Source organism: Cyprinodon tularosa, unplaced genomic scaffold (assembly GCF_016077235.1).
Source record: "Cyprinodon tularosa strain WSP-4 unplaced genomic scaffold, ASM1607723v1 ctg633, whole genome shotgun sequence".
Taxonomy (NCBI): domain Eukaryota; kingdom Metazoa; phylum Chordata; class Actinopteri; order Cyprinodontiformes; family Cyprinodontidae; genus Cyprinodon; species Cyprinodon tularosa.
Window position 1 is genome coordinate 143,781 of NW_024039378.1, and position 120,129 is coordinate 263,909.

The window sequence follows — 120,129 nt, forward strand, 5'->3', positions numbered from 1 at the left end:
TTGATTTTTGTGGACAACAACTATGCCTCGCTTAACATACGTCACGCACTCCGTTGCTCTTATTGGTTGTAGGTCTATCCAATTGAGTGCAGAGGCATTTTTTTTCCTGGTTCGTTCGAAACACGCCCCATAATCACAGCTCTATGGAGCAGTATCAGACTCATATTCTGACTAGAATTGAGTCGGACTACGTCAGGCTATCATAGATGATGTTGGGGCATAGAATCTTAGTAGGAGCTACTCCTTACAGTACAAGTAGAAATGGGCTGCTGCTAATGGTTATTTTTAAAGTAGATTAATGTACTAAGTATTATGTCAGCTTTTCATGATCATATTTGCAAGATCTTGATCCTTGACTGAGATGGAGGTCTAGAGGCCGCTCTTTGTCCAGAGACCAGTTTTGGTTTCTAGATCAGTTCCGACCTGTTATTTTCCCGGTCTTCAGATTGATCTCGGGTGGTGATGGTCTGGTTTTGTCAGGCCTTGACTAATTGTATGGAGACAAGTTTGAGATTTGGTAGTTTTGTGAAGTCAAAATATAATACTAATAGTTGCTCCTTATTATCATAACATGCTCAGACATCACAATGCATGTGAATTTAAGCAACACAAGCGATCAGAGCACTGCTAGATCCCACCACCTTACACCAAATACAATGTTTTCATTGCTCATGATGACTGTGAAATCTAAGCTACATATGATATTTAAGAAACTGGCATGTATTCTATTGGTCTGATATGGGAAAAAAATACATTTACAATCTCTCCTTAATATTTTATTTACTTTCTAAATTTATTCACTCAGGACTCACAGCTGCAAGGCTAAACTGTGTCTGAGTGAAAGCTGATAGTTATATTCTATTTGGGATTGTTTGATGTAAAAAATAATCGTTCTCATAACAAGCCAGACTTTTTCTCAGGCCTTACTCATAACATTCAGGCCCGTTGCAACAAGTCAATTAAACCAAGCAACTGCCTAGGGCCCGAGCTCGCTGGGGGCCCCCAGACAATGGCTGACCTGGTTATAATGCCCATCTATTGACTAACAGTGTGAGCGCAAATGTTTCCTCAAAGCTGCGCCCTTGCCCAACTGCGCACTGCTTGCACGTTTTCGGCGCACAATTAAATCTCTGCAGTGAATAAAATAAAATCCAACATAAACTTTAAATCGAAATAGACAAAGATTTTTTTCTTTATCATTTTTTTTCTGTATCATTTATTTTGCAACCTGAAAAAACAACAATGAAAATACAAATGAATGCCATTATACAATATGGAGAAACTGAGCACAGTTTTTGCTTGCCTTGTTAAATATAACCTAGTAATAATTAAAACGAAAAGGGAATAGATTAATCATTAGCATATTTCGTTTTGGCACTATAGCATCTCAGCCTGCTGGAGTTTGGTAGCTACTTTTGAAAGCAACTTTTATATGTTCCTATAATATCAGTTTTATACTAAAGATTAATACATTTAAGAGTTGGAATTGGATGAAAATATTCAATAGAACTTCACTATGTCTTAAAAAAGTTCTACAATGTTCTTATTCAGCACATGAAAGAGCTACAGATGCATAAATAAATAATCCCATGCAGCTAGATTCTCCGTGGGACTTTTTTTTTCTGCTAAATTCAAGTAAACGGAGCAAAACAATGATCAGAAGTCAATCAGCACATCCGCAGATAAGATGGCAGCAGATATGAGGGGCCAAAGGAGATCTCACAGTTCTTAGATATTTGTGCTAATGTACATTTGAATTATTCACTGCTTATTGTGAAAGAAGATTGGAGTGAGAAAGATGTGAAAAATAGATCAAATTAAAGAAAAAAATTCTAGTGACATTTCATGAGATGAACTATGATATAAATCATGAAATTATTATACTATTATAGTATTTATGTTAGTAAAAATGTTACTAGAAGCTTTGTTAAAGAGGTACATAAATTAATACAGTATTGGAAGCTTCAGCACACATTTCAATGTGAAAAATGTGAATCTTATAAGGTGTACAAAAAATTATGTCTGGAAGGTGTAACTTCTAATGTACTTAAGAGCAGGACCCTTCATTTATTTAATTTACGTGGGCAACATCACTTAAATTTAAAATTAACTGGTGGACATTGCTGCTGTAATCTCTTAACAAACCATGTAACTTGGTAATGATCCCAGGCACTCTGGGCAGTGGCCCCCAGGATTGTATATTTGTCTGATGTATTTCCTTCCTGAAAATACATCAGACATTTCAAATTAAAAAGTACTAACACTATTTATGGTGGGGGTGGTGTGCTGCTGACCTTGACTTGGGGCGTTGTATGTCAGTGGGTGGAGTACTTCAAAGACCTATTTAATCCCACCGACACGTCTTCCATCGAGGAAGCAGAGCCTGGTGGCTCCGGCTTGGGTCCTCCCATCTCTGTTGCTGAAGTCACAGAGGTGGTTAAAAAGCTCCTCGGTGGCAAGGCTCCAGGGGTGAATGAGATTCGCCCTGAGTACCTTAGGGCTCTGGATGTTATGGGGCTGTTCTGGTTAGCGCGGCTCTGCAACATTGTGTGGACATAGGGGGCAGTTCCCCTGGATTGGCAGACCGGGGTGGTATTTAAAAATGGGGACCGGCTGTTTTCATAAATAGGGCACACCGGGTTATAAGGCCCATACAATAGAAGCTGCAGTCAAGCCTAACTGGGGTTGTGTTATGCATCCACTAGATGGAGCTGTACTAAAGGGAATGTCGACAAAACAGTCAGATAAATCATTCAGCTTTTGAGGATGCAATGCAAAAAAAAGCGTTCTAACAGCTCTGTTCACTCCCATGATGCCCTCTATGTAGACTTCTATTCAATAGCGCCAACTGCATGTTGTGAATGCATTGGGGTCTATGAAGCTCAATTTGAATGTTTGCACATTCACACCAATGTAACTGAAGAATGGAGGGAACTTTTCCCTGATTCAGTAAACACTTAAAAGAAACAGTCTATTGATGAATCAAAAGTTAGAGCATTGACAACATTGAAATTGTTCAACTTACATATAACACATAGTTAGTGCAATCACAATAACTTGTTCAGTTTTAAACCCATAGAAGAAACACAATCTGCGGCCCGTCCAGGAAACACACAGCCAGGCAGATGAGCTCTGAGCCAATTCCCATGTCAGAGGACTAAGAGAGCACATCCAGCCAGTCACAGTCAGAGCAACAGGACTACACTGAAAAAAAAATGGCCAATCTCGAACATCTTTAAACAAATGTGTTGCAGCACAGCTGATATTTCTCTCCATAATGGTGTCACAGCCAAACAGGAACAGACGAGGCAAAGCTACTGTGACAAAAAGCAGAGAGAGCAGAACATTCGAGATTGAACTGACATATTCTGCAGAGTGGGAGAATAGAGATAGAATGAAGCAGAATGATGAAATAGGGGTCCCTATGTCCTCTTTAACTCTCAGCCTTTAGCAGCCTAACAATAGAGATACCTCAGGATGACCTAAATCCCTCAAACTATAAACTTTATCAAAAAGGAAAGTTTTAAGCCTACACTTAAAAGTAGCCTCAGACTAAAACTGGTAGTTGGTTTCCACTGGAGAGATGCCTGATAACTAAAAGATCTGCCATTCTATTTTTAGAAATTCTTGGAACCACTAGTAAACCTGCAGATTTAGAGTGAAGTGCTCTGTTAGGAACATGAGGAACAATAATATCTCTGATATTAGATGGAGCTTGGCCATTTAAGGCTTTATATGTGAGAAGGTGTCATAATGGGTTTCAGGATGCTAGCCCATATGCAGAACACAACCGGAGGCAGGGGAAAAGTTCAAAGGTTTAATGAAGGATATGTACAAAAACAGGTCAGGTGGGTAATCAGGTCCAGGGGCTGGTCACAAATGGATTCACTGTTCAGAGGTTTGAGCTGAGCGGCGGGGGAACCAGGAGGGTCCAGTGGCTGTCGGCAGGCTGAGGACTTGGAGGAGGCTGAGCTTGGTTTAGGGCTTCCGGGTTTGAGTTTCCCTCCCAGATTCTTCAGGGAGCAGGTTGGCAGATCTTTGGCAGGTTTGGTTCTCCAGGGTTCTTCTGAGATCAGTCAAACCGATTTCCAACAGAGAAAACTCTTCAGGGGGTTTCCGGTTTCATGCAGGTTCAACCGTGACTGACTAACACTCTGGCACTGGAGTGTGGTCCTCAGCCCACTTAAATACTGGTCTCCTGATGAGCAGATAAGGAACAGCTGGTGAAGTCAGCTCCAGCTTCAGGAGATCCAATACGCCCTCTGGTGGAGAAAAGATAGACAGAACCCCAGATCCCAACAGTAACACAAACCGCTAGGAAGGGATCCTCGGCGCTCTCTGGTGGGCAAGCCTCAGGATCCCAACAGAAGGAGGGTTATACATTATATTCTGGATTTAACAGGAAGCCAATGAAGAGATGCTAGGATAGGAGAGATATGATCTCTGTTTTTAGTTTTTATCAGAACTCTGACTGCAGCATTTTTGATCAGCTGAAGGCTTTTAACTACAGTCTGTTGACTTCCTGATAGTAAAGAATTACAATAGTCCAGACTTGCAGTAACAAATGCATGGACTAGTTTCTCAGCATCAACCCTGGACAGGATATTCTAATTTTTTCTATGTTCCACAGATGAAAGAAGGAAATTCTAGAAACCTCTTTGATATGGGATTTAACCCTTGTGATGTGTTTGGGTCTGTGGGACTATTTTTTATTAAATGAAAAGTGATACAATTAATTATTTTTTCAAACTGAGACTCACTGACTGTTCCTCATTTTCTGTGAAGGACATATATCAGAATACATATTTAATGACCAAACACCATATGCCCCCTCTACACATTTCTATTACATGTAAGACCAACCCGGGGCTAATAGAAGTGTGGAAATTGATGTTCTGTGTACCCCAAACACACATCCACACACACACACCCACACACACACACACAACCCCCCCCCCCCCCCCCCCCCCACACACACACACACACACACACCCACACACCCACACAGAGCAGGCCTAGACAGGAGGAGAAAGAGTGAAGGTACAGAGGACATCAGAGGGTCAAAAGTGTGAGAAAATTAGAACAGACAAACAATGTTGCAACTTTGTGTGGGAACCACAGGACTGCAGAAACACAAAAAACTGTTCCCACACATTATTTGTCAACACTGTCTGCTCTAATTTTCTCGCATATTAGACCCTCTGTCTATTTGCTACAAATTGGAGGCAACACACTATAATTATAGCTTTGTCACTGTGGTTTCTTATCATCAGCGATCAAGATGGCCAAAAGGTACTCTGTGCAGAGGGCCCTGGAATTGATTTTGGAAGAGAGAGAAGTTTTTGATAATGATGTAGAGGAAAATGATTCAGAAGAAGAGGTTTCAGAATTTGAGGATCACATTTCTGAAAATTCAGAGACTGACAATGACTCTAAAGAAGATGATGAAATAGAGCATCATCCAGTTCCAAAACAAAGACGAACCACAGGACCAGGCCGTCAGGAGCCAGCCCCAGGACCATGCAGTCAGCAGCCAGCCCCAGACCCAGAACAAGCCAGTCAGCATGGAGCAAGTGAGGAAATATGGATGTCAAAACATTCTGAAATTATATGGTCTTCTCGCCCAAGAAAAGAGCCACCCCACAAGGATGCAATCAGGGCCAACACGGATGGCAGTTACTTACACACAGGACGTCAAGTCTTCTTTTGAGCTTTTCATCAGATTCCATCCAGGAAATATTTTTGACTGCACTAATTTAGAAGGAAGATGTGTTTTTGGAGACAGGTGGAAGGAAATGGACCAAACCCATTTACTTGCTTACTTCGCAGTTCTCATCCTTGCTGGAGTTTTCACGTCAAAAGGGGAATCTGCAAAATCTCTTTGGGATTCAGAAACTGGCAGATACATTTTCCGTGCAACAATGTCTCTGTAAAACTTTCACATCATTTCCAGGATTATCAGCTTTGACAACCGAGATGACAGACCAGCTCGATGGCATAGAGAAAAATTAGCTGCCATCAGGACACTGTGGGGCAAGTGGGTGCGCTCCCTCCCCCTGCTGTACAACCCTGGGCCAAATGTCACCATTGATGAACAGCTGATGCCATTTAGGGGCTGCTACCCCCTTCAGCAGTATATACTATCTAAACCTGCAAAGTATGGTATAAAGATCTAGGCTGCCTGTGATACCACTTCCTCATATGCTTGTAACTTACAAGTCTCCATAGGGGAAACCTTAAGGAGGAGCCCCCGAGAAAACAACAAGAATTGAGAGTTGTCTTCGACATGTCTCAGGGACTCAATGGACACAACATCACATGCCACATTTTTTTTTACCTCGCACAATCTAGCACAGGAGCTCCTGAAGGGGAAGCTGACCATGGTGTGAACAATAAGGAAAATAGATCAGAGCTCCCACCACAACTACTGACTTCAAAAAACACGCCTGTCAAGTCTTCCAAGTTTGCATGCACGGCTGACACATTCCTGGTATCCTATTTGCCAAAGAAAGGTAAGAATGTGGTACTCATTAGTACACCGCATGGGGATGGAAGAATCTGTGACCAGGAACATCAAAAACCAGGGATCATCATGGATTTTAATGTCACAAAAGGAGGGGCAGACAACATGGACAAGCTGGTGACAGCCTACAGCAGCAAATGGAGGACTCTACGCTGGCCACTGGTGATATTCTTTGACATGTTGGACATCTCACCTTACAATGCCTTTGTCATTTGAATGACACTGAACCCAGAGTGGAAACCAGTGAAGTTCCAGAAAAGACGGCTGTTTGTACTCTGCCTGTCAACGACCTTGGATCTTTCCCCTGACCCCAGCTTTGATTACCGCCTTGGTACCTCTGCATCTCTCTTATCTTCTGGTCTGGACCCTGGCTTCGTTACCTGCTCTAGATTCTGCATCTGGGCCCTCCTGTTCTTCAGCATCTGCTGGCTGCTCTGCTCCTGGGACTCTCCCGCGGCATGTTGCAGAGAAGTCATCTGACTGGCTCCCACTCCTTCCTCTGGAGGTGGGCTTATCTTATAACCAGAGAATCCAGCAAGCTGGTCCCAGCTGATGAGTCGCATGAACAAGATTTTTAGAAAAAATGTTTTTCCTTTGAACTAACCTTGACACAGCGTTGTGTGGCTGCTACCAGCTGTGGCCGGCTCACTGGATTCTTGGCAGGAGTTGAGGCTCAGATCAGTGACTTTAAAACTCAAACGAGGAACAACAATGAGCATGAAAGACACCTGGCAAAGTTCAGTCCTATCCCAGAAACAGGGATGAAGTCAAGAGGAGTGGAACTCCGTTGTTGATTACGGTGCCATTACAATAAATCCAAAAGAGAAGAGGAGCAGCATCTTGCAGCAGCCAGAGCATGCATGGGAACCAATGGATCCAGTAGGGTTAATCCAAGCTGTGGTCAGAAGACGGGTCCAAGGTCGACATCAGGCGGAATCCAGGTAAGAGTCAGAAACAGGTGGATCTGATGAGAGATAAGGAGCGCAAGGCGGAGCAAAGCAAATCAGAGAAAATGAGGGAAAACCCAGCCTGAAGGTGCCAAAACCAAAAAGATTTGTCATTTAGGTAAGTACAATACATCACAATAGTCAGATATAAAAAAGAAGCCTTATGTTACCTTGATTCAAAGATTAGATTTAACATTCTGTAAAAGAATATTAACAAAAAATTTATTACTTGCAGGACAATTAAATTCTGGAGTCCATTATCTGAGTTAATTTCACTAGGGGTGTCTCAGTGCTATAGTGAGCTGACTAAATCTGCTCACAAAGATTAATGGTGAGTAATTATTTACAGTTAATTCAGATTCTTTTGAACAGTTTCTGTTTTTGTCAGTTAAATAACACTTCTATCAAGGTTAACTTTTTTTAATGCTAGAAAAGAATGAGAAGTTAAAAGCTAAATATTTAGCAACAACTTGATACATTCATTTAATATGCATATTTCTTTATCAAATATTTTAGACCTGAGTAAGGATGATTTAGCAATATGGAAACCCCCAGAGGGAGAACAAACACAACATTTTAATTCCGAAGTAATTACTTTCTCAACCATTTACCAAAACAGGAAGTACAAAAAATGGAAATGGTATTTTTTAAGTTAACTTCTTTACAGTACATGAATACAGTTTTACTTTTGTAAAATAAACAGCTTCAGTCAAGCCACAATTTAAACATTAGGAGAGATTTCAGGCTTATTGTCAGCTTTTCTAGGGGTTTTACAATGTTCTGTATTATAACTTTTCTTTTTCTATGTACATCAATGACTTGTTGAATGTTTGTCAAAGTATTAGTTTTCAAATAGCCTACATAAAGATTATGGTGTATTTTTACTTCTACTAACATCAATGGATAAATCATCTATCCTCACAGTACTTCTGTTGGACATAAAGCAGTGGCTCACCAGTTCTTACTGATATATAAAAAGAAAACTGCATGAATGATGCACATAGCAAAAGAATCTACAAAACTAGAACATTCCAGTGTGATCCTTGCAGAAATGTAACAAAACCTTTTTGAGGAGTTTTAGTATCTCTTGGTCTCCTTGGATCCAACTCTCACTGTAAAAAAGACGTTAAACTCAGTGTAATCAAATTTAATTTACTAAATAAATCAGGCCATTCATGACGATTAACTCAAGAAAAAAAGTTCAATGACATCTATACATATAGACTACTGTGTTGTTTCACAAGTATTGTGCAACTCAATTTAATACATATTTATACAAAACAAGCAACCATTTAATTACAGATCAGGAGCATTTCAAAATGTAACAAAAAATAAAGCAGTACAGGATTTGATCTAAATTTAAATGTGAGCAAAAGGGTTAAGTTAGCTGCTAATTTTCTGAGTTCTGCATGAATCCCGAATATAATTTAAGCCTTAAATGATCAATCTCTGTCCTATATTAGGGATCTGATCATTCCTTATGTTCCCAACAAAGCACTTTGCTCTTAATCTACAGGTTTACTTGCTGGTAATAGAATCTCTAAAAGTAGAATTGGAGGCCGATCCTTTTCAAAAAAAAATTAAAAAGTTAAAAAACAAACCACTGGATTTTGTTTTCTAGGTGTGAAGACATTTCGCTTCCCAACTAGAAAGCTTTCTCAATTCAAAATGTCTAGAATAGCTTTTGAGTTCAAACAAAAGCCTTGTTATGGCTTAGAAAACATGCAAATTGATAAAGCTTCCTGGATGGGAAGTGAAAAGTCTTCAAACTTGGAAAACAAAGTCCAGTAGTCTTTTATTTTACTTTTCTTTTATTTTGTTGGAATGAATATGACCTGGATGATTCAGAATCTTCACTAGGAAGCAGATCTTTTAGTTATCTCTCCTGTGGAACTAACCACCAGTTATAATCCATGAGACAGATAGCCTATCTACTTTTAATGCAACAGTTTTTAATGCAACTATACAGTTTGTGACAAAGCGTATAGTTGAAGTTGCTCAGGTTATTCAGAGTTAACTCTATAGTTATGCTGATATATATTTAGACTGCTGGAGATAAAGCAGCTATATTTCATATTTCTGCTTCATTCTATCTGTATTCTCCTATCCTGCAATATTTTTTAGTTTAACCTCTAACTTTGTATTCTGTATGCTTTTTTTCTCATCACAGTAGCTTCATCGGGTCTGTTTGTGTTTGGCTGTGACACTGATAGAAGTATCAGCTCTGCTGCTGCAATCTACTAGCCTGGGTGCCATTCCGAACTTTGTCCTGCCCACAAGGTTTTAGGTCGGTAAGTTCGGTCTGGCATTGCTCAATAGTAGCGCGAGTATGCTCGCACAATATCTGGCGGGCCAATGGAATTGTCAGGGCGGGCTTTATACGATGATGGACAGATGGTCAACAGTAACGTAATCAACCACGTCACCGAAGCGTGCTTGGGTGACAACAACAATGGCTGCCGCTGGAGAGTTGAGGTGTGTAGATTCTGCTATTAGGTCTGTTCTAGAATATATCGACAGCAAATTAATTTTAAAAGAGCAAAAGAGAAAAGCAATCAAGGCTCATCTTCTTATTCTAGGCGTGCAACTGCACGCTTTGATTTTTGTTGACAACAACTATGCGTCGCTTAACATATGTCAAGCACTCCGTTGCTCTTATTGGTTGTAGGTCTATCCAATTGAGTGCAGAGGCATTGTTTTTTTCCTGGTTCGTTCAAAACATGCCCCATAATCACAGCTCTATGGAGCAGTATCAGACTCATATTCTGACTAGAATTGAGTAGGACTACGTCAGGCTAGCAATCTACACCTTTGTTTATGAATGTTGGAGCTGGCCTTGTTTTTCTGTGTAGTCCTTTTTCTATTTTGCTGTGACTAACTGTACATGCTCTCTTCAATCCTCTGACATGGGAGCTGGCTCAGAACATGTCTGCTTGGCTGTGTGTTTCCTGGACAGGGCCACCTCTGGAGTTAGTTTACACTTACCTTTTGTATAGCTGCTTCTCATTCACTTTTCTAAGGTCCACATTGTTTGACCACTTTTGCTGGTGCTCTAACACCACTATTTCCACAATTATTGTATTCTTTTTTTAAAGTTAAAAAAATAATTTTAATACTTTTTGAATGCTAGGAATGAGAAGTTAAAAGCTCAAGATTTTGCAACAGCTTCATACATTTATTAAATATGAAAATTTCATTATCACATATTTTAGACCTTAGTAATGATGATTTAGCAGTATGGAAACCCTCAGAGGGAGAACAAACACAAAATTACAATTATGGCGTAATTACTTTATCAACCATTTACCAAAACGGAAGTGCAAAAAAAAATGTGATTGCTATTTTTTTTGTTAGCTTTTTTTGAGTACATGAATACAGTTTTAGTTTTCTAAAATAAACTGCCTCATTCATGTCACAATTCAAACATTAAAAATTTTAGGCTTAGTTTTAGCTTTTCTAGGGGTTTCTTAAGGTTCTGTATTAGCACCTATACTTTGTCTGTGTACATCAATGAGTTGTTTAATGCTTGACAAAGTAACATTTTCAAATAACCTAAATACAAATTATGCTGTATTTTTACTTCTATTAACATCAGTGGATGAATCATCTACCCTAAAAGCAGTTCAGTTGGACAAAGAGCAATGGCTCACCATCTGTTACTGATATTTAAAAAGAAAACTGCATAAATGATGCTAATAAAAAATAATCTATGAAACAAAAACAGTCCAGTATGATCCTTGTAGAAATGTAACTAAACCTTTTCTAGGAATTTAAGTATTTCTTGGTCACCTTGGATCTAACCCTTACTCTAAAAAACATGTTTAACTCAGTTAATTTAATCAAGTTTAATTTCCAAAACAAATCAGGCCATTCATGACAATAAACTCAGCCATTTGGGAGGGAACTTTCTCACACTAGTCCTTGTCACTGCTCAAGTTATCTTGATGACAAATTCACCAAAAATTAGCTGAGGAGGCTTTGTAACAAATTTTGAAGTGGGATAGTGATATAGAGGAAGAGGCTTTTGAGACAGAGGATCTTTCAGATTTAGAAGACAATTATATTGTTAATTCAGAAGATTTATTTTCCTATGATGAGGAGGCTTCAGTAGATGAGTCAGCCATTGTCCCCTCAACAAATAAACACCCAGGAATGCAGCAATCATCTTCCACAGAGGCAGTTGAGGCATACTATCATTAGCTAATGTGATAAAAATCACATTAAAAATCCTGATCCTACAATATTTGCCATCACATGAATTGATGAGAGTCAGTCAGCATTTAAGGTCTTCATATTCACACCAATAGAAAGGATTATACTTTAAATGACCAACATGGCTTCTGTCAAGAGAAATAGAAGCCACTGGATCAGACTGACCTGAATACTTACTTAGGAGTCCTGTTATTTGCTTGGGTGTACAGTTCAAAGGGAGACGCAACTGCAAGTCTATGGAATGAAGAGGAAGGAAGGTCAATCTTTCCTGCAACAAAGTCTCTAGAGACATTCCACAGTATATTTCATAAAATCCGTTTTGATACCTGTGACACATGAAGCTGGTTGGTGTGAAAGAGACAGACCCTGTGGTGCTGGAGATAAGTGAAGAGCTGCAAGGTCATAACATCACTTATAACAACCTCTATACATCTGACCCCCTTGGAGAGGAACCTCAGAACTGAAAGCTGACCAAGTTGGGAACAGTAAGAAGAAATAAGCCGGAAATTCCCAGTAAATTCTGAAGATGCAGGGCAGACCTTAGCATTCCTCAGTCTTTGTTCTCTGAAAAAGTGACAGTTGTTTCATACTGCTTAATGAAAAACAAGAATGTTCTATTTATGAGTACAATACATGCTGATGCATCCTGAGCATAAGAGAAGACTTGAAGCCACAAATTATCCTGGATTATAACTCCACCAAAAGAGGAGCTGACAATCTGGACAAAGTCACAGCAACATACAGCTGCTAGCGCAAGATTTTGGCCTTTGGTGATTTTCTACAACATTGTGGACGTTTCTGCATTCAATGCCTATGCCCTGTGGACTGAAATTAACCAGCAATGGATTGCCGGCAAATTGTATTGACGTCAGCTCTTCCTGGAAGAACTCGGCAAAGTGCTTGTCACTCCCAAGATGCTGACCCAAGCCAGGCCTGCTTGATCCCCAGCAGCAGAGGCTATAATTGAAAAGGTCAAGCTCAGCTCATAGCTCATAAGCTCAAAATTTGGTTATTTGATTAACCTGCTGTCTTGACTGTTCTGCATGCATTTACACAGTGCGGGTCAAAATGATCCACAGAATAATCAATGTAATTTTTTTTCAACATAATAGAAGGGTTCAGAAATAATTGTGGTCTATCACATTCCCATGTTGTTTGCTAAATAAACAGTAATCTTTTCTACTGTTAACCAAATATGTGTCCTACTAAGCATCTGAACATAAAAACACTTAAGTGTATAATGTAAGTACTGTAATAGCCAGTAACAGAAGTTAATCTTAGCCGGCCTACGAAACCTATTATAATAATAAGCTACAATGACAGTCAGGCTCTACAACACCTTACTGCGAATCACAAAATTATTCAACTGCTGCTTACCTTTATGATATGCTTTTTTTCACTTCTTTCCTCATTGTCCTAAACTGTACACCCGATGTCTTTGACCTTTTTCTCTAAAACTTCCATAGCGGGACCTAAAGGGTCTTTATGCCAAATCACTTTGCCAGAATGGTCTTAAGCTTCTAAGAGCATAAGCATGGTGTTAAACTTAATAAATTACCTGTGCTTACATATTTCAGACAGCATTTTTGGTTTGTCGTTTTGAAATTAACTAAGTTGACACACACAAATTAGCACCATTTGGAAACAAACACAGCTTGACTATTACTGTACCTAAAACCTATAAATATATGGTTGTACTGGTAGGTTTTTATATGTATATATGTATTTATATGTATTTGTGTCTTCAATCCATAATTCACATTCTATCTCATGGCAATGATACAAAAAATGACATGCACAATATCCAGTGCTGGGGTGGGTTAAATATATGTTTTTTTTAGGCAAGTACAATACATCCCAAAAGTCAAATATAAAAAAGAAGCCTAATGGTACATCTGTGAAAGAATGATACCAAAAATTGTATTATTCGCAGAGACAATAAATTCTGGAGTCCATTAACTGAGTGAGTTTCACTAGGGCAGTCTCAGTCCTATGAAGAGCTGACTAAATGTGTTTAAAAAGATCAAGGGAGTGTAACTATTTATAATACCTTTGTCACATCTTTGTAATATACAAAGGCAAATAATTCCAGAAATGCAATCACTTTATTCACAATTTGCAGGGGTCACAAAAAACAAATAAACAGCAAAACAGGGAAGCTTAAAGCCTCAGGGTCTCCAAGGCCAAAACAACAGACCCCCCCCCCCCCTTTACCAAAACCACTTTCTAACAGAGAAAATGAAAAGAACATACAATACCTGGACTCCCTGGCTAACCACAAAACAAGGAAAAAACAGTTCAACAAAAATGGCAGAGAACCCCTACCAGCTTCTATGGTGAACAGAAAAACAAAACTTTATTTACCAAAATTGTTCAACATGAACACACACAGAAACATTCAGCTCATGAACAAGATCACTTCAGATCAAGGCCCAGTGAATAAGAGAAGGGGGCCTGACATCACAGGGTTGAAGCTCTTTATGAGGTGACTGACGAGCTTCAACACATTGCACCTGTAACAGCCAGGAAGACCTGAAACACAAAACAGAGATCTCTCTCATGAAGAGAGCTCCTAGAGGTCAGTGAACGTAACACTTAGTCAGGTAAATAACATGCTGCAAATCTCTGGTGTTGCTGCTATTTTCACATATCGGTTACTGTAATAATGTCCAATGCTGTTTATTGGTTATTCATTTTCCAGATGGACAGTTTTCTTATTGTAAAATACTGTACGTTACAGTATTTTATTTGTTTATTTTCTTTACTCTGTCACTTATTCTGTTATTCTCATGCACTTTTCTAAGGTCCACATTGTGTGTCCACTTTTGCTGGTGCTCTAACATCACTATTTCCACAATTCTTGTATTCTATTCTTAAAGTAAAAAAACATATATTTTAATATTTTTTGAATGCTAGGAATGAGAAGTTACAAGCTCAAGATTTTGCAACAGCTTCATACATATAATGAATATGAAAATTTCATTATCACATATTTTAGACCTTAGTAATGATGATTTAGCAATATGGAAATCCTCAGAGGGAGAACAAACACAAAATTACAATTCTGCTGTAATTACTTTCTCAACCATTTACCAAAATGGAATTACACAAAAAAAATGTAATTGCTATTTTTTTGTTAGCTTTTTTGGAGTACATGAATACAGTTTTAGTTTTCTAAAATAAACAGCTTTAGTCATGTCACAATTCAAACATTAAGAGTTTTAGGCTTAGTTTTAGCTTTTCTAGGGGTTTCTTAAGGTTCTGTATTAGCACCTATACTTTTACTTGTTTAATGCTTGACAAAGTATACATTTTCAAATAACCTAAATACAAATTCTGCTGTATTTGTACTTCTATTAACATCAGTGGATGAATCATCTACCTTAAAAGCAGTTCAGTTGGACAAAGAGCAGTAACTCAGTTAATTTAATCTCCAGAACAAATCAGGCCATTCATGACAATCAACTCAGCCATTTTGTTGTTTCATAAACGATGATAATAATTTTGGACATTGAGAACAAATGTCCATGTTTCATCTTAACATGATCACTGGAACTGGATGAAGTTTTGCTCATAAACAGCTGTGAGACCTCTCTTCTCTGCTCTGCAACCCCCTTTTCAGCCAAAAGACAACCCCTTGTCTCGGAATTCTAAATGTACATAAGTATTTGCTCATGATTTTTTGTTAATGTGCACTGTCCCAATCAAATAAAAAAATGCATTTTAAAAATGTATGTTTTGCGACTAGTTTTACACTTGTTTTTACAGTTTAACTTGAGCTATTTGTAAGATCAGGTGAATGTATTCAAACAAAAGATATTGTCAGTGGAAGTTCTTTACTTTCCTGAAACATATATGTAATCCTCACTGTAGGAATTTGTCTCATAATTTTTTGAAATTGCAATGAACTTAAAGCATTTTATTTATTTGATGAACTCTATTAGGGTAATTAGGCAATTAATTTTCATTAAGTTAATTTAAGATCAATGCATTTACTTAAATCATAGAAGTGTTTGGTAACATACTCAGCCAGATTGATTATCATTAATAAATTGCATTTAAACCATTTATAATTGGTAAATAGATCAAATTGCCCCACCATCTTAGTTTATCCATAATCCTAACATCAGTGGGCTTGATGCCTAACCCTAATCTGACTGATTTGTATTGCCTTGCCAATATAGTTTATGCGTAACCGCAACATCAGTGGGCTTCATGCCTAACCCTAATCTGGTTGATTTACGATGACCTGGCATTTTAGTTAATGCCTAACTTTAACATCAGTGGGCTTTATGCCTAACCCTAATCTGACTGATTTATAATGCCCTGCCATATTAGCTTATCCCTAACCCTAACTGGACTGATTTCTATCGGCCTGCCATATTAGCTTATCCCTAACCCTAACTGGACTGATTTCTATCGGCCTGCCATATTAGCTTATCCCTAACCCTAACATCAGTTGGCTTCATGCTTAACCCTAATCTGATTGATCTATACTGTTGTGCCATTTTAGTTTAATGCTAACCCTTACATCAGTGGGCTTAATGTTCAACCCTAATCTGACCGATTTATATTGACCTGCCATGTTAGTTTATCCCTAACCCTAACATCTGTTTGCTTCATTCCTAACACTAATCTGATGTATTTATAACGTGCATTATGCATAAGTTAGGCTGTCGTTGGACATAAGTTCTGGACTCGTTATAAATATGCCCATATTTAAAAAAAAATCATAGAAAGTTTAGCAATGGCAGCGTTTTAGGAGATTCTGGGATGTCAGGCATATTCTTTCTAAATTGGCAAGGTGTTACAGGGCCCTTAGTAAAAACATTTTTAAGTAAAATTAAAAAAAAATTAAATCAGCACTCATAAATCAATATATATTGTCATGTTTGGCTTCAGGTGCCTAAACCACATGCAGAACACTCAGAGGCAGGAGAAAAGTTCAAAGATTTATTGTAAAGTTTAAGCACAATGAATGAACAGATCCAGAGGGGAATTTGTCTGGTCACGAATGGGTTCTGAAAAGCACACAGAGTTATCAGGTCCAGGACTGGTCACGAGTGGGTTCATTGCAGAGGGGGACAGAGGTGTTAGTGGAGGTCCAGGTAATTTGCAGGTTGAGAGTGTGCAGGGCTGTACCTGTTCTGGAGTTGAGCTGAGCGGCAGAGGGGGGGAACCTTGAGGGTCCAGAGGCTGTCGGCAGGCTGAGGGCTTGACGGAGGCAGAGCTTGGTTTGAGTGTTGGCAGATCACAGATTTGAGTTTCCCTTCCAGTTTCTTCTGAGAGCGGACAGGGAGATCTTTAGACAGGAATAATTCTCCAGGGATCTTCAGAGAATGGACAGGCAGATTACTGAGAGAGAAACTCTTCTGGGTTTCAGGTTTCAGGCAGACTCAATCTAAAAAACAGTGAGGAGAAAACAGATCAGGTCAGGTTCAGGCTTTCAGGGAGTCAGAGGTTCAGACAGGCTGGTGGCTCAGGCTTGCTGACCGTTACTGGCAAACACTCTGGCACTGGAGAGAAGTCCTCTGCCTCCTTAAATACGGATCTCCTGATGAGCAGATGAGCGACAGGTGGTTGCAATCACCTCCGGCTCCAGGAGATCTCGTACGCCCTCTGGTGGAGAAAGTGGACAGATCTCCAGATCCCAACATATATAAAATTGGAAATGAATAGGTATCTAAATCTTCCGACCACAGTACTCATTGAATCCAACCTATAATTTAATACATTAAAATCTGAACCACATATCAATGTTTGTTCTTCTTCCTGATTAATTATTTTGGAATTTTTCTTAAAAAAAATCCTTAGACCATATCGCTCTTTATGATATTCAAAACATTAACTTGCAACGACAAAACGATTACAACCTTAGCCATTGTCTGTATTTCTACAGGCTATTATGAATTTCTGGTAAGCAAAAGCTAACAAATCATACTCCCAAAAAAAAAGGGCAACATTCCCCTGATCCCTCTCCCGATGCTGGTAAGGGAGGGAGTCACTAGTTTTATAGTCCAACAGTCACTTCTTTAACCCTTTAAAGCCCGATCTAAGAATAAAACAAAACAGAAAATTACTTTTTTTTTGGTTTGAAGTCCTTATTCGGCCTTTTAACAAAACATGTAAAAAGAAAAAACAGAAATACATTTTTGATATTAATAATTTATTACTGTGCGATAAGTCAAGATTATTTTTTGTGTAGTCTTCTGCCCTCTGTTATCAGGTATATCTGATTGTGTACAATAGGATTTTGAGCAGATCTGTGAAACCAGTCAGAGTTTGGGGCAATCCTTAAATGAGTGGTCGGGCAGGCAGGTGGTCGTTACCAGGGAGTCCAAGACAACAGACGAGGGTGAGGGTCCAGATAATCAGACGAGATACTGGGGGGAGAAAACAGGCAGGTTTAAGAGAGGGAACAAACTTGGCTTAGTCCAAACTAGACGTGAGCGGACAGAAGGCCTGAGGGAGTTTACCACTAGGGGTTAGACAACAATCTGACGGCAAGCAGGTGGAGGCTCCGTCCTTATATAGTGCCCGCTGCTGATCAGGGAATGACCTGCAGGTGTGAGGGTCACAGCAGCTGACAGAGTTCCTATAGTAGCAGAGTGATAGGGCTGATTTGGTCCAAGCACTATAACCTCAGAATTCTTCTCATTAGAATTTAAAAAGTTCAGGGCAAGCCAGGCTTTAATGTCATCTAAACAGTTCATTAAAGACTTTACTGAAGAGCTGCATGCTTTAAGGGGCAAATAGGCATGTGAGCAATTCTGAATTTAAATCTGGACAAAAAAGCACAGACAAGAGAAAAACACATATAAAGAAACTAAGAACGCATGTATAAATAGATTAGAGAAAAGATTCTACAAATGATAAGGAAACAAAACTTCAAAAACTATTCAATGAGAGCAATAAATGTCATGTTAAACTACTTTAGGGGGACAAAAAGGTTTCAAATTTTATTAAAATTGTAAATTCTATTTATTATTTTAATCAGGGATTTGTAAAGTATCACAATTTTCAAATACAGAAAACTTGCAGGTGTCTTGTGTCTACAGGAAAAAGCACTATTGTGCTGTATTTCTTCAACTTAAATAAATTGGTTGGACCAAGTATGTTCTTTCGTAAAAGCGGTTTTGTTGCATTTTGAACTGAAATAAAAAAGCAAAAATGTGAATGAAAGAGGGTTAAATAATATGTGTTGCAGCTCACATGTTCCACTGATTTTATAATTTTCTAATTCAGAATTAAACCCTAATATCATTTTTAATTATGTATCAATGGTAACCTTGATCTAAGCCATTTTCACGTGCAATCAAAGGCTGCCGAAAAGTTCCCAAAGGGCCACAAATGGCCTTTAGGTCCCACTTTTTTTACAAAAACATTGTTGCAACTTTCACAGCTATGACAGGCATAAATGGTAATGTCGAGGGGTTTGGTCTTTGGTAAATTGTGACACAGGTTACAAACCATATCTGATCAGGTAATTTAATTCTGTGGAATTCGTTTCTGTGTCATTTCCTTATTTTGTGGATGGTTAGTAGCTCTATAAGAAGCCTGGGATAGCACATTGAGCCCTAGGTGGTCCTGGCAGACGAAGAAAACAAACCATTCTGAATCAGGTTTGCTGATCGACTCTCTGCTCTTCTATTTCACTCACTGGTGAGTTTAAATGTTCATAACATGTCTAACTTATTTTTCATTAATTTCAGCTTGTATATCTGCATCATCTCATCACTTCCATCATGAAGTTGCTGGTTTTGTGTGTCCTGGTTTTCTCTGAGATCGCATGGACCGGAGCTGATCGTAAGTATTTCTCAAGTATACAGAGTTTGTAAAGTTACTAAGACTCAAACAAACTCACTAATTCCTGTTGTTTAAAATGCCCACAGCTGTTCCAGATGATGGCTCTGCTGATGAAGGTCAGTCACTGTTGTTTTGTAATAGGATCATGAAGAATAAAGTTTATTCTAATGTTGACATACATCGCTTTTAACTAAGGATCTCCATTTGTTTGTCTTTAGAATCAATGGACTTGGTCCAGAGATCTGCTTCTTGTCCTTCTGGCTGGTCTGAGTACAACGGTAACTGCTACCACTATGTTTCCATGCCCTTGGATTGGGCTTCAGCTGAGGTGATTTTCAATAACATTGTGCTCTTATGCTATTTTACTCTCTTATCTTATGGTTGTTTATTAACAAAATGCAGCTAATACTTCGGTACATCATTCTGTTTTTTGTCTGCAGAAGCACTGCATGTCCATGGGGGGACACCTGGCATCAGTTCATAACCTAAGGGAGTACCATCAGATTCAGAATGTGATAAGAACGGCAACTTATGGGTCCGGACGTACATGGGTTGGAGGCACTAACGCACAGAAGGTATTTTTTTTAATAGTTAGTTTATTTGTTAAGTATTTTGATAAATGATTGAAAGACGTTTATAATCTGCTGGGTTTTTTCTTTCAGTCAAGCATTTGGTTTTGGAGCGATGGAAGCCAATTCGACTACACAAACTGGTGTCCACGACAGCCTGACAATTGGCGAGGCAACCAGCACTGTTTGGAGATGAACTATTCAGGTAAAAGAAAATATCACACATAAGTGTATGTTTTTCAGGCAGTTAAAGGAGTAATGGGTAATTAGCAGGTTAACTATGTTAGTAAAACCTAAGCTAGAACACTATTACATTTACTGGATTAAATACAGGGGCATGTATTGTGGTTTGTTTCGGGATTTTGTTTGGAAAAGCAGTTGTAGAATATCAAGCTTCCCTGCAATCATGGTTCTTTATAAACAGGATTTGGTTTCTGTGATATTAACAGATTTTTTTTTTTTGTCTTTTTAGCTTCAAAGTGCTTGGATGACTTAGGATGTGGGTATCATCTCCCATCTGTCTGTGCCAAGAAAGCCTGAGCAGTCCGAGAGGAAGCCTTTTTCTGGTATAAATTAGCTTAAACCAGAACCGGTGGAGGATGCTATATTGTCTTTCAGTTATTCTGCCACATAGAAATCCTATTTTCTAAAAGCTTCTTCTATTTACTTCATATAATCACATATAAAACCAAAGGTAGATTTAAACAGAGTCAATGTTTTATAAATGATTATTTGAATAAAACCATTTTCTTTTCTTTAGCCTTGCATTAAATAAACTTTTGAAGCATGAAAACAATATAATGTGTATGGTCTATTCCCTGTTTTCATCTAGTCATATTACTGTAAGTGAATTTGTACGTTTTGTTATAATTTTAGTTTTTCCACCTTTACCTATTAATCCAAACTTTAGCCTGACCAATCTTCTTTTTTTAATTCCACAAGACTAATTTCTTGGAAATATGTTATTATTACTTTTTTGCAACACTTAAAGTAATATTTTTCACACATATTGTTGCCCGTATATCATAGATGATGTTGGGGTATAGAATCTCAGTAGGAGCTCATCCTTACATTACAAGTAGAAATGGGCTGCTGCTAATGGTTATTTTTAAAGTAGATCAATTTAGTAAGTATTATGTCAACTTTTGATTATCATATTTGCAAAATCTTGATCCTTGACAGAGATGGAGGTCTAGAGACCGCTCTTTGTCCAGAGACCAGTTTTGGTTTCTAGATCAGTTCCGACCTGTTATTTTCCCAGTCTTCAGATTGATCTCAGGTGGTGATGGTCTGGTTTTGTCAGGCCTTGACTAATTATATGGAGACAAGTTTGAGATTTGGTAATTTTTGTGAAGACAAAATATTTACTAATAGTTGCTCCTTATTTTCTTAACCTGCTCAGACATCACAATACATGTGAATTTAAGCAACATTAGCGATCGGAGCACTGCTAGATCCCGCCATCTTACACCAAATACAATGTTTTCATTGCTCATGATGACTGTGAAATCTAAGCTACATATGATATTTAAGAAACTGGAATGTATTCTATTGGTCTGACATAGAAAAACATCAATTTAGAATCTCTCCTTAATAATTTAATTACTTTCTAAATTTATTCACTCAGGACTCACAGCTGGAAGGCTAAACTGTGTCTCAGTGAGAGGAGATAGTTTTATCCTATTTGGGATTGTTTGCTGTAAAAAAAAAAACACTGTCATAACAAGCCAGACTCTTTCTCAGGCCTTATTCATAACATTCTGACCCGTTGCAACAAGGCAAGCAAAGCAAGCAACTGCCTAGGGCCCAAGCTCGCTGGGGGCCCAGAGAAAATGGCTGACCTGGTTATAGTCCCCATCTATTGACTAACAGTGTGAGCGCCAATGTTCCTTCAAAGCTGCGGGCTCGCCTACATGTAAATGTGCACTGCTTGCACGTTCTCAGCGCACAGTAAAACCTATGCAGCGAATAAAATAAAATCCAACATAAACTTTAAATCAAATTAGACCAATAATTTTTTCTTTATCAATTTGAATTTGTTTATTATTTATTTTACAACCTGAAAACAACAATGAAAATACGAGAAGAATTCGTTATATAATATCAGCACAGTTTTTGCTTGCCTTGTTTAATATAGCCTAGTAATAATTAAATCGGAATGGGAATAGATTAATCATTAGCATATTTCGTTTTGACGCTTATAGCATCTCAGCCTGCTGGAGCATGATAGCTACTTTTGAAAGCAAGTTTTATATGTTCCTATAAAATGAGTTTTATAATAAACATTAATACATTTAAGAGTTGGATTTGGATGAATATATTCAATAGATCTTCAGTGTGCCTTAAAAAAATTCAACAATGTTCTTATTCAGCACATCAAAGAGCTACAGATGCATAAATAAATAATCCCACTGGAAGGAGACCATGTGGCGGCCCATATTACTTAGCAGTCTGGGCTTACAGAACAATGAAGCTCAAAGATTTGTATCAGCCCTGCTATCAAACAAGCACCTTAAGATGTACCTGTTCACCGTGCAGCTAGATTCTTCATGGGACTTTTTTTTCTGCTAAATTCAAGTAAACACCAGAGCAAAACAATGATCAGAAGTCAATCAGCACATCCTCAGATAAGGTGGCAGCAGATATGAGGGGCCAAAGCAGATCTCACAGTTCTTAGATATTTGTACTAATGTTCATTGGAATGATTCACTGCTTATTGTGAAAGAAGATTTAGTTTAATGAAGTATATTGAAACACCACTGAGAAAGTTTCATATTTGGACAGCCATTGGAGATAGAAAGGTGTGAAAAATAGATCAAATTAAAGAAAAACATTCTAGTGACATTTCATAAGGTTAACTATGATATTAATCATGAAATGATTATATAATTATAGTATTTTTGTTAGTAAAAGTGTTATAAGAGGCTTTGTTAAAGAGGTATAAATTAATACTGTATTGGAAGCTTTAGCACACATTTCAATGTGAAAAATGTTAATCTTATAAGGTGTACAAAAAGTCAATTCTGGAAGGTTTAACTTCTAATGTACTTAAGAGCAGGACCCTTGCTCTGGGTCTTACATACTACGCATTCCATGAGCAAGTCTTTTCATTTTTTTAATTTAAGTGGGCAACATCGCTTAAATTTAAAATTAACTGGTGGACATTGCTGCTGTAATCTCTTAATAAACCATGTAACTTGGTAATGATCCCAGGCACTCTGGGCAGTGATCCCCAGGATTGTATATTTGTCTGATGTATTTCCTTCCTGAAAATACATCAGACATCTTAATCCATAAAAGTGCAGTTCTAGGAACAGCAAAGATACTGCGCAGAACCCTCGAGCTCCGAGGCTTGGAGGAAAAAAGGAGGAGACCACACGCACTGGTTGAGGAAGAGTATATATACATATATATAGACAATTCATAAATATAGACAATATATAGTGGGGGATGACACTGGTCGGACCTGGTAGGCCCAAACGTATTGTGAGGGTTTGCTGGGAATGTCTGGCAGAGTCCCCTGTGAGAAGGAGCTTTAACGTCCATCTCCGGCAGAGCTTTGAACACGTTCCGAGGGAGGTGGGGGACATTGAGTCTTAGTGAACCATGTTCCGTGCCTCTATTGTTGAGGCAGCTAGTCAGAGCTGTGGCTGAAAGGTTGTTGGTGCATGTCCCTTGAACACGCTGCTGGACACCAGTAGTGAAGGAGGAGAAGGAGTCCTATCAGGCTTTATAGACCTGTGGGACTCCAGAAGCAGCTAATATGTACTCATAGTCAAAGCGGCAGGTGGCTCGGCAGGCAAAAACCCGGGCGTGGGAAGAGTTCGGGGAGGCCATGGAGAAAGACTTCCGTATGGCTTCGAAGCGATTCTGGTCCACGATCCGGCATCTCAGGAGGTGGAAGCAGTGCAGCACTAACACTATTTATGGTGGGGGTGGTGTGCTGCTGACCTCGACTCGGAGCGTTGTATGTTGGTGGGCGGAGTACTTTGAAGACCTCCTTAATCCCACCAACACGTCTTCTATTGAGGAAGCAGAGCCTGAGGGCTCCGGCTTGGGTCCTCCCATCTCTGTTGCTGAAGTCACCGAGGTGGTTAAAAAGCTCCTTAGTGGCAAGGCTCCAGGGGTGAATGAGATTCGCCCTGAGTACCTTAGGGCTCTGGATGTTGTGGGGATGTGTTGATTAACGTGGCTGTGCAACATTCCGTGGACATAGGGGGCAGTTCCCCTGGATTGGCAGACCGGGGTGGTGGTCCCTCAATTTAAAAAAGGGGACCGGAGGGTGTGTTCCAACAACAGAGGAATCATACTCTTCAGCTTCCCTGGTAAGGTCTACTCCGGGGTTCTGAAAAGGAGGGTCCGTTAGATAGTCGAATCTCGGATTCAGGAGGAGCAGTGTGGTTTTCGTCCTGACCGTGGAAGAGGATGAAGAGAGCACATCCAGCCAGTCACAGTCAGAGAAACAGGACTAAACGGAAAAAAGGGCCAATCTCGAACATCTATAAACAAATGTGTTGCAGCACAGCTGATATTGCTCTCCAGGATGGTGTCACAGCCAAATAGGAACAGAAGAGGCAAAGCTACTATGACATAAGAGGAGAGGGCATAACATTCGAGATTGTTCTGACAGATTCTGCAGAGTGGGAGAATAGAGATAGAATGAAGCAGAATAATGAAATATGGGTCCCTATGTCCTTTATAAGTCTGAACCTTAAGCAGCATAACTACAGAAATACCTCAGGATGACCTAAATCCCTCAAACTATAAACTTTATCAAAACGGAAAGTTTTAAGCCAATACTTAAAAGTAGCCTCAGACTAAAACTGGTAGTTGGTTCCACAGGAGATGTGTCTGATAACTAAAAGATCTGCCTCCCATTCTATTTTTAGAAATTCTAGGAACCACTAGTAAACCTACAGATTGAGAGCGAAGTGCTCTGTTAGGAACATGAGGAACAATAATATCTCTGATATAAGATGGAGCTTGGCCATTTAAGGCTTTACATGTGAGAAGGAGGGTTATACATTATACTCTGGATTTAACAGGAAGCCAACGAAGAGATGCTAGGATAAGAGAGATATGATCTCTCTTTTTAGTTTTCATCAGAACTCTGACTGCAGCATTTTTGATCAGCTGAAGGCTTTTGACTACAGTTTGTGGACTACCGGTGTTGGGATCTGGAGATTCTCCACCTTCATCCAGCAGAGGGCGCCCTGGGTCTCCTGGGCTTGAGACATCCTGCACACCTGAGGCTCATCAGCCCATCAGGAGACCAGCTACATAAGCAGCGGCTTGACTTCTCTTCAGAGTGTTGCCAGTTATGGTTAGCGGAACCTGAGCCAAGCCTGATCAGAACCTTTTTACTCTAAAGAGTAACTTTGATCCTAACCAGTTTTGTCTTCTCTGCTTCCTAGACCTGCCTGCCTGCCCAGTCGAGTCAAACCTGAAGAACCTCAGCCTGCATTGGTTTCCAGTTCTCAGGAGAGAACTTGGGGAAGCGCTTAGGTCTGAACTCTAAGTCTGAAGTCAAGCTCTGCTGCTGCTAGCTCTCTGCTGAACCCTCAACCTCTGGATCCTACTGGTTCCCCCTCTCACCGTGTCAGTCTGAATCCCTCCAGGTACTATACAGTATCTAACTCAGTCAAGACTCCTCTGCCTTCCTGGCTAACCAAACAATCCCTTCTGTATAGAGAACCCTGTGAAGTCTGTCCCGGACCTGAATCATTATCAGTTTTATCATTGTGTGTTTTCAATAAACTGTTGAACTTTTACTCAGTCCCCGTGGTGTGTTCTGCATTTGGGTTTCACTCCTAGACCCAACATGACAACCGGATAGTAAAGAATTACAATTGTCCAGCCTTGAAGTAACAAATGCATGGACTAGTTTTTCAGCATCAGTCCTGGACAGGATATTTCTAATTTGTGCTATATTCCATAGATAAAAGAAAAAAATTCTAGAAACCTCTTTGATATGGGATTTAACCCTTGTGATGTGTTCGGGTCTGTGGGACCATTTTTTATTAAAAGAAAAGTGATACAATGAATACATTTTTCAAACTGAGACTCACTGACTTTGGCTCATTTTCTGTGAAAAACATATATCAGAATACATATTTAATGACCAAACACCATACACCCCATCTACACATTTCTATTACATATTGTTGGGATCTGGAGATCTGCCACCTGTCTCCAGCAGAGAGCGCTCTGGGTCTCCTGAGCTGGAGCCACCTGCACACCTGAGGATCATCAGCCCATCAGGAGATCAGCTACATAAGCAGCGGCCAGACCTGTCTTCTGTGCCAGAGTGTTGACCAATTTTGGTTAGCGGAACCTGAATCTCAGTCTGCACATAGAATCTCTGTCTGCTCTGGAGAGTAACTCTGATTCTAACCTGCCTCTGTCTTCTCTGCCTCATAGGAAAACCAAACTGAAGTCTGGAGCTCTGGACAAGCTCATGTTTGGAAACCTGCCTGCCTGCTCTGAGAAGCCAAACCTGAAGATCCTCAGTCTGAATTTTCCAGCTAGTTCTCAGGAGAGAACTAGAAGAACAACTCAAGGTCTGAACCTCGCTGGCCTGAAGCTAAGCTCTGCCGCTGCTGAGCTCTCTGCTGAATCCACAGTCTCTGGACCCAACCGGTTCCCTCTCTCCAATGCTCTGTCTGAACCTCATCAGAATACTCTGTGAAACCAGTCCCGGACCAGTACCAGAACCAGTGCATCTTTACTCTGTGTGTGTTTTCCCTGAATAAACTGTTAAACTTTTATCCTGCTTCCTGTGGTGTTCTGCATATGGGTTTAATCACAGAGACCCATCATGACACATATAAGACCAACCCAGGGCTAATAGAAGTGTGGAAATTGATTATCTGTGTACCCCACACACACATATGCACATGCATACACACAAACACACACACACGCACACACACACACAGATGAGGCCTAGACAGGAGGAGGACAGGGTGTAGGTACAAGGAAACATCAGAGGATCAAATGTGCAAGAAAATTAGAGCAGACAAACAAACATTGTTGCAATCTTGTGTGGGAACCGCAGAACTGCAGAAACACAAAAAATTGTTCCCACAAAACTTAAACGAGGAACAACAATGAGCATGAAAGACACCTGGCAAAGTTCAGTTCTATCCCAGAAAAAGGGATGAAGTCCAGAGAAGTGATTACGGTGCCATTACAAGAGAATCAAAAGAGAAGAGGAGCAGCATCTTGTAACAGCCAGAGCATGCATGGGAACCAATGGATCCAGTAGGGTTAATCCAAGCCGTGGTCAGAAGACAGGTCCAAGGTCGACATCAGGCGGAATCCAGGTAAGAGTCCGAAACAGGTGGATCTGATGAGAGATAATGGCGGAGCAAAGCATATCACAGAAAATGAGGGTAAACCCAGCCTGAAGGCACCAAGATGGAAAAAGATTTGTCATTTAGGTATGTACAATACATCACAAGTGTCAGATATAAAAAAGAAGCCTTCTGTAAAAGAATATTACAAAAAAATGTATTACATGCAGGACAAATAAATTCTGGAGTCCATTATCTGAGTTAATTTCACTAGGGGTGTCTCAGTGCTATGATGAGCTGACGAAAACTGTTCACAAAGATCAATGGTGAGTAATTATTTACAGTATATCTGTCCCATTTTTTTAATTCACAAAGGCAAATAATCACACAAATGCAATCAGTTTAGGGGTTTACTCTGCACCAGGAAACAGATGATTATGATTATGACAGATCCTACTTCCCAACAGCTGTAAGACTATATCCATCACTGTTCCCAACAACCCAACTTCACAAGTTTTCACATTTATTCATATTTTTTGAACAGTTTCTGTTTTTGTCAGTTAAACAACACGCTGCTGTCCTTTTTGCACATCTCGGGTGTTGCTGCTAGTAAAAAAATGTAAAAATCAAATTATGAACTTGAGGTTATTTCATTTTGAGGGTTAATTTTTTTTATGCTAGAAAAGACATTAAATGCTAAATATTTTGGAACTGCTTGATACATTCGTTTAATATGCATATTTCATTATCAAATGTTTTAGACCTTAGTAAGGATGATTTAGCAATATGGAAACCCTCAGAGGGTGAACAAACACAAAATTAAAATTGTGGTGAATGGTTGAGTAATTACTTTCTCAACCATTTACCAAAACAGGACGTACAAAAAAATGGAAATGGTATTTTAGTTAATAGTACATGAATACAGTTTTACTTTTCTAAAATAAACAGCTTCAGTCAAGCCAAAATTTAAACATTAGGAGAGATTTCAGGCTTATTGTCAGCTTTTCTAGGGGTTTTACAATGTTCTGCATTAGAACTTTACTTTTTCTATGTACATCAATGACGTGTTGAATGTTTGTCAAAGCTCACATGACGCTGTTGTCCGGCTGATATCTTGGTTGATTCCCGGCCAGTACATTACTTCTCTTGTTCAGCGTTTAAACTTGACTTCTTCCAGGTACCCACGTGTATCTTTTAGAGCATCTGATTGAAGTAGTGAAGAAGGAAAAACAAATTTACTCCCATTTTACTCTATTTCATTCACCACAGTGAGCTCTGCTCTGCAGTTCCAGTAGTCTTGTATCTTTGTGGGACAATTGTTTTTTTTCTGGCCATCATTTCTGTATTATGCTCTTGAGTTATTTCATAGTTTCAACTGCATTTGTCTCTCTCTGTATTTGTTTTGTCCCTGTTTTGTTTTTGCACAACCATCAGTGAGCTGACCCTTTAAATTCACTCATGTATTTTCTTGATTAACCCCTAGTCTTTCAATGAACACCAGTTCACAGTTCATTTTTTTTCCCCACAGATTGTATGGGATTTTCCTGCAAGGATGCACCACAGGAGGTATGGGTTCATCCAGGATATATTGTCTTCTCCAGGTTCAAATTTTGAAAAGCTTTCCATAAAAGAAGTCCACAATAGCTCTGCTTGCATGTAGGTGTACCACCAAATATTATTCATGTCATGAGGCGGTGTTGGGTTGAGGACCCAAAAGCAGAGGCAAGTTGGTAGAGGTGAATTTTGGTGGGTTTAATGAAGTGTACAGGTACGGAGGCAGGAATAACTATGAACCAGAACCAAGGAGGCATCTGGGGAAATCAAACTCTAGGAGCCAGGGAAAGACGAGGTAAACAGACAGACGTTTGATGAGGATCCAACAAACAGGAACTGAAGAGGGAGGGCTTTTAAAGGGGACAGAGACAAAGAGAGGGCTAACGAGGAAATTGAAAACAGGTGAGGGCAGAGCAGAAAACAGAGCAAGGGAAAGAGGACACAAGAGGGCAGCAGAGGACAACAAATGGAAAACCAAGAAGACTGAATACTAAAAAGAAAATCATAACAGAAACAGAAACCTAACAATTCAGAGATTTGGTGCAACTGGCACTGTTGTTGATGTTGGAGATGGCAATGGAGGCATTGTAGAGACAAGGTTGGAACAGAATTGAGAAATATCTGCTGCATCTCAACAACTTCAGTTTGACAATTTGTGTTTCACGCTTTGCATGTTGAACTCGAATACCTTGATTCCCATCATGCCGAGCTTGAATGACCTCTTGCACAAAATACACTCTCTCATACACATTCCCTGGTACTGGTTTTAGACATGCAAAAAACTTTTGGCTGGAAAGCCAGTTTTCATTGAATTTAAACATCCCGAAGTGTTTCAGATAAAATGCTAAGGCAGGGATCTGCAAATTGAAATATAAAAGTATTTTGGATGTCCTGGTGAAAATGAAAAAAAAAAACAAACAAAGAATATAGATTGATTTTTCAATTTCCATATTTTGTGTGTCTTTTAAGAACACGGTACTATCTTGCTTCATTTCGTTGACTTTATTAAGTCAGCCTAAAAGAAAAGTCAGTTCTTTTGTGAATGCCAGTGGATTTTTGTTGCATTTGCAACTGAATGAAACCACAAGCAAGTATATGACTGAAAGAAGGTGAAAAATGTGTGCTTCACCTCAGATGTGTGAGGGATTGTAGGAAGGATGTAATTTCCCTGCATTATTTTCTAAATCAGATTAACACCCTAACATATTTCTTAAATGTGTATCAATGGGAAACCTAAAATTAAACAATTCGTTATTGCAATCAAGTGCTACAGAAAAGTCCCAGAGGGCACAAATGGCCTTTAGGCCCCACTTTTTACAAAAAAGTTATCACGGAGTTGTTGAAACTTTCACAGCCATGACAGCCATAAATGGTAATGTGGAAGGGGGCTGGTCTTTGGTAAATTGTGACACAGGTTACAAACCAGATCTGATCATGTAATTTTATTCTGTGGAATTAGTTTCTGAGTCATTTCCTTATTTTTTGGATGAAGAAATTGGTAGTAGCTCTATAAGAAGCCTGGGATGGCACATCAAGCCCTAGGTGGTCCTGGCAGACGAAGAAAACAAACCATTCTGAATCAGGTTTGCTGATCGACTCTCTGCTCTTCTATTTCACTCACTGTTGAGTTTAAATGTTCATAACATGTCTAACTTATTTTTCATTGATTTCAGCTTGTATATCTCCATCATCTCATCACTTTCATCATGAAGTTGCTGGTTTTGTGTGTCCTGGTTTTCTCTGAGATGGCATGGGCCGGAGCTGATCGTAAGCATTTCTCAAGTATAAAAAGTTTGTAAAGTTACTAAGACTCAAACAAACTCACTAATTCCTGTTGTTTAAAATGCCCACAGCTGTTCCAGATGATGGCTCTGCTGATGAAGGTAAATCACCCTTGTTTTGTAATAGGATCATGAAGAATAAAGTTTATTCTAATGCTGACATACATCGCTTTTAACTAAGGCTCTCCATTTGTTTGTGTTTAGAATCAATGGACTTGGTCCAGAGATCTGCTTCTTGTCCTTCTGGCTGGTCTGAGTACAACGGTAACTGCTACCACTATGTTTCCATGCCCTTGGATTGGGCTTCAGCTGAGGTGATTTTCAATAACATTGTGCTATTTTACTCTCTTATTTTATGGTTGTTAATTAACAAAACACAGCAACTACTTCTGTATATCATTCTGTTTTTTGTCCGCAGAGGCACTGCATGTCCATGGGGGGACATCTGGCATCAGTTCATAACCTAAGGGAGTACCATCAGATTCAGCATGTGATAAGAACGGCAACTTATGGGTCCAACCAAGCATGGATTGGGGGCAGTAATGCACAGAAGGTATTTTTTTACTAGTTAGTTTATTTGTTAAGTATTTTTGATAAATGATTGAAAGATGTTTATAATCTGCTGGGTTCTTTCTTTCAGACAAGCATTTGGCTTTGGAGCGATGGAAGCCGTTTCCACTACACAAACTGGTGTCCAAGAGAGCCTAGCAATTGGAGAGGCACCCAGCGCTGCTTGCAGATGAACTATTCAGGTAAAAGAAAATATCACACATAAGTGTATGTTTTTCAAGCAGTAATGGGTAATTAGCAGGTTAACTATGTTAGTAAAACTTTAGCTACAACACTATTACATTTACTGGATTAAATACAGGGGCATGTATTGTTGTTTGCTTTGTGTTTTTGTTTGGGAAAACAGTTGTAGAATGTCAAGATTCCCTGCAATCACAGTTCTTTATAAACAGGATTTTGTTTCTGTGATATTAACAGATGTTTTTTTTTTGTGCTTAGCTGGAAAGTGCTGGGATGACTCAGGATGTTTGAATGGTCGCCCATCTGTCTGTGCCAAGAAAGTCTGAGCAGTCCGAGTGGAAGCCTTTTTCTGGTATAAATTAGCTTGAACCAGAATCGGTGGAGGATGCTATATTGTCTTTCAGTTATTCTGCAACATAGAAAACCTATTTTCTAAAAGCTTCTTCTATTTACTTCATATAATTGCATATAAAACAAAAGGTAGATTGAAGCAGAGTGAATGTTTTATAAATGATTATTTGGGTAAAACCATTTTATCTTCTTTATCCTTGCATTAAATAAACTTTTGAAGCATGTGTCGTGGGAAAAAAGTATTCAACTATTCATCCTAGTTAAATAAACGGAGATCGATGGATTTCACTCATTCGGCACATTTATTAATAATCTTTGCAAAGAGAGAACAGCTCATCATACAGCCTTCATGGCACAGCATTCTGCTCTGTTCTGATCTGGGCAGGGTTCGTCCCCCACTAATTACAACAATGGAAAGCAGACAGAGTCATAACAAATTACACACACTTTGGTTAACAGTAACATGTTATGAATAAACCTTGAGAAAGAACCTGATTTGTTAACGGAAGAAGCAATGTCTGGTCTACAAACAACATTCTGCAGGGAATGGTGTGGCCTTGAGAGAGGAACAGACTGAGGGAAAACTTTTATAGTGAGTAAATAGGAATATTAATATATAATAGAAGAAAGATAAAAATTTTCCGACAACAGTCCACCCTTTTGATTATAAAAGGATATTATCCGTGTGTAATCGATATTATAAAAAAAGGAAAATGTATGAATATGAAAAAAACTAAGAAATTAAATTGTGAGTAAATGTAAAGAAAGCTAAAATCTAAGAAACTAAAATTGTGAATATATGTAAAGAAATCTAAAAACTACAAAACTAAAATAAAAAAAAAGAAAAATAATGATAATTAAAAAATAATAAATCAAAAATCCATAACTGCATTAAGTCGGTGGACAATGTTATATGATTATAATAGATGCAAAAATTATGGAAAAGATTATGATAGCTAAAATATGTTGCCAATAAAAAGAGCCCTGGAATCACATCTTAGTTGGCAAAAATATTTACTGTTTTTCCCCATGATGATACTTTTATGGTAAAATATCAATTTGCTGAAAATAAAAATTTTTAGTTCTTATCATTATCAGTTACCCTTTTTGTTTCCCTGGAATGAGAAAAGTTCAAATCAGTCAAAACAATAGACTCCTTCATCTCTACAAAGTGCAAGTCAAATTATTAATCTTGTCATGATTGGTTTAAGAGGCTAAACCCACATGCAGAACACAAACGGAGGCTGAGTAAAAGTTTAACAGAGTTTATTGAACAGGTTTTCACACAAAGACATGAACTGGTTCAGGTACTGGTCCGGGCTGGGTTCACTGATATCTGCAGAGACGGACAGTTTGATTAGCCAGGCAATCAGATAATTTATTGAGTCTTAGATATTTCAGAGTCTACCTTGAAGAGGTCCAAGCTTCCTTGTGAGAGAGGGAACCGGTTGGGTCCAGAGACTGTAGGTGCAGCAGAGTGCTTAACAGCAGCAGCAGTGTCTAACTTCTGACTAATGAATGGCAGACCTTGATTAGAGATTCCAGCTCTTCCCTGAGAGCAGCAGGAGGAATCCAGATTGAAATCTTCAGGTTTGGCTCACTAGGGCTGGCAGGCAGGTTAAGCTCATCCAGAGCTTCAGACTTGAGACGGGTTTCCTGTAAGCAAAAGACAGAGGCAGATTAGAATCAGGTTTCTCTCAAGAGACAACTAGATTCTTTCAGGTAACAGAGGCTCAGGTTCGCTAACCAAACTTGGTCAACACTGCGGCGTCGAAGGAAGGTCTGGTTGCTGCTTATGTAGGTAGGTCTCCTGATGGGTTGATGAGCGTCAGGTGTGCTGGAGAGCTCCAGCCCAGTAGACCCACAGCGCACTCTGCTGGAGAAAGGTGGTACATCTCCAGATCCCAACAAATCTGAGTTTCATTAAAAGTAAAAAAAAAAAAAGGATCAATCTCAATGCAAAATGTTAAAATCATAACACAAAGATGTTTCACGCAGATGACGAGTTCAGCTCTTCAGAATCAGGGTCAGTCAAAGCACACATTTAAAAGTTGGAGGATTTAATCTCAGCGCTCCTTTTTCCCAATGGTAGCTGAGACGACCCGATCATCAGAGTTCATTCTCTAATCCAGAAATCTCTGCCAATACTGACCATCAGCCATCAGGTGCTCATCTAACACTTGGACTTTCTTTTTATTATCAAGAAAAGTAATATCAAACACTTAGATACTAAAAATGTTAATCTTTGATTAAAATACAACACATTACAACACATTTCCCTTCTTTTTCATGTTGTATGATTAAAAAATCAAAAAGCCAAAGCTGATGTCAGACATCTTCAGGTGGGCGTCTTCATCTTTCTGTTGATGTTGGTCCCTTATACAGGAATGTGGTCTGCAGAGCAGCTGGTCCTCAACACATCAGGTGGACTACTGATGTGTTAATTAACCAATCAGAGGGGATTATTCTGCCCCTTTATTCTGATTTGTTGAAGCTTTTCCTGGTTCCTTCCAGATGAGCTCCGATGAGCTCTGATCACTTTCTTTTGATGACTTTGAGCAACACCACCTCGTGCTGAAGGATGGAAGGATGGCTGAGATGGTCCTCCATGAGGGTCTCCAGGCACCTTGGTCCCTCTGTAAAGCCGTCTCTGACTAAGGGGAAAAAAAGGTCTTGTAGGTCATTTTAATGTGTCACCTGTCAGTCCCAGTCTGGCCAGAGGTCAGTGGTCTGGCCCGTTCTGTGGTCCAGGAACGGGTCGACCCGTCATGAGCTCATGGGGAGGAAAACTGGGAGTCAAAGTTACCAACATGCTGAATTAAAGGAGCTGGGAGAAGGACAGATCAGATGTTATCTTACCCTTTCACAAACAATAGTAGATCAAAATAAGTTCATGTAGCTTAAAGAACTTTAGATTAAAATTTGAACTTTAAACTTTGTCACAAATCATTGAATTATTCCATAATTTCAAACTTACCCAGTAAATGTACTTTATTATTCGGTACCCTTATCACTTCTGCACCTGCAGAAATCCAAACAAACTTCTCCTCAGCAGAGGAGGGAGGGAGGACAGTGTGAGTCAGTGGAATGCAGCAATGTAAACAAGGGAAGACGCTGCAGCACAGCCTTCTGTTGCTTCCACCAGACATGATGTGCGTGGAAGAAGAAAATAGGCTTTCTATCTGATTTCAAGAACGATGTTTCCAAGGCAAAGCAAAATCAAAGAACCTGAAACAAGAGTTTCATGAGGCAAAGAAACACCAAACCAGGGGTGCAAGAAGCTGAACCATCAACAAACATCAACAAAGCTGTTTTTTCCCAAACGAACATCAGACAGTCAGGCTGAGATGTTCAAACTTCATCCAGCAGTCTAGCAGTCGTTTCTGTCCTCTGCTGCTAAGAATTACCTTAATAGATCATTTTCCTTTATAAGGCCATTTTATTCCCTTATTTATTTACTTTGCTGGTTTAGTCACAATTTAGTATTTTATTTAAGTTGTTTATTTATTCTGCTCTCAATTATCAACCCAAATTCCACATGGACTGTTCCAGATGGAAAAATACACAGCATCTATATGGATCCCTATTAGTTTAGGTTTGCTGTCTTTCTCTTGTTTTATCTTCTTTCCACCCTTTTCTTCATCAGAACAAATAACATATGTTCCGTTGAAGAAAAACCACAAAGTTTTAGTCAATTTAACCTCGAGATATGTCTGAGCTATGGATTCATTCAGAATAGATCATTTTAAAGCCTCCACCATTCATCTTAATGTAGGAATTAAACCCTGTTATTTATATCCTCTATCACTGTAATCATTATTATTAATGTTATCATTGTTATTATTATTAAATAATGTTATTATTATTGTTATTTTCAATTGAGTCATTTGAACACCGTATAGTTATTAACCAACACTTATGTTAAGTAAATGTGCATATTTATTCCAGATCAGCTTAAGATAGATTTATTTTTTTAAAGAATTGTAAATAATTTAAAAGCAAATTCAATCAGCCTAATTTATTTCTATACAAGTTATTTGCTCTACACACATATAGATTTATTTACCCTTAAAGTTTAATCTAAATCTTAAAGAATTAAGGTTGATAAATTAAACTTTAGCATTTAGCTTTTAAATAATGACACAGGTCCTTGATTATTTGAAGAAATGCCCAATTATTGTTAAACAAGCAGAATCTGTTGATTTGATTTAATTTTTTTTTTAATCTGTTTCATTAAACTTTATTTGTTGTGATATTTGAACCTTACACCAATCCCCTTTATTACCAATTTAAACAGCTGTGCATTATCTTTAACACATTTAACTCCTGCTTTGTTTTGAAAACAGGTTAGGGGGAAGAATGAGCCACAGAAACCAGAAACTGTCCTTATTTTACAGTTTAACCTTAATTATTCCCTCATTTCTATTTTACCAAGACAAAAAACAACTAAACAATCATTTCACAAATGGACAACATACAATAATTAGAGTGGATCCACAGACACTACAGACAACATATAAGACAAACAGATAAGACAAATAAAACACAAACAAATGTTCATAACATAAATGATTAAATGTAATTGTTGTCTCCAAACCTTCATGTGTGTCAGGCCCTTTTTCTCACTTTTTGGTGGGGGGGGGACCCTTAACCCGCCCATCTTTACCGAACCTCCTGTAACTGGGTCAACGGTAAAATGGACGCTTTTCTGTCTATTTATACGCAGGTACTTTAACTCTAAACAGCGAATCAGTTACTATTCTGCTGTAAGCCAACCATTTATAACTTTATGTCAGGTGCTATTTCAGTCCTAATTCTGAAAGTTAGGATGTTTTTTTCTGTTTTTATCATCCTTAATTTAAATCCATTAAGCAGGTTTTATTTATTTTTAAACATACTTGTATTAAATGTGACAAAAAATTATTATTATTTCAGTCTCTCAGGAAAATATGCCACTTTGATTCAAATCTTTCAAGAATTAATTATTTATTTTTGCAAATCTATAATTTTAGTTAATAAACTCATAGCTTTTATATATTTTAGTTGCATTTTTCAAACTACATCCCATATATTTGATTAACTGTAAGGTTTAATTATTTTAAACACTTAAGGGATGAAGGTCTCTGATTTCATTATTCATATGTTTTACTGATATACATGTTTATTAATATTTTTCAAGGAAAGGAAAATCAATTACTCTTAGTTTTTCATTTAGTTAAATCTAATTCAGATTAAACTCACACATAACTTTAGATTTTATCCTATTGGATTATATTATTCATTCTTTTCCCTCTATAAGTTGCTATTTTGTTTACATTTTCATAAGTCAGAGCAATAATCACCTTTTCTCTGTCTTAGTCAGAACCTCAGACATTCATGGCACAGGGACAAAGCAACAACCACAAAATCATGAAGAGATGAAGCTAATCTCTCCGAGTGGCTGCTGTGGAAATAGAGAATTTGGTTTGTGACTAACACCTGTGCGCATTTCACAACTACTGTGTCAGACCATGTTTGGACCCTTTTCTCTCTCTGGATTTGCCTAAGTTTTCATCTCCAGGTCCGTCCATAACATTATGGAACATGGTGACAGCAGGAAATGAACAAAACAAGACCCGTCCTGTTTTTAAACAACCACAGGCCTGATAATAAACGTTTTGTTTTCCAGTCCTGAAGCCGACATCGGAAAAGACAGTTGCTGCTGAGTTTTTTCTCTTAAAGGATAATTTTTGGTTTAGATATTTAAGGTTGGTTCTAATTTGATCAGAAATTACACTAAAAGAATCATGGTTTAGTGAAAGCCAACCAGGCCGTTCATTATCACCCTCATTAGACATTTTCCCATAGATAAAGTCATGTCAGTCAGAAAGTCTGTCAGCAAGCATTTTCTTCATTGCAAGATGCAGAAAGGAATCTAATAAGAGAAAGTTATCAAGCTTTTCTGGCATAGTTGGAGGTCTATGGAAATGGAATATAAAATAAAAGAAAAGAAAAGAAGAAAAAAAAAAAAATATATATATATACATATCATGGATCACAATACCCTTTTACTGATTGCTGCCAACAGGCGGTTTCAGTCCTGGAGCTCCACCACCTCAGTCCAAAAGGTCAGCCACTTCTCAAACAAAAAAAATATTTAATAATTAAAAAATAATTTAGCACCGGAGAGAAGGAAAGCCTTATGTTGGCGCACCTCCTCCTTGTTTCCCCACAAAAAAAAAATTCCCCAGTGTCTCTGTCCTCATGGTTTTTGCACACACACACATTGTGAAGCAGGTTGCAGCTCAGGTGAGCTATTAGGGTCAGGGGTTCAGAGCAGATGAAAATCCTTTTGTGTTGCCCTCCCCAGATTTTTAACCCATCATTTCCATCCGGTTGCTGTGCAGGTTTGTGTGCGTTGGGGGGTGGGGGGAGATTGATGCTTGAAGCAGGCTGTCTTTCTCCGGCGGGCTGATGGGAGGGGTGCATCTCCTCCAGGTCTGAAAACCACAAGGAGTGGCTCCGATCAGGGAGTCCATGTTTAAAGGGCAGGGAGTAAAAAAAAAACAATGGTTAGTTTAAGGAAGAGTTTCAGTGTTTCAAATGAATAATAATAATAATAAAAAAATAAAATAAAAATAAAATAAAAAGATAATAATAATAAAATTGTTCATCTTTACCATAAAAAAGAAGAAGCCTTTTCAGGAAGGAAATGTCATCTTGTCAGTCAACCCATTTCATCCTTCAGTCACTTTAAGTCACCTTTCCCTCTCGTCACATACTTTTCTCATCTAATTTTCTCATATTTGCTTTTATCATCAACCTTACTTTTCTCTATTTAATTTGGTTGTTTTCTTTATTTAATTTTAGGTTTATTCCTCCATTTTATTTTATTTTAAGTTTTTTCAGTTCTAAACTTTTAATTTGACCTTATTTTATGCCCTACTTACTTTTTTTCTGTAATAATTTAATAGTTTTTTGTTGTTTTTTTCATTTTATTTAATTTAACTTTTTTGCTATGAGTTATTAATTTCCTGTAAGAGTTTAGAGTTTTGTTTCTTTAAAAGCACCATTGAAATTAAAATCCATTATTATAACTTAGTATAGTCTAAGTTTAATATGTGATACAGTGTAAATATGTTTAGTATAAGGTTTAAACACTGCCTTTTTTGACTTCTTATTTTAACCCATTTCTTTTTGAAGCTGAGTTTCTTTGAACTCTCCTTTCATCCATCCATCATTTTAAACTGTTTTTTTCTTTCTCCATTTTTTTTCTCTTTTTTTTTTAAATCTGTAAATTTCTTACCTTACCTTAGCCTCTAACTTCTCATGATATTGGTTTATTTTATCTTCAACATTTTTTCTATTGCAACATTAAATCAAAAAATTTCTTCTTGAGGAGTTGACAATTCTCTGGAACGTTGCCTTTGTTCTGCAAAACCTTTCCCATTATCTACAGAAAATTTACCGGTTTCCAATATGCACACCATTCCTCTGGTGCCGACCTGGATAACTGGGGGGGATCCCGCTCTAGATTACCGACGTCTCAGTAAAATTAAATGCCTTCTGGTGGCACCTACAACCTTCCTCTCACCCTTAGAGAGAGCCTCACGTTCCTATGCGAGGTCTTTTGGTTCACAGGTGGAAAAAACCTGAATTGCCTTTCTGCTCCCAAAAAGAAAAAGTATCTATTATTTTATATGTATATTCTTTAGTATTATACTAATTTTAGTGCCTTTAAATGATTAAACTTGAATTTAGTTAGATTTTTATTTAGTTTTTGTTAGATTACATTTATTTATTTGATTATTTTTAATGGATAAGAAGAGGACTTTGTTTGAGCAAATTTTCCAGTGTTTGATTTCTAGTATGCTTTAAATCTGCTAACAATCTGTTGTTTTGTACTTTAGTTTTTGAAATTTAATTTAAATTGTGCCGACAAAAGATTAATCTCACCGTCTCAAAAAAAAAAATGGTTCGTTTTGATCCTCCTAATGACCTCCAGGGACCTCGATGCCAGAAGTCCTCACTCCCTTAACCTTCTAACGGGGTATTGAGGCTGGAAGACTGCTTCCTTCAGGTGGTACCTGACACTTCTGACAATCGCTGTCCTCAGAAAAAATCAGCCAAGGAGAACTGCCTTGACAAATTGTCGTGGGAAAAAAGTATTCAACTATTCATCCTAGTTAAATAAATGGAGATCGATGGATTTCACTCAGTCTGCATATTTATTAATAATCCTTGCAAAGAGAGAACGGCTCATCATGGCACAGCATTCTGCCCTGTTCTGATGTAGGCAGGGTTCGTCCCCCCTACTTACAACAATGGAAAGCAGTCAGAGTCATAACAAATTACACACACTTTGGTTAACAGTAACATGTTATGAATAAACCTTGAGAAAGAACCTGATTTGTTATGGGAAGAAGCTATGTCTGGTCTACAAACACCAGCCTGGAGAGAAATGTGTGACCTTGAGAGAGGAACAGACTGAGTGAAAACTTTTATAGTGAGTAAATATAAATATTAATATATAATAGAAGAAAGATACAAATTTTCCGACAACACATGAAAACAATATAATGTATATGGTCTATTCCCTGTCTTCATCTAGTCATATTAAGTGAAATTGTTCAAAAACCTGATCAGAAGTCAATAAGCACAACCTCAGATAAGTTGGCAGCAGATATGAGGAGCCAAAGCAGATCTCACAGTTTTTAGATATTTGTGCTAATGTTCATTTGAATTATTCACTGCTCATTGGGAGAGAAGATTTAGTTTAATGAAGCATATTGAAATACCGCTGAGAAAGTGGCATATTTGGACAACCATTGGAGTGAGAAAGATGTGAAAAATAGATCAAATTAAAGAAAAAAATTGTAGTGACAAGCTTTCTATCTAAGGAAAACCGATTGATTGCATCGACTGACTTAATTGACTCGAATGCAATCCCTCACAGTAAGCAGCTTTACTATAGAGATACCTCAGGATACCTCAGGATGACCTCAATCCCTCAAACTAAAAGGAAAGTTTAAAGCATAGATTTAAAAGTAGCCTCAGACTAAAACTGGTAGTTGGTTCCACAGGAGAGGAGCCTGATAACTAAAAGATCTGCCTCCCATTCTGCTTTTAGAAATTCTAGGAACCACTAGTAAACCTGTAGATTGAGAGCAAAATGCTCTGTTAGGAACATAAGGAACAATAATATCACTGATATAAGATAGAGTTTGGCCTTTTAAGGCTTTATATGTGGGAAGGAGGGTTATACATTATATTCTGGATTTAACAGGAAGCCAATGAAGAGATGCTAGGATAGGAGAGATATGATCTCTCTTTTTAGTTTTCATCAGAAATCTGACTGCAGCATTTTTTAACAGCTGAAGGCTTTTAACTACAGTTTGTGGACTACCTGATAGTAAAGAATTACAATAGTGCAGACTTGCAGTAACAAATGCATGGACTAGTTTCTCAGCATCAACCCTGGACAGGATATTCTAATTTTTGCAATGTTCCTCAGATGAAAGAAGGAAATTCTAGAAACCTCTTTGATATGGGATTTAACCCTTGTGATGTGTTCGGGTCTGTGGGACTATTTTTTATTAAATGAAAAGTGATACAATGAATTAATTTTTCAAACTGAGACTCATAGACTTTGCTTCATTTTCTGTGAAGAACATATATCAGAATACATATTTAATGGCCAATCACCATACACCCCCTCTACACATTTCTATTACACATAAGACCAACCCGGGGCTAATAGAAGTGTGGAAATTGATGTTCTGTGTAGAGCAGGGAATATTAGCCCGAACCCGACGGGACCCGAGAGGTCCCGTCGGGTTCGGGCGGGTTCGGGCTGTACTTTTTATTATTTCATTCGGGCCGGGCCGGGCTCGGGCTTTAAACCGTTATATGCGCGGCAAATAAATGATCATGTGATAACGTTCGATCTATACGCGATGAATGCAAAATGGATGTTACAGAAGTGAAACGGAGATTAGCCCTTGGCGAATTTGTGTTGGTCAAGCCAGCAAATGCAAGGTCGGAGGTGTGGAGAAATTTTGACCACATTCATAATGAAAACAACGAGGCAGTGGGGTATGTCAAATGCAAGAGGTGCGACGTAATGTTGAAATATGACAGCAAAACAACGGGGAATTCTTCGCTAAGCAGGCATGTTGATCGGAGCTGTAGGCAGGCTGGTGCCCGTGATCAAAGCCAAACATCAATATATTCGTTAGTTACTGCACCAAAGCCCATGCCTGCAAAAGTTAAACAAAAAGTGACCGACAAGTGTGTCAGCTTTTGCTGTAAAGATATTAGGCCTTTTAACGCTGTAAATGGAGAGGGATTTGTGGAGCTAGCGCAAGAACTTATCAATGTTGGGGCTGCATTCGGCAGGGTTCCCGCAGACTCCGTTATTCCCACCCCCAAGACGATTGCGAGCAGGTGCAATGACATGGCAGAGGAAAAGAGGGATGCATTGGTGCAGACGCTTAATGATGTGTTGCAAGATTCCACTGTAGCAATGACCACAGATATGTGGACAGATGATTATCGCAAGATTAGTTACTTGACGATCACATGCCACTTCATAAACACCGACATGGAGCTGGTGAATAAAACGCTTACGACTGCGATGTTCCCCGAGGAGGCAAAGACAGGAGAGAATATCAGACGGGAGATTCTCAGACTGTTAGTGACTAAGTTTGGCCTTCAAGCATCCTCTCTCAACAAAATTGTGTGGGTAACTGATGAGGGTGCAAACATTAAACTAGCTCTGCGGCCCTATCAGCGGCACGGCCTCGAAATCACAGAGCTTTCAAAACCAGACGGCGCTCCGGACATAGCAGACACAATTACAGCTGCTAAGGCATTGGTGAAGTACGTGAAGCAGTCAGGCTTGGCTGCACAATTGTCAACGACGTTGCTCCAAATGGGAGACACTCGTTTTAGCACAGTATACCTCACACTGACATCTATTCGGGCCACCTTTCAGGAGCTCCACGAGAAGCTGGAGGAACGCAATGAGAGAGCGCGCATTGATCAAATAGCACCAGACACACTGGGCTTTCTGATAGACTTTTTGAAGCCCTTCTACGAAGCACAACGTGAGCTTGAGGGAGACAAATATCCGACCCTTAATCGTGTGTGCCTCTGGGCTGAGAAACTGAAACGCCACTGTGAACCGAATGCCCTTGACTCCCCACAGCAAGCTGTCGTGCGTAAACGGCACGAACACTGGCTCGCTCGGAAAGTCGTCATACAGCACCTGCACAAGATTGCAACATTCCTTTGGCCGAAATTCAATCAGCTGAGAATGATGTCACCCTCAGAAAGGAATGAGCTGTATGCCCATGTCCGTACTCTTCTGCACTCCATGGCTGAAGGTCCAGATGTGGAACAACCCCAGGTCGAAGCCCCTGTTCCAGCGAAAAGAGCTCACTTTTCTGAATGGGAAAATGTACAGCAACCTGGCTGGGAAGATGATGAGGTCACTCGCTACATAGAGACGGCTGTCATGGAAAACGAAGTGGATGTTCTCGACTGGTGGAAGATCAACAAATCATCTTTTCCCAAACTTGCAAAGTTGGCAAGATCAGTGCTGTGCATCCCTGCCAGTAGCAGCAGCAGCGAAAGGGTCTTCAGCGCTGCCGGGCGCACCATCAGCCAGCGCAGAACAGCGCTGAAGCCATCCACAGTGGACTCGATCATCTTCCTCCACAAAAACATGTAGCCTGGTGAGTAAACGTTTTATTTAAAACTATATTTATTGTGTAAAAATACATGCAACATTCTCAATGTTTATGGCCTAATGTTGGCGTCATTTTACTCATGATTATTTTATTCATTTTCAGCTGCTGGTGGTGGCGTCGGGGAATGATTACGAAGAAGCGGCAAAGCGAAACCTTCGACATTTTCATATTTTTCTTGGTTTTATTGTGGCCAATAGTTTCATTTGGCCTAGGTTATAGCCTAAAATAGGCTGTTTATTTTAATTTAAACTTATTTGAATTAGATTTTATGCAGTGGCTAATTTCTAGGCCCATTGCGGATATTGAATAGACTAGGTCTATTCTAATTTGGTGATTGTGGTGAAGATTAATCTTACGGTTTATTTTACTTTTATTTTTTATTTTTTGCAATGCTGTTGTTTTTCCCTGGTCAGAGATTTATTTTAACCTAGAAGTAGCCTACTTGTTCAGACATCTGTGGGCTTACTTTGAATAAAGAATAATAAAAATGTAGCATATGCTTACAGGAGATTAATCAAGCGCAAGATTTTTATTTGCCTCGCGTGGGTCATGTTAAGATAAAATACCGCTGTTTTTTTGTTGATGCTTGTTATTTTTTCTTTTAACTTCCTTGGTCAGAGAATATATTTAAGCCTAGAATTAAGTTCTTGTTCAGACATCTAGGCTAACTATTCTGAATAAAAATAATAAAAAATATACAGCAAAAATATTTCATTGTTGACTGATTGTGATATGCGCACAATTGAAAAATGTCGGGCTGCAAACGGGTCGGGCTCTACGAAGCTGTCAATCATAACGGGCCGGGCACGGGCCTGGTTCTTTCGGACTCAGGTCGGTTTCGGGCTGACTTTCAAGGCCCATTTCATGCTCTAGGTCAGAGCTCCCACCACAACTGCTGACTTCAAAGAACAGGCCTGTCAAGTCTTCCAAGTTTGCATGCAAGTCTGACACATCCCTGGTATCCTATGTGCCAAAGAAAGGCAAGAACGTGGTACTCATTAGTACACTGCATGGGGATGGAAGAATCTGTGACCAGGAACATCACAAACCAGGGATCATCATGGATTTTAATGTCACAAAAGGAGGGGTAGACAACATGGACAAGCTGGTGACAGCCTACAGCTGCAAACGGAGGACTCTACGCTGGCCACTGGTAATATTCTTTGGCATGTTGGACATCTCAGCGTACAATGCCTTTGTCATTTGGATGGCACTGAACCCAGAGTGGAAACGAGTGAAGCTCCAGAAAAGACGGCTCTTTCTTGAGGATCTGGGAAAAGCATTGGTGAGACCACAAATTGAGAGAAGAAAACATATCTCCAGAACCCCAGCTTCTGCAGCCATGGTGAGGAGGATTCAGGAGGAGAATACTGGTGCCCTGTCCACCCAACTGACAGAACCACAATCTGCAGCTCCTGATGTAATTGTGTGATGCTGTTGCATGTCTGGCACTCATGTCTTGTGTGTGTGTGTGTGTGTGTGTGTGTGTGTGTGTGTGTGTGTGTGTGTGTGTGTGTGTGAGAGAGAGAGAGAGAGAGAGAGAGAGAGAGAGAGAGAGAGAGAGAGAGAGAGAGAGAGAGAGAGAGAGAGAGGGATGTGCGGACCCCAGATGAACAGGAAAACACGATATACATGCATCAAGTGCAAAAAGTATATTTGCAACACACACACAGTAAAGCTCTGCCACTCATGTATTGTATAGGCTAGAGGCTAATGGCCAGGTGTTCAAAGGGGCTGATGTGTTGTGCTGAATGGGTTAAATTTCAAGTTCAAAGAAATAAAATTCAGTAGTTTTGAAAAACTTTGCTTCACTTGTAAATTTGTTTCCACTCGCATGTCGATGTTAATTGAGTTTCTTTATTATATTTTAAATAATAAGTTTTAAATGTGACCTAACAAACGTAAAAGTCAAATATTAACCAATTGGGAAAAGGTAAAAATCTGTTCAGTATTTTATCATAAAAGAGATTGATTGTGAGGCATTGAAAGCCACAAAATGCAACGGGTCCATCAGACCCACAAACGTTGGCTGGGGAACAACAATATGAACATTACACAAAGGTTAAATGTATGAGCTCCTGAATGAGAACACATTGTTTCCCACAGGATTTTAGGAGACTGTGGTGGGAGAGTCTTTGACCCTCTGAGGTTTTCATGTGTGCACATTTTTAAGCGTAGCATATCCCACTTATTTCCCAGTTATATTTGTTATATTTATTTTTTTTTAAAACAAAGCAGCGCATGTATGACGTCATCTGCGTGCCGGACTGGAGTTGTGACAGGAAGCCTGGGCCACAGGTGGCTTCGCTCTACCCCTTATATTCATTCGGCTAGCTAATTGGAATCGTTAAATTCCATTTCGAGAGCGAGATCATCTGTGGTAGTAGCACTAGACATCTTCCAGGCATGTTAGTAAAACTAGCATCAGTTCAGCATACAGGATGAATGAATGGTAGGCAGCGCACGTGGATGACGTCATACACAGTCCGCTTTGTTTTAAAAATATATAAATATTTCCATCTCCTTTTTATGCTGCCTATTTTCCAGCCACCAGTGCCAGATTACTCGAGTTTAGTGTGAGAAGTATCTAGCGTACTTGTGCTGTTGTTTTGACTACCTGATTCAGAACCTGAACTACCTGAATACCAACCTTTTGTTCTGGTTCTGTTTCGGTGTGTTTCTGCCTGTCTCCTGTTTTCAGACGGCTGTTTGTACTCTGCCTGTCAACGACCTTGGATCTTTCCCCTGACCCCAGCTTTGACTACCCCCTTGGTACCTCTGCATCTCTCTTATCTTCTGGTCTGGACCCTGGCTTCATTACCAGCTCTAGATTTAGCGTCTGGGCCCTCCTGTTCTTCAGCATCTGCTGGCTGCTCTGCTCCTGGGACTCTCCCGCGGCATGTTGCAGAGAAGTCATCTGACTGGCTCCTACTCCTTCCTCTGGACATGGGCTTATCTTATGACCAGAGAATCCAGCAAGCTGGTCCCAGCTGATGAGTCGCATAAACAAGATTTTTAAATAAAATGTTTTTCCTTTGAACTAACCTTGACACAGCGTTGTGTGGCTGCTACCAGCTGTGGCAGGCTTACTGGATTCTTGGCAGGAGTAGAGGCTCAGATCAGTGACTTCAAAACTCAAATGAAGAACAACAATTAGCATGAAAGACACCTGGCAAAGTTCAGTCCTATCCCAGAAACAGGGATGAAGTCCAGAGGAGTGGAACTCCGTTGTTGATTACGATGCCATTTCAAGAGATCCAAAAGAGAAGAGGAGCAGCATCTTTCATGGGAACTAGTGGATCCAGTAGGGTTAATCCAAGCCGTGGTCAGAAGACAGGTCCAAGGTCGACATCAGGCGGAATCCAGGTAAGAGTCTGAAACAGGTGGATCTGATGAGAGATAATGAGCAAAGCATATCAGAGAAAATGAGGGAAAACCCAGCCTGAAGGTGCCAAGATCCAAAAACATTTGTCATTTAGGTAAGTACAATACACCACAATAGTCAGATATAAAAAAGAAGCCTAATGTTAACCTTGATTTAAAGAATAGATTAAACCTTCTGTAAAAGAATATTGCCAAAAAATTTATTACTTGCAGGACAAACAAATTCTGGGGTCCATTATCTGAGTTAATTTCACTAGGGGTGTCTCAGTGGTATGATGAGCTGACTAAAACTGTTCACAAAGATCAATGGTGAGTAATTATTTACAGTATATTTGTCCCATCTTTGTAATTCACAAAGGCAAAAGTCACACAAATGCAATCAGTTTAGGGGTTTACAAAAATGACACTCTCTGCACCCTAAATGCACCAGAAAACGGATGATTATCACAGAACCTACTTCCCAACAGCTGTAAGACTATATCCATCACTGTTCCTAACAACCTCCATAGGTTTTCACATTCATTCTGATCTTTTGAACAGTTTCTGTTAGTTAAATAACACGCTGCTGTCATTTTTGCACATCTCGGGTGTTGCTGCTAGTAAAAAAATTTAAAAATCAAATTCTAAACTTGAGGTTATTTCATTTTGAGGGTTAATTTTTTTTTTATGCTAGAAAAGAATGAGACGTTAAAAGCTAAATATTTTGCAACTGCTTGATACATTCATTTAATATGCATATTTCATTATCAACTATTTTAGACCTTAGTAAGGATGATTTAGCAATATGGAAACCCTCAGAGTGAGAACAAACACAAAATTAAAATTGTGGTAAATGGTTGAGTAATTACTTTCTCAACCATTTACCAAAACAGGACGTCTAAAAAATGGGAATAGTATTTTTTTTGTTAACTTCTTTACAGTACATGAATACAGTTTTACTTTTCTAAAATAAACAGTTTCAGTCAGGCCACAATTTAAACATTAGGAAAGATTTCAGGCTTATTGTCAGCTTTTCTAGGGTTTTTACAATGTTCTGTATTAGAACTTTACTTTTTCTATGTACATCAATTACTTGTTGAATGTTTGTCAAAGTATTACTTTTTAAATAGCCTACATACAGATTATGCTGGATTTTTACTTTTTTTTTTTAATGTATTTTTACTTCTACTAACATCAATGGATGAATCATCTATCCTCACAGCACTCCTGTTGGACATAAAGCAGTGGCTCACCAGTTCTTACTGATATATAAAAAGAAAACTGCATGAATGATGCTCATAGAAAAAGAATCTACGAAACTAGAACATTCCAGTGTGATCCTTGCAGAAATGTAACAAAACCTTTTTGAGGAGTTTTAGTATCTCTTGGTCTCCTTGGATCCAACCCTAACAGTAAAAAACATGTTAAACTTAGTGTAATCAAATTTAATTTGCTAAATAGATCAGGCCATTCATGATTATTTACTCAGAAAATAAAGTTTTTCCATTCAATGACATCTATACATATAGACCACTGTGTTGTATCACAAGTATTGTGCACCTCAATTTAATTCATATTAATTCAAAACAAGCTACCATTTAATTACAGATCAGGAGCATTTCAAAATGTAACAAAGAATAAAACAGTACAGCATTTGATCTAAATTTAAGTGTGAGCAAAAGGGTGAAGTTAGCTGCTAATTTTCTGAGTTCTGCATGAATCCAGAATATAATTTAGAATCCTCCTTCCACACCTTAAAACTTAAATGATCAATCTCTGTCCTATATTAGGGATCTGATCATTCCTTATGTTCCCAACAAAGCACTTTGCTCTTAATCTACAGGTGTACTTGCTGGTAATAGAATCTCTAAAAGTAGAATTGGAGCCCTATCCTTTTCAAAAAAATAAAAATAAACGACAAAATAATCTACAAAACTACAACATTCCAGTATGATCCTTGCACAAATGTAACTAAACCTTTTTGAGGAGTTTTAGTATCTCGGGCTCCTTGCATCCAACTCTTACAGTAAAAAACACGTTAAACTCAGTGTAATCAAATTTGATTTACTAAATACTTTAGGGCCATTCAAGCGATTAACTCAGAAAATAAATTTTTTCCATTCAATGACATCTATACATATAGACTACTGTGTTGTATCACAAGTATTGTGCAACTCAATTTAATTCATATTTATGTAAAAAAAAAACTACCATTTAATTACAGATCAGGAGCATTTCAAAATGTAACAAAGAATAAAACAGTACAGCATTTAATCTAAATTGCAAAAGGCTGAAGTTAGCTGCTAATTTTCTGAGTTGTGCATGAATCCAGATTATAATTTAGATTCCTCCTTCCACATCTTAAGACTTAAATGATCAATTTCTGTCCTATTTTAGAGATCTGATCATTCCTTATGTTCCCAACAAAGCACTTTGCTCTTAATCTACAGGTCTACTTGCTGTTAATAGAATCTCTAAAAGTAGAATTGGAGGCCTATCCTTTTCAAGAAAATGAAAAAGTTAAAAAACAGACCACTGGACCTTGTTTTCTAGGTGTGAAGACATTTCGCTTCCCAACTAGAAAGCTTTCCCAATTCAAATTGTCTAGAATAGCTTTTGAGTTTCAGGTTTATAGAGTGGCACAAACAAAAGCCTTGTTATCGCTTAGGAAACATGCAAATTGAAAAAGCTTCCTGGATAGGAAGTGAAACGTCTTCAAACTTGGAAAACAAAGTCCAGTAGTCTGTTATTTTACTTTTTCATTTTTTATTTTGTTGGAATGAATATGACCTGGAATGATTCAGAATCTTCACCAGGAAGCAGATCATTTAGTTATCAGGCTTCTCTCCTGTCGAAATAACCACCAGTTATATTCCATGAGACAGATATCCTATCTACTTTTAATGCAAGGTTTTTTAATGTAAATATACGCTTTGTGACAAAGCATATAGTTGAAGTTGCTCAGATTATCCTGAGTTATCTCTATAGTTATGCTGCTATATATTTAAACTGCTGGAGATAAAGCAGCCATATGTAATATTTCTGTTTCATTCTATCTGTATTCTCCTATCCTGCAGTATTTTTGGTTTAACCTCTAACTTTGTATTCTGTATGCTTTTATCTCATCATAGTAGCTTCATCGGGTCTGTTCCTGTTTGGCTGTGACACGGATAGAAGTATCAGATTTGCTGCTGCAATCTACACCTTTGTTTGTGAATGTCTGAGCTGGCCTTGTTTTTCAGTGTAGTCCTTTTTCTATTTTACTGTGACTAACTGTACATGCTCTCTTTAATCCTCTGACATTGGGGCTGGCTCAGAACCTGTCTGCTTGGCTGTGTGTTTCCTGGACAGGGCCACCTCTGGAGCTAGTTTACACTTACCTTTTTGTATGTCTGTTTCTATCTCCTTGAACCTAAGTTGACCTCGGCACACGGTTAATCACACTGAGCCTGGTTCTGCTGAAGGTTTCTTACTCTCTGACTGTATGATCTGGATGAATTGTCTCTGTAAAGTGCTTTGAAATTACATATTTTGTCTATTGGTGCTATATAAATAAACTGAATTGAATTGAAAAAAAAAGTGCATTGTCCTTCTTATTTTAACATAAGAAGTGGAGGTGTGTTAACTGTGTCATTTTTTATTCATTCAGTCAGGCATCCTGGTTTTATACAAACGTACATTCAACAGCCAGACACCTCTTGTGAGGATACCATCCCTGCTCTTGAACCCTGTTGCATGCTGGGTATTGGAGTTCTAGTGATTCTATGCTCCTTGCATTACAGCCTTCTCCCTATAAAGAAATAATATTCACATTTAACACCATGTCTGGCGGAGACAGTCCTTAGGTAGCTAATGACTGCCTTTCTTGATGTAGACTGCAGGACTCTAATTTCCACATAGTTAGAAAAGTAGTCGTTGACCACTGTGTAACTCCTTCCCTTAAAGTCAAATTACTCAGTTCCAACTGTGTACTAAGGTCCGTGGGGCACCAGATGAGTCATGATCGACTCCGCTTGTTATTTTTTGCCGGTGAGTGAGACAAAGCTCACATGATGCGGTTGTCAGGCTGATATTTTAGTTGTTTCTCGGCCAGTATATTACTTCCCTTGTTCAGCTTTTACACTTGGCTTCTTCCAGGTACCCACGTGTATCTTTTGGAGCATCTGATGGAAGTAGTGAAGAAGGAAAAACAAATTTACTCCCCTTAAACACTATTTATCTTGCTCTTGAGTTCTTTCAACGTTTCAACTGCATTTGTCTCTCTCTGTATTTGTTTTGTTCCTGTTTTGATTTAGCACAACCATCAGTGAGCTGACCCTTTTAAATCACTCATGTATTTTCTTGATGAGCCCCTAGCGGTTCAATGAGCACCATTTCATCTTTTAGTTTGTTCCACAGATTGAATGGGATTTTCCTGCAAGGATGCACAACAGGAGGTATGGGTTCATCCAAAGATATTTTGTGTTCTCCCGGTAGACATCCAAGTCCCTACTTAAAGTCCACAATAGCTCTGCTTGCATTGTAGGTGTACCACCAATCATTATTCAGAGATTTGGTACTTCTGGCACTGTTGTTGATGTCGGAGAAGGCTATGGAGGCATTGCAGAGATAAGGTTGGAACAGAATTTAGAAATATCTTCTGCTTCTCGATAACTTGCTTTTGACGCTTTGTGCCTGTTGGGATCCTCAGGCTTGCCCACCAGAGGGCGCCGAGGATTGTCTTCTGTCTCTTGTTGTTGTCTTTTAGGACTGGAGTTACTGTTGGGATCTGGAAATGACCCCCTGTCTCCAGCAGAGTGCGCCATGGGTCTCCTAGGGCTGGAACCTTCCTGCACACCTGTTATGCATCTTCTCATCAGGAGACTTCCCCTTTATAAACACCTGCCAGACCTTGCTTCCACGCCGCAGTGTTGATCTTAGTTTGGTTAGCTACCTGAACCTCTGTTACTGATTGAATCTTAGTTGTCTCTAGTGTGAGATCAGATTCTAATCTCTCCTTTGTCTGTGCCTCACAGGAAACCTGTCGCTAGTCTGAAGCTCTGGAAGAGCTGCCTCACTGGAAACCTGTCTCTGGCCTGAAGCTCTAGGTGAGCCTACCTGCTAATCTACCCTGGTGAGCCAACCTGAAGATTCCTATGTGGATTTAACCTGAAGACTTCTGTGTGGAGTTTACCTGAAGATTCCTATGTGGAATCAGCCTGAAGAATCCTATGTGGATATTCCCTGTTGTTCCCTGCAATGAGCTGGAAGCTCAGCCTGAAGAATCCTATGTGGATATTCCCTGTTGTTCCCTGCAATGAGCTGGAAGCTCAGCCTGAAGAATCCTATGTGGATATTCCCTGTTGTTCTCTACAGTGAGCTGGAAGCTCAGATCGAGGTCTGCCATGCTAAGCCTGAAGCTAGACGCTTAGCTTCTCATGAACTCTGCTAACCAACAGTCTCCGGTCCCAGTCAAGACTTCAGTGAACCAAGTCTCAGAACTTGTTTACGATCTCATGTTCAGAACTTTTAATAAACATTTGAACTTTTTCCCTGCCTCCTCCATGTGTGTTCTGCATAAGGGCTTGCTCCTTTGATCCATCATGACAGTGCCAATTTTCATTGAATTTAAACTTCCCGAAGTGTTCCAGATAAAACACTAAGGCCAGGATCTGCAAATCATCACAAATTTGAAAAATAGAAGTATTTTGGATGCCCTGGTTAAAATGTAAAACAAAATATAGATTGATTTTTGTTCCATATTTTGTGTGTCTTTTAAGAACATGGCACTATCTTGCTTCATTTTTTCTGTAAATGCGACTGGATTTTTGTTGCATTTGCAACTGAATAAAACCACAAACAAATATATGACTGAGAGAAGGTGAAAAATATGTGTTTCACCTTACATGTGTAAGGGATTGTATTAACACCCTAATATATTTCTTAAATGTGTATCAATGGTAAACCTAATTTAAACAATTCAGAATTGCAATCAAGAGCTACAGAAAAGTCCCAGAGGGCAAAAATGGCCTTTAGACCCCACTTTTTACTAAAAAGTTCTCACGGAGTTGTTGCAACTTTCATAGCCATGACAGGCATAAATGGTAATGTGGGGGGTTGGTGTTTGGTAATTTTGGCACAGGTTACAAACCAGATCTGATCAGGGAATTTTATTCTGTGGAATTAGTTTCTGTATCATTTCCCCATTTTGTGGATGATGGGAAGGTTAGTAGCTCTATAAGAAGCTTGGGATGGCACATTGAGCCCTAGGTGGTCCTGGCAGACGAAGAAAACAAACCATTCTGAATCAGGTTTGCTGATCGACTCTCTGCTCTTCTATTTCACTCACTGGTGAGTTTAAATGTTCATAACATGTCTAACTTATTTTTCATTGATTTCAGCTTGTATATCTCCATCATCTCATCACTTCCATCATGAAGTTGCTGGTTTTGTGTGTCCTGGTTTTCTCTGAGATGGCATGGGCCGGAGCTGATCGTAAGCATTTCTCAAGTATACAGAGTTTGTAAAGTTACTAAGACTCAAACAAACTCACTAATTTGTCTTGTTTAAAATGTCCACAGCTGTTCCAGATGATGGCTCTGCTGATGAAGGTCAGTCACTGTTGTTTTGTAATAGGATCATGAAGAATAAAGTTTATTCTAATGCTGACATACATTGCTTTTAACTAAGGCTCTCCATTTGCTTGTCTTTAGATCCAATGGACTTGGTCCAGAGATCTGCTTCTTGTCATTCTGGCTGGTCTGAGTACAACGGTAACTGCTACCACTATGTTTCCAAGCCCTTGGATTGGGCTTCAGCTGAGGTGATTTTCAATAACATTGTGCTCTTATGCTATCTTACTCTCTTATCTTATGGTTGTTAATTAACAAAACACAGCAACTACTTCTGTACATCATTCTGTTTTTTGTCTGCAGAGGCACTGCATGTCCATGGGGGGACATCTGGCATCAGTTCATAACCCAAGTGAGTACCATCATATTCAGCATGTGATAAGGAAGGCAACTTATGGGTTCAACCGAGCATGGATTGGAGGCAGTAATGCACACAAGGTATTTTTTTTACTAGTTAGTTTATTTGTTAAGTATTTTGATAAATGAATGAAAGAAGTTTATAATGTGCTGGGGCCTTTCTTTTAGACAAGCATTTGGCTTTGGAGCGATGGAAGCTATTTCCACTACACAAACTGGTGTCCAGGAGAGCCTAACAATTGCAGAGGCAACCAGCACTGTTTGCAGATTAACCATTCAGGTAAAAGAAAATATCACACATAAGTGTATGTTTTTCAAGCAGTAATGGGTAATTAGCAGGTTAACTATGTTAGTAAAACTTTAGCTACAACACTATTACATTTACTGGATTAAATACAGGGGCATGTATTGTTGTTTGCTTTGTTTTTTTGTTTTGGAAATCGGTTGTAGAATATCAAGCTTCCCTGCAATCATAGTTCTTTGTAAACAGTATTTGGTTTCTGTGATATTTACAGATTTATTTTTTTCTTGTGCTTAGCTGCAAAGTGCTGGGATGACTTCGAATGTTGGTATCGTCTCCCATCTGTCTGTGCCAAGAAAGGCTGAGCAGTCCGAGAGGAAGCCTTTTTCTGGTCTTTCAGTTATTCTGCCACATAGAAATCATATTTTCTAAAAGCTATTTCTTCCTTTACTTCATATAATTTCTCCTTTTTGTAACACATTTGAATAACCCACACATAAACAGCAGGTAGATTAGAGCAGAGTCAATGTTTTATAAGTGGTGATTTAAGTAAAACCTTCTTTTCTTTAGCCTTGCATTAAATAAACTTTTGAAGCATGAAAACAATATAATGTATTAAGTGAATTTGTAAATTTTGTTATTATTTAGTTTTTTTCACCTTTACCTAGTAATCCAAACTTTAGTCTGACCAGTCTTCTTTTATTTTACTTCCACAAGACTCAATTCTTGGGAATATGTTATTATTACTTTTTTGCAACACCTAAAGTAATATTTTTCACACATATTGGTGCCGGTATATCACAGATGATGTTGTGGTATAGAATCTTAGTAAGAGCTACTCCTTACAGTACAAGTAGAAATGGGCTGCTGCTAATGGTTATTTTTAAAGTAGATTATTGTACTAAGTATTATGTCAGCTTTTCATGATCATGTATGATCTTTATCCTTGACTGAGATGGAGGTCTAGAGGCCGCTCTTTGTCCAGAGACCAGTTCTGGTTTCTAGAACAGTTCCGACCTGTTATTTTCCCAGTCTTGGGATTGATCTCAGGTGGTGATGGTCTGGTTTTGTCAGGCCTTGACCAATTGTATGGAGACAAGTTTGAGATTTGGTAGTTTTCTGTAGTCAAAATATATACTAATAGTTGCTCCTTATTATCATAACATGCTCAGACATCACAATGCATGTGAATTTAAGGAACATGAGTGATCAGAGCACTGCTAGATCCCGCCATCTTACATCAAATACAATGTTTTCATTGCTCATAATGACTGTGAAATCTAAGCTACATATGATATTTAAGAAATTGGCATGTATTCTTGGTCTGACTTTAGAATCTCTCCTTAATATTTTATTTACTTTCTAAATTTATTCACTCAGGACTCACAGCTGCAAGGCTAATTTGTGTCTGAGTGAAAGGAGATAGTTTTATCCTATTTGGGATTGTTTGCTGTAAAAAATAATCATTGTCATAACAAGCCAGACTCTTCCTCAGGCCTTACTCATAACAGTCAGTCCCGTTGCAACAAGGCAAGCAAAGCAAGCAACTGCCTAGGGCCCGAGCTCACTCGGGGCCCCCAGACAATAGCTGACCTGGTCATAATGCCCATCTATTGACTAACAGTGTGAGCGCAAATGTTCCCTCAAAGCTGCGGGCTTGCCCAACTGCGCCCTGCTTGCACGTTTTCGGCGCACAATTAAATCTCTGCAGTGAATAAAATAAAATCCAACATAAACTTTAAATCAAAATAGACAAAGATTTTTTTCTTTATCATTTTGAATTTGCGAATTATTTATTTTGCAACCTAAAAAAACAACAATGAAAATACAAATGATTTCCGTTATATAAAATGGAGAAACTGAGCACAGTTTTTGCTTGCCTTGTTAAATATAACCTAGTAATAATTAAAACGGAAAGGGAATAGATTAATCATTAGCATATTTCGTTTTGGCACTTATAGCATCTCAGCCTGCTGGAGTATGGTAGCTACTTTTGAAAGCAACTTTTATATGTTCCTATAATATCAGTTTTATATTAAAGATTAATACATTTAAGAGTTGGATTTGGATGAATATATTCAATAGAACTTCAATGGGCCTTCAAAAAGTTCAACAATGTTCTTATTCAGCACATCAAAGAGCTACAGATGCATAAATAAATAATCCCACTGGAAGGAGACCATGTGGCGGCCCATATTATTCAGCAGTCTAGGCCTACAGAACAATGAAACTCAAAGATTTGTATCAGCCCTGCTATCAAACAAGCACCTTAAGATGTACCTGTTCACCGTGCAGCTAGATTCTTCATGGGACTTTTTTTTCTGCTAAATTCAAGTAAACGGAGCAAAACAATGATCAGAAGTCAATAAGCACATCCTCAGATAAGGTGGCAGCAGATATGAGAAGCCAAAGCAGATCTCACAGTTCTTAGATATTAGTCCTAATGTACATTTGAATTATTTACTGCTTATTGGGAAAGAAGATGTAGCTTAATGAAGCATATTGAAACACCATTGAGAAAGTTTCATATTTGGACAGCCATTGGTGTGAGAAAGATGTGAAAAATAGATCAAATTAAAGAAAAAAATTCTAGTTACATTTCATAAGATTAACTATGATATTAATCATGAAATTATTATACTATTATAGTATATATGTTAGTAAAAATGTTAAAAGAAGCTTTGTTAAAGAGGTACATAAATCAATACTGTATTGGAAGCTTCAGCACACATTTCAATGTGAAAAATGTGAATCCCATAAGGTGTACAAAAAATTATGTCTGGAAGGTGTAACTTCTAATGTACTTAAGAGCATGACCCTTGCTCTGGGTCTTACATACTACGCATCCCATGAGCAAGTCTTTTCATTTATTTAATTTACGTGGGCAACATCACTTAAATTTAAAATTAACTGGTGGACATTGCTGCTGTAATCTCTTAACAAACCATGTAACTTGGTAATGATCCCAGGCACTCTGGGCAGTGGCACACTGCGCAGTGACCCACAGGATGTTATATTTGTCTGATCTATTTCCTTCCTGAAAATACATCAGACATCTGGATGCAAAAACACTAACTACACTACTAACACTATTTATGGTGGGGGTGGTGTGCTGCTGACCTTGACTCGGGGCGTTGTATGTCAGTGGGCCGAGTACCTTGTAGACCTCCTTAATCCCACCAACACTTCTTCATTGAGGAAGCAGAGCCTGGTGGCTCAGGCTTGGTTCCTCCCATCTCTGTTGCTGAAGTCACCGCGGTGGTTAAAAAACTCCTCGGTGGCAAGGCTCCAGGGGTGGATGGGATTCGCCCTGAGTACCTTAGGGCTCTGCATGTTGTGGGGCTGTTCTGGTTAGCGCGGCTCTGCAACATTGCAAGGACATAGGGGGCAGTTCTCCTGGATTGGCAGACCGGGGTGGTATTTAAAAATGGGGACTGGCTGTTTTCATAAATAGGGCACACCGGGTTATAAGGCCCATACAATAGAAGCTGCAGTCAAGCCTGACTGGGGTTGTGTTATGCATCCACTAGATGGAGCTGTACTAAAGGGAATGTCAACAAAACAGTCAGATAAATCATTCAATCAAGCTTTTGAGGATGCAATGCAAAAACAAAAGCGTTCTAACAGCTCTGTTCACTCCCATGATGCCCTCTATGTAGACTTCAACTTACATATAACACATAGTTAGTGCAATCACAATAACTTCTTCAGTTTTAAACCCATAAAAGAAACACAATCTGATACTGCTAAAGTTAGTTTATAACTCAACATTTTTCAGTTACGGTACATACATAACACATAAAGCTAAATCTTTCAATTCATTCCCCATCAACAAATCTCTCGAATCCATCTTCTTCAGTGGCAAATTGAACAGTTTGGCGAGTACAGCATCCAACAGGCCTGGCTACCTCTTGTCATTATCCGAGTCAGTTCAATTTAATTCAGTTTATTTCTATAGCGCCAAATTAAAACATGTCACCTCAAGGCACTTTACAGTTCATCAGGTCATACAGTTAAATTGATTCAAAGTTTTCCATCTAAGGAAAACCAGTTAATTGCATTGACTCATTGACTCAAATGCAATCCCTCACACTAAGCATGCTTGTAGTGACAGTGGAGAGGAAAAACTTCCTTTTAACAGGAAGAAACCTCCAGCAGAACCAGGCTCAGTGTGAGCGGCCATCTGCTGAGGGTTCAAGGAGACAGAAGCAGAGATACAAAAGGCAAGTGTAAAAGGTGGCCCTGTGCAGAAAACACACAGCCAGGCAGATGATCTCTGAGCCAATTCCCATGTCAGAGGACTAAGAGAGCACATCCAGCCAGTCACAGTCAGAGCAATAGGACTACACTGAAAAAAGGGCCAATCTCGAACATCTATAAACAAATGTGTTGCAACACAGCTGATATTGCTCTCCATAATGGTGTCACCACCAAACAGGAACAGACGAGGCAAAGCTACTATGACAAGAAGCGGAGAAAGCATAACATTCAAGATTGAACTAACATTCTGCAGAGTGGGAGAATAGAGATAGAATGAAGCAGAATGATGAAATAGGGGTCCCTATGTCCTCTATAACTCTCAGCCTTTAGCAGCCTAATTATAGAGATACCTCAGGATGACCTAAATCCCACAAACTATAAACTTTATCAAAAAGGAAAGTTTTAAGCCTACACTTAAAAGTAGCCTCAGACTAAAACTGGTAGTTGGTTCCACAGGAGAGATGCATGATAACTAAAAGATCTGCCATTCTACTTTTAGAAATTCTTGGAACCACTAGTAAACCTGCAGATTGAGAGTGAAGTGCTCTGTTAGGAACATGAGGAACAATCATATCTCTGATATAAGATGGAGCTTGGCCATTTAAGGCTTTATAATGTGAGAAGGAGGATTATACATTATATTCTAGATTTAACAGGAAGCTAATGAAGAGATGCTATGATAAGAGAGATATTATCTCTGTTTTTAGTTTTCATCAGAACTCTGACTGCAGCATTTTTGATCAGCTGAAGGCTTTTAACTACAGTTTATGGACTACCTGATAGTAAAGAATTACAATAGTCCAGACTTGCAGTAACAAATGCATGGACTAGTTTCTCAGCATCAACCCTGGACAGAATATTTCAAATTTTTGCTATGTTCCACAGATGAAAGAAGGAAATTCTAGAAACCTCTTCTGGGCCATATGTCACCATTGATGAACAGCTGATGCCATTTAGGGTTACATTTCAAGTTTGAAGAAATAAAAGTCAGTAGTTTTGAAAAACCTTGCTTCACTTGTAAATTTGTTTCCACTCGCATGTTGATTTTAATGAGTTCCTTTATTATGTTTTAAATATGTTGATTCTTCAGCAGCGGATCTCCTACCACTTCCATGGGAGCCACTCGACACTTCACCCTCATCTGCAACACCCGAATGCATCTTTTATGTAAATGTTAACTAACTTATGAGATAAATAAAATACAGGAGTCATTACTTTTAGCTTGACCGGTGGCCTCACAGCCTGCTCCCGCTGAACACAGAGAACCAGGAGGCTCCACCTTTATTGCACTTATAAACATGTAGCCCTCCGCTCCACAAAGTAGTGCCAAACAAAAATACAACAGTGGCAAGCATCGTTCTCAATAAAATAATATGTTTTAAATGTGACCTAACAAAGGTAAAAGTCAAATATTAACCATATATATTGTTTATACTGCTTGTAATTGGGAAAAGGTAAAAATCTCTTCAGTATTTTAACATAAAAGAGATTGATTGTGAGGCATTAAAAGCCACAAAATGCAACGGGTCCATCAGACCCACAAATGGTCGGTCACAGGTGGCTACGCTCTTCCCCTTCTATTCATTCGGCTAGCTAATCTGAATTGTTCAATTCCATTTCCAGAGTACCAAATCATTATCTTAGAGAGGAAAACACAATGGACAAATTTATTAAATGACTGTTGCTGTGTGAATCAAATACCGTTATTTAAGATAAAACATTTCAAATTCAGTTATTTATTTTAGACCAAATAACATTTTACATTTACATCCCCCTCGCTTGCTTAGGGCAAACATGCTGTGGCTCTGACAGCAGCGCTGAGAAGGACTCTTGCGCAGTGTTGCCAACTCAGCGACTTTGTCGCTACATTTAGCGACTTTTCAGACCCCCGCAGCGAAACTTTTTCAAAAAAGCGACTAGCGACAAATATAGCGACTTTCCTGGTGTCTGCTGTGGGACACCTCCCCCGTCCCAACCCCGTTCTCCCGCTTCCGCAGCTGTCCCTCTCAGCACTGCAGTCAGAGCCACAGCATGTTTGCCCTCAGCTTCCAGACTACAAATGAGCCGCGCACATGTGCTGGGATTGACAGCGCAGGTTGATCATACTGGAGTCAGCTCCCTGAGTTGCTGAACCTGCCTTAGAGAGCCTTGACCAACATGACGAGTACCCAACGCTTCTGTGAGCAGGCAAGCACAACCTGTGTGCCTCGAGGGAAATCTTATTAGTTTGAAAAAAAAAGAACAATAATTACCATTATTTGCTCACATTGTCATTGATTCTTTGTAGTATTTTTTTTTTCCATTTAGATCGTTAATGGAATGTAAAAAAATGTATGGTTCAAAATTTTGATGATTTACCATGATTATTAAGCTCCTTAGTGGACCACAAGGGGAAAAGAAAAAGTAAAAAAAAAAGTTGAAAAAAAAATATATATATATTATGCAAATTAGGCAATGACGTCAGTCAGCGACTTCTAGCGACTTGCAGCACAGCCAATAGCTACTTTCATTTCAGAGGAGTTGGCAACACTGCTCCTGCGGAAGCAGGACAGAGTCTCCAAAAGCCGCAAGTGACACAAGAAATGTCGCTAGATTTGTCGCTAGTCGCTTTATTGAAAAAGAGTCGCTGGAGGGGTCTGAAAAGTACAGTAATACAGGGACAAAGTCACATTTTTATAAAGGAGGGCGGGAAGCATGCTTCGAAAAAATATAATACATGAACAATTTGTTTATCTATGGCCCTGGGTTATGGACAGCCACGGTCTCGTTGGAAAAGCTGATACAGATTGGAAAAGCTGATACGTCCTCTTATTAGTGAAAAACAATTTTCCTCTTTTATGAATAACTCCCTAGTGCGTTTCCACAATTCTGCTGCCGACTTTAAGTCAATCACGTAGGATCACGTTGATGTGAGGGTGTGTTATTTTTGAAATGTTAAATATGACAAACCTGCATCTCAGCAGTACTGGCAGGGCCTAAAGCCCGACGTACACAGTGCGATTTTCGGGGGGGATTTTTGAGTTGTGCGAGAATCTTTCGATCAGCTCGACTTTCAGCCTGGTCGTGCGCTTTGAGTCGTTTAGTGTACAGGGGGTTACGACCGGAAATCAGCCTCTCACGACCACCTCCCAATCAGTAATCGTGAGGTAGGGAGAATATCAAGCATGTTTGATTTTCTCCAGACCGGCAAATCGCTCAGGGCGCATTCGCAAACAAGGATTCTTCTTTTTCTTCTTCCTCTCAGATGTAAACACAGCAGCGTGGCTGGGATGCAATGAATGAAATGCAAAATTGACACACCGTAGTAGCCACGTTTGCTCAACCATGTCTTTTTTTTCCAAATATGTCACCCCCTTTTCTTTTCAGGGCTTTTAGGACAAAATTACACAAACTGCCAAGGCAGCGCATTTCACTCTTCTGAGCTTAATATTCCCATTCTATTTTTTTTGGCTTCCAGATAGACGAGTCAGACTGCGATGGACTGGCGACCTGTCCAGGGTATAACCCGCCTCTCGCCCATTGACTGCTTGAGATAGGCACCAGCACCCCTCGCGACCCCACTTGGGATAGGCATGTTTGAAAATGAATGGAAGGATGGACGAGTCAGAGCAGCTCAATCTCTCTGCGGAGCTGAGTCCGACGTGGTTTTTAGTCATACGGTGTGAGCAGGCAGATTGCATGAGAGCGTCGGGCCGAACATAAATCGGTAGCTGTGAGCTCACACTGTACGACTAAACCCTGCGATTAATCATACAGTGTGAGCAGCAGCTGGGTGCAACGACTGAAAAAAATTGCACAGTGTACACCTGGCTTAACTGAGCAAACCTCTGTCTGTCCTCCTCACTGATAAATCTGGCTCCTCTCACTATTCCTCTGCCTCTACCTGCACCTCTGCCTCATGCCCTCCCTCTTCCTCTTGCCCTCCTTCTTAAAGCACCTGTTGCTGCTGTTGCCCCCGTCTGTGCTGTCAAATCCTTCAGAGCTGTTCTATGGAGGTAGGATGGTTACATTTTAAAATAGGATTTTGAATGGCACAAATACAAAATTTGTGGCATAAAATATGTGTCAGGGTATAATTTGGAAATATAAAATGGATGTAACAATAAATATCTGTAATGTTTCATATTTGTTATAAAAACCATGTTTTCTGAATGTCACAAATCAAGATTATCATGACGTGTAATATTAAAGACAGCAACACTGATATTCTGTATTTATCTAAGACCATATAATTCATTTTGAGTGTCAAATATATCACGGAATGAGAAGCTAGTTTCTCAAATGATAAATATAGAAAATTTACTTTTCTTTCCTCTGTAAACATCATCCTCTTGAAACAAGGTAATATTCTTTGCAGAGCATTATTTTGTTCTGAAAACTGCTGCAGTTCTGTCTTTTGACCACAGGTGGTAGTATTATTGGAAAACTCTGTAAACTTAAATAATGCCCCACAAACTTTGGTTAAAATAACCAATATATTGGTGTATGGGGAAAAAAGTATTTAACTATTCACCCTAGTTAAATAAAAGGAGATTGATGGATTTCACTCAGTTGGCATAATCATTCTTAATATCTTTGCAAAGAGAGAACAGTTAATCATGAAGCCCTTATGGCAGAGCATTCAGCCCTGTTCTGCCTGAGCAGCGTTCGTTCCCCCTTACTTACAACAATGGTAGTCAGAGTCTAAACAAATTACAGAAACATTGGTTAACAGTAACATGTTTTGAATAAACATTGTGAAAGAATCTGGTTTATTATGGGAAGAAGCTATGTCTGGTCTACAAACACCCTCACCAGAGAATGGTGGGGCTTTGAAGGTGAAACAGACTGTGTGAAAACTTTTATAGTGAGTAAATAGGATAAATAATATATAATAGAAATCTAAATTTTCTGACAACGGTTGGTCAGAAAACAACGAAGCCACTGGTTTTCCGATCAACCAATTTAATTGAATAACCAAACAACCAGACATTGGTAAAGTTCAAAGCATTTATTGAACAACAGTGTGTTATGATCTTGGCGCTTGTGGCTGACCTATTTGCTTATTCCATTCACCTGTCTAATTCTGCCCGGTTGCTCATTATCGCTTATCTCTCCACCTGTTTCATCTCCTTTTTATGCTGCCTATTTTCCAGCCACCAGTGCCAGATCACTCAAGTTTAGTGTGAGAAGTATCTAGCGTACCTGTGCTGTTGTTTGATCCTGACCTGTTTTTGGTCCTGAATTCCTAAGTTTTGTTCTGCTCCTGTTTCGGTGTGTTCCTGTCTGTCTCCTGTTTTCTGACTGCTGTTTGTACTCTGCCTGTCAACGACCTTGGATCTTTCCCCTGACCCCAGCTTTGATTACCCCCTTGTTACCTCTGCATCTCTCTTATCGTCTGGTCTGGACCCTGGCTTCGTTACCTGCTCTAGATTCAGCGTCTGGGCCCTCCTGTTCTTCAGCATCTGCTGGCTGCTCTGCTCCTGGGACTCTACCGCGACATGTTGCAGAGAAGTCCTCTTACTGGCTTCCCCTCTTTCCTCTGGACATGGGCTTATCTTATAACCAGAGAATCCAGCAAGCTGATCGCAGCTGATGAGTCGCATAAACAAGATTTTTTCTATAAAATGTTTTTCCTTTGAACTAACCTTGACACAGCGTTGTGTGGCTGCTACCAGCTGTGGCTGTAGCTCACTGGATTCTTGGCAGGAGTAGAGGTGCTCAGATTAGTGACTTCAAAACTCAAATGAGGAACAACAATGACCATGAAAGGCACCTGGCAAAGTTCAGTCCTATCCCAGAAAAAGGGATCAAGTCCAGAGGAGTGGAACTCCGTTGTTGATTATGGTGCCATTATAAGAGATCGAAAAGAGAAGAGGAGCAGCATCTTGCAACAGCCAGAGCATACATGAGAACCAATGGATCCAGCCGTGGTCAGAAGACAGGTCCAAGGTCGACATCAGGCGGAATCCAGGTAATATTCCGGAAAAACACAAGACAGGCAAAACAGAGCAGAACTGGACCGGCCAAAGCTCAGAAGTCATGGGCAGAAACTGGTCAAGAAACACACAGAACTAAACACAGGGAACACTAGAGTTAGTCTCTCTAGAAGCTACAACAATTTTGCAGGCTGGGATAGAGAGTCAGAAACAGGTGGATCTCATGAGAGATAATGTGTCATGTTGGGTTCAAGGCGTCTAACCCACATGCAGAAACAACTCTTTAGACAGGGAAAAAGTTTAAATTATTTATTTACAAAGTGTACAATAAAAGTGAAGCTCGGGTTCTGGGTTCTTCGGACTGGTCACAGGAGGAAAACCACTGAGGAGGACAGAGCAGTTAGGATTGATCCAGGAAACTTGCAGTTTAAAGATGATGGGGTACAATACCTGCTCAGAGATGGATCTGATCAGCGGGGGGGGGAACCTTTGTGAGTCCAGAGGCAAGTCGGCAGGCAGAGGGCTGAGGGCAGAGGCAGAGACTGAGACTGAGTGCAGGCAGGCAGATTCCAGACAGAGATTTCTTTCTCCAGGATTTCAGGTTTCAGGAAAGTCAGGATCTGTGAGGCAGAGAGATACAGGGTCAGACAGGTTCTCAAAAATCAGGGTTACAGATTTAGGCAGGCTGGCTCAGGTTTTGCGAACCATTACTGGCAAACACTCTGGCAGGGAAGTGTCAGCCTCCTCCTCCTTAAGTAGGTCACCTGATGAGCAAACACAAAACAGGTGTGCAGGAGAAGCTCATGCCCTCAGGAGGAAGATCTCAGGCGCCCTCTGGTGGAGAAAGTGGACAAACCTCCAAATCCCAACATAATGAGACCCAGGCGGAGCAAAGCAAATCAGAGAAAATGAGGGAACCCAGCCTGAAGGTGCAAAGATCGAAAAAGATTTTCATTTAGGTAAGTACAATACACCACAATAGTCAGATATAAAAAAAGAAGCCTAATGTTACCTTGATTCAAAGATTAGATTAAACCTTCAGTGAAAGAATATTGCCAAAAAATGTATTATTTGCAGGACAAATAATTTCTGGGGTCCATTATCTGAGTTAATTTCACTAGGGGTGTCTCAGTGCTATGATGAGGTGACTAAAACTTCACAAAGATCAATGGTGAGTAATTATTTACAGCATATTTATCCCATCTTTGTAATTCACAAAGGCAAATAATCACACAAATGCAATCAGTTAAGGGGTTTATAAAAATGACACTCTCTGCACCCTAAACGCACCAGGAAACAGATGATTATCACAGATCCTGTTTCCCAGCAGCTGTAAGACTATATCCATCACTGTTCCCAACAACCTCCATAAGTTTAAACATTCATGCTGACTTTTTGAACAGTTTCTGTTTTTGTCAGTTAAATAACACTCTGCTGTCATTTTTGCACATCTCGGGTGTTGCGGCTAGTAAATAAAATGTATAAATCAAATTCTAAACTTGAGGATATTTCATTTTGAGGGTCAATTTTTTTGAATGTTAGAAAAGAATGAGACTGTCACGCTCTACAGGCACAGATGGACAGACAGAGCAGTTTGCACAGTTAGGAGGTTTATTTTACTCTTGGTCAGACAGGCAAGGGTCAGATCCGTGAAACCAGTCAGAGTTTGGGGGCAATCCTTGAATCTGTGGTCGGGCAGGCAGGAGGTCGTCACCAGGGAGTCCAAGATAACAAGCGAGGATGAGGGTCCAGATAATCAGACGAGACACTGGGGGAAGAAAACAGGCAGGTTTAGGAGAGGGAACAAACTTGGCTTAGTCAAACTAGACTTGAGCAGACAGAGGGCCTGAGAGTGTTTACCACTAGGGGTTAGACAACAATCTGACGGCGAGCAGGTGGAGGCTCCGTCCTTATATTGAGTCCACTGCTGATCAGGGAATGACCTGCAGGTGTGAGGGTCACAGCAGCTGATGTGACAGGTCCTCTCCTCCAAGGCGCCCGGTGGCGTCTTGTCCTCTTGTGGAAGTCCCGGATGAGCTGAGGATCTAAGATGGCAGAACGTGGTTCCCAGCTGCGTTCCTCCGGGCCGTAACCCTCCCAGTCTACCAAGTATTGGAAACCACGTCCACGGCGGCGAACATCCAGCAGCCGTCGCACTGTGTATGCAGGGGCATCATCAACGATCCTGGGGGGTGGGGGTTGCGGAACAGGAGGAGACAAGGGACTGGACAGGACAGGTTTCACTTGGGAAACATGAAAGGATGGGTGGATCCTCATTGTCCTGGGGAGGTTAAGGCGAACAGTAACAGGGTTTATGATTCGGTCAATAGTGAAGGGTCCAACAAACCTGGGCGAGAGTTTCTTCGAAGTGTCTTTCAGTGGCAAGTTCCTGGTGGACAACCAGACCTCCTGTCCAGGTTGATAGTTGGGGGCTGGGTGTCTGTGACGGTCGGCGAGACGGCGGTTTCTTTCTGCAGTTCTGGAGAGTGCTGCTCGAGTTCTTCGCCAAACCCTGTGACACCTTCGAAGGTGATGCTGAACTGAAGGGACAGCGAGTTCCCGCTCCTGAGAGGGGAAAAAGAGGGGGTTGATAACCCAGTGAAGCTTCAAACGGGGACATACCTGTAGCTGAGCTGGTAAGTGAATTGTGGGCATATTCTACCCATGGTAAGTATTGGGACCAGGAAGTTGGTTTGTCCAAGATGATACAACGGAGGGCAGCTTCAAGGTCTTGGTTCACCCTTTCCGTCTGACCATTGGTTTGAGGGTGGAAACCAGAAGACAGGCTAACTGTGGCTCCTAGAGCCTGGCAGAAGGCTCGCCACACCCTGGAGGTGAATTGTGGTCCTCGGTCCGAAACTACGTCTAGAGGGATGCCATGGAGCCGGACCACATGGAGAACAAGGAGGTCGGCAGTCTCTGCAGCAGTGGGCAGCTTGGGAAGGGGGACAAAATGTGCAGCCTTAGAGAAGCGATCCACTATGGTTAGAATGACTGCATTACCTTGGGAGAGAGGGAGACCAGTAACAAAGTCCAATGAGATGTGGGACCAGGGTCTGCTTGGGGTTGGAAGCGGCTGAAGGTAACCGGAGGGTGGCTGGTTGCTGGACTTCCCACGATTACAGACTGTACAGGAAGAGACAAATTTACTGGTGTCCTGAACCATTGACGGCCACCAAAAGTGCCTCTTTAGGAGGGAGATGGTTCTTTGTACCCCAGGGTGGCAGGCAAACTTGGAGGAGTGGGACCATTGCAAAACCTCAGACCTAACCCCTTCGGGAACAAACAGGCGGTCAGTGGGACAGTTGCTGGGAGTGGGCTGTTCTTGTTGGGCCTGTCTCACTAACTGTTCGATCTCCCAGGAGAGGTTAGCCACCACAATAGAGGTTGGCAGAATGGTCTCAGGTTCCTCTTTGGGTAAATTGGGGTTGAACTGACGAGACAATGCATCAGGTTTGGCGTTTTTGGAGCCTGTTCTGTAGGTTAGAATAAAGTTGAAGCGGGAGAAAAACAAGGACCAACGGGCATGACGGGGTGTTAACCTTTTAGCAGTCTGTATATAAGACAGATTCTTGTGGTCTGTCTAGACTAAAAAAGGTTGGGAGGAACCCTCCAGCCAATGGCGCCATTCCTCCAGGGCCAGTTTAACAGCTAACAGCTCACGGTCTCCCACACTGTAATTTTGTTCGGCCTCTGTTAATCGCCTTGAAAAGAAAGCACAGGGCAACAACTGTTTTGCAGGATTGCCATACTGGGACAGAACTGCTCCCACCCCAGTTTCAGAAGCATCCACCTCCACTACAAACTGTTTACAAGGATCTGGTTGGATAAGAACTGGTGGGGAGGCGAACAACTGTTTTAATGCATTGAAAGCAGCAGCTGCTTCTGGTGACCACACAAATGGTTGATTGGTGGATGTGAGTTTGGTCAGTGGTTGGACCACTAGACTGTAGTCCTTGATAAACTTACGGTAAAAATTGGCAAAACCCAGGAAACGCTGGAGATGTTTACGGGTCTTGGGTTCTGGCCACTCCACCACTGCTTTTGTCTTAGCTGGGTCTGATCTAATCTGTCCCTCTCCAATAATAAAACCCAGGAAATGCACGGTTGAACAATGAAAGTCACATTTCTCTGCCTTGACAAATAGTTTGTTCTCCAGCAGTCGTTGGAGAACTTGCCTAACATGACTGACATGCTCCTCCTTGGTCTTGGAGAAGATTAATATGTCGTCTAGGTAGACAAACACAAAATGGTTCAGGAAGTCCCTGAGGACGTCATTCACTAGAGCCTGGAAAACTGCTGGGGCATTAGTTAGACCAAACGGCATCACCAAATACTCAAAATGGCCTACAGGAGTCTTAAAAGCAGTTTTCCATTCATCCCCATCACGGATGCGCACCAAATAATATGCATTACGCAAATCTAGTTTAGAAAAGATAGTTGCACCGTGAAGCAGTTCAAATGCTGAAGACATGAGGGGTAACGGATACTTGTTTTTAATGGTAATTTCATTCAGGGCCCGATAATCAATACAAGGACGTAAGGTACCATCCTTTTTGCCAACAAAGAAGAACCCTGCCCCTAAAGGGGATGAAGAGCGGCGAATAAGACCAGCCGCCAGGGAATCATTTATGTAACTCTCCAGAGCCCCTAGTTCCTGTTTAGAGAGATGGTACAGGCGACTGGAAGGGAGTGGGGCATCTGGGAGAAGGTCAATGGAGCAATCATATGGTCTATGTGGGGGCAGTGTCTGGGCTTGGGTCTTACTAAAAACATCTGCTAGATTGTGATATTCAGAAGGAACCTGTGACAAATCCGGGGTTTCTACAACCTCGTCTTTGGTGTCAGAGTTGGGTAGGGCAGAGCGAAGGCAATTGCCTGAACAAAACGAACTCCAACTAACTATCCTCCCCATAGACCAATCTATATGAGGGTTATGGAGAACCAGCCAGGGGTGTCCCAACACAATACTAAAACTGGAGTTGGGAATAATCTTAAATTGGATTAACTCCCTGTGATTACCCGAGGTTACTGTCAAAACTGGGACTGTTTGGTGGGAAACACAAAACAATAGTTTGCCATTTAAACCTTTTGCTGACAATGGCGGACTAACAGGTTCAATGGGAATATTCAGCCGCTTTGCCAATTCAGCATCAATAAAACTGTCTTCTGCCCCAGAGTCTATCAAGGCAGCTAGAGAATGGGAAGAGGGGTCAAGACACAGTTTAACTTTTACCTGAAGACGATTAGAAGATTGGGGGAACTCATTATTGCTCATTAGACTCCCCACTTCTAATGAGTGCTGTCTTTTGGCCGCTGAGGACAGCTGGTTACTCTGTGGCCAGGCTTGCCACAATAGAAACAGTCTCCAGATTGGAGTCGCCTCAGTCTTTCTGCAGCTGACAGACGTGTGCCTCCAATCTGCATTGGTTCTCCACCAGAAGGCTCAGGGGTAGGCGGCAGTTCTGGGGAAGTGACAGAGGGGGCGCTGTGGACCCCAATGACTGGTTGGACAGACCGAGAAACAGGAAGTCGCCCGCTCCGCTCTCTGCGTCGCTCACGCTGCCTGTTGTCTAGTCGGATTGACAGGGTGATTAGAGAGTTAAGATCGGCTGCTTCTTCCTTGAGGGAGAGTTCATCCTTTAAGGCTTCATTTAGGGCGTTATAATATACTCCTCTAAGAGATCTGTCGTTCCATCCGGACTCGGCTGCCACGGTGCGGAAATCCACAGAAAACTCTGCAGCACTTCGGGGACCTTGGCGGAGCTTTAATAGGCGCCTAGATGCATCTCCAGCATGGTCAGGATGATCAAACACTCGGCTTAATTCGGAGGAGAACTGAGCAAAGGTGAGAGATGTTAGAGGGTTGGTGGAAGAGAAAGCAAGCGCCCATGCTAGAGCCTGTTCCCGCAGCAAACCCATAACATAATATATTCTTGAAAGGTCAGAAGCAAAAGCCGAGGGTTGCTGGCTGAAGACCATTTGGCACTGTAGCAGGAAGCCTCGGCATTTGGAGAGCTCACCAGAAAAAGGAGGTGGATCAGGAACATACGCTCCGCTGTGGTTCACAGATGGGGCTGCGGCTTGGGAAAAAACCGAAGGAGAAGCCGGTTGTGGCTGAGGAACCTCGGATGCTGGAGCCTGGGGGACTAGAGGCGGTTGTGGAGCTGCAACAGAGGTAAGCAAAGATGTGAGGTGTGCTACCTGTGCCGTCAACTGTGCGAGCTCCATGTGAATGGTCTGGCTTGCTGTCTCCAGTCCAGCAAGCCTGTGCTCGCTCTGTCCCAAAGCTCTCCCTTGCCGTGATATGAGATCCCTCAGGGATTGGACTTCTGAGGTGGGGGCAGGCAGCTGCTCAGCGGGGTCCATGTTGTCTGGTCAGATTGTACTGTCACGCTCTACAGGCACAGATGGACAGACAGAGCAGTTGGCACAGTTAGGAGGTTTATTTTACTCTTGGTCAGACAGGCAAGGGTCAGATCCGTGAAACCAGTCAGAGTTTGGGGGCAATCCTTGAATCTGTGGTCGGGCAGGCAGGAGGTCGTCACCAGGGAGTCCAAGATAACAAGCGAGGATGAGGGTCCAGATAATCAGACGAGACACTGGGGGAAGAAAACAGGCAGGTTTAGGAGAGGGAACAAACTTGGCTTAGTCAAACTAGACTTGAGCAGACAGAGGGCCTGAGAGTGTTTACCACTAGGGGTTAGACAACAATCTGACGGCGAGCAGGTGGAGGCTCCGTCCTTATATTGAGTCCACTGCTGATCAGGGAATGACCTGCAGGTGTGAGGGTCACAGCAGATGATGTGACAGAGACATTAAAAGCTAAATATTTTGGAACAGCTTGATACATTCATTTAATATGCATATTTCATTATCAAATATTTTAGACCTTAGTAAGGATGATTTAGCAAAATATGGAAACCCTCAGAGGGTGAACAAACACAAAATTTAAATTGTGGTTAATGGTTGAGAAAGTAATTACTCAACCATTTACCAAAACAGGATAGTTTTAGTTTAGTTAACAGTACATGAATACAGTTTTACTTTTCTAAAATAAACAGCTTCAGTCAAGCCACAATTTAAACATTAGGAGAGATTTCAGGCTTATTGTCAGCTTTTCTAGGGTTTTTACAATGTTCTGTATTAGAACTTTACTTTTTCTATGTACATCAATTACTTGTTGAATGTTTGTCAAAGTATTGGTTTTCAAATAGCCTACATACAGATGATGCTGTATTTTTACTTCTACTGACATCAATGGATGAATCATCTATCCTCACAGCACTTCTGTTGGACATAAAGCAGTGGCTCACCAGTTCTTACTGATATATAAAAAAACTGCATGAATGATGCTCATAGAAAAAGAATCTACTAAACAAGAACATTCCAGTGTGATCCTTGCAGAAATCTAACTAAACCTTTTTGAGAGGTTTTAGTATCTCTTGGTCTCCTTGTATCCAACTCTCACTGTAAAAAACACGTTAAACTCAGTGTAATCAAATCTAATTTACTAAATAAATCAGGCCATTCATGACGATTAACTCAGAAAATAAAGTTTTTCCATTAAATGACATCTATACATATAGACTACTGTGTTGTATCACAAGTATTGTGCAATTTAATTCATATTTATGCAAAAAAAAAACTATCATTTAATTACAGATCAGGAGCATTTCAAAATGTAACAAAAAATAAAACAGTACAGCATTTGATCTAAATTTAAGTGTGAGCAAAAGGGTGAAGTTAGCTGCTAATTTTCTGAGTTCTGCATGAATCCAGAATATAATTTAGAATCCTCCTTCCACATCTTAAGCCTTAAATGATCTATCCCTGTCCTATATTAGGGATCTGATCATTCCTTATGTTGCCAACAAAGCACTTTGCTCTTAATCTACAGGTTTACTTGCTGGTAATAGCATCTCTAAAAGTAGAATTGGAGGCCGATCCTTTTCAACAAAATTTTAAAAGTCAAAAAACCAACCACAGGAATTTGTTTTCTTGGTGTGAAGACATTTCACTTCCCAACTAGAAAGCTTTCTCAATTCAAAATGAATAGAATAGCTTTTGCGTTCAAACAAAAGCCTTGTTATCGCTTAGGAAACATGAAAATCGAGAAAGCTTCCTGGATAGGAAGTGAAACGTCTTCAAACTTGGAAAACAACGTCAAGTAGTCTGTTATTTTATTTTTTTATTTTTTATTTTGTTGGAATGAACATGACCTGGATGATTCAGAATCTTCACCAGACCAGGAAGCAGATCTTTTAGTTATCAGGCTCCAACTCTTTCCATTAAAGTCAAATTACTCAGTACCAACTTTGTACTAAGGTCTGTGGGGCACCAGATGAGTCATGAGTGGCTCCGCTTGTTGCTTTTTGCCGGTGTGTGAGACTAAGCTCACATGACGCTGTTGTCCGGCTGATATCTTAGTTGATTCTCGGCCAGTACATTACTTCTCTTGTTCAGCGTTTATATGGAAGTAAATATGTGCCATCAGAATTTGAATAAAAAATACCTCTGAAATTTGAATGTTGTACATTAGTGCTTACTTTTTCAGTATTAAAATAAATTCAGAATATATTTTTAACCTAAAAAAAATTCAATGTCATTATTTGTACATTAAAAAAAAAAATTCAGTGTAATTTTTTTTACATGGTTGCAATTTTCAGTTATTAAAAAAATTCACATTCCTATTTCAAAGTGATCAAATTTTCAATATACATATTTTTCACAGTTTAAATTTTCATTGTTAAAAAATTCAGCATATAAAAAATTCAACTTTTCAAAATTCAAATGCAATATTTTCGTTGTCCTCCAATTCAACTTGCTCAAATTCACTGTCTCAAATTCAGCGTCTAAAAATTCGCTGTAAAAATGTCCAAGGTTACTTCAGGTCACAGACATTAGCAATGGATGTCCGATTCCAACATCCACCTAATCACGTGACACAACCGTGATATTGAAGAAGTACCAGTATCAGCCAGGCTGGCGACCATGGAGGCCAACTCAAACCCAACGGTGAGTTTAATGCTTTCATATTTCTGTAGTATATTTTATTTTGCGCATGAAGTTTGATACATTATCTTAAAGCCTGATTTAAAACACTGGTTTGGGCCGTTGTTAATCTTACACTGTGTAGTGCCGACATATTACTTCTTGCTACCCTCCGAGCACCCCCCCCCCCACCCCCCCCCCCCCCCACCCAATTTCCCCCGTTTTTTCAAAAAGAATCTTTAAAGAGAACTGATGGGTGGTGACTTTCTGGGTTGTTTGTATGTTGCTTAGGTGAGACTGAGACAGGCAGTCTTAGTAAAGTCGTAATTTTCCAGGAGATGCTACCGCTAATGTAGTAAGCTAATATGGCTGCCTTGTGTGCTTCAAAGAGGGGCTGTGAACAGTTCCGACCCCACTCTGATCAGCTACTGTATCGGTCTCCGCCAGTCACGTGACATGTGTTGCTAAGACGCCATTTTTGGTGGAAAAGGCGTAGTGTAAACAACCGCAGCATAGCTAAATGAAGGACTAAAGGATTGAGTTTGTTTCTCTGACAGTAAGCAGAATGCGAAATTACCACACCGGTGTCATGCCAAGGTTGTTATCCCTGCGAATATTTGTATCCCCTCGTCGGGAGCGCGCACGGAGTAGGAAGATAAACCCGAGTTAACTCCGCCTCAATTCCAACGCGCAGAACTTGAAATTTGAAAGGTTTTACGTGTATGAAAGTTGAGCTTTACTGTTTTATTCTTTTCTTCACATGTTATAGCAGAATATCGCCAGTGATATTGATTTAAAACTAATAATAAAACACAAACGTTTGCTTGAAAGCTGGTCGCTGACAGCAGTGTCTACTCCTCCCTCTGAAAGCAAACAGATCCTTGTTCTTTTCCACACGTTCATTAAAAAAATCTCTCATTGTTTCACAGTGTCCAAATGTTCTCATCCCATTGAAAACTGTAATACTTGTAATGAAAATGAAATAGAAAATGGAGTGTACGTGTAATCATTACAGACTATATGCAGAAGGAAAATAATTTTTTCCTGGTTCAAATTTAGTACTTCAATCTATATTTGTGTTTATAGTAACGTACAATTTATCTATGTTGTTCTATCCTTAATAAACAGTTTGTCTTCTAACATCAGCCGTTTTATTTCATCCCATATTGTCAGAACTGGCAATATGGGATGAAATAAAACCTGCTGTAATCTGTTCCCCCTGTCTATATCAGGCAAAAAAGGCCCCAGCTTTTTCATTTTTGGCTTATAAGCATCTTTTATGATGACAGTTTATTCCTGAAACTTTGGATGTGATGGACCTTTATTTCTTAAAGTTACAAGGAGGGAACATATTATAGCAGGCCACCTGCTATAATATGTTCCCCCTGTCTAAATCAGACAAAAAAGGTCCCAGCTTTTTCATTTTTGGCTTATAAGCATATTTTATGATGACAACTAACCCCTGAAACTTTGGAGTTGATTGACCTTTATTTCTTAAAGTTATAAGGGGGGAACAGATTATAGCAGGCCACCTGCTATAATCTGTTCCCCCTGTCTAAATCAGGCAAAAAAGGTCCTAGCTTTTTCATTTTTGGCTTATAAGCATCTTTTATGATGTCAAAAATGTAAAAGCTGGGGCCTTTTTTGCCTGATATAGACAGGGGGAACAGATTACAGCAGGTTTTATTTCATCCCATACTGCCAGTTCTGACAATATGGGATGAAATAAAACGGCTGATGTTAGAAGACAAACTGTTTATTAAGGATAGTACAACATAGATAAATTGTACGTTACTATAAACACAAATATAGATTGAAGTACTAAATTTCAACCAGGAAAAAATTATTTTCCTTCTGCATATAGTCTGTAATGATTACACGTGCACTCTATTTTCTATTTCATTTTCATTACAAGTATATGGTTTACAACAGTTTTCAATGGGATGAGAACATTTGGACACTGAAACAATGAGAGGTTTTTTTAATGAACGTGAGGAAAAGAACAAGGATCTGTTTGCTTTCAGAGGAAGGAGTAGACACTGCTGTCAGCGACCAGCTTTCAAGCAAACGTTTGTGTTTTATTATTAGTTTTAGATCAATATCACTGGCGATATTCTGCTATAACATGTGAAGAAAAGAATAAAACAGTAAAGCTCAACTTTCATACACGTAAAACCTTTCAAATTTCAAGTTCTGCGCGTTGGAATTGAAGCGGAGTTAACTCGGGTTGATCTTCCTACTCTGTGCGCGCTCCCGACGAGGGGATACAAATATTCGCAGGGATAACTACTTTGGCATGACACAGGGACTGGCAGTCGTGGTGAGCCACTCTCAACCTGCGTCTTTTTAAAATGTCCTCAACCGATACTTTAACATGTCCTAGCAAATATACAGACGTGAGAAGGAAGACACACATCCCAGGGAAACTGAATAAATTATACTGTCTCTTTATTCTTTAAAACTTATGTTGCTGTAGTTTTAGCTTATCTAGTGAAATAGAATGACACTTTCAATCTGCTAGATCGGGGATCTGCAACCTGTAGTTCTGGACTACAGGTTCCCACGGGGGCCATTGACTACTGGCCCCCGTGGTAAATTTGATCTGGAACCAGCATTCACATACATATTTGCACATAACTTTATTTCTTGCTGTCTGAGAAATTTTGAACATTATACCAGGTGTTATGATCAGTTACTCAGTACTTAAGTAGACTTTTTACCAAATACTTTCTATCACTACACCGGCCATCCCACCATTATGAAAGAAGGGTGACATGGGCTGTAGCATGCGTAAGTATTTTAATTTCTGAAAGGTGGCAACCCTACATCACAGAGTTTTCCCAAGTAAAAGTGATCATTCTCATGAAGTGTAAATTTCTTTTTAACTAATCCTTTTTCAACTGCTACTTTGTCTTTCATATATTTTGTGACTACAGAGTTGTCGGGATGCTATAGTTGAATCTGCAAGGCACTTACTGAATTTATTAACTGAAAGACCACGGAGTGGAGGAAGAGGAGACCTCACCAACCAGAATGCCAGGTTCAATGATAAACTGTTGCCCTAATGCCGAATGAATATATATATTTTGAATATGTTGATCATAGCAGTATACTAATAAATTCTGTTGTCCAACAGTCATAGGGTACCTCAAACTGAACCATCTGTCCAAATGGAAATGAGCAGGTAAATGACAACTTTATTTATTGTCAATTCAATTTTGAAGCATTTTTATAAAGACCTTTAATTGTTTTCCAAAATTCCACTTGTATGTCTTAATATGGCATAAAATAGTATTACCTTTTGTTGCGGCAGCTAATCATCACAATGTAAATCTCTCATAAAGATATTACATTTTTGGGACTTGGGTCTTTCTAGCAAAATTGACTATTATAATTTTGAACTGAGTCATATGAATAATCCTTGTATTTTATTATTTTGTATTATGCAATATATGTCTAAATCACTCTGTGGTTCTTTGAATCTACTGTCTAATTTGTCATCGGTTATGTCATCAAAGTGATCTTTGAAATGAAATAATCAGTATAATTTGGTTATCTTCAAATTTCTGTACAACAGATCTTTTCCTGGACTTTACAACAGGGGAAGAGGAAAACGACGATTTCCTCCAACAAGCCTGGTCCCAGCGAAAAAGATGAAACCTTTAGATGTGGTTTTTTATTTACTGCCAAAACATTATGAAAAAACACCAAAAGAAGATGATCAACTGATACATATGAAAGCGGGATTGGGCCGGAAAACGGCTCACATCGATGAGAGCATAACGCACAATGAGGTAATTCCTCATAATGCCACAATTATTTAAACAGTGGACTAGACTGATAAATCAACTGTGTCAGCCCTAAAAATAGATCTGCTCTTCATCTTAGCAGAACATTGGTTGGGACCACTTCTTCTTTGAGTTCATGTTGCCTTTCTATTGTCTGATGCTTGTCAATCAATTCTGCATGGGGCTCTGGCATCAACAAGATATTTCCTCTCAGAAATTCCACTTATTTAATATCAGGTCTGTCTTCAACCAGCCTGAAATCTTGGAGATGTATGTTGGTGAAAATCACTGGAGACCTGAAATTTCTAAAATACTCAGGCTTATGTTTTGAATGCAGGAACCATTAAATTCACCTCAATAATATTTATTCTCCAATAATTCTGCTCTCTAATTGGCTATGTCATTTTGCATCTTTGAACACTTCAAGTTGATCTGATGAAGTGGGCTGTCATTGCATGTATTAATATTGTATTAGGAACTATCACTGTATATTTACATTTTTAATGAGTCTTAATTTGACATATTTCTTTTACAGCTAGGTGAAACGCTTAAAGTTCTTTTTCCAAAGCTGGGAACTATTGCAGGGGGTTGGCTGCTTTACAAATCTGCAGGTGGGTGATGAAGTGGCTGATATCAGGTTACAGTAATATTATTATAAATGTTCTTTTCATTATTTTTGTTAGTGTGAGATTTTAAAATATTTCTTCCTTCTAAAGAAATACAACTGGCAGACAAATTCTGCTGTTCAAATAGAGCTACACCAGTTTTTGTCTCAGAGCAACAATCCGAGGCTCCCTCACCCCATCCAAAATGCTCTCCTGGTCCCATCAATGGCTGTATTTAACCCATATCTACGGATTCCCTGTATGTTATTGCATATATCCTTAAATTTAGCGTATGCACACAACGTTGAAGGACTAAAAGGCGACTCTTTTACATGCCATCTATAGACTCTCTGCTGCAGTAGAACAGCTAATTACGAAAGGCATCCATGAAAGAGCAAGTGGGCAGATGATATATTTACCCTACAAAACATGGAACATTGAAAATTAAATGTTTGTAATTATAGGAATACCTTTTTCATCAGCAAATGTTGTTCTGAATGCGGTTGTCAAGTAAATTGATATTGTGCTTTGATTTGAAGCAAAGTCATAATGCACAGTTTCTTGTAGGTGGATGGGGAAGACGCAATTTGACCTTGATAGGTCCTGAAGATGATGGCTATACCGGGACAATGTTGAAGGGTGCGAGTCGCGGCGGGAAAACCCTGTTCATAGTCCCTATTCAGGAACAACTTTGCACAGATCCTCTTGAGCTGAATGACGAGGCATTTGCAAACATGCCAAAGGCCATGTGTCAGAAATGCAGAGTAGATGTTCCCTTGCATTTTTTGACTGACCACATAAAGTCTTGTGTGGAAACAGACTTGCCCTCTGATGTGGCTGGTGTTGATGTTTGTAACCCTGCAAAGGACATATGTAAGAAATGTTTAAATGTTTGCATATCATACAGTGGCATTTTAGATGTCTGCTTCACTACAACAATGTCCCAATTACTTTGTGACAGCAGCAATGCAAGAGTGTCCGGTGTGTGCAAAAACGTTTCCTACTGAGGACATAGAAGTACATGCTTCTTCTTGTGGAGAAATGTAGGTATTTACCTTATATAATAATTTTATCAACACGGTTTTCTTTGTCTAAAGCAAGTGTAATGAATATTATCTCAGTAGTACAGGACCTCATTCCACAGAAGAAGTGAATGAAACAATGCCTGGGCCATCTACATCATATTCTTCAGGCAGTGATGGTCAGTGTGGTTGAAAGCTAGCGCTTATGTAGATCTGTTTAAGACACGAATAATGGTAGTCACAAGCATTGATTTCAGCTAAACAGAAATTGTCTTCCAATTTGGCATGTGTTCTAATGCTTACTTGGTATTGATCACTTCTGAAAAAATAAGTTACATTTTATGATTTTATTTTTTTACTGTGACCTTACTTTGGTTTTTGATGCCCATGTCAAATTTAAACTTTTTCCTATAACTATATTAATTTATTTTTTTTCCCCCTCTTAGACTGGTATACCATAAGCGATGCTTCAAAGGCCATTTCTCGCTGTGCAGACCATTTCCTCCAAATGCATGAAATGGAGAACCCCTTGCTGTTGAAGATGGACTTAAGAGACAGCCCTGCAGCAAAAGACATGGCTCTGATTTCTTTCTATAAGCGACCAAATGTGCAATGGGCATGCCCCCTTAATTGTAGGCTTGAAGGTAAAGTAATTAAAAATTACAAATTTTACACGTTTGCATTTCAAAGTATGTTTGACCTGTCAAATCATTTACCTTGCAGGAGATGTTGCTGTGGGACAAGGTGTAAACCGCTTTTTCTTTTCAACCGTACTGGAAAAATTGAAGTCAGGTTTTTCTATAAACTTTGGTATGTCATTTGTGTTCACTTTATATTACACAAACATCTGTCATGTGTAAAAGCTCATTGTTAGTTAATCATGATAACTTAAACTTCAAGTTTCATGTATTGTTGTAAATTTTGATATGAAGAAGGTACAATATTTCTAAAAATTAAAGCTACAGTGTGTAATAATTACAGGGATATACAGTCCGAAATGTAATATATTTAACATAACTATGTTATTTATCATCATCTACGAGCTCAGCCTCTTAACCTTAATATTTGCGTTGCCTTAGAATTCGTTATTTATAATTACATAGGAGCGGGTCTCGCAGCCATGGAGGCAGACATCTTTGCGCTACGGCAGCGCAGAGCCAACAAACTAGTGATTGCGAGATCGCCAAAACGTCACAACGATGTAGAAAAAATAACGGGTATATTTATTATCTTAAGTCTAAATGAAATCTATACCCTACACAGACTAATGAAATACTATCTGTAAAATTATCTATGTAAACAAACCTCATCACTTGAGAAGGTAGGTGATGCGGACGTCGTGGAAGACATTTTGTCCCGTAACGCTCGCCGTACTGTTGGGGGGGAGAAGTGGTGGGGGGGAGATGTTCATGCTGCTGCAGTCTGCAGTCTGACCGCTAGATGTCACTAAAAGTTACACACTGTAGCTTTAATGAAATCATTACTGTGTAGCCAAAATATAGGTGAGGCAGTATAGGGTTAAACATTGGTCTTTATGCATCTGTATTACTTATTTTCTTATATTGTTGATTTATTGAACAGGAAACTCCATTGTTACACGACTTTTCGAAGGAGAACCTGGCCACTGGGTCCCATCAGCCTCTCACTTTCTTGTTGAAAGTGACATGTTTTTAGTGGCTGGCAGAATGATAGGCCACTCTTTCCTTCATGGAGGACCACGCCTGTCAGGACTTAGTCCTGCTGTTATTCATGTTTTACTTGGCGGCAGTCCAGAAACAGCAACTGTCACCCTGGAGGACTGCCCAGACCTAGACATCAGGGAAACCATCAGTACTGTATGCCCCCCAATTCACAAAAATAGAATTTTATGTGTATTACACTATTCCAGTTCTTTCTGCTTTTTTCCCCTCTGAGTTCTTTGCGATGTCTTTTGCAGCTCGAGGGAGAATCCAGGCTCTCTGATACTCAAATGGAAAGAGTACAGAGCTTGGCATATTCATGGGACCTTCCTTGCCCATCAGAGAACAATAGGAAGTGGCTTTTTGAGAAGCTGTTACTCCATGCAGTGAGTCAGCATTCATTTCTACTGCATGTATTTTTTTTCTTTAACTTATGTTTTAAATGACATTTTATTTAAAATCCAATTTTGATACACAGAAGCATAAAGAATTGTTCAGGTTTACCATTGTTTTCACATTTATAAATAGTCTGGCACCAATTTATCTAAAGTGTTTTCTATAAACATAATCAAAGGTAAGAGGTAGAATCTTTCAAACAAATTGTTTTATATCAATTTCTTTAGATTGCCTAACAGACAAATGACAACTTTTTAAGTTTAAGCTCCTATCCTGAGAAACAGTCTCATACTTTCTCAGATGTCTTGCAAAACTCAAGTTATTCACTTTTAAAGATTAATCTTTTTACATTAGTTGTTAATTGTAAAGATTGTCATATCTTCAGTGTCACATGAATTACAATTTTTATATACATTGTGTTTTACTGTATACCGCTTTGATCCCTGTTATTAGTTTCAATTACCAGAGCAGCATAATGACTGTAATGAAATTAGTTGTTTAGAAATAAACTATTACCATTTTCTAAAATAGGTTCTTGGACGCGTTGCAAGACAAATAAAGCAACTTAGACGAGGTTTGAAAGAAACCCCAATATGGTCCCTGGTAACTCGGCGACCTGATGCTGTACCCCTGCTTTTTCCAAGGGAGGAAGCGTCCCTGTGTCCAGAGGTATATTTAAATAACTGGAATTATGGTGTTGCATCTGTTATTTTAATGTAATTCCTTTTATATAACACATTTTCTTCACAAACTTCTGTTAAACATAAAACAATTACTTTTTTCTACTATGCTTAGGTGGTACTTCAGCATATCACTTGGCCAGAAATGGATGATGAAAGTGATGAAGATGATGACTGCTCAAAGGAAACCAGATGCCGCATTTCAGGATATCTGAAACAGTTCATTGCAAATGGTAATGTTACCAGTGTCTGATTGGAGATTTTCAGATGACTTTTCAATGAAGCATCCATGTAGAATTTTTTTCTTAGTTGCTTGCAGTGGTACCTCACAATTCAGTTTTAAGCTTAGCTCAAAATTCAAACAGTTGAATTGCATGCATGTTTGTGTGTTCTCTCTGTGTAGTCCAGCTCTATCCCAACATGTGGCTCCAGTTACTTTTGTCTTTGGAACATACAAAGTTATCCATATGTTGCAGATATATGGTGAATTGATTTGAAAGTGTGATTGTGGCTTTGCTCTCTTCCAAAGCCACACCACCTGAACTGAAAGAGATGATGAAATTCTGGACCGGTTGGGAAAATCTGCCATCAAGTCTGTCGGTGGAGATTGTTCATGGGACCTACCCAACAGCTGCCACATGCTATGAAACACTAAGACTTCCCTGTCATTACAAGAATTACAAGTCATTCAGTGAGGACTTCTTAGCATGCATTTCCTCTACACAATCTGGATTTGGCTTGCTCTGAGTGATCGACTTGTTAAAAAAAAAAATCTACACTTAAGCTGTTGTAGTTCTTTGTGAAGCAGCTTTATTTAAACAGAACAGTTCTGTTGAAATATTGAATCAATTCAGTTTTCTGATTTTTGTTAGATCACAAGTTCAATACATACAGTACAGACCAAAAGTTTGGACGCACCTTCAGAAGGTGCGTCCAAACTTTTGGTCTGTACTGTATGTTTAAATGTAATCATTTGTATTACTCAGTGACATTGTTGTTACTCCACTTCCTGTAGTTATGTCAAATTCAAGTTCAAATTCAAATGTTCAGAGTAGATATTTCATTTAAGTCTAAGTCAGTACTGTTTGTACAGGCAGTTTTAAATATTAAAGTGAAATAGTTTTTTATGCAAAATTGAATGTCATTTATTGAATGTACTTAGTACTTGAATGCACTTGAATGTTCATATATGCTTCAAGTATGAGAAAATAAATTATATAAGACAAACCTTTTTCTGATTCTTTTAATGCAAGAAATGTGAAGTCCTACAACAATGTACCTAATGGGTCCTATTGAGTAAGGAAAAAAATTACAAATTTAGAACATTTTAGTTCTTTAACATGTTTACCATAAGAGCACTAAAATTCACCTCTGTGGTAACATGATCAGAATTTTGCTTTACATTTCATAAATGGTGAATTTTTAAACTGGTACGGAAGCGATTAATAGCGTGCACACTGAGCAGGATCCTAACCTCAACAGGACTGCACAGAAGGAGACGTCAGTCTGATCCTGTAGCTGTGGTGGCGATCCTAAGTCTCTGGATCGAAGCTGAAGTTGGCCTACGATTGTAGCTTCTGATTCAGGAAATGGCTAAAAGGCGATTATAACGGAGGCTCAGATGTATTTGCTGAACATTTTATTTTCAGATTTTTATTGAACAGTACAATAGCTGAATAACGGCAAAGGGCTGTTTATAACCGAGCAACCAAAATCAACAGAAGCCAAGATAGTGGCAAAAAGACAAAACTAGATCCTGTTAAGTATTCTTCAAAAAATAAATCATGCTTTGCATTTATTTTTTATGTCATTTTTTTCAATTATGTACAAGTTAAATTCTGTGAAAATTATGCTTACCATATTTAACATATGATTGTATATAAGTAACTAATCATAACCGTGATGTGTTTTTCCCGTAAGATAACTTTCACACAGTAAAAAACTGCTCACAAAACTGAACTGCAGCAATATAAATGTCACATCCAAAAGACAGTGATGTGGCTTTCGGGTTTACTGCATTTCTTAAGGCTGCCATTTGTTCGTCAGTCAGTGGCAAATTAGAGTTTGGTACTGTGACATTTGACTCCTCGTGAAGAGGAAGCCCGCTGTCCTCCCATTCGTTTTCGGGAATCTGTACACCCTGAAAAACACAAAGAAGGGATCAAGACAACTCAAAATTTATTTAAGATATTACAAATTAGGTGAATGGTAGTAGACATGCTACACATTAAATTGTCCAATTAAAACGTACCTCTGTCAAGGCACCATGGGGTTCAGGAATTGGATTATGTGTACGACCAAGAACCCAGAGCTGGTTAGGTGTCATGTTGCTTTCCGTTCGAAGTGGGTGATTGTCCCAGCCACTGCGGAAAGTATCCAAATCTTCCTGCAGACGTGACAGGAAGACATAATGGCAACAGAAGAGGTGTGCTTCATTTGAAATGTCCAGGTATCCCTCTTCTAGGTAGTGCAGCACATCATAGTAGATGCACGTTACAGCCGTCCACAGATCTCTCCACAGTCGCTCAATCCTTCAATTATAGAGTAATAAACGGTTCAAATCTTGTCATATTGAAGACCACACAAAGCTAATGTTACTATAAACATTGCAAAACATCACATATTGAAACTTGTCATTTGTACAAACCTTTGATTGTGCACACTCTTCCCAGATATGAAACTGCTTCTTCCTGTTCCACGAATCATAAACATAAGTCGTGCCACGTCCACATTTTCCACCCCTTGATCAGCACGTACCCTAAAATAAGTGTGTAAGTATTTATAAGTTGCTTATAATTACAACATTAATGACAAATTTTTGCATAGCTCAAACACTCTTTGTAACCAAAAATATACACAATAGCGGGGGATTTTAATTGTACCTGAGTTTTCAGAAGATGAACATTGAACCCAATATTGCATATAATAAAACAAAAACTTTGATCACTTTCCATGTAAATTTTGAAAATATTTGTCCTTAGACAGGGACATTTTTTTTTGTGTAGCACATTTCATTTTAATGTGCTTTGACAAAACAGATGCATTACAATGCAGTACCTAGTGGTAAGTTACTGAAATACAACAGTACATAGAGTTTTAATTATTACTTAAAGTTTAAATTCATGGAATATATTCCACAGATTACAAGCATAATGGATGAAAGCTGTTCCCTTTTGGTTCTAACTCTTGATTACAGAGTCCTAGTGGATTCAGAAATGTATTTTTGCCCTATACATCTTAGAGATTTATAATCGAACAGCAACATTTCAAAATTGGTTCTATAACAGAAAGCAAGCCAGTGTATACTAATCTTAAGTGTGAGAACCAACTGCAGCTACAGGGACTCTCACTGCAAAAAGTGAAAAATCTTACCGAGTACCTGGAATAGTTTTTTGCACATATGTCTTAGGACACTTGAGACAAGACAAAACTAACTTACAAGTAACTTTTCAGCAAGCTCCTTTTAAGTCTAAAAGTTCTTAATATTGATGAAAAAGTAATAGCTATAAGCGATATAATCTGACAGTGGAACTAGATATTACTCCAAAATTCTAAGTTATAACATTGGAAAATGTCTTGTTCTTGTAAGGTTTCACTTTTTCCACCATTACTCAAAACCTAATGATATATAACAAGCTCCTATATTTTGGAGAAAAGTTAGTTGATGCTGACTTTTAATCTTTCTTCCTTGACTCAAAAGGATTAAGATGGACTGTAAACCTTTACCTGAGGGGGAAACCAAACTCCTCCACTGAGCCCTGAAAGAAAGCCAGTGTGGTAGATGCCCGGTTGTTGGGAGCTGTACCAAGATACATTATCTGCACAACACAGCAAAAATGTAACAGTCAACTTCATAGCTTATGAAATTTTGCATTTATGCATTGATAGAAGATACTGCACCTTTCGAGAAAAACCATCAATGCCACCAAAGATAACAATGTTGTACCTAAAAATAACAGAAAATATATCATCATTATGATTAAATACTGTCACTAAAAAGGCTTGCTTCTCTTGCATTATGAATTTCTGTAAGAAGGGGCAGGGACTTATTGAGGAAGCTAAGTTCCTTCAAAGTTTGCAGGAAGATGCTGCAGATCTTCTATCACTTTGTGTTGAGAGCTTCATCTCTTCAGCCGTCATCTGTTGGGGCAGCAGCATCAGAACCACAGACCTAAAAAGGCTCAACAGCCTGATAAAAAAGTCTGGTTCTGTTCTGGGGACAAATGTGGAACCTCTGGAGATACTTGTGCAAAGACGGATTCTTCTTCAATAGAAAATGCTGGACAACCCTGACCCTGACAACATCTTCATGAGAGTGTCCTGAGAAAATAGTGTTTACAGTCAAAGGCTTCTTTAGGTTGACTGTGATACAGAACACTACAAGAGATCTTTCCTGCCATCACCATCTGCAATAACTCATTGAATAAGCTAAATTAATGAGTTACAACATTTAATTTCCCTTTGGAATAAGGAAAGTTTTTTTTTATTTAATTTGAAGCAAGGTCTGCAGAGGCAGATCAGGTACTGCTTATGTTTGGCTATGTTGAAGCACAACATACAGAACTCTGGCTGTTGTGGACATATTTTATACTCCACTGTATATAATGCTGAAAAAGCTGTGCTTTTAATGCTGAAAAAGCTGGGCTTTTAATTCCAAAAGGTATATGACATGCTATGAAAGAACAAAAATGCTACATTAGTTGAATCTATTTAACAAGCATACTTCAAAGTTAGAAGCCCCTCACTGAAAAAGATAAATGATTTACCGTATTAATTTGTGGTTGGTATCAATGTGCATCAAAGACTGAGGGCCAGGAACTGAGTACGTCCGTCGAGCTATGCATCCTAGCTGGACCATACGTGATGCCATTCCAATGGTGTCTACACGATGCATGGATGCTCTGACTCTATCATACTGCACCCTCAGTCCTCTGGCTTGCAGAAGGGCCTTTACCATTCGGTACCCAGAGTGAGGCTGCCTGGATTTAATGTCTCTCACACATTGGTCTAAGTCATCATCTGACATGGTGGTGTATAATGCCCTCACTGAAAGACCAGACTCTGCCATCCGTCGATATACAGTCCGTCTGGATACACCCAAGAGTTTGGCGATGCATGGGACAGGGAGATTGAGTTCTAAAAGACTGCAAAGGTAGTCTGAGGATATGACCATCCGTTGTCGCCCAGCTGGTCCTTGCTCCATATGCACAACAGTTGTTTGTTGTTCTTCACTTTGTTTTTCTAAATTAATTAGTCCGTGCAAATGAGCCAGCGCATCCAAAATAATTGAAGGAACATCTATCTGACAAGACATGGCATTTAAAAAAACTAGTTCTTGAGTGCAGATAAAGTCTAGAAAATCCAGATCCAGGGGCATACGTTCAAGAACATGCTCCAAACGATCACGGAGCCTATCAAAAATATGATCCAGCAAAAGTTCCTTGAAAAGAGAAAAAAGAAAAAAACGTTTAAAAAAAATGTCCGTAAAATAAAAAAGTATTTTGAAATCAGTTGGTCAGTATTGAGAAATCACAGTAATATAAATTAAATTATTACATTTAATCGAAAATAAGTTAACAGATGTACTTACAAGCATATATTTTCTTGAAAATAAGTTAAAATCAACTGAAATAAACAAAGGGGTTTGTTTATAGTGTTGCTAGGTAACAGAAGGAGGTTTTAAACCACAAAGTAAAAAGAATGTAAATTAATATTGTATATCAACATTTGTCAGATAAGAGAAGCAATATTTTGAATGAGGTTGTAATGACCATAAATTTCTTAATTAATTCATAAATGAAGTCACCTAACAATACAGTAGCTGATCAGAGTGGAGTCGGAACTGTTCACAGCCCCTCTTTGAAGCACACAAGGCAGCCATATGACCCCTTGCTCACACTGGCTCCGGTGCGGTTACCGAGCCGACGGAGACCGCAACTCCCGCACACCCCCTCTCACACCGCCCTTTTAACTACGGTGCGGTGCTGCTCTGCGGCTCCGGCAACAGGTCCGGAGATTTAACAGAAGTTCACTTGAGTTCACGTAACTTCACGCGATAACACGGCCCAAATAAAGGATTTTTGCGAGTGCTTGTTGCGGAGGGCTCCGGCACGCCGCAAGGATAGCTTTCTTGCGGAATTTTCTGCAGCGCCGGAGTGTCTCGGTAACCGCAGCCGGACAGCTCAGCAGCCGGTGAGAGAGGTTTACGTCTTTTTAATGACTTGGAATCACTGCGGCGCCACACCCACCGCACCGCAACGGTAAGACCGGAGTTGGTGTGAGCCTGGGGTGAGCTTACTACATTAGCGGTAGCATCTCCTGGAAAATTACGACTTTACTAAGACTGCCTGTCTCAGTCTCACCTAAGCAACATACAAACAACCCAGAAAGTCACCACCCATCAGTTCTCTTTAAAGATTCTTTTTGAAAAAACGGGGGAATTTTGGGGGGGAGGGGGGGGGGGGGGGGGTGCTCGGAGGTAGCAAGAAGTAATATGTCGGCACTACACAGTGTAAGATTAACAACGGCCCAAACCAGTGTTTTAAATCAGTCTTTAAGATAATGTATCAAACTTCATGCGCAAAATAAAATATACTACAGAAATATGAAAGCATTAAACTCACCGTTGGGTTTGAGTTGGCCTCCATGGTCGCCAGCCTGGCTGATACTGGTACTTCTTCAATATCACGGTTGTGTCACGTGATTAGGTGGATGTTGGAATCGGACATCCATTGCTAATGTCTGTGACCTGAAGTAACCTTGGACATTTTTACAGCGAATTTTTAGACGCTGAATTTGAGACAGTGAATTTGAGCAAGTTGAATTGGAGGACAACGAAAATATTGCATTTGAATTTTGAAAAGTTGAATTTTTTATATGCTGAATTTTTTAACAATGAAAATTTAAACTGTGAAAAATATGTATATTGAAAATTTGATCACTTTGAAATAGGAATGTGAATTTTTTTAATAACTGAAAATTGCAACCATGTAAAAAAAATTACACTGAATTTTTTTTACATGTACAAATAATGACATTGAATTTTTTTTAGGTTAAAAATATATTCTGAATTTATTTTTATACTGAAAAAGTAAGCACTAATATACAACATTCAAATTTCAGAGGTATTTTTTATTCAAATTCTGATGGCACATATTTACTTCCATACGTTTAAACTTGACTTCTTCCAGGTACCCACGTGTATCTTTTGGAGCATCTGATTGAAGTAGTGAAGAAGGAAAAACATATTTCCTCCCCTTCAACACTATTTCATTCACCACAGTGAGCTCTGCTCTGCAGTTCCAGTAGTCTTGTATCTTTGTGGGACAATTGTTTTTTTTTCTGGCCATCATTTCTGTATTATGCTCTTGAGTTCTTTCATAGTTTCAACTGCATTTGTCTCTTTCTTCATTTGTTTTGTCCCAGTTTTGTTTTTGCACAACCATCAGTGAGCTGACCCTTTTAATTCACTCATGTATTTTCTTGATGAGCCCCTAGCCTTTCAATGAGCACCAGTTCACAGTTAATTTTTTTTCCACAGATTGTATGGGATTTTCCTGCAAGGATGCACCACAGGAGGTATGGGTTCATCCAGGATATACTGTCTTCTCCAGGTTCAAATGTTTAAAAACTTTCCATAAAAGAAGAAAGTCCACTATAGCTCTGCTTGCATTGTAGGTGTACCACCAAATATTATTCAGAGATTTGGTGCAACTGGCACTGTTGTTGATGTTGGAGATGGCAATGGAGGCATTGCAGAGACAAGGTTGGAACAGATTTGAGAAATATCTGCTGCTTCTCGACAACTTAAGGTTGACAAGTTGTGTTTCACGCTTTGCATGTTGAACTCGAATGCCTTGATTCCCATCATGACGAGCTTGAATGACTTCTTGCACAAAATACCCTCTACCTCATATACATTCCCTGGTACTGGTTTTAGACATGCAAAAAACTGTTGGCTGGAAAGCCAATTTTCATTGAATTTAAACAGCCCTAAGCGTTTCAGATAAAATGCTAAGGCAGGGATCTGCAAATTGAAACAAAAGTATTTTGGATGTCCTGGTGAAAATGAAAAAAAAAAAAAAAAAAAAAAAAAAAAAAAAACGAGGAATATAGATTGATTTTTCAATTTCCATATTTTGTGTGTCTTTTCAGAACATGGCACTATCTCGATTCATTTCTCTGACTTTATTAAATCAGCCCAAAAGACAAATTAGTTCTTCTATGAATGCCACTGGATTTTTGTTGCATTTGCAACTGAATGAAACCACAAGCAAATATATGACTGAAAGAAGGTCAAAAATGTGTGCTTCACCTCACATGTGTGAGGGATTGTAGGGGGAATGTAATTTCCCTGCATTATTTCCTAAATCATATTAACACCCTAACATATTTCTTAAATGTGTATCAATGGTAAACCTAATTTAAACATTTTGTTATTGCAATCAGAGCTACAGAAAAGTCCCAGAGGGCCACAAATGGCCTTTAGACCCCACTTTTTACAAAAAAGTTCTCACAGAGTTGTTAATAATAATAATGATTTTATTTATAACACACTTTAAATTTGACTTCAAATCTCAAAGTTTTGAAGGCTAGGTGCTGGACCCAAAATGCAGACAGCCAGGCTAGGAGAAAGGTACAAAGTTTAGTCTTTGGTTCACAGGCTGACGGTGAAGGAAGGTGTCTCTGGAAGCAGGGGCAGTTGGAGGTGGCAGACAAGCTCTCTGCAGCAGTTGGAGTAGAGGGAGGTGGGTGGTGTGGCTTGCTAGCTGGAGACAGATCTGGAGCTGGATCCTGGGTAGACAGAGCACAGGTAAGATTAAAGGAATAGTACACCCAAAACATGATTAGCCTTCATTTTCTACTCACCCCCATGCTGAACAACACTCTGGAGTACTTTTTTGATATCTCAAAGGCATCTGGAGATCTGGGAGGCTTCTTGCTGTCTGCTGACATTCAAATAATGGAGGTCCATGGCGCCCGAGGCAGAAAGGTCCATAAAAGTCCACAAAAAACGTGTCAATATTCCTCCATACTGCTCGTCCAATGTATTCCAAGTGTCCTGAGTGGGTAGCATCCAGAATTTACTCGAAACGAAGTCATTTAGAATGTTTTTAGAGCATAAACAGTAGTGTATAGGATTTCCTGAAAGCGCGCACATGCGCGTTCACGACGCTACGGAAGCCGGCAGACAGTACAAAATCCAGCACCTAACAGGGAAAAAGGACGGAAAAGGCCTGCTTCTAGTGAGGAGTTAATGTACTGCTCCATGACCTCTTTCTCAGACCGGGAAAGGTTATACAGACGGCTGACAGGATATTTGGCACCAGGGAAGAGGTCGATAGCACAATCATATGGTCTATGGGGTGGAAGGGAAAGAGCGAGATCTTTACTAAAGACCACAGCTAGGTCATGATAAACTAAGGGGACACTGGAAACATTGGGAGGTTCATGTGGCTGAGATGGTAGGGTGCTAGAGGTGGGAAAAGCTGAATGGAGGCAGTAAGAGTGGCAATGTACACTCCAACTGATGATGGAGGAAGTCTGCCAGTCTATATGGGGATTATGAAGTTTTAACCAAGGGAGCCCTAAGACCACAGGGGACACAGGGGAGGGGAGCACATTCAACTGAATCTTTTCCCAGTGGTTGCCAGAAATAACTAGGGAAATGGGTTTAGTTTGATGAGTTATGGAGGCCAAGTGTCTGCCATCTAGCGCATTAGCATTCAAGGGTTTCTCGAGAGGCTCGAGAGGGATTTGCAGCTGATTAACCAGCTCAATATCAATAAAATTGTCGTCTGCTCCTGAGTCCACTAGAGCAAGACAGGGTAGAGTTATCCCTGCACAGGTAAGAGATGCAGACACATTAATATGAGTTGGAGAGCTAGGTTTTGAACTGGTCTGGCTCACCAGGGCACTCTCCCTTACTGATGAGCCCGGTCCTTTGGGGTGTGAGGGCAGGCAACAATGAAATGACAAGTCTGGCCACAGTAAAGGCAGAGTTTAGATTGCATCCGCCGTTGGCATTCCTCAGGGGTTAAACGAGCCCGCCCAACCTGCATGGGCTCCTCTTCCGAGCCAGACAAAGAACTATTGGAACTCGGGGGGTTAACTGGCGGACTAGAACGAGGCACAGTTTGGGAAAGGGAAAGAGGAAAAGCGGCAGCTACTCGAGCCTTGTCAGTCATTTCTCTAGTCCTCTCCCTCAGACGGTTATCTATACGTATTGCCAGTGAGATTAACTCATCTAATGAGCTAGGCTCTTCACGGGAAACTAACTCATCCTTAATCTGGATAAGGGACCATTTACAAACACAGCTCGCAACGCCCTGAAGTCCCATCCACTTTCAGCGGCTAGGATACGAAAATCTATCGAAAAAGCTAGCTTCTGAGGCAATCCCCTGACGTAAGCTTAACAACCTCTTTTTGACCTCCCGACCCTTAACAGGATGGTCAAAAACACGGCGTAGCTCTGAGGTAAAATCTTCATAAGACTGAAGAGCCCCTGATCCCCCTTCCCATAAAGCAGTCGCCCACTGACTAGCCTTACCTCTAAGTAGATTGATAACATAAGCAATTCCAGAGCGATCATCAGGATAGCTGGATGGTTGCAGATCAAAAACCAGGGAAAACTGTAACAGAAAATGACTACAGGAACCAAAATCACCTGAGTAATTCTCTGGGGGTGGAACAAAAGGTTCTCTAGCCATAGGTGGGGGGTGTGCTTGAGCCTGAGAAGGAGGATTACTCACTGCTGCTGGGGTTTCCGGGGGAGTTTGAGTGGGAAGCTGAGAGGCAATGTGAGCTACCTTGTGACTCAGATCCTGCAGAATGCTCATGGCTTCCTAAACTGCACGTAAACAGGCTCAGACACCACAAAGTGCTACATTTAAAAAAAGGGAAAATTAAAACAAGTGTAAAAGACCATAACATTAAAAACAGAGTAAAAAGACAATCATTAAAATCAATACATTAAAAGGCATACGTAGCCTATTAAATAACCTAAAATCAACAATTGTAGGCATTTCTAAAAAGGAACGTTTTTAGTCCATTCTTAAAACAATCCACCATCTGTGGGGCCCTAAGGTGGTCTGGGAGGGCATTCCACAGACAGGGAGCTGCGGCTTCGAAGGCCCTATCGCCCATGGTTTTTAGCTGTGTCCTGGGTGGGTCCTGATGTTGCTGTTGGCCTGACCGGGTCCAGGAAGAGGTGTGTGGTGTGAGCAGTTCAGTGAGATAGGTGGGGGCCGCACAGTGCACACAGTGATGGGTGTGCAGAAGAAACTTGTACTCTATACCGGCGTGAATAGGGAGCCAATGTAAAGTGTGAAGGATGGGAGTGATATGCTGGTTTCCTCACCCTCATCAGGACACTGGCAACGCTGTTCTGTACGTACTGGAGCTTCTGAAGGCTCCTGCCAGAGATCCCGAAGAGGAGAGTGTTGCAGTAATCCAGCCTGGAGGAGACGAAGGTGTGGACGAGCTTCTCTGCAGCAGGGAGGGATAGGGAGGGGCGGAGTTTGGAAATATTACGGAGGTGAAAGAAGGACGTTTTCCAGATGGAGGTGACATGATTGTCAAAGGAGAGGTGGGGGTCAAGCTTGACCCCAAAGCTTGTAACAGAGGGAGACAGGAGAATGGTATGACCATAGAATGAAATAGAGGTAAGGGGAAAGGAAAAAAGTTGATGAGGAGAACCAGTTTGGATGGCCTCTGTTTTTGAGGCATTAAGCTGCAGGAAGTTTTGACTCATCCATGCCGTTATATCCTCCAGGCAGGAGCTGAGGCGGGGCACAGAGTTGGAGGGGGGAGCTGGGAGGAGTCATTTTAATGTGAAGTTGTGTGTCGTCAGCATAGCAATGGAAGTTGACCCCATGCCTGCCAACGACACAACTAAGGGGGAGCATGTAGATGGTGAACAGGGTAGGGCCGAGCACGGAGCCCTGGGGGACCCCACAGGTGACAGTGTGAGGTCTGGATTTTGCCTCCCCCAGGGCCACGTACTCGGTCCTGTCAGTGAGGTAGGAGTGAAACCAGTGGAGGGAAGTGCCAGAGAGACCAATGAAATGCTGGAGGCAGTGGAGGAGGATGTGGTGATCTACTGTGTCAAACGCAGCAGAGAGGTCGATAAGAATGAGGAGGGACGTGAAACCGGAATCAGAGGCAATCAGCAGATGCTGATGCAAATTTCACAGCCATGACAGGCATAAATGGTAATGTGCAGGGGGCTGGTCTTTGGTAAATTGTGACACAGGTTACAAACCAGATCTGATCATGTAATTTTATTCTGTGGAATTAGTTTCTTTGTCATTTCCTTATTTTTTGGATGATGGGATGGTTAGTAGCACTATAAGAAGCCTGGGATGGCACATTGAGCCCTAGGTGGTCCTGGCAGACGAAGAAAACAAACCATTCTGAATCAGGTTTGCTGATCGACTCTCTGTTCTTCTATTTCACTCATTGGTGACTTTAAATATTCATAACATGTCTAACCTATTTTAATTAATTTCAGCTTGTATATCTGCATCATCTCATCACTTCCATCATGAAGTTGCTGGTTTTGTGTGTCCTGGTTTTCTCTGAGATGGCATGGGTCGGAGCTGATCGTAAGCATTTCTTAAGTATACAGAGTTTGTAAAGTTACTAAGACTCAAACAAACTCACTAATTCCTGTTGTTTAAAATGCCCACAGCTGTTCCAGTTGATGGCTCTCCTGATGAAGGTCAGTGAGTGTTGTTTTGTAATATGATCATGAAGAATAAACTTTATTCTAATGCTGACATACATTGCTTTTAACTAGCGATCTCCATTTGTTTGTATTTAGAAGCAATGGACTTGATCCAGAGATCTGCTTCTTGTCCTTCTGGCTGGTCTGAGTACAACGGTAACTGCTACCACTATGTTTCCATGTCCATGAATTGGGCTTCAGCTGAGGTGATTTTCAATAACATTGTGCTCTTATGCTCTTTTACTCTCTTATTTTATGGTTGTTAATAAAAAAAATGCAGCTACTACTTTTGTATATCATTCTGTTTTTTGTCTGCAGAGGCACTGCATGTTTATGGGGGGACATCTGGCATCAGTTCATAACCCAAGGGAGTACCATCAGATTCGGCATGTGATAAGAACGGCAACTTATAGGTCCGGACGTACATGGATTGGAGGCTATAATGCACAGAAGGTATTTTTTTACTAGTTAGTTTATTTGTTAAGTATTTTGATAAATGATTGAAAGACGTTTATAATCTACTGGGTTTTTTCATTCAGACAAGCATTTGGTTTTGGAGCGATGGAAGCCAATTCTACTACACAAACTGGTGTCGAGGAGAGCCTAACAATTGGCGAGGCGAACAGCACTGTTTGGAGATGAACCATGATGGTAAAAGAAAATATCACACATTGTATGTTTTTCAAGCAGTTAAAGGAGTAATGAATAATTAGCAGGTTAACTATGTTAGTAAAACTTTAGCTACAACACTATTACATTTACTGGATTAAATACAGGGGCATATATTGTTGTTTGCTTTGTGTTTTTGTTTTGGAAATCGGTTGTAGAATATCAAGCTTCCCTACAATCATAGTTCTTTGTAAACAGGATTTGGTTTCTGTGATATTTACAGATTTTTTTTTTGTCTGTTTAGCTCCAAAGTGCTGGGATGACTTAGGATGTTGGGAACGTCTCCCATCTGTCTGTGCCAAGAAAGTCTGAGCAGTCCGAGAGGAAGCCTTTTTCTGGTATAAAAAGCATGAACCAGAACCGGTGGAGGATGCTTTATTGTCTTTCAGTTATTCTACCACATAGAAATCCTGTTTTCTAAAAGCCATTTCTTCTTTTACTTCATATAATTTCTCCTTTTTTCTAACACAGTAGAATAACCCACACATAAACAACAGTTAGATTAGAGCAGAGTGAATGTTTTATAAGTGGTGATTTAAGTAAAACCTTCTTTTCTTTAGCCTTGCATTAAATAAACTTTTGAAGCATGAAAACAATATAATGTATACATGTATGGTCTATTCTGTCTTCATCTAGTCATATTAAGTGAATTTGTATGTTTTCGTTATAATTATGATTATAATTATAATTTTCCACCTTTACCTATTAATCCAAACTTTAGTCTGACCAGTCTTCTTTTATTTTACTTCCACAAGACTCATTTCTTGGGAATATGTTATTATTACTTTTTTGCAACACATTTTTCACACATATTGGTGCCGGTATATCATTGTTGATGTTGGGGCAAAGAATCTTAGTAGGAGCTACTCCTTACATTACAAGTAGAAATGGGCTGCTGCTAATGGTTATTTTTAAAGAAGATTAATGTACTAAGTATTATGTCAGCTTTTCATGATCATGTATGATCTTGATCCTTGACTGAGATGGAGGTCTAGAGACCGCTCTTTGTCCAGAGACCAGTTTTGGTTTCTAGAACAGTTCCGACCTGTTATTTTCCCAGTCTTCAGATTGATCTCGGGTGGTGATGGTCTGGTTTTGTCAGGCCTTGACTAATTGTATGGAGACAAGTTCGAGATTTGGTAGTTTTGTGAAGACAAAATATATACTAATAGTTGCTCCTTATTATCATAACATGCTCAGACATCACAATGCATGTGAATTTAAGCAACAAGAGCGATCAGAGCACCGCTAGATCCCGCCATCTTACACCAAATACAATGTTTTCATTGCTCATGATGACTGTGAAATCTAAAAATAAATTTAGAATCTCTCCTTAATATTTTAATTACTTTCTAAATTTATTCACTCAGGACTCACAGCTGCAAGGCTAAACTGTGTCTGAGTGAAAGGAGATAGTTATATTCTATTTGGGATTGTTTGCTGTAAAAAAAAAAAAAAACTCATTGTCATAACAAGCCAGACTTTCTCAGGCCTTATTCATAACATTCAGGCCCGTTGCAACAAGGCAAGCAAAGCAAGCAACTGCCTAGGGCTCAAGCACACTGGGGAACCCCAGACAATGGCTGACCTGGTTATGATCTCCATCTATTGACTATCAGTGTGAGCGCCAATGTTCCTTCAAAGCTGCGCGCTTGTGCAACTGCGCACTGCTTGCACGTTCTCAGTGGGCAATAAAATCTATGCAGCGAATAAAATATAATCAAACATAAACTTTTAATTAAATTTGACAAATATTTTTTTTTATTATCATTTTGAATTCATGTATTATTCACTTTACAACCTGAAAAAAACCCAATGAAAATATGAGAAACAACTGTCATCCCTACTGAATTCCGTTACATAATATGGAGAAACTGAGCACAGTTTTTTCTTGCCTTGGTAAATATAGCATAGTAATAATTAAAACGGACAGGGAATAGATTAATTATTAGCATATTTCGTTTTGGCACTTATAGCATCTCAGCCTGCTGGAGTTTGGTAGCTACTTTTGAAAGGAAGTTTTATATGTTCCAATAAAATCAGTTTTATAATAAAGATTAATACATTTAAGAGTTGGATTTGGATGAATATATTCAATAGAACTTCAGTGTGCCTTAAAAAACTTCTATGTCCTTCATTCAGCACATCAAAGAGCTACAGATTAATAAATAAATAATCCCACTGGAAGGAGACCATGTGGCGGCCCATATTATTTAGCAGTCTAGGCCTACAGAACAAATGAAACTCAAAGATTTGTATCAGCCCTGCTATCAAACAAGCACCTTAAGATGTACCTGTTCACCATGCAGCTAGATTCTCCATGGGACTTTTTTTTCTGCTAAATTCAAGTAAACAGCGGAGCAAAACAATGATCAGAAGTCAATCAGCACATCCTCAGATAAGGTGGCAGCAGATATGAGGGGCCAAAGCAGATCTCATAGTTTTTAGATATTTGTACTAATGTTCATTGGAATGATTCACTGCTTATTGTGAAAGAAGATGTAGTTTAATGAAGCATATTGAAACACCACTGAGAAAGTGGCATATTTGAACAGCCATTGGAGTGAGAAATTTAAGTGGGCAATATCACTTAAATAGATAGTTAACTGGTGGACATTGATTCTGTAATCTCTTAATAAACCATTTAACTTGGTAATGATCCCAGGAACTCTGGGCAGTGGCATTCTGGGCAGTGACCCCCAGGATTGTATATTTGTCTGATGCGTTTCCTGCCCCTAAATCAGTGTTCAGCAAGGATACGGCACAGAACCCTGAAGCTCCCAGGCTTGGAGGAAAAAAGGGGGAGACCGCACACGCTGGTTGAGGAAGAGTATATATATATATATATATATATATATATATATATATATATATATATATATATATATATATATATATATATATATATATATATATATATATATATATATATAGACAATATATACCATATTGTTTGCACTATAAAGCACACGGGATTATTAGGTGCACTTTCAATAAAAGGCCTTTATAAAGGCTGTTTTTATAAATAGGGTGCACCGGGTTATAAGGCCCATAGGATAGAAGCTGCAGTCAAACCTGACTGTGGTTGTGTTATGCATCCACTAGATGGAGCTGTGCTAAAAGGAATGTCAATAAAACAGTCCGATAAATCATTCAATCAAGCTTTTGAGGATGCAATGCAAAAAAACAGTGTTCTGACATATTCCTGGTATCCTATGTGCCAATGAAAGGCAAGAATGTGGTACTCATTAGTACACTGCATAGGGATGGAAGAATCTGTGAACAGGAACATCACAAACCAGGGATCATCATGGATTTTACTGTCACAAAAGGAGGGGTAGACAACATGGACAAGCTGGTGACAGCCTACAGCTGCAAACGGAGGACTCTACGCTGGCCACTGGTAATATTCTTTGACATGTTGGACATCTCAGCGTACAATGCCTTTGTCATTTCAATGGCACTGAACCCAGAGTGGAAACGATTGAAGCTCTAGAAAAGACGGCTCTTTCTTGAGGATCTGGGAAAGGCATTGGTGAGATCACAAATTAACAGAAGAAAACTTATATGGCACCCTGTCCACCCAACTGACAGAACCACAATCTGCAGAGCCTGATGTAAGTGTGTGATGCTGTTGCATGTCTGGCACTCATGTCTCGTGTGTGTGTGTGTCTATGTGTGTGTATGTGCGTGTGAGAGAGAAAGAGAGATAGAGAGAGACAGAGAGAGAGAGAGAGAGAGGCGTTTGTAAAAATTCCTGATCTTTTCATTATTCTAGGTTGTGAACACCAGCAACAAGAAGAAGCGGTGCGAGGTGTGCCGACCCAAGATTGACAAGAAAACATGGTATACATGCATCAAGTGCAAAAAGTAACACTGCAACACACACACAGTAAAGCTTTGCCCCTCATGTGTTGTATAGGCTAGTGGCTAAAGGCCAGGTGTTCAAAGGGGCTGATGTGTTGTCTTGACTGATATGTTAACATTATGTTCATGTGTTGAGCTTTTGTTGTGCACCTGAATGGATTAAATTTCAAGTTCAAACGAAATAAAAGCCAGTAGTTTTGAAAAACCTTGCTTCCCTTGGAAATTTGTTTCCACTCACATGTTGATTTTAATTGAGTTTCTTTATTATGTTTTAAATAATACGTTTTAAATGTGACCTAACAAAGGTAAAAGGCAAATATTAACGATATATATTGTTCATACTGCCTGTAATTTGGAAAAGGTATGAATCTGTTCAGTATTTTAACATAAAAGAGATTGATTGTGAGGCATTAAAAGCCAAAAAATGCAACGGGTCCATCAGACCCACAAATGCTGGCTTAGTAACAACAGTGTGAACATTACACAAGGGTCAAATGCATGAGCTGCTGAATGACAACACAGTGTTTCCCACAGGATTTTAGGAGACTGATGTGGGATTTTCCCTCGGGGATTTTCACGTGTGCACATTTTTAAGTGTAGTGTATCTTACTTATATCCTGGTATTTATATTTTTTAAAAAGAAAGCAGCGCGTCTAAGACGTCATCCGCGCGCTGCACTGGGGTCGTAATAGGAAGCCCAGGATAATCTGAATCATTCAATTCCAGATCATCTTTGGTAGTAGCAATAGACATCTTTCAGGCATGTGAGTAAAACTAGCAGCAGTTGAGCAGACAGGAAGAATGAACGGTAGCCGGCACACGCGGATGACATCATACACACTCAGCTTTGTTTTAAAAATATATAAATATTTCCATCTCCTTTTTATGCTGCCTATTTTCCAGCCCAAAGTGCCAGAATACTCAAGTTAAGTGTGAGAAGTATCTAGCGTACCTGTGCTGTTGTTTGATCCTGACCTGTTTTTGGTCCTGAATTCCTAAGTTTTGTTCTGCTCCTGTTTCGGTGTGTTCCTGTCTGTCTCCTGTTTTCAGACTGCTGTTTGTACTCTGCCTGTCAACGACCTTGGATCTTTCCCCTGACCCCAGCTTTGATTACCCCCTTGTTACCTCTGCATCTCTCTTATCGTCTGGTCTGGACCCTGGCTTCGTTACCAGCTCTAGATTCAGCGTCTGGGCCCTCCTGTTCTTCAGCATCTGCTGGCTGCTCTGCTCCTGGGACTCTACCGCGACATGTTGCAGAGAAGTCATCTTACTGGCTTCCCCTCTTTCCTCTGGACATGGGCTTATCTTATGACCAGAGAATCCAGTAAGCTGATCGCAGCTGATGAGTCGCATAAACAAGATTTTTCTATAAAATGTTTTTCCTTTGAACTAACCTTGACACAGCGTTGTGTGGCTGCTACCAGCTGTGGCTGTAGCTCACTGGATTCTTGGCAGGAGTAGAGGTGCTCAGATTAGTGACTTCAAAACTCAAATGAGGAACAACAATGACCATGAAAGGCACCTGGCAAAGTTCAGTCCTATCCCAGAAAAAGGGATCAAGTCCAGAGGAGTGGAACTCCGTTGTTGATTATGGTGCCATTATAAGAGATCGAAAAGAGAAGAGGAGCAGCATCTTGCAACAGCCAGAGCATACATGAGAACCAATGGATCCAGCCGTGGTCAGAAGACAGGTCCAAGGTCGACATCAGGCGGAATCCAGGTAAGATTCCGGAAAAACACAAGACAGGCAAAACAGAGCAGAACTGGACCGGCCAAAGCTCAGAAGTCATGGGCAGAAACTGGTCAAGAAACACACAGAACTAAACACAGGGAACGCTAGAGTTAGTCTCTCTAGAATCTACAACAATTTTGCAGGTTGGGATAGAGAGTCAGAAACAGGTGGATCTCATGAGAGATAATGTGTCATGTTGGGTTCAAGGCGTCTAACCCACATGCAGAAACAGCTCTTTAGACAGGGAAAAAGTTTAAATTATTTATTTACAAAGTGTACAATAAAAGTGAAGCTCGGGTTCTGGGTTCTTCGGACTGGTCACAGGAGGAAAACTACTGAGGAGGACAGAGCAGTTAGGATTGATCCAGGAAACTTGCAGTTTAAAGATGACGGGGTACAATACCTGCTCAGAGATGGATCTGATCAGCGGGGGGGGAACCTTGTGAGTCCAGAGGCAAGTCGGCAGGCAGAGGGCTGAGGGCAGAGGCAGAGACTAAGACTGAGTGCAGGCAGGCAGATTCCAGACAGAGATTTCTTTCTCCAGGATTTCAGGTTTCAGGAAAGTCAGGATCTGTGAGGCAGAGAGATACAGGGTCAGACAGGTTCTCAAAAATCAGGGTTACAGATTTAGGCAGGCTGGCTCAGGTTTTGCGAACCATTACTGGCAAACACTCTGGCAGGGAAGTGTCAGCCTCCTCCTCCTTAAGTAGGTCACCTGATGAGCAGACAGGAAACAGGTGTGCAGGAGAAGCTCATGCCCTCAGGAGGAACATCTCAGGCGCCCTCTGGTGGAGAAAGTGGACAAACCTCCAAATCCCAACATAATGAGACCCAGGCGGAGCAAAGCAAATCAGAGAAAATGAGGGAACCCAGCCTGAAGGGGCAAAGATCGAAAAAGATTTTCATTTAGGTAAGTACAATACACCATAATAGTCAGATATAAAAAAAAGAAGCCTAATGTTACCTTGATTCAAAGATTAGATTAAACCTTCAGTGAAAGAATATGACCAAAAAATGTATTACTTGCAGGACAAATAATTTCTGGGGTCCATTGTCTGAGTTAATTTCACTAGGGGTGTCTCAGTGCTATGATGAGGTGACTAAAACTTCACAAAGATCAATGGTGAGTAAATATTTACAGAATATTTGTCCCATCTTTGTAATTCACAAAGGCAAATAATCACACAAATGCAATCAGTTAAGGGGTTTATAAAAATGACACTCTCTGCACCCTAAACGCACCAGGAAACGGATGATTATCACAGATCCTGTTTCCCAGCAGCTGTAAGACTATATTCATCACTGTTCCCAACAACCTCCATAAGTTTAAACATTCATGCTGACTTTTTGAACAGTTTCTGTTTTTGTCAGTTAAATAACACTCTGCTGTCATTTTTGCACATCTCGGGTGTTGCGGCTAGTAAATAAAATGTATAAATCAAATTCTAAACTTGAGGATATTTCATTTTGAGGGTCAATTTTTTTGAATGTTAGAAAAGAATGAGACATTAAAAGCTAAATATTTTGGAACAGCTTGATACATTCATTTAATATGCATATTTCATTATCAAATATTTTAGACCTTAGTAAGGATGATTTAGCAATATGGAAACCCTCAGAGGGTGAACAAACACAAAATTTAAATTGTGGTTAATGGTTGAGAAAGTAATTACTCAACCATTTACCAAAACAGGATAGTTTTAGTTTAGTTAACAGTACATGAATACAGTTTTACTTTTCTAAAATAAACAGCTTCAGTCAAGCCACAATTTAAACATTTGGAGAGATTTCAGGCTTATTGTCAGCTTTTCTAGGGTTTTTACAATGTTCGGTATTAGAACTTTACTTTTTCTATGTACATCAATTACTTGTTGAATGTTTGTCAAAGTATTGGTTTTCAAATAGCCTACATACAGATGATGCTGTATTTTTACTTCTACTAACATCAATGGATGAATCATCTATCCTCACAGCACTCCTGTTGGACATAAAGCAGTGGCTCACCAGTTCTTACTGATATATAAAAAAAACTGCATGAATGATGCTCATAGAAAAATAATCTACGAAACAAGAACATTCCAGTGTGATCCTTGCACAAATGTAACTAAACCTTTTTGAGAGGTTTTAGTATCTCTTGGTCTCCTTGTATCCAACTCTCACTGTAAAAAACACGTTAAACTCAGTGTAATCAAATTTAATTTACTAACTTAATCAGGCCATTCATGACGATTAACTCAGAAAATAAAGTTTTTCCATTAAATGACATCTATACATATAGACTACTGTGTTGTATCACAAGTATTGTGCAATTTAATTCATATTTATGCAAAAAAAGCTATCATTTAATTACAGATTAGGAGCATTTCAAAATGTAACAAAAAATAAAACAGTACAGCATTTGATCTAAATTTAAGTGTGAGCAAAAGGGTGAAATTGGCTGCTAATTTTCTGAGTTCTGCATGAATCCAGAATATAATTTAGAATCCTCCTTCCACATCTTAAGCCTTAAATGATCTATCCCTGTCCTATATTAGGGATCTGATCATTCCTTATGTTCCCAACAAAGCACTTTGCTCTTAATCTACAGGTTTACTTGCTGGTAATAGAACCTCTAAAAGTAGAATTGGAGGCCGATCCTTTTCAACAAAATTTAAAAAGTCAAAAAACAAACCACTGGAATTTGTTTTCTTGGTGTGAAGACATTTCACTTCCCAACTAGAAAGCTTTCTCAATTCAAAATGACTATAATAGCTTTTGCGTTCAAACAAAAGCCTTGTTATGGCTTAGAAAACATGAAAATCGAGAAAGCTTCATGGATGGCAAGTGAAATGTCTTCAAACTTGGAAAACAACGTCTAGTAGTCTGTTATTTTACTTTTTTATTTTTTATTTTGTTGGAATGAATATGACCTGGATGATTCAGAATCTACAAAAAAAGTCAAATTACTCAGTACCAACCGTGTACTAAGGTCTGTGGGGCACCAGATGAGTCATGAGTGGCTCCGCTTGTTGTTTTTTGCCGGTGTGTGAGACAAAGCTCACATGATGCTGTTGTCCGGCTGATATCTTGGTTGATTCCCGGCCAGTACATTACTTCTCTTGTTCAGCGTTTTACACTTGACTTCCTCCAGGTACCCACCTGTATATTTTGTAGCATCTGATTGAAGTAGTGAAGAAGGAAAAACAAATTTACTCCCCTTCAACTCTATTTCATTCACCACAGTGAGCTCTGCTCTGCAGTTCCAGTAGTCTTGTATCTTTGTGGGACAATTGTTTTTTTTCTGGAAAGGTGTGTATTATGCTCTTGAGTTCTTTCATAGTTTCAACTGCATTTGTCTCTCTCTGTATTTGTTTTGTCCCTATTTTGTTTTTGCACAACCATCAGTGAGATGACCCTTTTAATTCATTCATGTATTTTCTTGATAAACCCCTAGCCTTTCAATGAGCACCAGTTCACAGTTGAATTTTTTTCCACAGATTGTATGGGATTTTTCTGCAAGGATGCACCACAGGAGGTATGGGTTCATCCAAAATATATTGTCTTCTCCAGGTTCAAATTTTTAAAAACTTTCCATAAAAGAAGAAAGTCCACAATGGCTCTGCTTGCATTGTAGGTGTATCACCAAATATTATTCACAGATTTGGTGCAACTGGCACTGTTGTTGATGTTAGAGATGGCAATGGAGGCATTTCAGAGACAAGGTTGGAACATAATTGAGAATATCTGCTGCTTCTCAACAACTTGAGTTTGACTATTTGTGTTTCACGCTTTGCATGTTGAACTCCAATGTCTTGATTCGAATCATGCTGAGCTTGAATGACTATTTGCACAAAACACACTGTACCTCATATACATTCCCTAGTACTGGTTTTAGAAATGCAAAAAACTGTTGGCTGGATAGCCAATTTTCATTGAATTTAAACATCCCGAAGCGTTTCAGATAAAATGCTAAGGCAGGGATCTGCAAATTCAAATATAAAAGTATTTTGGATGTCCTGGTGAAAATGACATAAAAATACACAGAATATAGATTGATTTTTGTTCCATATTTTGTGTGTCTTTTATGAACATGCACTATCTTGCTTCAAATCTTTGACTTTATTAAATCAGCCTAAAAAAGTCAGTTCTTCTGTGAATGCCACTGGATTTTTGTTGCATTTGCAACTGAATAAAACCACAAGCAAAGATATGACTGAGAGAAGGTGAAAAATATGTGCTTCACCTCATTGTAGGGAGGATGTAATTTCCCTGCATTCTTTTCTAAATAAAAATAACACCCTAATACATTTCTTAAATGTGTATCAATGGGAAACCTAATTCAAACAATTCTTAATAGCAATCAAGAGCTACGGAAAAGTCCCAGAGGGCCTCAAATGGCCTTTAGGCACCACTTTTTATAAAAAAGTTCTCACTGAGTTGTTGCAACTTTCACAGCCATGACAGCCATAAATGGTAATGTGGGGGGTTTTGGTCTTTGGTAAATTGTGACACAGGTTACAAACCAGATCTGATCATGTAATTCTATTCTGTGGAATTAGTTTCTGAGTCATTTCCTTATTTTTTGGATGACGAAAAGGTTAGTAGCTCTATAAGAAGCCTGGGATGGCACATTGAGCCCTAGGTGGTCCTGGCAGACGAAGAAAACAAACCATTCTGAATCAGGTTTGCTGATCGACTCTCTGCTCTTCTATTTCACTCACTGGTGTGTTTACATGTTCATAACAACATCAACTAACTTATTTTTCATTAATTTCAGCTTGTATATCTGCATCATCTCATCACTTCCATCATGAAGTTGCTGGTTTTGTGTGTCCTGGTTTTCTCTGAGATGGCATGGGCCGGAGCTGATCGTAAGCATTTCTCAAGTATACAGAGTTTGTAAAGTTACTAAGACTCAAACAAACTCACTAATTCCTGATGTTTAAAATGCCCACAGCTGTTCCAAATGATGGCTCTGCTGATGAAGGTCAGTGAGTGTTGTTTTGTAATAGGATCATGAAGAATAAAGTTTATTCTAATGCTGAAATACATTGCTTTTAACTAAGGATCTCCATTTGTTTGTCTTTAGATCCAATGGACTTGGTCCAGAGATCTGCTTCTTGTTCTTCTGGCTGGTCTGAGTACAACGGTAACTGCTACCACTATGTTTCCATGCCCTTGGATTGGGCTTCAGCTGAGGTGATTTTCAATAACATTCTGCTCTTATGCTGTTTTACTCTCTTATCTTATTGTTGTTAATAAAAAAAAATGCAGCTACTACTTCTGTACATCATTCTGTTTCTTGTCTGCAGAAGCACTGCATGTCCATGGGGGGACACCTGGCATCAGTTCATAACCTAAGGGAGTACCATCAGATTCAGAATGTGATAAGAATGGCAACTTATGGGTCCGGACTTACATGGGTTGGAGGCAGTAATGCACAGAAGGTATTTTTTTAGTAGTTAGTTTATTTGTGAAGTATTTTGATCAATGATTGAAAGACGTTTATAATCTGCTGGGTTCTTTCTTTCAGACAAGCATTTGGCTTTGGAGCGATGGAAGCCAATTCCACTACACAAACTGGTGTCGAGGACAGCCTAACAATTTGGGACGCGGACAGCACTGTTTGGAGATTAACCTTGATGGTAAAAGAAAATATCACACATAAGTGTATGTTTTTCAAGCAGTTAACGGAGTAAAGGGTTATTACCAGGTTAACTACTCGTCGTCGTTCTCGTCGCCTCCTGCTTTATCCGGAACCGGGTCGCGGGGGCAGAAGACTAAGCAGAGACTCCCAGACTTCCCTCTCCACAGACACCTCCTCCAGCTCTGTTGGGGGAAGCCCTAGTCGCTCCCAGGCCAGCCGAGAGACATAGTCTCTCCAGCGTGTCCTGGGTCGACCCCTGGGCCTCCTCCTGGTGGGACATGCCTGGAACACCTCCCGAGGGAGGCGTCCAAGGGGCATCCGAAGTAGATGTCCGAGCCACCTCAACTGACTCTTTATGATGTGGAGGAGAACCGGCTCTACACTGAGCCTCTCCCGAATGCCCGAGCTCCTCACCCTATCTCTAAGGGAGAGCCCAGCCACCCTGCGGAGAAAGCTAATTTCATCCGCTTGTATCCCTGGATCTCGTTCTTTCAGTCATGATCAAGATTGCATGATTATAGGTGAGGGTAGGAACATAGACCGACCGGTAAATTGAGAGCTTTGCCTTTTCGCTCAGCTCTCTCTTCACCACGACAGACCGGTGCAGCATCCGCATTATTGCAGCAGCTGCACCGATCCGTCTATTGATCTCCCGCTCCATTCTTCCCTCACTCGTGAACAGGACCCCAAGATAATTGACCTCCTCCACTTGAGGCAAGGACTCTCCTCCAACCTGAAGGGGACGAGCCACCGTTTTCTTGTCGAGAACCATGACCTCAGACTTTGAGGAGCTTATTTTCATCCCAGCCGCTTCCCACTCGGCTGCGAACTGCCCCAGCGCAGGGAGCCAGCAGAACTACGTCATCCGCAAATAGCAGGGACGAGATCCACTGGTCCCCAAACCAGACCCTTCGGTCCTTGGCTGTCCCTAGAAATCCTGTCCATAAAAGTTATGAACAGGACCAGTGACAGAGGGCAGCCCTGTCGGAGTCCAACATGCACTGGGAACAGGTCCGAATTAATGCCGGCAATGCGAACCAGACTCCTGCTCGGCTTGTACAGAGAACGGATGGCCCCTAATAAAGGGCCCCCGACTCCATACTCCTGGAGCACCCCGCACAGGGCAACACGAGGGACACGGTCGAATGCCTTCTCCAAGTCCACAAAACACATGTGGACTGGTTGGGCAAACTCCCATGAACCCTCAAGCACCCTGCAGAGGGTGTAGAGCTGGTACACTGTTCCACAGCCAGGACAAAAACCACACTGCTCCTCCTGTAGCCGAGGTTCGACAATCAGCCGGACTCTCCTCTCCAGCACCCTGGCATAGGCCTTTCCGGGGAGGCTGAGAAGTGTGATTCCCCGATAGTTAGAACACACCCTCCGGTCCCCCTTCATGTGGAGGGGAACCACCACCCCAGTCTGCCAATCCAGGGGAACTGTCCCCGACCTCCACGCGATGTTGAAGAGACTTGTCAGCCATGACAGCCTGACAACATCCAGAGCTATAAGATACTCAGGACGGATCTCGTCCACCCCCAAAGCCTTGCCACCGTGGAGTTTTTTGACCACCTCGGTGACTTCAGCCTGGGTGATGAACGAATCCAGCCCCAAGCACCCCGTCTCTTCTTCCCCCACGGAAGGCGTGTCTGTCGGATTGAGGAGATCCTCAAAGTATTCCTTCCACCGCCCGACAATATCCTCCTTCAAGGTCAGCAGCTCCCCACTCCCACTGAAAACAGTTTTAGTGAAGCACTGCTTTCCCCTCCGGAGTTGCCGGTTAGGTTAACTATGTTAGTAAAACTTTAGCTAGAACACTATTACATTTACTGGATTAAATACAGGGGCATATATTGTTGTTTTTTTCGTGGTTTTGCTTGGGAAAACGGTTGTAGAATATCAAGCTTCCCTACAATCATAGTTCTTTGTAAACAGGATTTGGTTTCTGTGATACTTACAGATTTTTTTTTTCTTGTGCTTAGCTGCAAAGTGCTGGAATGACCGACAATGTGGGGAACGTCGCCCATCTGTCTGTGCCAAGAAAGCCTGAGCAGTCCGAGAGGAAGCCTTTTTCTGGTGTAAAAAACAGTGAACCAGAACTGGTGGAGGATGCTATAGTGTATTTCAGTTATTCTGCCACATAGAAATCCTATTTTCTAAAAGCTATTTCTTCTTTTACTTCATATAATTTCTCCTTTTTCTAACAGTAGAATAACCCACACATAAACAACAGTTAGATTAGAGCAGAGTGAATGTTTTATAAGTGGTGATTTAAGTAAAACCTTCTTCTTTTCTTTAGCCTTGCATTAAATAAACTTTTGAAGCATGAAAACAATATAATGTATATGGTCTATTCTGTCTTCATCTAGTCATATTAAGTGAATTTGTAAATTTTGTTATTATTTAGTTTTTTTCACCTTTACCTATTAATCCAAACTTTAGTCTGACCAGTCTTCTTTTATTTTACTTCAACAAGACTCATTTCTTGGGAATATGTTATTATTACTTTTTTGCAACACCTAAAGTAATATTTTTCCCCCATATTGGTGCCGGTATATCATAGATGATGTTGGGGCATAGAATCTTAGTAGGAGCTACTCCTTACAGTACAAGTAGAAATGGGCTGCTGCTAATGGTTATTTTTAAAGTAGATTAATGTACTAAGTATTATGTCAGCTTTTCATGATCATGTATGATCTTTATCCTTGACTGAGATGGAGGTCTAGAGACCACTCTTTGTCCAGAGACCAGTTTTGGTCTCTAGAACAGTTCCGACCTGTTATTTTCCCAGTCTTCAGATTGATCTCAGCTGGTGATGGTCTGGATTTGTCAGGCCTTGACTAATTGTATTGGGGAAAAGCTCGAGATTCGGTAGTTTTTGTGAAGACAAAATATATACTTATAGTTGCTCCTTATTATCTTAATCTTAACCTACTCAGACATCACAATGCATGTGAATTTAAGCAACAAGAGCGAGCAGAGCTGTTATGCCATAAGCCATGATCATACTTTTTGGACATTGGGAACCAGTGTCCATATTTCACCTTGACATGGTGATGTGGAATCAGCTGTGGAATCTCTGCAACAAAACCTCCACAGGCAAGTCACATGCAAGCAACCAGAGGTGTGAAAACCTACCCCCCTCTCTGTGAAGACAGACAAAACCAAAGAGCACACAGGATTCTCCCTCTCCCTTTTTTTTGCCTCTTTTGCCTCCTCACCCTTTGGCTCCAGCTCTCTTTGCCTCCTCCCCCTTGCCCATGAAGCTGGGGTCCGCAGTGGAGATGCGGAGATGGGAACCAGATCTCCAGAACCATCAAGGATAAGTCAGAACCTTTCAGAACCAAACTGCTGCACAACAGACCTTTTGCAACAAATTTCTCAACATATACTCATTATCAGTTCGTATGAAATCGTGCGAAAAGTTATGCACACTATTTCATACGTTTTGGACGTTTTTCCTCAAAAAACCACATCAGTGCGCGGACGGACGTAAAACTGGGAAAAACAGTGCAATCATCACTTATTCATGTCTCTAACTACATTGCTTGCTGTTTTATATCTTAAGGTCAGGGTTAGGGCTAATTGTAATTTATATTCTATATTTGTGAATGGTGCGTCAGATGTGCATGCGCATACGACGAAAAAAACGTCCAAAATGTACGAAATTACGGTGCATAACTTTTTGTACGATTTCATACAAACTCATAATGAGAATACACTGAATTTCTCTTGAGTTTCAGAACTTACAGAGCCAGACTGGATGAGAGAAGGACTGCCTGATGAACGACTGAGACAAAGAACTCCTGCTGTGCCCTGACTGCAGAGCTGCAAATGGATAAAACTCAGGTTTTCCAAATGGACATGGAAAAAGGTTTGCAGGTCTGGCATGATTAGGGACAGAACAAACAATATGTCTTTTAATGATACTAATCATATCACGTGTTTACTGCTGAGTAAAGACTACGCTAATTGATGCTAAAGAATAGACTGCATGCTACACTATGCTACAGGAATGCGTGTTGACCTGTTGCTGAAGCTTGGACAAGCTTTATTCACTAAGGGTTAAACACTGATATAACATTAGTGTTCATGTGTTCCTCAAATGGTCATTACATTTCCATTACCAACTATGACGAAGAATCATTTAGTGGAATCTGATGCCTATTGCTGCTAGCTATTTCAAAGAGGGTAAAGAATCATTTAACTAAAGGTTTTTGGTTCTTGATTAAGCAAATCATTAAATAAAACATTATTTGGCCAAATAATGTTTTATTCACCTCATCAAATTGCATTGTGAATTGGTCTGAAAACATTCCAATTATTAATTAGTGAAAAGCTAATTTGATCATATTATAATATTGTTAATATTTGTTAATAAACTCTTATATATTGAACAGAAGTTGTGGTGAATTTATTCCATGTATGTGCAGCATTGTTTGACCATGATTAGTGCTCGAATCACTCTTTCATCTATTGTTCTAACACACAGTTAGTAGGACTGTGTGTCATAAACAGTATATAACAGCTGAAATAATATCTGATTAAATAAGATATTTTACAACCCCTACCGGAGAGGGCAATAAACATCTTAAAGTATCAGAAATATAAATTCCCAGCTGGCTAGGAAGAGAATTTAACATAAAATCACAACAGAGCACTGCTAGATCCCACCATCTTACACCAAATACAACGTTTTCATTGCTCATGATGACTGTGAAATCTAAGCTATATATGATATTTAAGAAATTGGCATGTATTCTTGGTCTGACATGGGAAAACATCAATTTAGAATCTCTCCTTAATAATTTTATTAATTTTTAAATTTATTCACTCAGGACTCATAGCTGCAAGGCTAAACTGTGTCTGAGTGAGAGGAGATAGTTTTATCCTATTTGGGATTGTTTGCGGTAAAAAAAAAATCCTTGTCATAACAAGCCAGACTCTTTCTCAGCCTTATTCATAACATTCAGGCCCGTTACAACAAGGCAAGCAACTGCCTAGGGCCCGAGCTCTCTGGGGAACCCCAGACAATGGCTGCCCTGGTTATAATCTCTGTTGTGATTCTATAGTTAAATTCTATTCCCAGCCCGCTGGGAATTTATGTTTCTGATACTTTAAGATGTTTATTGCCCTCCCCTGTAGGGGTGGTAAAATATCTTATTTAATCAGATATTATTTCAGCTGTTATATACTGTTTATGACACACAGTCCTACTAACTGTGTGTTAGAACAATAGATGAAAGAGTGATTCGAGCACTAATCATGGTCAAACAGTTATTTCTGCACATACATGGAATAAATTCACCACAACTTCTGTTCAAAATATAAGATTTTATTAACAAAAACCATTCAGCTCCAAGTCAAACATATTTCAGTTTAACACTCTCAACTAAGACTAGTAAAACTCAACTAAACTAAACTAACTACTATGTACAAAGAGGAAGGGGAAAACGGTTGAAAAACATATTACAGTTTAAGATGGATTCTGTGTTTGAAACCAATGTTTATCTGGAATAATTTGGAATGTGATCAAATTAGCTTTTCACTAATTTTAAAGAAATTGGAATGTTTTCAGACCAATTCACAATGCAAATCCATGAGGTGAATAAAACATTATTTGGCCAACTAATGTTCTATTGAATGATTTGCTTAATCAAGAATCAATAACCTTTAGCTAAATGATTCTTTACCCTCTTTGAAATAGCTAGCAGCGAATAGACATCGGGATTCCACTAAATGACTCTTGGTCATACTTGGCAATGGAAATGTAATGAGCATTTGAGGAACACGTGAACACTAATGTTCTATCAGTGTTAAATCCTTAGTGAATAAAGCTTGTCTAAGCTTTAGCAACAGCTCAACACATATTCCTGTAGCATAGCATAGCATGCAGTCCATTCTTTAGCATCAATTAGCGTTGTCTTTACTCAGCAGTAAACACACGATATGATTAGCATCATCAAAAGACATATTGCTTTTCCTGTCCCTAATCATGCCAGACCTGCAAACCTTTTTCCATGTCCATTTGGAAAGCTTGAGTTTCATCCAGTTTTGCAGCTCTGCAGTCAGGGACTCATTGTCTCAGTCTCACAGCAGGGGTCCTCTCAGTCTCACACCAGGGCATGCTCCTCATCCAGTTTGGCTCTGTAAGTTCTGAAACTCAAGAGAAATGTGTTGCAAAAGTTCTGTTTGCAGCAGTTAGGTTCTGAAGAGTTCTGACTCATCCTTGATGGTTCTGGGGATCTGGTTCCCTGGGGCCTGCATCTCCACTGTGGGCCACAGTGGGCCCCAGCTTTGAGAGCAGGAGCAGAAGCAGGCTGGATCAGAAGAGGGAGAAAAAGGGTGAAGAGGCCAAAAGAGAGAGAGAATCCTGTGTGCTCTGTGGTTTTGTTCTGTTCTCACAGGGAGGGGGGTAGGTTTTCACACCTCTGTGACTTCCATGTGACTGCTTGTGGCTGCTTTGGCTGAAAAAGGGGGGCTGCAGAAGTCCCCCAGTTGTTATTCACCAAAGCTGCGTTTTCTTCTCTGGTCATCCTATCAGGATGAAATATGGACACTGCTTCCCAATGTCCAAAAAGTATGATCATGGCAAATGGCATAACATATCCCCCTTTTGATCTGGAAATAAAAGATGCAGTTCTTTGTTTTCAGATCAACAAATAAGTCCATAAAGCCATGATATCTGGAGCGGTGATGAGTCAGGTTCCTGTTTGCAGGAAGAAAGTTCATTTAGGGTTTGTATCTTCTCCAGTGTTTGTCCCTGGAGGATTTGTTACAGGTCTGGCAGAAGCTGACCCTATCTTATCATAAAACAGTTCATTTTCTCCAGAGGTTTTGCGTCTGGTTGAAGCAGGTCTGGCAGGAAAGTCTGACCCTGATACACAAATATATACATTCCAAACAAAATTTCCTAACACCTTCATGATGCTGTTGTTCAACCTTCATCATTTCTCAAGTTGTGAAACAAAAGAAAGAAAGGATAAAACAGGTTAAAGTATGTTAGAAATTATCAGCAACTATCATACTCTTGGATATGATAAGTTTTACCATTAGCTTGGAATTGTGGTACCTTGTGATTGGTCAGAGAAGCCAGTAGCTCTGTAAGAACTGTTTTGCAGATCTGTTCTAAGTTTTCTTTTGTGGTTGTTTCTGTAACTTGTTGATGTCCCCCTTTACCAGTGTAAACCTTTGGTTTTGCATTGTGATGTGAAGGCTTATGACCTTCATCTTGGTGAACCACTGGGGAACTGAATCTGTGTCTGTTTCTGGTCCTGTTCTTTGTTTGAAGGTTAGAGACTCTAAGCTTGCTTTGAAATCTATCTGATTTGAGACGTATTTCCCAAACAAGCTGAGCATATCTGCGAGTTTCCTGCATAGAAAGGTTCTCTATCCTGCAATGCATTGCTACATCATATCGTACACTTTCATGAAGATTTTGGATGAACAATGCTTTAAATGTGGGATATTCTTCGTCAATATCTGGAGAACTGCAGCCCTCAAAATAAACCTGTCTCAAGCGAAAGTAATATTCTCTGGGTGTTTCATGTTCTCCTTGGAGAACTAAAGATGCCTCAAGCGTTGCTAACGCCGGATCTCTGTAACCAGAATATTCTTCTCTTAAGGTTTGACAAAGAGCTGAATAACTTTCTCTGATTTTTGGAGGAAGAGATTTTATGAAAACATGGACGCTTCTAGCTGTTGTTTTCCAAATCAACTTCAATTTCTCACGAGAAGAAGGAAATGGCAAGTCTTTTAGACAGTGCTCAACTTCTTGCAGATAATCAGCTATGTTGGAGTGTTGATTTTCTGGGTCAAAAATATCAATGTCTTTGGCCAAGGATTCAATTTGTTGAATTCTATGGTCACTCGGTGGACCTGGCCCGTCAGGAAGCTGGTTCTGCTCATTAAGTGGTGGGGGGTTTTCAGCTAACCTTTGATGACACAAGGGAGACTGGTTCTCCTCAGAGTTTTTCAAGCTGTGAACTTTGGCACTTGGTGCTCGGTCAGCGGAGTGTGAGACAGAGATTGGTTTGCATGGCTGTCCTTTGCAAAATTTTAAACTGCTTGAGTTTACCAAGTGATCTACTTGTTTTTCTCTGTCTGCGACACTACTCTGACTTTGAACATCTTCAGATCTATTTAGTGTTAACTGAGAGTTTAGAGACTTTGTATCTGCTTCAGGAACTGTTCTCCTTTTGACTGGGGTGACCTCCTGCTGATTCAAAGTCTGCTTGCTTTGTTTATTGCATAGCTCCTCCAAGAGGGGGGTCACTGTTTGTTCTGAGGCATGGTCAGTCTGGCCACATGGGTCTTTGATCTTGTCAGCTCCTGACAATAAAATGTTTGCAGCACTTACCCTGTGGCAGATCATCTGATATTTGGCTTCTAACTCAGAGTACTGTTTAGCTTTTATTTGGGATTTAAGCTGATAAAGAAGCGTGAGCTCACAGAGTACATCTGTTATCAGAAAGTTTCCATTTGGGTTTTGAATTAAGTTAATTAATTCTTGAATCTTTTCTTCACATAGGCTGAGGTTAAAATTGTTTAGGTTATCCTGCTTTTCTGGAGATAAGTGGATAAGCTTTGCAACAATTTGTTTCTGTTTCTCTATGCCTATGGAGTCAATTATGTGCCCAGAATTGAGGATGCTTGGATCCATTTTCAGCTGATGGCACAAAAACACAAGTTATGAAGAAATTTCAAAAGAACACAATCCAGTCAGTACCCACTATACTTGTATATTTACATATACATATTATAAGGACTTATTTTTATGTGTGTAGAAACGGGTCACGGGTTATCTTTAAACCTGTGATATCAAAGAAACACTTTTCTTTCAGTGTTAGAAATGCTACACCTTGTTTAGGATTTACCAGCTATTTTAGCGCATGCTTTACCTGTCTCTGAGGATTTATAAGCAGTTTGGCGCAAAGCTTACCTTTTAAGGACTTACAAGCAATTTTGCATATGCTTCACCCTTTTCTGTGATATCAAAGAAACACTTTTCTTTCAGTGTTAAAAATGCTACACCTTGTTTTAGGATTTATTAGCTATTTTAGCGCATGCTTTACCTGTCTCTGAGGATTTATAAGCAGTTTGGCGCAAAGCTTACCTTTTTAAGGATTTACTAGCAAATTAGCTTATGATTCACCTTTCTTTAAGGGATTTTAAGCAATTTAATTTGAATCCACCCCCTTTCGGTTGGGTAGGATCACAGATTAACTTACGTTAAATCTGGCAACAAATCTTGTTCTACACAATATAAAATAAGTGTTTAGGAGTCTTATTAGACTAATAGACAAAGGGATTTAGGTTAAATTTCGAGGCATCTAACCTATTTTGGACTGGAGGTGACTTTGAAATAGCACAACTTGGGAATTTTCATTTTTGGGATGTGGTTATAGAAACCAAAAATGGCAGCATCTAGTTATAGATGTGCATAAATTTTGGTCAAACAGTAAGATTAACTTGGGAGTTAAATCTTTTAGTTTTAGTTGGACCAAAGTGATCAGATTGATTTGAATCATCTGAGTTTTGCTTTGAAGTAAAGTTGGTTATCACTAGCTGAAGAGATATTTTGGAGTTATTAGATGTTGTTAAATTTTCTATATTTTGATGCTCCAAGAATGTCAAAGGTTATATTTTCTTCTCATACAAGCTAAGACATTTAGTTTTGGATTCTTAGGTTGTGACTTTAAGATTTCATTATTGAGTGGTGAGAGCTGATGTTAATGCTTTCACACGGTTTTCAATAATGGTTTATTCTCATATATGTGCAGAATGACCGTTATATTCGATGACCACCAAACTGAGACACCAATTAAATGTTACATTCAATGAGTCCAGCAGCATGGGACGCTAAATAAATGTTACAATTAATGGGCCCAGCAATCAGGGACGCCATATTTATGTTGTGATTCTATAGTTAAATTCTATTCCCAGCCCGCTGGGAATTTATGTTTCTGATACTTTAAGATGTTTATTGCCCTCCCCTGTAGGGGTGGTAAAATATCTTATTTAATCAGATATTATTTCAGCTGTTATATACTGTTTATGACACACAGTCCTACTAACTGTGTGTTAGAACAATAGATGAAAGAGTGATTCGAGCACTAATCATGGTCAAACAGTTATTTCTGCACATACATGGAATAAATTCACCACAACTTCTGTTCAAAATATAAGATTTTATTAACAAAAACCATTCAGCTCCAAGTCAAACATATTTCAGTTTAACACTCTCAACTAAGACTAGTAAAACTCAACTAAACTAAACTAACTACTATGTACAAAGAGGAAGGGGAAAACGGTTGAAAAACATATTACAGTTTAAGATGGATTCTGTGTTTGAAACCAATGTTTATCTGGAATAATTTGGAATGTGATCAAATTAGCTTTTCACTAATTTTAAAGAAATTGGAATGTTTTCAGACCAATTCACAATGCAAATCCATGAGGTGAATAAAACATTATTTGGCCAACTAATGTTCTATTGAATGATTTGCTTAATCAAGAACCAATAACCTTTAGCTAAATGATTCTTTACCCTCTTTGAAATAGCTAGCAGCGAATAGACATCGGGATTCCACTAAATGACTCTTGGTCATACTTGGCAATGGAAATGTAATGAGCATTTGAGGAACACGTGAACACTAATGTTCTATCAGTGTTAAATCCTTAGTGAATAAAGCTTGTCTAAGCTTTAGCAACAGCTCAACACATATTCCTGTAGCATAGCGTAGCATGCAGTCCATTCTTTAGCATCAATTAGCGTTGTCTTTACTCAGCAGTAAACACACGATATGATTAGCATCATCAAAAGACATATTGCTTTTCCTGTCCCTAATCATGCCAGACCTGCAAACCTTTTTCCATGTCCATTTGGAAAGCTTGAGTTTCATCCAGTTTTGCAGCTCTGCAGTCAGGGACTCATTGTCTCAGTCTCACAGCAGGGGTCCTCTCAGTCTCACACCAGGGCATGCTCCTCATCCAGTTTGGCTCTGTAAGTTCTGAAACTCAAGAGAAATGTGTTGCAAAAGTTCTGTTTGCAGCAGTTAGGTTCTGAAGAGTTCTGACTCATCCTTGATGGTTCTGGGGATCTGGTTCCCTGGGGCCTGCATCTCCACTGTGGGCCACAGTGGGCCCCAGCTTTGAGAGCAGGAGCAGAAGCAGGCTGGATCAGAAGAGGGAGAAAAAGGGTGAAGAGGCCAAAAGAGAGAGAGAATCCTGTGTGCTCTGTGGTTTTGTTCTGTTCTCACAGGGAGGGGGGTAGGTTTTCACACCTCTGTGACTTCCATGTGACTGCTTGTGGCTGCTTTGGCTGAAAAAGGGGGGCTGCAGAAGTCCCCCAGTTGTTATTCACCAAAGCTGCGTTTTCTTCTCTGGTCATCCTATCAGGATGAAATATGGACACTGCTTCCCAATGTCCAAAAAGTATGATCATGGCAAATGGCATAACAATCTCCATCTATTGACTATCAGTGTAAGCACCAATGTTCCTTCAAAGCTGCGCGCTTTTGCAACTGCGCACTGCTTGCACGTTCTCGGCGCGCAATAAAATCTATGCAGCGAATAAAATAAAATCCAACATAAACTTTTAATTAAATTAGACAAATAATTTTTTTCATTATCATTTTGAATTCATGAAAAATACGAGAAACAACTGTCATCCCTACTGAAATCCGTTACATAATATGGAGAAACTGAGCACAGTTTTTGCTTGCCTTGTTAAATATAGCATAGTAATAATTAAAACGAAAAGGAAATAGATTAATCATTAGCATATTTCGTTTTGGCGCTTTTATAAGTTTTATATTTTCCTATAAAATCAGTTTTATAATAAAGATTAATACATTTAAGAGTTGGATTTGGATGAGTATATTCAATAGAACTTCAATGTGCCTTCAAAAACTTCAACAATGTTCTTATTCAGCACATCAAAGAGCTACAGATGCATAAATAAATAATCCCACTGGAAGGAGACCATGTGGCGGCCCATATTATTTAGCAGTCTAGGCCTACAGAACAATGAAACTCAAAGATTTGTATCAGCCCTGCTATCAAACAAGCACCGTAAGATGTACCTGTTCACCGTGCAGCTAGATTCTCCATGGGACTTTTTTTTTCTTCTAAATTCAATTAGACAGTGGAGCAAAAACCTGATCAAAAGTCAATCAGCACATCCTCAGATAAGGTGGCAGCAGATATGAGGAGCCAAAGCAGATCTCACAGTTTTGTGGAAATTTTTGCTAATGTACATTTGAATTATTCACTGCTTATTGTAAAAGAAGATTTAGTTTAATGAAGCATATCGATACAGCCTTGAGAAAGTGGCATATTTGGACGACCATTGGAGAAGTGAGAAAGAAAAATGCGAAAAATAGATCAAATTAAAGAAAAAAAATTCTAGTGACATTTCATAAGTTTCACAGTCATATGTTTATATTACTATTTTTTTGTATTTATTACTTTTTTCAAGGCTGCACTTTAAAAAACTAAATTGTCTAGAGCTGCTTTAAAGGAATAGTACACCCAAAACATGATTAGCCTTCATTTTCTACTCACCTCCATGCTGAACAACACTCTGGAGTACTTTTTTGATATCTCAAATGCATCTGGAGATCTGGGAGGCTTCTTGCTGTCTGCTGACATTCAAATAATGGAGGTCCATGGCGCCCGAGACAGAAAGGTCCATAAAAGTCCACAAAAACGTGTCAATATTCCTCCATACTGCTCGTCCAATGTAATCCAAGTGTCCTGAGTGGGTAGCATCCAGAATTTACTCGAAACGAAGTCATTTAGAATGTTTTTAGAGCATAAACAGTAGTGTATAGGATTTCCTAATAGCGCCCCCATGCGCGCTCACGATTCTACGGAAGCCGGCAGACCAAACCGGAAGAGAGTGCGCATTCAGCGTCTGGTCTGCCGATAATGCAAGCGTAGAAGAAGAAATGTGCTGTTTACCTGTGCAAAGAAAGAAACAACGAAAGAAAAATGTCTGAGGACTTCAGTGTTGAGGAAGAGCATGAGTTCTTTGCCGAGCTGAATGCGCTGGTTTGGTCTGCCGGCTTCCGTAGAATCGCGAGCGCGCATGGGGGCGCTATTAGGTAATCCTATACACTACTGTTTAGGCTCTAAAAACATTCTAAATGACTTCGTTTCGAGTAAATTCTGGATGCTACCCACTCAGGACACTTGGATTACATTGGACGAGCAGTATGGAGGAATATTGACACGTTTTTGTGGACTTTTATGGACCTTTCTGTCTCGGGCGCCATGGACCTCCATTATTTGAATGTCAGCAGACAGCAAGAAGCCTCCCAGATCTCCAGATGCATTTGAGATATCAAAAAAGTACTCCAGAGTGTTGTTCAGCATGGAGGTGAGTAGAAAATGAAGGCTAATCATGTTTTGGGTGTACTATTCCTTTAAACTACATTTTTTTTTGTTTACACTCGTGTATACAAAATGACTAAATAAATATGTCTAAGTCTAACAGAAGATTAACTATAATATTAATCATGAAATAATTACTCTGGGTCTTACATACTACAAATCTCAGGAGCAAGTTGTTTTGTTTATTTCATTTAAGTATGCAAAATCACTTACATGGAAAGTTGACTTCTGGACATTGCTGCTGTAATCTCTTAATAAACCATGTAACTTGGTATGATCCCAGGTATATATACATACTGTATATCTATATAAAAACACGTATATGTGGTTTGGGCACTCGGACCAATGACCGCCTAGACCTAATAATATTTCAAAACAGTTCAAGGTCCCTCTAGAAATGCATTTAGCCATATTGAGGTAATTGAATCATCATCTGAGATCTTCCTGTGATGTATTACAGCATAAAACAAGATAAAACTGTTAAAAAAAACATATTATTTAAAGGAAAGAGGTAAACACTAACATTATCAATGCGCTTCATTCCATGAGAATCTTATATTTACAATACCTTTTCAAGTTACTGAAATTTTCAAACTAGATATTTGACCTGATGGTAATGCTATGGGAAAGGCCAAATAACTCACTCCATAAACTGTTTTATATATAAATTTTAAAT

At 39.6% G+C, this 120,129-nt stretch overlaps 6 protein-coding genes across 12 annotated transcripts; 5 read left to right on the top strand and 1 right to left on the bottom strand.

Annotated features, from left to right (window-relative positions):
• Positions 1-19,264: 19,264 nt before the first annotated feature.
• LOC119798690 (ladderlectin-like) lies at positions 19,265-20,847 on the top strand. The gene is made up of 7 exons (XM_038308259.1): positions 19,265-19,304; positions 19,395-19,488; positions 19,575-19,604; positions 19,707-19,816; positions 19,929-20,063; positions 20,151-20,262; positions 20,530-20,847. Exons 2-7 carry the CDS (start codon positions 19,428-19,430, stop codon positions 20,595-20,597), a joined length of 516 nt encoding a protein of 171 aa, XP_038164187.1. The 5' UTR covers positions 19,265-19,304; positions 19,395-19,427; the 3' UTR covers positions 20,598-20,847.
• Positions 20,848-30,448: 9,601 nt separating this feature from the next.
• LOC119798691 (galactose-specific lectin nattectin-like) lies at positions 30,449-32,011 on the top strand. The gene is made up of 7 exons (XM_038308260.1): positions 30,449-30,489; positions 30,580-30,673; positions 30,760-30,789; positions 30,892-31,001; positions 31,106-31,240; positions 31,328-31,439; positions 31,696-32,011. Exons 2-7 carry the CDS (start codon positions 30,613-30,615, stop codon positions 31,761-31,763), a joined length of 516 nt encoding a protein of 171 aa, XP_038164188.1. The 5' UTR covers positions 30,449-30,489; positions 30,580-30,612; the 3' UTR covers positions 31,764-32,011.
• A 20,793-nt stretch (positions 32,012-52,804) lies between these two features.
• LOC119798693 (galactose-specific lectin nattectin-like) lies at positions 52,805-95,519 on the top strand. Of its 2 annotated transcripts, none has more exons than XM_038308264.1 (7): positions 52,805-53,173; positions 53,264-53,357; positions 53,444-53,473; positions 94,258-94,367; positions 94,480-94,614; positions 94,701-94,812; positions 95,075-95,519. In XM_038308264.1, the coding sequence occupies exons 2-7, from the start codon at positions 53,297-53,299 to the stop codon at positions 95,140-95,142; spliced, it is 516 nt and encodes a 171-aa protein (XP_038164192.1). In that variant the 5' UTR covers positions 52,805-53,173; positions 53,264-53,296; the 3' UTR covers positions 95,143-95,519. The 2 variants fall into 2 exon arrangements, with proteins under 2 accessions (XP_038164192.1, XP_038164191.1); XM_038308263.1 differs by lacking the exons at positions 94,258-94,367; positions 94,480-94,614; positions 94,701-94,812; positions 95,075-95,519 and adding exons at positions 53,576-53,685; positions 53,798-53,932; positions 54,020-54,131; positions 54,390-54,486 and having other exon boundaries at positions 52,838-53,173.
• Positions 73,235-82,661, top strand: LOC119798672. Of its 4 annotated transcripts, none has more exons than XM_038308232.1 (15): positions 73,235-73,288; positions 76,201-76,304; positions 76,401-76,448; positions 76,842-77,058; positions 77,588-77,663; positions 78,225-78,530; positions 78,619-78,700; positions 78,779-78,858; positions 79,126-79,323; positions 79,403-79,489; positions 80,261-80,514; positions 80,616-80,744; positions 81,286-81,423; positions 81,550-81,667; positions 81,964-82,661. In XM_038308232.1, exons 1-15 carry the CDS (start codon positions 73,265-73,267, stop codon positions 82,179-82,181), a joined length of 2,079 nt encoding a protein of 692 aa, XP_038164160.1. In that variant the 5' UTR covers positions 73,235-73,264; the 3' UTR covers positions 82,182-82,661. The 4 variants fall into 4 exon arrangements, with proteins under 4 accessions (XP_038164160.1, XP_038164163.1, XP_038164161.1 ...); XM_038308235.1 differs by having other exon boundaries at positions 78,782-78,858; XM_038308233.1 differs by having other exon boundaries at positions 78,622-78,700.
• Positions 82,801-88,111, bottom strand: LOC119798675. 2 transcript variants are annotated; one of them, XM_038308239.1, is made up of 7 exons: positions 88,058-88,111; positions 86,201-86,874; positions 85,335-85,380; positions 85,161-85,252; positions 84,082-84,192; positions 83,686-83,965; positions 82,801-83,574 (listed from the first exon to the last, which is right to left on the bottom strand). In XM_038308239.1, exons 1-7 carry the CDS (start codon positions 88,079-88,081, stop codon positions 83,362-83,364), a joined length of 1,440 nt encoding a protein of 479 aa, XP_038164167.1. In that variant the 5' UTR covers positions 88,082-88,111; the 3' UTR covers positions 82,801-83,361. The 2 variants fall into 2 exon arrangements, with proteins under 2 accessions (XP_038164167.1, XP_038164168.1); XM_038308240.1 differs by lacking the exon at positions 88,058-88,111 and adding an exon at positions 87,025-87,311.
• LOC119798692 (galactose-specific lectin nattectin-like) lies at positions 93,764-108,390 on the top strand. Of its 2 annotated transcripts, none has more exons than XM_038308262.1 (7): positions 93,764-93,856; positions 93,946-94,039; positions 105,366-105,395; positions 105,498-105,607; positions 105,721-105,855; positions 105,942-106,053; positions 108,038-108,390. In XM_038308262.1, the coding sequence occupies exons 2-7, from the start codon at positions 93,979-93,981 to the stop codon at positions 108,103-108,105; spliced, it is 516 nt and encodes a 171-aa protein (XP_038164190.1). In that variant the 5' UTR covers positions 93,764-93,856; positions 93,946-93,978; the 3' UTR covers positions 108,106-108,390. The 2 variants fall into 2 exon arrangements, with proteins under 2 accessions (XP_038164190.1, XP_038164189.1); XM_038308261.1 differs by lacking the exons at positions 93,764-93,856; positions 93,946-94,039 and adding exons at positions 104,985-105,091; positions 105,186-105,279.
• The last annotated feature ends 11,739 nt before the right edge of the window (positions 108,391-120,129 follow it).

Excerpts from the sequence above, each read along its gene's own strand:
- LOC119798690 (XM_038308259.1), top strand. The coding sequence starts at position 19,428 with ATGAAGTTGCTGGTTTTGTGTGTCCTGGTTTTCTCTGAGATCGCATGG. Across the intron at positions 19,817-19,928 it reads TGGATTGGGCTTCAGCTGAG|AAGCACTGCATGTCCATGGG; the intron begins GTGATTTTCAAT and ends TTTTGTCTGCAG. Across the intron at positions 20,064-20,150 it reads GAGGCACTAACGCACAGAAG|TCAAGCATTTGGTTTTGGAG; the intron begins GTATTTTTTTTA and ends TTTTTCTTTCAG.
- LOC119798691 (XM_038308260.1), top strand. The coding sequence starts at position 30,613 with ATGAAGTTGCTGGTTTTGTGTGTCCTGGTTTTCTCTGAGATGGCATGG. Across the intron at positions 31,002-31,105 it reads TGGATTGGGCTTCAGCTGAG|AGGCACTGCATGTCCATGGG; the intron begins GTGATTTTCAAT and ends TTTTGTCCGCAG. Across the intron at positions 31,440-31,695 it reads CTTGCAGATGAACTATTCAG|CTGGAAAGTGCTGGGATGAC; the intron begins GTAAAAGAAAAT and ends TTTTGTGCTTAG.
- LOC119798693 (XM_038308264.1), top strand. The coding sequence starts at position 53,297 with ATGAAGTTGCTGGTTTTGTGTGTCCTGGTTTTCTCTGAGATGGCATGG. Across the intron at positions 94,615-94,700 it reads GAGGCTATAATGCACAGAAG|ACAAGCATTTGGTTTTGGAG; the intron begins GTATTTTTTTAC and ends TTTTTCATTCAG. Across the intron at positions 94,813-95,074 it reads TTTGGAGATGAACCATGATG|CTCCAAAGTGCTGGGATGAC; the intron begins GTAAAAGAAAAT and ends TTGTCTGTTTAG.
- LOC119798672 (XM_038308232.1), top strand. The coding sequence starts at position 73,265 with ATGGAGGCCAACTCAAACCCAACG. Across the intron at positions 77,664-78,224 it reads GCTGCTTTACAAATCTGCAG|GTGGATGGGGAAGACGCAAT; the intron begins GTGGGTGATGAA and ends AGTTTCTTGTAG. Across the intron at positions 79,324-79,402 it reads CCTTAATTGTAGGCTTGAAG|GAGATGTTGCTGTGGGACAA; the intron begins GTAAAGTAATTA and ends TTTACCTTGCAG.
- LOC119798675 (XM_038308239.1), bottom strand. The coding sequence starts at position 88,081 with ATGGAGGCCAACTCAAACCCAACG. Across the intron at positions 83,966-84,081 it reads AAGAGTGTGCACAATCAAAG|GATTGAGCGACTGTGGAGAG; the intron begins GTTTGTACAAAT and ends CTATAATTGAAG. Across the intron at positions 83,575-83,685 it reads CCCATGGTGCCTTGACAGAG|GGTGTACAGATTCCCGAAAA; the intron begins GTACGTTTTAAT and ends TGTGTTTTTCAG.
- LOC119798692 (XM_038308262.1), top strand. The coding sequence starts at position 93,979 with ATGAAGTTGCTGGTTTTGTGTGTCCTGGTTTTCTCTGAGATGGCATGG. Across the intron at positions 105,856-105,941 it reads GAGGCAGTAATGCACAGAAG|ACAAGCATTTGGCTTTGGAG; the intron begins GTATTTTTTTAG and ends TCTTTCTTTCAG. Across the intron at positions 106,054-108,037 it reads TTTGGAGATTAACCTTGATG|CTGCAAAGTGCTGGAATGAC; the intron begins GTAAAAGAAAAT and ends TCTTGTGCTTAG.